The sequence below is a fragment of the Vipera berus genome (assembly GCF_964194415.1).
Source record: "Vipera berus genome assembly, chromosome: 16".
In the NCBI taxonomy this organism is placed as follows: Eukaryota; Metazoa; Chordata; class Lepidosauria; order Squamata; family Viperidae; genus Vipera; species Vipera berus.
Window position 1 is genome coordinate 2,611,699 of NC_138219.1, and position 141,949 is coordinate 2,753,647.

The window sequence follows — 141,949 nt, forward strand, 5'->3', positions numbered from 1 at the left end:
GCTGCCCTTTTGCTCGGAAGCGCCTCAACGAGCCACCGGCCTCCTGAGGCCTCTCGCAAATTGGTAGCGGAGGTCGATAGTTGGAGGCAAGGCTTCCAAGCCAGCAGCCAGAAGCGAGATGCCTGGAGGTTCCAGCAAGAACCCCTTTGAGAGGGATGGCAGGAGATCCCCGACGGTGACCAGGAGTCTCCAATCCAGGACGGCAGCCCTGCACCCAGCCCCTGACGCCAGCTTTGCTCCAGGTGAGGCCACAGATGACCTCTATCCCCCCAGAGGAGCGCCAGGGACCCCTTCGCCTGCCTCCCTACAGCCGCAAGCCACGCAGGGAAGCATGGAAGGCTTACAGTCCACCCAAGACTGCCCAGACGCAGCGGAAGCGGCCCGGGCCCAAGCCAAGCGCCGCGTGGACCAGATGACTAAAAAGGAACGCGAGGAGATGCTCGTAACGCTCCTTGCAGCACTAAGGACGCCACAAGCCTCTCCGCCAGGGATGCCACCGCAGGGGGCCTCTGGACACCAGGTAGGTCCTTCCCCGGCACCCACAAAGCCCCCTAAGATGGCACCGGCCACCCTGAGGGACCCCGGGGCCCCGGAGCTTTTGGCGGGAAATTTCCCGCCAAATTGTGGCCCGCAGCTTCCGGCGCCCACCGGAAGCAAGATGGCGGCCCCCGGGACACCCACGCGGACGGATAGGCCTCAGCTAGGCCTCGAGGCCCAGCAAGCGGTGGCAGCCGGCCGAAGCCGCACGCAAGCCGCCCGGCCTTCCCCACCGGAACGCCTCAAGGCCTACGATGGCCTGGGAGCCTGCCCAGCCGAGCCTGCTGCAGCAGCGATTAAAGCAGCCATCCGGGTCCTGGAGGCCGCAACGACCGCGGCCTCGACATCGCAGGTAGCCAGCCTCCCTCGCTACCCCCGGGAGCCTGACTACGGGGAGGGGGTGTCCAGTCCAGGGCCCCCCAGCTGCGCCCCGCGACTCCGGAGGGCCTCCGAAGGAGCTCCGGGGCCTTCAGCCCCTCTTCGGGCCCAAATCCCGGCCTGCAGGCCTAGGCCTGGGCCTGGCTCAGAGACAGAGAGAGAGACGTCCGCTCTCTCCGCCCGCTGGGCTGAAATGAGCTCTGAGCATGCCCAGTCGGGACCATCCAACTCTGAGCATGCTCCGTCGGAGCCATCCCAAACTCAGAGGAAAATAGCGCCACCTGGCATCCCTCTTCCATTCACCTCAATGGAGACCTCCGAGATGTATAAACATCTGGAAAATTCCCTTCATCCTCGGACCCTGGCATCTGTTTCTGACCTCCCAAATGATTTTGAAAAACTGCATCTTGGGGGGGAGAATTTCAGCAGATGGAAAAATGAAGTGCAGCTGTGTCTATTAAGGGAAGGGACTCTACAGACGGTTCTGCACCCCCCACCTCTTCCTTGGAGGCCCCTGGAAGAGTGGCTTCATAGAAAAGCATATGCCACTCTACTGATCTCAGTGGATACTAACTTGCACCCCAGCATTCCAGATGGGCTCACAGCTGGCCAACTTTGGGGGTTGTTATGTGGTTTATTCAGCCAGAGCCTGGGTTCGATCACCAGGCTCACATCTGAGTTTTATAACACCAGGCTGAGGTTTGGGGCCAGCATGGCAGAGCACCTGGGAAAATTGAAGGCGCTCAGGGCAGAACTGATGCTCCGGGACTACCCTGTAAATGAAGCGAACATGGTCGCTGTCATTCTGGCTTCCCTGGACAAAAGTTGGGGCAATTTCATTGCTTTGCTGGTGGGGAACAGGGAGGAAGCCATGCCTGTGTCCTACCTCACAGAGAGGCTCAAGGAGGAGGACAGGAGGCGTAGAGATGCAGGAGAATACGCCAGGGCCACCACTCAGCGCGCCAGCAGGAGGCACCACAACTCAGAGCAGGTCAATGCTCTACTCAGGTGTTTCATCTGTGGCTCTGAGGGGCATCTGAAGAAGGACTGCCCCCATCACCAGCAAGGCCCCAGGCGTGGTTCCAATCAAGGAAGGGGCAGGGGGCAGAGAAGGGGGCGTGGCGGGGGCAAAGGTGGTGCTAAGGGCAATTTTGTATGGACCTGTGCTGTCACCCCCGCCACAAAGGCTGGTGGCCCCACTGGCCTATGGTTACTGGACTCTGGAGCTTCATCCCATATTGCCAACATGAAACAAGGGTTTAAAAGGTTGAGGAGAATTAACTCCTCTGCCAAGGTTGCCAACGGTGATAAGGCTTTGGTTGTTGGGGAGGGCACTGTCTCTGTACCGGGGCTGGGAAATGTTGAAGGGGTATTGCATGCTCCCTCCATTGCCAACAATCTGTTGAGCATAATCAAGTTATGTGATGATGACAGGGTGGAGGTATTATTTCGTAAGGGGGGAGGTCATGTCACTCGGGACCAGAAGGTCATTGGGAGTGTTACCATTGTAAATGGTTTGCCATACTTCTCCCCTGAGGGCCCAGCCACAGAAGACAGCCCACCGGGTGCCACCTCAGAAGGGGCCTGCGCACAGAAAGAGAGAAAGGCCCCACAGCCAGCCCCAAGGCTGTCTAAGGAGCGCAAGGCCGAAGCGGTTGGAAAGCCAGCCCCACGGCTTTCCAAGGCCAGTGTGGGCAAGAAACCCGAGCCTCAGCAGGCACCTAAAGCAGGTAAGCCCAAAAAGGAGCCTAAGGTGCCGGCACCGCTCAAGGCAACCAGAGCCAAGAGGGTGTCAGTGGGGAGGCCACTCCATGATAAGTGTGCCCATCTCTTACACCGAAGATTAGGTCATGCGAGCTTCCCCGTGGTTAAAAGGATGGGAGAGTTTGCTGAGGGGGTCCAGCTCAAGGATTGTGAGGTGTTCCTGGACTGTGCCATCTGTAAGAGGGCAAAGAGTGTTGTGATTCAGGGTCAGCCTGTGGGTTCGGCAGTTGGGTCGGACGATTCAGAGGAGGAGGAGGGGGGTGTTGGAGAGCCTGCAGAGGACAGCCCTGAGGCTTCGCAGAGCCCTCAGCCAGGCCCCTCCCATCTGGTCACGACGGAGACCCAGCTGTGTGAGCCTGACAGCGTGGATGAAGATGACCCACAGCTGGCCCTGTTCAAGGACGCCCGACGCAGGAGGCAGTCAATCAGGAGTAAACAGTAAACAGCAATGGGGCACCTCAGAAGGAGGCAGAGAGAAGCCACGCCTTGAACTGTTTAAAAGGGGAATGTGTGGGAGGGCTGGTTTGCTGAAGGCAACCGTTTGAATAGCTCCTGTTTCATGGTTCATGTTTTGGTTTTGCTCTGTTTGCTCTGTTTTGTGTCAATAAATTGGGCAGGCTTAGTTATCCGAACTATCAACCTAAATGTTGGAGGTGTGGTGGCGAAGACGCAACGTACTTTCATATATGGTGGACCTGTAAAAAAGTTAAAGCTTTTTGGATTAAAATCTGGTGGAATATGCAGAAGATATTTAAGAAAAGGATAAAGTTTTGTCCGCAATTGTTTTTACTGGGCATAATTACTGATACTACTGTTGTGGACACTAAGTTGATGTTGAACTTATTTACGGCAGCAAGACTTTTAGTAGGTCAATATTGGAAGAAGGAGGAACTGCCGACTATAGAAGAATGGACTTTAAAAGTTTCTGACCTGGCGGAAATGGCAAAGATATCGGCGTACTTGAAAGACCATTCGCAACAACGTTATATTACGGAGTGGAAAAAATGGATTGATTACATCCAGAATAAATATGGGACTAAAAAGTTTCATTTAGCATTTGCATAAGTATTGATGTGATATTAGTATTGCTTATAGTCATTTTATATGAGCTAGAGTGCGATAGATTTAATAGCTTATTGTTGTTAGCATATGGCTGTTTATGATTGTTTTTATTTTTATACCTTGTATTTAGCTCTGGGAAGTCGGGGACGGGGAGGGGGGAAGGGGAGGGGGGGAGGGTCGGGAAGGGTTGGGTAGGGGGTGGGGGGAGGGGTTGTTAAAGATAAAATGTATTGAAAAACTTTTCAATAAAAATAAATAAATAAATAAATTTGGCAGGCTTAGTTCCAGCCTCTTGCCTTTTTGTAAAGGGGTTGTCCCTGCCTTTTCTGCAGGGCCGGTAGTAGGCTGGTACAGAACAAGGAGGAAGGCTGCCCCCATCCCTAAGGTGTCACTGCGTAATACTCAATACCCGTACCAACTAGTACATATTGATTTGGTTGGGCCATTCACACCGTCCCTAGGGAAAAGGCAGTATTTCCTCACTGCCGTCGATGATTTCTCGTGGTACGGCCATGTGTATACCCTCACAGAAAAATCCGAAGCCTTCGACGCCATAAGATCGCTGTACAACTTTGTGGAGACTCAGCACAAGGCCAAGATCGCACAGCTGCAGAGCGACCGCGGGGCTGAGTTCATGTCCCGAAAATTCCAGGACTGGGTAAGGCGTAAGGGCATCCGCCATTTTCTTACAACGCCCTTCACTCCTGCTCAGAATGGCGTGGCAGAAAAAAGAAAGGGAATCCTGCAGACTATGGTGCGTAGTTTGATTGCGGATGCTGGGGTCGCGGAATCGTACTGGGCGGAGGCGCTGCATTACGCCAATTACACATTAAACCGCACCTGGAGCAGCGTCATGGACCAGACCCCATATTTCCTGGTCCACGGTAGGAAGCCAAGTCTGGGACACTTGCGTGTGTTTGGCTCCTACGCTTGTGTGCACATCCCCAAGCAGCTGTGGAAGAAGGGGAGATCTCTCTCCCAGAGACTGGGGTTCTTGGGCTACGCTCCTGGCTCCAAGGCCTACCGGTTCCTGGGACAGGGGGGCAGGACTGTGACTTCCCGATCTGCCTCCTTCAAAGAGGACTCCAATTGGACCCAGATCCATTCAAATGATCTGGGCCCATATGTCAACTGACCCAGCAAGGATGCACCAACCACGACACCACCTGAGACGACCACACACCCTGCCACCGATGAGAGCGAGGAACAAGACGAAGAGGTCAGCCTACCTGGTCCAGATGGGGAGGATGAGCCATCCAGTCCCGAGGGGGAAGACACGCCATCTTCGCACGACTCTTCGCCTCCAGCGACGCCTCAGAGGCCCGTGATGCCCAGCATCTGGGACCGAGGGCCTTCACATCCTGGTTGTGAATGGCCGGCTGATGAGGAACCCACAGAAGAAAAGGGCGGTGAGTGGCAGGAGGTCAAAGCGGTCCAACAAAGGGGTCCCGCCAAAGAGGATCGACATTGGGCACATCACGTCCGTCAACAGCGTCGTGGTCACCCCAAAATCCTTCTCCAGGAGCTGCCCATCGAAGAACAGAAGTGGCAGCTTGCGATGGAGCGGGAGATGGCGAGCCTGAGAAAGCTCAAGGTCTTCACCCCCCAGCAGCCACCGAAGGAGAGGAAAGTCATTGGCACAAGGTGGGTTTTCAAGGCCAAACCACTTGCCAATGGCCCGCTTGGTAGCGCAGGGGTTCGCCCAGCGCTACATGGAAGACCTACTCTCCAACCGTCCGGGCAAAGAGCGTCAAGGCCGCCCTCGTAACTGCAGCTGCTCTGGGGGAGGAAGTCTACCAATTCAACCTCCAGACGGCTTACCTCCATGCCAACCTGGACTGGCAGATCTACGTGAGGGCCCCTCCTGGCTACCAGCAGGAGGGGGGAAGCACATGGCTGCTCCGAAAAGGGTTATATGGCCTCAAGCAGTTGGGGAAACTCTTAAGAGTAAAATGCAACAAGGAAAATGGCTGCCTCTCCATACATTGTCAAAGCAAGAACACCCAATGTTAGCAGCATTGACATCCGGGGCCCCCTTACAAAAAGGACAGATCCTGTAACATAAATAAAAGCATGAACCTGCTCATCCCTGGCCAACTCCTGATTGTTGTCCCAAAGTCACAGAGCTGGCTGTGCTGTATAAAATTCCACAAATACTCAACATCTCCTGGCTTTTGGTGTAAAGTCGCAAAGCTGGCTGTGCTGCCTAAAATTCCACAAAAATGCCATCCATCTCCTGTGATACGTTGTTAGGACAATAACCAGGAGGTGGCATGTGTTTGTGGAATTTTATACACCACAACTAGCTTCGCGATTTTGGGACGATAACCAGGAGGTGGTGAGTATTTGTGGCATTTTAGGCAGCACAGCCAGGTTCGTGACCCTGCATTGCATGAAAGGGGGCGAGGTGGCTGACCAACACATGCGAACATAATAAAAAAACCTTTTTTTCTAACAACAACAACAAATAATAATAATAATAATAATAATAATAATAATAATAATAATAAAATAATAATAATAATAATAATAATAATAATAATAATAATAATAATAATAATAATAATAATAATAATAATAATAATAATAATAATAATAATAATTAATAATAATAATAATAATAATAATAATAATAATAAAAATTGGAAGGGGATCTTGGAGGTCATCTAGTCCAACCCCCTGCTCAGGCAGGAAACCCTATACCTTCATTTGGGGTTTTAAAAATATCGCAGTAAAATTAAGCACGCCACCAGGGATAGAAGATCACCGACTTGAGAAACGCACCTCCACACGTGCAAATGCACGTAGGCAGATAACGCATACAAAAGTGAATCGGTTTTTTTTCTTTTTTCTTTTTTTGCGCTTTGGACAGAGGCTGCGGTACCCCGCGCGGCCAGCAGAGGGCAGGCCGAGACCAGCCTTTCCTCGCGGTCCTCCTTCCTCCGCTGCGTTTCCCCCTCCTTTCCCCCCCCCTCCCGCCTTCTCTCTGCACGGGTTTTGTCCCCGCCTTTCTGACGTGCTCTGCAAGCCGGAGACGCGGGGACGGGATGAATCCCCCTTAGTTGCCTCTTTTGCAGGTGAGGAATTGAGAAGGGGGCTTCGGGGGGGCGGGCGCTGGGGAGGGGGAAGCCAGGAAGGAAGGGGGGGCAGGGTTGGAACGGGGGGGGGCTCCCCGGGAGATCACTGGAGGATTCTTTTCGGGGGGAGGGGTGCAAAAACGACTGGGAAGGGGAGTCTTCCCGATGCAACTGCTCTTTCCGTGCGAAGCAGCAAGACACGCGTCGGGGGAGACGCATCCGGACCCAGATGCGGGTCGCACAGAAGCTCCTGCTTGATAGTGGGGGGGGGGAGCGGAGAGCTGGGGAGGGGTCTCCCTCCCCATCCCAGTTTGGATGGCCTTTGCTTCCTTTCCTGATTTCCATCCAGCTTTCCAAAGGAAAGGGATCTCTGCGCCCTTAGCAGCGAAGAGAGCTCCCCTGGGCATGGGCAGAGTGCATGGCCTCCTTGTTCGATTACTGTTGGAAGCAAAACCAAGAGCGATCCCACCCGAGCCCCTTAAACTGATCCCCCCAAAGCCCACTCAAGCCCCACCCTCTCCCCACAACACGCACAACTTGATTCACACCAAGTGGGTTGTGCGAATCCAGCCGCTTTGGGGGGGGGTCTTCTTCCAGCCACCCAGCTGAGTACAGGCAGTCCTCGACTTAGGATTGAGCCCAAAATGTCTGTTTGCTAAGCAGGACAGTTAAGTAAATTTTTGCCCCATTTTATTATGACTTTTCTCGTTAAGGGAATCGCTGAACAAGGCGTTAAGTGAGTCACACGGTTGTTAAGTGAATCTGGCTTTCCCGCTGACTTGGCTTTGTCAGAAGGTCGCAAAAGGGGATTTCGTGACCTTGGGGACTCCGCGACCGTCATAACTTTGAGTCAGTAGCCCAGCATCTGAATTTTGATTGCGCAACCAGGGTGATACTGCAATGGCATGCGGTGAAACATGGTCATAAGTCGCTTTTTTTCCAGGCCATTGTAACTTTTGACCGGTCACTAAATGAACCATTTCAAGTCGAGGGCCTACCTTTAGGCGGTGTGCAACAAATATGTTCCTTTTGAGCATTGGGGGCTGGGGGGGGGAACCCACGACAAAACTTGGATTCACTTCCAGAATAAACTTTGCTTTGCATTCAGCTACTCGGTCAGCCTGTTGCCCCCATGCAGGGGGGGGTGTTATTGAACACGGGTGTCGGGGGGGGCAGCTGGCAGGAGGCCCCACTTCGGTTGTTGAGTTGCACGCCAGCAAAAAAAATCCAAAGAGCAGAAAAGGATTTTGATTTTATGACTCTGCATCGGTTGCAGCTCTGTAAAATTAAAAGTTAGAAGCTGAATCTGGTTTAGATTTCTCTTTCTCTTCCTCCCCGAGGGGAGGAATTTCGCCTTTAAATCCTAATTATTTCCATTTTAGGGCTGGGTGACAGACGGCATCCAAAACATTTTACCCCCCAAGAGTCTAAAGAAGCACCAGAGGGCCACGATTGAGCCCCAAATTTCCATCGTTAAGTGAGACGTTGGTTGAGTTGAGTTTTTGCCCCGTTTTACTTTTCTGGCCGCAGTCGTTAAATGAGTCGCGGCAGTGGATAAGTTAGTAAACGTGCTTGCTAAATGAATCTGGCTTGGTAAAAGGGGGGAATTGCATGACCTTGGGACACAGCGACGGTCATAACTACGAACCAGGTGCCAGGCCTCTCTGAATTTGGACCGCGTGACCGTGGGGGATGCTGCAAATGTTGTAACTATGAAAAACGGTCACAAGTCACATTTGTCAGAGCTGTTGTAACTCTGAACGGTCACTGAACGAACAGTTCTCAGTCAAGGACTGCCTGTACTTATTTTTTTTTTTTAAATCCATTTTCACAACTTCTTAAAAACAAGGAAGCGAAGTGGCTGAAAAGGAGTAGTTTGCAGGAAATAGTCCTGGCTTTCCAAGGTTTGTGGACCCCCCCCTGTCCCTTTTAAACCGGTTCGGAGCCCTTTCAGGTCATTTGAAACGAACACACTCAGGTTGCCAACCTCTCCATTCAGTGGAATTCCTGCTTCTCCTGTTGCCATTGTTCGATTAATCATTTCTCGATTAATTACATTCCTGGCTGGGCCAGGACAGGAAACGGACCGTTCAAATACCACGAAGTGAAAATAAAAAAAAATCTGGAGCTTGTCTGTACCTTTTGCAAAGCAACACGGGTTAGGAAAGACGCTTCCCTTAAATTCTGTTTCTCATGAGTTCTGCCAATTTTGTCAGAGTGGAAAATCTGCCGCTGGACTTCTGATGATGATGATTATTATTATTATTTTGCTTCTCCTTTCCCCCTACGATCTCTAAATGCAACGTTTTTGAAGTGGCTGAGTTCCAGGACCAAGACATATCGTATAAAATGAAGCATGGAAAAAAAAATGTTTCCAGGCCTGTTTGGCTGTGATTAAAAACAATTTTAGAGAAGAAGACGGCCAGGAGGAGAGAAGCATTTATTTTCCTTCTTTCCTTCTCCCCATTCCCTTTTCCTTGCGCGCTCGTCTTGTAGATCCTATACATTTAGTCCTCGGCTTACGAACACAAAATGAGCCCGAAATTTCCATCGCTAAGCAAGACGGTTGTTAAGTGAGTTTTGCCCCGTTTTGCAACTTTTTCATGCCAGGGTTAAGTGAAGCACATTAAGTTGTTTAGTAACACGGTCGTGAAGTGAATCTGGCTTCCCCATTTTGTTTGTGAAAAAGTCACAAAAGTGGATCACATGACCCCGGGACGCTGCAGCCGTCATAAATATGAACCAGTTGCCGAGCGTCCGAATTTGGATCGTGTGGCCACGGGGGATGCTGCCACGGTCTTAGATATGAAAAACGGTCATAAGTCACCTTTTCCAGAGCTGTTGTAACTTCGAAAAGTTGGTAAACAAATTGTTGTAAGTTGAGGACTACCTTTGCCACCTCTCTTTCTCAGATGGCAAATAATTTAATTTAATTTAATAATTTAATTTGTATACCGCCCTTCTCTCGAAGGACTCAGGGCGGTGAACAGGGCAATACCCTGTTTCCCTGAAAATAAGACCTAACCCAGGGCTAGGCAACCTTGGCTCTTTTATGACTCGTAGACTTCAACTCCCAGAATTCCTGAGCCAGCGATGCTGAGGGGAAAGGGAGAGGTTTCCAAGCTGAGCCATGCTGGCTCAGGAATTCTGGGAATTGAAGTCCACGAGTCATGAGGGGGCCATAGTTCCCCCATGCTGGCTCAGGAATTCTGGGAATTGAAGTCCACGAGTCATGAGGGGGGCCATAGTTCCCCCATGCTGGCTCAGGAATTCTGGGAATTGAAGTCCACGAGTCATGAGGGGGGCCATAGTTCCCCCATGCTGGCTCAGGAATTCTGGGAATTGAAGTCCACGAGTCATGAGGGGGGCCATAGTTCCCCCATGCTGGCTCAGGAATTCTGGGAATTGAAGTCCACGAGTCATGAGGGGGCCATAGTTCCCCCATGCTGGCTCAGGAATTCTGGAAGTTGAAGTCCACGAGTCATAAAAGAGCCAAGGTTGCAAACCCCTGGCCTATACTCTAAACCAGGGGTCTTCAAACTTGGCCCTTTTATGACTTGTGGACTTCAACTCCCAGAATTCCTGAGCCAGCCACGCTGAGGGGAAAGGGAGAGGTTTCCAAGCTGAGCCATGCTGGCTGAGGAATTCTGGGAGTTGAAGTCCACGAGTCATAAAAGAGCCAAGGTTGCCTATTCCTGACCTAACCCTAGCATGATTTTTCAGGATACTCATAATATAAGCCTTACCCCCAAAATTAAGCCCCAGTTAAGATCGCCAGCCAGACGGAGGCATTTAGTACCGTATTTCCCTGAAAATAAGACCTAACTGGAAAATATGCCCTAATGCGTCTTTTGGAGCAAAAATTAATATAAGACCCTGCCTTATTTTCGGTGGGAAAATATGGGTAGTATTACCTAGTTTATGGGCCTTTGCAGAGAAAGCATGGGATTTTTTTTAAAAAAACAATGCTATAAATGAATAAGCAAACAGATTATAAATGTTTTGATATTTCTGCGCCCTGTTTGGGTTTCCCTATTTAGACAAGCCTGGTGGGATCCGAACCTGGAGTATCCGAGGGCCATTGCAACCACGCGAGACCTCCGGCCTGGGATCCGGTGATCCGTCCTTCGGAGCCCTCATGGAATGGATTCCAGCCTCTTCTGGATCTCTCCTTCAGCCGACGGAGGCCGAGGGGTGGGAGGCGGCAGAGCCCCCCTCTGACCCGGCCAGGGCCACCGAGGCAACCGCGGGAGGGGCCCAGGCGTGCTGTGGGGCCTTGTCCAGCAATGGCTTGCAAACGGGCCAGGGGCCTCCGTCCTGCCCGCTGGGCCAGATGACCTCTGGGGAGCCCCCAGTGCCATCTCCCTCCTGTGTAAGCCAAGCCCCCGGGCTGCCTTTCGACCGGTCCGTCTCCGGCTCCTCCACCTGCTCCTCCCTGGCCAGCTCCTCCCAGGAGTCAGACGAGGTCTTCAGCGACGCCGAAGCAAAGTCGGCCGCGGCGAAGAAACGGGTGCTGAGGAAGGTGAGATGGGGGCCGGAGCGCCAGAGCAGGAGTACCCAACTTTGGCATCTTTAAGACTTGTGGACTTCAACTCCCAGAGTTCCCCAGCCAGCATGCTTTAAGAGGGGTGGACTTCAGCTCCCAGAATCCCCTGGGCTAGCATGCTTTAAGAGGGGTGGACTTCAGCTCCCAGAATCCCCTGGGCTAACATGCTTTAAGAGGGGTGGACTTCAGCTCCCAGAATCCCCTGGGCTAGCATGCTTTAAGAGGGGTGGACTTCAGCTCCCAGAATCCCCTGGGCTAACATGCTTTAAGAGGGGTGGACTTCAGCTCCCAGAATCCCCTGGGCTAGCATGCTTTAAGAGGGGTGGACTTCAGCTCCCAGAATCCCCTGGGCTAGCATGCTTTAAGAGGGGTGGACTTCAGCTCCCAGAATCCCCTGGGCTAGCATGCTTTAAGAGGGGTGGACTTCAGCTCCCAGAATCCCCTGGGCTAGCATGCTTTAAGAGGGGTGGACTTCAGCTCCCAGAATCCCCTGGGCTAACATGCTTTAAGAGGGGTGGACTTCAGCTCCCAGAATCCCCTGGGCTAGCATGCTTTAAGAGGGGTGGACTTCAGCTCCCAGAATCCCCTGGGCTAACATGCTTTAAGAGGGGTGGACTTCAGCTCCCAGAATCCCCTGGGCTAGCATGCTTTAAGAGGGGTGGACTTCAGCTCCCAGAATCCCCTGGGCTAGCATGCTTTAAGAGGGGTGGACTTCAGCTCCCAGAATCCCCTGGGCTAGCATGCTTTAAGAGGGGTGGACTTCAGCTCCCAGAATCCCCTGGGCTAGCATGCTTTAAGAGGGGTGGACTTCAGCTCCCAGAATCCCCTGGGCTAGCATGCTTTAAGAGGGGTGGACTTCAGCTCCCAGAATCCCCTGGGCTAGCATGCTTTAAGAGGGGTGGACTTCAGCTCCCAGAATTCCTGGGCTAGCATGCTTTAAGAGGGGTGGACTTCAACTCCCAGAATTCCTTGGGCTAGCATGCTTTAAGAGGGGTGGACTTCAACTCCCAGAATTCCTTGGGCTAGCATGCTTTAAGAGTGATGGACTTCAACTCCCAGAATTCCTGGGCTAGCATGCTTTAAGAGGGGTGGACTTCAGCTCCCAGAATCCCCTGGGCTAGCATGCTTTAAGAGGGGTGGACTTCAGCTCCCAGAATCCCCTGGGCTAGCATGCTTTAAGAGGGGTGGACTTCAGCTCCCAGAATCCCCTGGGCTAGCATGCTTTAAGAGGGGTGGACTTCAGCTCCCAGAATTCCTGGGCTAGCATGCTTTAAGAGGGGTGGACTTCAACTCCCAGAATTCCTTGGGCTAGCATGCTTTAAGAGTGATGGACTTCAGCTCCTAGAATCCCCTGGGCTAGCATGCTTTAAGAGGGGTGGACTTCAGCTCCCAGAATCCCCTGGGCTAGCATGCTTTAAGAGGGGTGGACTTCAGCTCCCAGAATCCCCTGGGCTAGCATGCTTTAAGAGGGGTGGACTTCAACTCCCAGAATTCCTTGGGCTAGCATGCTTTAAGAGTGATGGACTTCAGCTCCTAGAATCCCCTGGGCTAGCATGCTTTAAGAGGGGTGGACTTCAGCTCCCAGAATTCCTTGAGCTAGCATGCTTTAAGAGGGGTGGACTTCAGCTCCCAGAATCCCCTGGGTTCGCATGCTTTAAGAGGGTGGACTTTTGTCCCCATCCTGAAGAAGGGAAGTTGAGTGAAACAGAGCTAAATCCGCAAAGGAAGGCAGCTTTTAATCCAAGAATCATGAAGGTTTATCTCTGGTTTGTTTGTTTTGGATATTTGCATTTTAAGCTTGAAAGCTCTTGCTTGATGCTAGCCGAAGTAAAAAGTTAGGTTGATATTAGATGATAATGTTAGAAAACAGGATGTGGACATGTCTAGGGCAGCGTTTCTCAATCCTGGGGGCTTGAAGGTGGCCTGGGAATTCTGGGAGTTGAAGTCCAGCCATCTTCAAGCCCCTAGGGTTAAAAAAAAAACACTGGTTTAGGGAGACTTAGATTAAATTCTTGCTTTTAAAAATTCAAATACTGGATTGCTTCCCAATGGATAAACAACCCCAAATTAAATAAAAGTAGATTTTCTTGGGCTAACAACACCCCCAACTCATTACCCAGTCACAGTAAAGATTTAAATAAAAACTTTCCAGAAAGTTTTTTACTTAATGTAGGAAACTTTTTTTGGGAAGCACAACTTGAATGGGTGGTGAAGAGTTCTGCTTAAAATAGGAAGGAAATACAATGCTAGGATTCAAAGCTGTTGTTTGCAAAATAGAGATTTTTGCAAGATTAGCAAAAAAAACCAATTTTGTGCAATAATGGAACTGAGCAGTGGAGTGGAAGGCTTAAAATAGGGACTTGGGACCATCACCCCCAGGATGGGGATTATGGGAGTTAAATTCCATGCCAGTTGTAGATGTCTCTTGGAAGCTTGAGTTAGACTTTTGCTTCTGCACAACAGCAAATCAGGAAATTTGATACTTTGGATGGTTTTTTTAAGGCTCTGGATTAACAACCTGGTTATTCTTTAAAACCTTACTTTTTTAGGCAGGCTGATAAACATCCTTCTGTATATATAGGAAATCCTCGACTTACGACCACAATTGATCCCCAAATTTCGGTCGTTCAGTGAGACACTTGTTGAGGGAATTTTGGCCCCATTTTACGACCTATCTTGCCGCAGTTGTTATGTGAATCACTGCAGTTGTTAAGTGAATCACCTGGTTGTTAAGTGAATCTGGCTTCCCCATTGACATTGCTTGTCTGAAGGTCGCAAAAGGGGATCACGTGATTTTGGGACACAGCAACGGTCGTAAGTGTGAGCCAGTTGCCAAGGGTCCGAATTTTGATCACATGACCTTGGGGATGCTGCAGTGGTTGTAAGAACCGTTCACAAGTCACTGTTTTTCAGTGATGTTGTAACTTCGGTCACTAAACAAATAGTTGTAAGTCGGGACTACTTGTATTAATTGGGGGAATCAAACATTTGAGTGTAGGGATCAAAAGATTAAACCTCTCATTGCATTTTTAAAAAAGTTCTGAGCCTCTGCTGAGTAGTTGAGAAGTCTCTTTCCTGACTAACGTGACTAATTTTGGTAAAAGGCAAAAACTTCTCAAACTCCCTTTAAAAAAAAAAAGCTTTGTGTTGTTGTTTTTCATTAAAATAATCTTCTGCCTCTTAATAACATTTCTTCATTAGAAACGGGGCTGCCCAAACTGCTGGTTTTTTGTTGTTGTTTTTGTGCCAAAGTCAGCTACCCGATTAAATCAAGGCATTTTTGATGCCAAAACTTTTTTATTTATTTCGCTAAGCACTGTGCTATTAGGAAGCAGATGGAGTTGCACCCTGGGGGGCGGTTTTAAGAGGACGGTGCAGAAAACCCGGCAATAAATAAAGTGCATTTCATCATTGCCGCCTTTGATCTCCCTCGTTGGTGGACTGGAACCCAGACAAGTACAAGTTTTTCACCCCGGACCCATCAGGCGTGGGGTGGCGTACATCCTTTGGAATGCCGCTCAGTTGGTTCTGGGTGCGAGGAACCCTTAACCCCCCCCCTCCAGCACGCTTGCTCCACCCAGACGATGCTCAGCAAAGTCTCCAGGCTTGTGTTGCAAAGCTGCCGGGTTGTTGCCACAACAGAGCGAGAGGAGAGTCAACCCACGTGACCGAAGAGCTCCACACCCAGCTGGCTCTGGCTGCAGAGGGGAACAGCCCTGGGTGCAAAAGGACTCTGCACGCTTGCAAGGCGAGCCTTTGCACAGACTGCAGCGGGTTTCCTGGCCCGTTGCAGAGCTGTTGTCGCTCCTGGAGCCCCTCGTGCTTATTGCACTCCAGGTGCGGCTGTGCTGGCTGGCTAGTTTTCGGCTGGCTAGCGTGGCAGAGCTGCTCAAGGGCCTCCCAGCTCAGCAGTGCAAGGGGAGGTGGTGTCTCGGCCACGCTGGGCTGAGATTTCCTGCCTGGACTGATGCATGCTTCCTCTTCTGCTGGGGAAGCCTGGAGGGCCCCCCCCCCCCCGACGATCGTGCCTGGCGTTGTGTGGAGAAAGATCCGTTGGCTGTTTTGCACACAGTTTCGCACCTCCTTGCAAGAGGCGGCTGCAATGCAGGGCCCAGCTTGCAGGGGTTTTTTAGGAATGTCCCTCTTTGTAGAAGCAGGCTTTTCACGAAGAGACACGACTAATCTAGCGAAGAGAAGGATCAGGGGTGACATGATAGCAACTCTTCCAGTATCTCAGGGGCTGCCCCAAAGAAGAGGGAGTCAAGCCGTTCTCCAAAGCGCCCGAAGGCAGGACAAGAAACAACGGGATGGAAACTAACCCAGGAGAGAAGCAACCTGGAACTAAGGAGAAACTTCCTAACAGGGAGGACAATTAACCAGTGGAACAGCTGGCCACCAGAAGTTGGGGGTGCTCCATGGTTGGAGGTTTTTAAGAAGAGACTGGACAGCCACTTGTCAGAAATGGTGTATGCTTTCCTTTTTAGGCAGGGGTTGGACTAAATAATAATAATAATAATAATAATAATAATAATAATAATAATAATAATAATAATAATAATAATAATAATAATAATAATAATAATAATAATAATAATAAGAAGAAGAAGAAGAAGAAGAAGAAGAAGAAGAAGTAGTAGTAGTAGTAGTTGGAAGGGACCTTGGAGGTCATCTAGTCCAACCCCCTGCTCAGGCAGGAAACCCTATACCATTTCAGACAAATGGCTGCAAGGTCCTCTTCCAACTCTGTTAATTCTATTCTATTCTAGTTCCTGGGGTTTTTTTGTGTGTGTTTAGAACCATAGGTTTTTTTTCCTGCTTATTTACTTATTTAGGTGTATCCCACCTTTATTATTATGACAAATAAATCAAGGTGAAAAATATATCCACTAGAATAGAATAGAGCTGGAAGGGACCCTGCAGGTCTTCTAGTCCAGCCCCCTGCTCAAGCAGGAGAATCTATACCGTCTCAGACAGGTGACTGACCAGTCTCTTCCCAAAAACCTCCAGCACCCACGACTTCTGGTGGCAAGCAGTTCCACTGGTTAATTGTCCCCACTGTGAGGAAGTTTCTCCTTAATTCCAGGTTGCTTCTCTCTTTGTTCAGTTTCCAACCGCTGTTTCTTGACCTGCTTTGGAGAATAACGTGACCCCCCCCCTCTTCCTTGTGGCAGCCCCTCAAATACTGGAAGACTGCTATGATGTCTCCCCTATTTCTTCTTTTCTTTAGACTAGCCAAACCCAAGTCCTGCAACCGTTCTTCGTATGTTTTGGTCTCCAGGCCTTGGATCATCTTCGTTGCTCTTCTCTGAATTTTTTCCAAACTCTCAACGTCTTTTTTGTAGTATGGTGACCAAAATTGGTTGCAGTATTCCAGGTGGGGTCTCATATGCATAGGGTTTTATATGCACCATCTTTCTCCTATTTCCCCCCATAACAACAACCCTGTGAGGCGGGATGGGCTGAGAGAGAGGGACTGGCCCATAGGATCTTAGAATCATAGGGTTGGAAGAGAGCAAACCCAAGATAGGAGTCCTTATGCCATTCCAAAGTCACCCATCTGGCTTTCATGGCTAAGGCGGGACTAGAACTCACCGTCTCCTGGTGATTGGCCCAAAGTCACCCAGCTGGCTTTCATGCCTAAGGCGGGACTAGAACTCACCGTCTCCTGGCGATTGGCCCAAAGTCACCCAGACGGCTTTCATGCCTAAGGTGGGACTAGAACTCACCGTCTCCTGGCGATTGGCCCAAAGTTACCCAGACGGCTTTCATGCCTAAGGCGGGACTAGAACTCGCCATCTCCTGGTGATTGGCCCAAAGTCACCCATCTGGCTTTCATGTCTAATGCAAGACTAGAACTCACCGTCTCCTGGTGATTGGCCCAAAGTCACCCAGCCTGCTTTCATGTCTAAGGCGGGACTAGAACTCGCCATCTCCTGGTGATTGGCCCAAAGCCACCCAGCCGGCTTTCATGGACTTGAACTCACAGTCTCCTGTTTTCTAGCCTGCTTCCTTAACCACTTGGAGATGAGGAAGGTCCCATGTTGCTGCTATTGGGATTACGGTGTCTTGTCAGTATCCTAATATTGATAGTCCTCAACTTACGACAGGTCACTTAGCAAATGTTCAAAGTTATGACAGACCTCCCCAGAGCTATTCACATCTCAGTTTGAAGTTCTGACAGTCAAAGGCTTTCTGTATTGGGTTAAATGTAGCTTGAGGTGAGTTGTGTTGTTTTGATGTGTCAAGCTCAAATATTTGTTGTCGAGCCCAACCAGTCAGGTTGTCTGAACACCATCCATGGATATATCCTTGTTGGAGCCCCCCCCCTCTCACCAGGGTTTCTGGTTTCACCCCACGCGTACACACAGGGTTTCCACATTTGTAAGTGCCCATTTCCTGGCTTTCCTCTCTAGACAAAATCCTGGAAGACGTTTTTCACTATGGTCCACTGGTCCTTGCGAAGACGCAGCTCCTGGGTGCAGCTGGCCGGACACGAAGGTATGAATCGCACGAGGATCCGTGGGGTGCACAGGAGAAGGTGTGGGGAGGGGGATCAGGAGCCAAGGCCAAATTGGAGACCGAACAGGCCAGGGGGTTAGTGTTTCTCGACCGTGGCAAGTTTAAGGTGGGTGGATTTCAACTCCCAGAATTCCCCATCCCGTATCCTTTAAGAGAGGTGGGCTTCAAAACCCAGAATTTCCCTGTCAGCATGCTTTAAGAGGGATGGACTACAACTCCTAGAATTCCCCTGTCAGCATGCTTTAAGAGGGGTGGACTACAACTCCCAGAATTCCCCAGCCAGGATGCTTTAAGAGAGATGGACTACAGCTCCCAGAATTCCCCATCCAGCATGCTTTTAAGAGGAATGGGCTTCAAAACCCAGAATTCCCCTGTCAGCATGCTTTAAGCTGGGTGGACTTCAACTCCCAGAATTCCCCAGCCAGCATACTTTAAGAGGGGTGGACTACAACTCCCAGAATTCCCCTGTCAGCATTCTTTAAGAGGGATGGACTTCAACTCCCAGAATTCCCCATCCAGCATGCTTTAAGAGGGGTGAACTACAACTCCCAGGATCCCCCAGCCAGTCATGCCGAAAAGGGCGCTTTTTAAGGCAGAGAGCCCAGTTTTGCTCCTGGCTTCCAGCTGTTCCCCTCCCTTCTCCTTCCAGGGAACTTCAAACCCAGCGAGGGGGGCCTGATCCTGAAGAAGTTCAGCGCTGTGGAGGAGGCGTGTCTGTCTGAGCTGATGACGGACGTCTTGCGGCCTTTCGTGCCCGCCTACCACGGGGTGTCCGAGGTGGGTGGAGAGCGCTACATCCAGATGGACGATCTCCTCCTCGGACTGCAGCATCCCAGCATCATGGACTGCAAGATGGGCACCAGGTCAGAGCGGCCTTCCTCGCAGGTTGGGTGGGTGGGTGGGAAGAAGTGGATCGGGCCCGTCTTTTAATTTACCAACCCCTCTTCCAAATCTTCCTGGATGCAAACTGCATCGATGTGGGAATGATCTTGCAATAACGGTCCCCAGCAAACGACCGGATAAGAGTGCGCGAGGCTGCCTAATGGACAGAGAAAAGAAAGCATAACTTTGTTGTTATTGTTAGTTGCGAAGTTGTGTCCGACCCATTGCGACCCCATGGACAACGTTCCTCCAGGCCTTCCTGTCCTCTAAAGCATACTTACCTGGCCATAAAAAGAGATGGGGGGGGGAGGTTTGTCCTATCAGACCGACAAGATCCTGTTACAGGTAGTCCTCTCCTTACGACCTCCATTGAGCCCAAGATTTTACTTGTTGCGAAGCAAGTTTTCGCCCCATTTCATTTGCCACCCTTGTTAAGAGAACCACTGCCATTAAGCGAGTGACGTGGTTAAGTGAACCTGACTTGCCCAGGTTGCAAAAGGAGATCACATGACCACCACCACCCCCGGGATGCTGCAACCGTCATAAACCCAAGTGCCTGAATTTTGATCACCTGACCAGGGGGATGCTGCAACGGCCCTAAGTGTGGAAAAACGGTCATAAATCCATTTTTTCCCGTGCCGCTGTAACTTTGAACGGTCACTAAACAAATGACTGTCAATCAAGGACCACTGTAACCTAGCGTTAGGTAAAGGTAAAGGTTCCCCCGCACATGCGTGCTAGTCGTTTCCGACTCTAGGGGCTGGTGCTCATCTCCGTTTCAAAGCCAAAGAGCCAGCGCTTGTCCGAGGACGTCTCCGTGGTCATGTGGCCGGCATGACTAGACGCCAAAGGCGCACGGAACGCTGTTACCTTCCCACCGGAACGGTCCCTGTTTTTCTACTTGCATTTTTACGTGCTTTCGAACTGCTAGGTTGGCAGAAGCTGGGACGAGTAACAGGCGCTCACTCTGCTACGCGGCACTCGGGATTCGACCCGCCAAACTGCCGACCTTCTGATCGACAAGCTCAGCGTCCCAACCCACTGAGCCACCGCGTCTCCTAGTTTGTGCGTTAATTGGAGGGAAAGTCAAATTCCCCAAATGTCAGAACCCACGCCAATCCACATCTCAGGAAAGAAAAACTCTTGGAGACAAAATTGTCCAAGCAGGAACTTTTACTAAGACATAGATGACAGAGGATAGGACAGACAGGATCTGAAAACTCTCTCACAGATCGATATTTTTAAAGTGTCCCCGAGCAAAACCCCACCCCTCAGTCCATTCGGTCAGTCCCGGATCAGTCGAGCCTCAGGTATCCAACTCCTCGTGGGAAGGGGAGAACCATCAGTCCATTCGCAACGCAATTACTTTCTCCCCTTCACATTCTATCCGGAGATACAAGCCAGAATTCACCACCACCACCTTCCTTGTTTGCTTGTAAATCAGAGAGGGATTTCATCCGTCATTTTGGGATGGCCGACAGGCAGGCTGAATAAACAAAACGTTACATCTAAGGGAAAGAGATGGGGCAATAAACACCCCTGTTTATTCTCTTTCTTCCTTGGGAACGGCAGAATCCAGAAAAGGGGGTGTGTGAGATTTGGGTTTGCAGAGAGAGAGAGTTAGAAATGAAATATAAATGGATTCTGACACCCAAGTCACTGTTGCTTCCCTTTCCCCGCGGTTGTCCAGAACGTTCTTGGAGGACGAAGTTGGCAAGGGTCATCCCCGGTCAGCCCCCCGGCGGGACCTCTACCAGAAGATGGTGAAGGTTGACCCCTGGGCCCCCACGCCGGAGGAGCACAGCCGAGGGGCCGTCAGCAAGCCCCGTTACATGCAGTGGAGGGAAAACACCAGCTCTAGCACATCTCTGGGCTTCCGCATCGAGGGGGTGACGGTGAGCGGACAAAATTGTGTGTGTGTGTGTGTGTGTGTGTGTGTATGCGCACATGCACGTGTGTCTGTGCGGGAGAAGCAAGTCTTCCATCAACCGATCAGAATACCCATCTTTCCAAACTCGGTGGAGCTGAGCCATGGTGGTGCAGTGGTCAGAATGCTAAACTCTGCCCACTGCCAGCAGTTCGATCCTGACCGGCTCAAGGTGGACTCCGCTTTCCGTCCTTCCGAGGTCGGTAAAATGAGGAGCCGGGTTGTTGGGGAGGGGCGCAAGAGGCTGATTCTGTAAACCTCTGAGAGAGGGCTTGAAGCGCAGTGAAGCGGTATATAAGTCTAAGCGCTAATTGCTGTTGCTCTCTTCTTTTGCCCTCTCCGCAGATCGAGGGGGGAGCCGTGCAACGGGATTTCAAGCAGACGCGGAGCCAGGATCAAATTATGGAGATCTTTTTGCAGTTTGTGAAGAACCGTGTGGATGTGCTGGTGAGTTCTTGGACCGAGGAAAGGGGTGGGGGTGGAGATGCAGAATTGCTTGCTGAAAAGTGGGACCACGCTTTTGATCAGTGGCAGAGCTGAGGTCCATCCTTCCGAGGTCAGTAAAATGAGGACACAGATTGTTGGGGGCTAGAGGCGTAAACCGCTTAGAAAGGGCTATAAAGCACCGTGAAGTAGGATATAAGTCTAAATGCTATTCTATTCTATATTCTATTCTATTCCATTCCATTCCATTCCATTCCATATTTTCTATTCCATTCCATTCCAATATCTATTCTATTCTATTCTATTCTATCTTATTCCTATTCTAATCTCTCTTTATTCTATTCTATTCTATTCTATCCCATAATTCTATCCTATCCTATCCTATATCCATATCCCATCCCATCCTCTATTCTATTCTGTTCCATTCCATCCCATAATTCTATTCTATTCTCCTCTCCTCTCCTATTCTATCCCATAATTCAATTCAATTCTATTCTAAGGTCCTACATGGCAGGGGTCCGGAGTACCTTGGGGACCACCTGCTGCCGGCATCAACGTCCCTCCGCCCGGTACGCTCCCACAGAGAGGGCCTCCTCAGGGTGCCACCGGTCAGACAATGTCGTCTGGTGACCCCCAGGGGGAGATCCTTCTCTGTGGGCGCCCCGGAGCTATGGAATCGGTTGCCGGTTGAGCTCCGGATGGCGCCCGACCTTCGCTCCTTCCGTCGCGACCTAAAGACATTCTTATTCGAACAAGCTGGCCTGGCCTGATGGGGGATGGGTGGGGTTTTTCTTATTTTTATCTTAATATTTGTAATTATTGTTTTTAGTCGGGCATATATTTAATCCTTTTTAACTTTTGTATTTTTGTATTTTTTATGCTTGCCCTGTTCACCGCCCTGAGTCCTTCGGGAGAAGGGCGGTATATAAATAAAATTATTATTATTATTATTATTATTATTATTATTATTATTATTATTATTATTATTATTATTATTATTATTATTATTATTATTATTCCATTCCATCCCATCCCATTATTCTATTCTATTCTATTCTATTCTATTCTATTCTATTCTATTCTATTCTGTCCTTCATTCCATATTCTATTCTATTCTGTTCTGTTCTATTCTTTATTCCATATTCCATATTCTTTATTCCATATTCCATATTCCATATTCCATATTCCATATTCCATATTCTATTCTATTCTATTCTATTCTATTCTATTCTATTCTATTCTATTCTATTCTATTCTATTCTATTCTATTCTATTCTATTCTTTATTCCGTATTCTATTCTGTTCTGTTCTGTTCTGTTCTATTCTATGCCATCCCATCGCCATGGTGGCACAGTGATTAGAATGCAGTATGGCAGGCTAACTTTGCCCTCTGCCAGGAGTTCGATCCTGACCGGCTCCAGGAAGACTCAGCCTTCCCAGGACCCAGATGGTTGGGGGCCAGATGCTGACTCTGCAAACCACTTAGAGAGAGCTGTAAAGCACTGAGAAGCGATATATAAGTCTAAGTGCTGTTGCTCAATCATTCTCACTGTATTAAAGACCCTCTTATGTTCGATTTTTTTTCCCCTGGCAAAGAATGCTTCTAAAAAGAGACAGGGGGGAGGGAACACTGGCCCCCAACTCTTCCTGTTTTAATATTAACATTAATATAATATTTAACATTAATATTGCAGAAGACCTACTTGGCACGCCTGGAGAATTTACGCCAAGCCTTGGACGAGTCCAACTTCTTCAAGAGGCACGAGGTAATTTTCTGGGGACACCCCCCCCAAAGGTGGAAAGCCGAATGTTTCTGAGCTCTCAAAGGAGGCGTGAGACAAAACTGTCCTGTCCCACCACCCCATCTATGAAAAATAATCTGGGGACCCGCTTCCCCCAACCCTAATTGTGAGAATGGACCCACCCAGGTTGGACAGGAGGGGTTGAGAAACACGAGGAAATTTAGCTCTGGGTTTTGGATTCCTCCCTGCTTAAAAGACTGGGAGCTGAAAGCATCTGGAGCAATTTAAGGGGGACACTTTATCCAGATGAGTTTTCAACTCCCATAATTCCAAGCGCTTTGCTGAGGGGATTGTGGGACTTGCAGTTCTGTTAAGAAGAGGGCCCGGGCTGGAGATTTATTTATTTATTAGTTTTTATAAACCGCCCTTCTCCCGAGGGACTCGGGGCGGTGTACAGAGGAAGAAAGGTCTACAGATGAACAATAAAAAGTAATAAAAACAATATTGAAAACAAACTGGGACCCCAATTAACGCTATCATGCCAGGCCGGACTGCTGGAACAGGAAAGTTTTTAAGTCGCGTCGGAAGGTACGGAGGTCGGGGGCCATCCGGATTTCGGTTGGTAAGCTGTTCCAGAGGGCTGGCGCACCCACTGAGAATGCCCTCCCCCTGGGGGCCACCAGCCGACATTCCTTGAGCGGTGGCACCCTGAGGAGGCCCTCTCTGTGGGAGCGCACAGGACGGTGGGGTGCTGACATCGGCAGAAGGTGCTCCCGTAGGTAGTCCGGACCCATGCCATGTAGGGCTTTGTATGTCATTGTTAGCACCTTGAACTTCACACGGAAGGCAACCGGAAGCCAGTGCAGCGCACGGAGGAGAGGTGTGATATGGGAGTATCGGGAGGCTCCCAAGAGTGTCCGTGCCGCCGCACTTTGCACCAGCTGAAGCTTCCGAGTGGATCTCAAGGGCAGCCCCATGTAGAGAGCGTTGCAATAGTCTAGGCGAGAGGTCACAAGGGCATGGGTGACTGTACGTAAGGAATCCAGGTCCAGATAAGGCCGTAGTTGGCGAACTAGTCGTACCCGGGAGAAGGCCCCCTTGGTCACAGCTCCTATGTGGTCTTCTAGGGAGAGCTGCGAGTCTAGGAGGACACCCAGGTTGCGGGCCCTATCAACAGGGGGTAGTAACATGTCCCCAATGTTAAGCGATGGGACATTCTGAATATCCTGGTTTGCCGGAACGTACAGCCATTCAGTCTTGTCCGGGTTCAGTTGAAGCCTGTTCCTCCCCATCCATTCCCGGACCGCTTTCAGGCAGCGGGACATCACGTCTAGGGCATCACTGATATTGTTTGGAGTTGAGATGAAAAGCTGGGTGTCATCAGCATACTGATGGTACCCTACTCCAAAACTGCGAATGATCTCACCCAGCGGTTTCATGTAGATGTTGAACAGGAGAGGCGAGAGGACCGACCCCTGAGGGACTCCGCAAGCGAGAGGCCTCGGGGTCGACCTCTGTCCCCCTGTCAGCACCGACTGCGAGCGACCCTGGAGAAAGGAGGAGAACCAACGCAGAACCGTGCCTCCCACTCCCAGTCCCCTGAGGCGTCGCAGCAAGATACCATGGTCGATGGTATCGAAAGCCGCCGAGAGGTCTAATAAGACTAGGACAGAGGAGTGGCCCCTGTCCCGGGCTCTCCAGAGATCATTCATCAGAGCGACCAATGCCGTCTCCGTGCTGTAGCCCGGCCTGAAACCCGATTGGTACGGGTCTAGATAAACCGCTTCATCCAGGATCTGAGGAAGTTGGTGCGCCACCACGCTCTCAACAACCTTCGCGAGGAAGCGAAGATTGGAGACTGGACGAAAGTTATTCAAAGAGGATGGGTCCAAGGTGGGCTTCTTGAGGAGAGGTCTCACCACCGCCTCCTTCAAGGCAGTGGGGAAGTGACCCTCCCTCAGAGAAGCAGAGATGACCGCTAGGAACCAGCCACGTGTCCCCTCTCGAGCTGCATAGGCCAGCCAGGAAGGGCACGGGTCCAGTAAGCATGTGGAGGAGCTCAACCTTCTCATAATCCTGTCCACTTCCTTAGGAGTTACAGGATCAAATTCTTCCCAGATGACGTCGACAAGACTGTCCATGTCTTGTTCTTCCATCTCAGCCCAGTTGGAGTCCATGCCGGTTCGAATCCGAGCAATTTTATCCCGCAGATATTGACCGAATTCCTCGGCTCGACCCTGCAAGGGTTCCTCCCTCACCTCTTGGTTTAATAGGGAGCGAGTCGCCCTGAACAAGGCAGCCGGGCGATTATCTGCGGACGCGATGAGGGTGGAAAAATAGTTGGATTTTGCCACCCTTATCGCAGCGAGATAAGACCTGGTGAGGATTCTTAGTCGCAATCGGTCGGATTCGGATCGGCTGGATCTCCAACGGCTCTCTAGGCCCCGTCTCCGACGCTTCATCTCCCGGAGCTCCTCGGTGAACCATGGGGCTCGCTGGGATCTGCGCCTGGTCAGAGGCCGCAAGGGTACAACTCGGCCCAGAGCCTCCGTGGCTGCCTTTTCCCAGGCTTCCACTAAGGCATCCGCCGAGCTGTGAGCAGGGAGTGCATGCGTGTCCCTAAGCGCTGCCTGGAACTTATCAGGGTCCATTAGGCGCCTAGGGCGGTACCATCTGACTGGCACCGTGCACCCACGGTGGGGGGTGGCAAGGGGGAAGTCTAGCCGCAGGAGGTGGTGATCGGTCCATGACAGGGGCGTAACAGTTGTGGTACCCCCACCGATATCATCACGCCACCGTCCAGACAAGAACACCAAGTCTGGGGTGTGGCCTCTCTCATGAGTCGGTCCAGAAATTATTTGCGACAGGTCCATGGCCGCCATGGAAGCCATGAACTCCCGAGCCAGTTCGGACGATCCTCCCAGGGACGGTAGATTAAAGTCGCCCAAGACCATGAGTCTTGGGAATTCAACCACCAACCCTGAGAGGGCATCGAGTAGCTCGGGCAGGGCCGCCGCTGCACGATTAGGTGGTAGGTACGCCAGCAGCAGGCCCAACTGCGCCCCTGGGCCGTATCTCAGTAGGAGAGACTCACACCCGACCATCTGAGGGACGGTGGTCTCTCGCGGGCTAAGGGATTCCCTGATGATAACTGCCACTCCCCCACCCCTCCCATGAGCCCGAGGCTGGTGCAGCACCTGGAAACCTGGCGGGCAGAGGTCAACCAGAGGAACACCACCCTCTGGGCCCAGCCAGGTTTCCGTGATGCAAGCCAGGTCCGCATGCTCGCTCTCCACTAGGTCACGAATGAGGTGAGCTTTGTTAGCTACGGACCTTGCATTCAGGAAGACCAGCCTTAGCATGGGAGGGGGCGCACCTTTGCTCCCGGGTCCTCCGGGGGAGAACAGAGGGTCGGAGCGTCTCACCGCTTTTACAGAGCGGAGATGACACTCCCGGTGACGATATGGCCCTCTGTCTGTGCACCTTCTGCCATTCCCCACCATCCTAGGGATGGGATGTTTCTCAGTACGCCACTGGGTGGTATCGGCGACTGGTCCTCGTTGTACGCCGTCGCGAACGGTCGTGGGCCTGGCATGCGTTATGGTGGCTGGAAGGCGTGCCTTTCCCGCGCAACCATAGTCTTCTCCCTCCCCCCTCCCTAACCCCACAAAAAAATTAGCTAAGAACTTAATCAGGGGCCTCTTGTTGGGCTTATGCTGGAGGCCCCTGACCCTGCCCGGCCATCTCTCAGAGGCCCAGTGGTTGGGCCCGTCATCGAGATTGGATGTGATGCAGGCGGGTCGCACCCAGGAGAGTGGGGAACCCCTGAGGGCGTGTAGTACTGTGCTGGAGTATTGAACGAGCATAGTCACAAGGGGTTCCGGGAAGGCAGTCCCCTGGATGGTGAATTTGTAGGAGGGTCGAGTCGGGTAGGTGCGTTTCTGGTTCGTCGCCCTGCCACTGCCACTTGGCCGGGCGAACCCCCAGAAGCAGGTCATTCCTCATCCTCTCACAATGGGTTGTGACTCTGCTTCCGGGGGTGGTCCAGAACGTACTCTGGGTGAAGCATAAGCAGAGGCAACTGCAGCGGGCTCTGTGTGTGTGTGTGTGTGTGTGTGTGTGTGTGTGTGTGTTTGTGTTGGTATTTGACTCTTCAGGAAATCTCCTGCAACCCAAGGGCTGCGTTCACACAAAACACTGGGGTCTGTTTGAGATCTCACAGGTGCATTCGCACAGCTCCCAAGCTTGTTTAATTTGGGCCCTGGGTGGCTTTTAATGCCTTTGTTTCCATGCTGGGTGACTGGGTTTACAGTTGGGCACATAATCCAGGCCAAAAGGTTATATTCGATTAATCAGATTAAGCGGGTTGTGGGAATGCAGCCAGTAGAACTTACTTCTAACTGGGCACGTATAGGCTTAATTTGCAAAACAAGAGAAGGAGTCCAGTTCCTTTATGGCAGGAACGTCCTTAAATTTCACTTCTCTGCACTTCCAACTCCCAGAATCCCCCGGTTAGCAGTATTTGAAAAATACTGGGTTAGAACGGGCGGGCAGCTATGGGCAACTTGGACTCCTATTCCTGGCTCAGGAATCCTGGGAGTTGAAGTCCGCAGGTCTTTGCCACAGGGGTGCTGGGAAGCAGCAGATCTTTGCGTCCAGCAGTTCTGGCTGACGAAAGAACTTCGTGCATGCTCGGGGGCAGCTCCTCCCTGCTGAAAGCACACCCATGTAGAAGCGGCGTGTTTACAAACAAGAGCATTTAAAAAAAAAAACCAAACAAAAATGGCAGGCCAGGCCACCCTTTTCTATTTACGTCGTTTGGAATAGGGTGGGTGGGTGGGTGGGTGGGTGTCTCTGCTTTATTTGCCGTACTGTGTGAAGTATTTACTTTTGGCTTCCCCAGAATATTTGCCCAGCTTGTTCCAGGGTGGATGGCATTTGAAGAGCTTGATCCAAGTCCTGGAATATTATTCCGAGGCCTGCAAAGTTAGCCACGCAAATTCTTCTAACTTGGGGAGATTTATTTGACCTTCTTTCCTTTCCCTTCGCCCCCCCCTCTCTCTCCTTCTTTCCTTCCCTCTTTCTCTCCTTCCTTCCCTCTTGCTTCCTCCATCCTCCCTTTTTTTCCAACCTTTCTTTCCTTCCTTGCTTTCTTCCTCCCTCCCTTCTTCCCACTGACCTCCTTTCCATCTTTTTCTTCCTTCCTCCGTTTTGCAACCTATCTCTTTCCCTCTCCCATCCATCCATTCATCTCCCTCCAATCCCTCCTCCCTCTTTTCCCCAACTATTATTCTTCCTTCCTTCCTTCCTTCCTTCCTTCCTTCCTTCCTTCCTTCCTTCCTTCCTTCCTTCCTTCCTCCCTCCCTCCCTCCCTCCCTCCCTCCCTCCCTCCCTCCCTCCCTTCCTTCCTTCCTTCCTTCCTTCCTTCCTTCCTTCCTTCCTTCCTTCCTTCCTTCCTTCCTTCCTTCCTTCCTTCCCCTTTTACCCACCTCCCTCCTTCCCAGGTAATTGGAAGCTCTCTGCTCTTCCTCCACGACCAAAAAGGCCAGGCCAGCATCTGGATGATCGACTTTGGCAAGACTCTGCCAGCCCCAGCCCACACCCACCTTCGCCACAACGTGGCCTGGACCGCCGGAAGCCACGAAGACGGCTACCTGATCGGCCTGCAGCACCTGACCCACACCATCCGGGTGACTCTGGCCAAAGCTGAGCAGAGTCAGGAGCCCGTCCTGGGGCCCTCGTGAGCCTGCGCCCCCCCCCCGGGACACAGCCGAGATCAGCGGGAAAGGACGACATCCCCGGGCAAGGCAGCCGGGGTGTTTGGGGAGGGGGCAGCTAGGCGCCTCCTGGACCCACCGCTTTGCCAAATGGTGGAGGGAGCTAGGACCACTTGCAAAGTCCCAGGTCTTGCCGGAAAAACAAGCAGTGACTCTCGCAACTGTTTGGAAGAGAAACACACCAGAAACACAATGCAAAGAGTTTGCGGCCGCGGCTCATGAATGTAAAGGCGTTTCCACCTTTCGAATTCCCTTTCCTGTCCCTCCCACCACCCCTGTCCTCATTGCTCTCCAAAGGACCCTCTCTTTTCTCCGTGGCCGTTTTCAGGCCCCTCCGTGGCGGGGCTGCCCCTGCCCCCCCCCTCCTTGGGAAGCAAAGCTGCCGCTACTGCCGGGGAAGCGAATAGAATCAAAAGTGAAAGAAGAGTCTGCAAGAGATTTGCGTGCGGAGTAGCTCAAACGTGATCAAAGGCGGAATTTCAGGAGGGGGACATTCAGACTGGCATTTTGCCAACGTGTATCTGCGGCGAACCAAAACCGTGGTTTACTCTGTCGGCCCGACTTTTCCCGTTTCGAGCAACCTGCCGGAGCGTAAACAAGGGCCGGGCTTTCGCAGGAGATGATGGTTTGCCAGTTGCAGGCTGCAGAGTCTGTGCAACTTGCACAGCCCCGTTCCAGCGGGAAACTTTTCATGTTGGCAAAGATGTGACCTCCTCTTGGGGTGTCGGGTTTGGATAAATTAAAACCCAGGCAGGGGTGCCTTTTTTCTGTTCTTATTTGGAAGAAATCCCATTATCTTTTTTTTTTTTGGTCTGTCTCTTTCAAAGGAAATTAACTTAGGCCCGGGATCTCAAAACCTAGCCGCTTTTTAAGACCAGTGGACTTCATCTCCCAGAATTCCCCAGCCGAGAGGTTGCAAGTGCACAAGTCTTGAAGTGGCCCCGTTTGGTTAGACCCCTCACTTAGGCGATTGATTCCGGGTTTGCTTTTGTTTTTCCCTCCCCTCCAAGCTCAGCTCGCTATTCTGGCTTTAAATTCCACAGCACAATGCTGGCTTTATTCTCTGCAACACAACCCCCGCCTGCCCCTCCTAAGAAACACACAAATTGGGCAGCTTTTGTGGGAAGCTCCTCTCTGGCCACCGGCAAATTCCCCCGCCCCCACCCAAAAAGACTTTTGCAGGCCCAGCCTTCCCAAGTTCAGGCCTTGTGGAGGATGATGTCGCGCTGCCAAAAACCAAGTTTCTAGTCCTCGTGAATATATATATATATATCTGTATATATCTATATCTAAGCGACGCGGTGGCTCAGTGGGTTAGGAGGCTGAGCTTGTCGATCAGAAGGTCGGCAGTTTGGCGGGTTGAATCCCGAGTGCTGCGTAACAGAGCGAGCGCCTGTTACTCGTCCCAGCTTCTGCCAATCTAGCAGTTCGAAAGCACGTAAAAATGCAAGTAGAGAAATAGGGACCACTCCGGTGGGAAGGTAACAGCGTTCCGTGCGCCTTTGGCATCTAGTCACGCCGGCCACATGACCACGGAGACGTCCTCGGACAAGCGCTGGCTCTTCGGCTTTGAAACGGAGATGAGCACCGGCCCCTAGAGTCGGAAACGACTAGCACACATGTGCGGGGGAACCTTTACCTTTACCTTATATCTATCTATCTATATCAATATCTATCTATCTATCTATCTATCTATCTATCTATCTATCATCTATATCAATCTATCTATCTATATCAATATATCTATCTCAATCTATCTATCTCAATCTATCTCAATCTATCTATATCACTATATCTATCTATCTATCTCAATCTATCTATATCAATCTATCTCAATCTATATCAATCTATATCTATCTATCTCAATCTATCTAAATCTATCTATATCTATCTATCTCAATCTAAATCTATATATCTATCTCAATCTATATCAATATCTATCTATCTCAATCTATCTATATCAATCTATATCTATATCTATCTATCTAAATCTATCTATCTATATCTATCTATCTATCTATCGAGAGAGACAGAGAGAGAGAGATGTAGATATATATTAGGGGGAAAGGTTTGGCAATTACCATGGCTGCAGTGGGGCACACGGAAGGATCCTTTTTCTGCCCGGATTCCTGCTTCCCTTTGCAAGGGGGCGGGCAGGCGATAGGGTGGCCCCCACCACTACCACCACCACACAGTCTCGGGCCAGCTGGATGAAGGAACCGGGTTTTTTTCCTCTCCATCCTGCAGCTTTGCCAGCCTCAAATGTGCGGGGTTGCCAGAGAAACGGAAGCCTCTTTCCTTTAAGGAGAGCCGGTGCACCCCGTGTGGGAAGGCTGGCAGCCAGGGAGAGGGGAAAAAAAGGGAGGCGGAATAAGCAGCCTGAGGTTGAGAGGAGAGGAGGAGGATTGGTTGGGAGGAACCCAGGGCTGCATTCACAAGGCCAGGCCATGCTGGCCCTCTGCAAATCCAAAGCAAACCACGGTGGCTTCCTGCAAAGATGGCGAGGGTGGCCAGCAGGGCCAGAGATGGGGGGTCTCGGAGGCTACGTGGGGGTGGGCAGCAGAGACGGGCCAAGGAAGCTGCTCCCCGCAGCCGGCAAAAGGGCTCGCAAGGGGTCAAGCTCAGGCCAAGGGTTCAAGGTCTGCATGCAAACCTAGACTTGGGGGGGGGGACGTGAGCCTTGAATGCAGCAGAGTCAGCATAACAGAGTGGGAAGGGACCTTGGAGGTCTTCCAGTCCACCCCCCCACCCCCAAGCTCATAGAATTGCTAGGGATGGAAAGGACCCTGGGGGACTTCTGGTGGCAAGCTGTTCCACTGGTGAATCGTCCTCACTGTCAGGAAATCCTTCCTTAATTCCAGGCTGCTTCTCTCCTTGGGTCAGTTTCCACTTGTTGCTTCCTGTCCTGTCCTCGGGCGCTTCGGAGAATACGTTGACCGCCCCCCCCTCCCCGGCTTCTTTGTAGCAGCCCCTCAAATATTGGCAGGGGCTATGGCAGGGGTAGGGACGCGGTGGCTCAGTGGGTTAGGACACTAAGCTTGTCGATCAGAAGGTTGGCAGTTTGGTGGGTCGAATCCCGAGTGCCGCGTAACAGAGTGAGCGCCTGTTACCCGTCCCAGCTTCTGCCAACCTAGCAGTTCGAAAGCACGTCAAAATGCAAGTAGAAAAATAGGGACCACTCCGGTGGGAAGGTAACAGCATTCCCTGCGCCTTTGGCGTCTAGTCATGCCGGCCACATGACCACGGAGACGTCCTCGGACAAGCGTTGGCTCTTCGGCTTTGAAACGGAGATGTGCACCGGTCCCTAGAGTCGGAAACGACTAGCACGCACGTGCGGGGGAACCTTTACCTTTATGGCAGGGGTAGGCAACCTTGGCTCTTTGAGGACTCGTGGACTTCAACTCCCAGAATTCCTGAGTCAGCTATGCTGACTCAGGAATTCTGGGAGTTGAAGTCCACGAGTCCTCAAAGAGCCAAGGTTGCCTACCCCTGCTCCTTCTCTTTCACTGGACTGGACCGCTTCCTGCGACGGTTCCCCACGCAGGCAAGGAAGCTGCAGCGCGGATGGCTTGTGCTGGTTGAGCGGGGAGGCCTTCTGGGTTTCTGCTGGGTTAGCAGGAAAGGGGCTCAGCGACTTGCACGGAGGAGGAGGGGGGTGGGAGGAAATCTCTGCTGCTGCTGCTTCAATCCGGAAACCAGAAGCTTCTGTCTCGGATGCCTTCAGGATGGCGCCAGGCTGCCCTCCGCCGGCCAGCCTCGGCTCTTCTTTTGCATAGAACAGGAGAGGGAGAAAAAGGCAGAATAGAAGAATGGAATGAAGAATAGAGTAGAATAGAATAATAGAATGAAGAATAGAAGAATGGAATGAAGAATAGAATAGACTACAATAGAAAATATGGAATAGAAGAATGGAATGAAAAATAGAATAGAATAATGGAGAATAGAATAGAATAGAATAGAAAATATGGAATAGAATAGAATAATGGAATGAAGAATGAAAAATATGAAATTGAATAGAATAGAATAATGGAATGAATAGAATAGAATAATGGAATGAAGAATAGAACAATGGAATGAAGAATAGAATAGAAAATATAGAATAATGGAATGAAGAATAGAAAATATGGAATGGAATGGAATAGAGAAAAAATGGAGAAGAGAAGCTGGAAGGGACCTTGGAGGTCTTCTAGTCCAGCCCCTTGCTCCAGCAGGACAGGTAGTCCTCGAGTTACGACCACAATCGAGCCCATTTCTGCTCCTGAGACACTCGTTGAGTTTTGTCCCATTTTGTCCCCTTTCTTGCCAGAGTTGTTAAGGGAATCGTTGCAGCTGTTAAATCACCGCAGGGTTGTTAAGTAAATCTGGCTTCCCCATGGACTTTGCTAGGCAGGAGGTCGCCAAAGGGGATGGTCACGTGACCCCGGGACACTGCGACCGTCATAAATACAAGTCAGCGGCCCAACCCCTGAATTTTGTTCACGTGACCACGAAGATGCTGCAACGGTCGTGCGAAAAATGCTCATTTTTCCCCCTGCGTCATTGTTACTTCAGATGCTCACTAAATGAACTATTGTGAGTCTGTAGAGGCTTTGAACAAGGTTGCAAATAGTCCTCAAATTACAACTCACAACTCAGTAAGCCATGTTAAGTCAGCCATCCTGTGACCTGACTTTTTTTTTTTCAGTTGTTAAGAAAACCACTGCAGTCATTCAGTGAATCACATGGTCGCTAAGTGAATCCAGCTTCCCCCGACTTTTGCTTGTTGGAAGCTGGCTGGGAAGACTGCAAATGGCGACCCCAGGATGCCGCAACCGGTGTAAATACACGCCGGTTGGCCAAAGCCCAAATTTGGATCACATGACTGGGGATAAAAAAAACGATGGTTAATAAGTGCGAGGACTAGTTGCAAGTACTGTAATTTCAAACTGACGTTAAACAAACAGTCATAAGTTGAGGACTATTTGCACCCCGCTCCCTTCACTAACCCCTTCCTGCATCTGACTGAAGTCCGATTACGTCTGTGCAACAGCTTAAACCAGGTCAGATCCAAGGTCTGGCTGGCAGCTGCCTCTACAAAGCCAGCCGAGTCTGGTTAGTTTGGCTTTAGCTTCACCTGCCGAACAACCAGAACCTTCTGTTGGCCTCGGGGTCCATTCAGGAAGTGGGTTTGGTACGTTGTGTAAACACCCATATCGTCGAGCTGTATAAATCAGGGCTTTTCAACTTTTTCACCCATTGTACCACTTTTAGGATAGGGCAACATCCGAGGACCACCAGTCGCCTAGCAAGGGGTCAAAAACCTGATGACCAAAAAAAAGGTAAAAAAAATACAGGTAGTCCTCGACTTACAACAGTTCGCTTAGTGACTGTTCGAAGTTACAATGGCACTGGAAAAAGTGCCCCCCCCAAGCCACAGCCGAGCAAGACCCCTGCCCGCCCGCCCGGCAGCGCTCTTCCTCCTGTCCGAGGTTTTCATGGTTGTGAGCATTTCTGTTGAGGATTGGCAGTGGGGGGGGTGTTTGGTTTTTATCTCCCCCCCGTCTGCTGGGTGGTTGCAGCAGGTTTTGGTCACTTCACATGACCCTGGGACCCTGGCACTGTCGCAAATATGAATCAGTTGCCAAGCATCTGAATGTAAATCACAAGACCCTGGAGATGCTGCAACATTCCAGCTGATCGGCGCTTCTTCTGGACTCAGAAGCGCCAGGATCGGTGCTGAGCTCCAGCTGGATCCTGGCGCTGATCCTGGCCCTTCCGCTGAGCCCTGACAGCCCCGCAGCTCCAGCCGTCTCTCGCTCAGGCTTGTGCGGTGCTGCCACTGGTTCAGCTCATTCCCCTCCCCTGCTACCACTTTTCTAGGACGGTCGCGTACCACCTGCCAGGTGCCAATGTACCACAGGGGGTGCCCGTGCCACTGGTTGAAAAGCCCTGGTATAAATAAGCAAACCACATTTTCACCTGACCTAGCCTCTAAATGATCTAGAGAAGGGGTTGCAGACGAGCTGCAACACCTTGGAAGTTGGGATGAAGATCCAGAAGGATCTCGACAGATTTGAGCACCGGGTCCTGTCCAAAAATGTGCAGTTCCATCGGTGAGAAAAATGAGATTAGGAAAAACCAAATTCATGGGTACAGAACGGGGGGCGCCTGGCTCAGCAGGATTATCTGCCCAGAGGGACCTTGGAGTCCCACCGCTTAAGTACGAGCCGGCCGTGGGCTCCAGCTGCCCAAAAGGCCAACACCGTCCGTCCTAGGCTGCATCAACGGAGGGATAGTTTCGAGATCACGAGGATGCTAACGCGGTCGAGTTACCACCGCAATCGAGCCGGAGATGTCTGTTGCTAAGTGAGATGTTTGCTAGGTGGGCTTTAGCCCCATTTTACGACTTCTCTTGCCCCGGTGGCTAAGTGAATCGTTGCATTTGTTACAATTGGTCACATGGTCCCCTAAGTGAATCTGGCTTCCCCATTGACCACAGGGGTGACCCCCCCCCCGGTAAATGCAACCGTCATAAAATAGGAACCAGTTGCCAAGCATCTGGATTTCGATCACGTGACCGTGGAGATGCTGCAGCGGTCGTTGAGTGTGGAAAAGGGTTGTGAGTCACATTTTGCAGAGCTGTCCTAACTTTGAATGGTCACTAAATGAATTGTTGTCAGTCGAGGACTACCTGTACTGCTTTACACCGCTGTAGTGAGACGTGGAATGAAAGTCTCCAGTTCGGGTCGCCACCGTACAAATCGAAAGACCCTGCAAAACCCAGGAAACTGGGCTGAGATAACCATGTCCAAATTAACCCATCGTGGATTGGATTTTAAGCAAAGCTAGGGTTAAAGAAACTCAGTTTGTGGTGGTTTTTTTTTAAAAAAAAAACCTTAATTGGATACATCACACATTTGCCCTCCAACAATAAACTTTCTTTTGCCTTGACCTTTGTGAGCTGGATCTCAGGCTTATGCTAAGCAGGCGCGAATTCCCAGGAGGTCCAAAAAAGTCAGGCGGCATTTAGGCAACTGCAGGGTTTTCGGCTCAACTCTTTCGAAGAGTTGACTCAAGTCCTTTGTGAAAAGAACGGCCACCACACTTGTCGCACAAGAGCAAATGGCGCAAAGGGTGCCGGCCTGACCTGGTCTGGAAATCTTTTCCGGTTGTTCCTTTTCACACAGATCCCAAAAGATCAGGGATGAATGCAAACACCGGGCTGGCCCTTATCCAAGGAACCCTTAAGCCAGGATCTGACATCCAAGCAAGCGAGAGGTGAAAACAAGTCATATCCTTTCATCCCAGTTATTTTTCTCTGCCCTCCTGTCCCCCCCCAGTGCTTTTGGGGAGAGAGGACACAGCTGCAGGCCATGCATCAAACAGGGGACAGTGGGACACCCCCAAAAGTACAGCAACGAGGGCAGGGCAGGAGGAGATGGCTGCGGAGCCCTGATGGACTGTGCGGGATCCGGTGGCTGGGTGGGCGGGCTCGTGTCCCGAATCTTTGGGCCCTGCTGAAGCCCCCTTTTCTCACAGTTGCGGCCATCTCCTCCGTGGCTGTGCAAATGCCGAAGCGGGCCTGGCTCCGTGGTTCGGATCCGGGGCGAGCAAGGCAGCTAATCCTGGTTCTCCTCCGAGCGCCATTTGAGGGATTCTTCCTTCAGGGCGTCGGGTTTGATCTGGTTGCGCATCCCGCCCAGGAGGTTGGAGGTGGCCTCGGAGGCCACGATCAGCGGCTTGACCACGGTGGGAGGGATCTGCCGCAGGACGCCGCCCACGGCCCCCGTGATGCCCTTCTGCTCGTGCCCACGAGCAGCCACGTCGCAGATGGCCTGGGCCGTGTCTATGACGCCCTGCGGGGAGACGGGAAAGAGGGGTTGGAGGCAGCCACGGACCAGAGGCAGCCACGGACAAGAGGCTGCCCACTGCTTGACCTCTGGGCTGGGGTCAGAGGGGACAGGTATTCCCCCTGACTTACGACCACAATCAAGCTGAAAAGTCCTGGTGCTAAGGAGCCCATTCTCAAGTGAATATTGCCATTTTATGACCCTTTCTTGCCCCAGCTGTTAAGTGAATCACTGCAGTTGTTAAGTTGGTAACTCGGTTGTTAAGTGGATCTGGTTTCCCCCATTGATTCTGCTGGTCAGAAGGTCCCAAAAGGGGATCGCGTGACCCTGGGACGCTGCGACCGTGATAAATATGAACCGGTTGCCAAGCGTCTGGTTTTTGATCAGGAGACCACGGAGATGCTGCAACGGTCTTAAATGTGAAAGATGGTCCTCCGTTACTTTTTTCCAGTGCTTCTTGTAACTCTGAACGGTCACTAAACAAATGGCTTAAGTTGAAGACAGCCTGTATCAGGTCTCTTGCTTGGGCAGGGGGCTGGACTACTAGGAGACCCCCAAAGTCCTTTCCAACCCTCTTATTCTACGTTCTGTGATTAAGAGCAAAGTATTATCCTAGACCAGGGGTAGGCAACCTTGGCTCTTTTATGAGTTGTGGACTTCAACTCCCAGAATTCCTGAGCCGGCATGGGAAACTATGGCCCCTTCCATGACTTTTTGACTTCAACTCCCAGAATTCCTGAGCCAGCATGGGGGAACTATGGCCCCTTCATGACTCGTGGACTTCAACTCCCAGAATTCCTGAGCCAGCATGAGGGAAATTTGGCCCCTTCATGACTCGTGGACTTCAACTCCCAGAATTCCTGAGCCAGCATGAGGGAAATTTGGCCCCTTCATGACTTTTGGACTTCAACTCCCAGAATTTCTGAGCCGGCAGTGGAAAAAAATGGAGCATAAAAGCAGTCCCCAACTTATGACCGGCCCCTTAGCGACTGTTCAAAGAACACCCCCCCCGGAAGGTACTTATGTACCTGGCTCCAAAGTTCTGCGGTGACATGACTGCATTTCGGGAGCTCACCAACTGGCCAGCATGGATGCCAGTTGTAGCAGTCTGCAGTCCCGTGACCGCAAATCGCAATATATTTTTTTGCTAAAAAACCTCTTTTTTCTCTCCCTCTGGTTTTGTTAAGGGAACGACAGGCTCGCTCAACCATTGCAGGCTTGACTTATTGGCTGTGGGTTTCGCTTAAAACGAGGAGAGCCGATCAGATATGGTTGGCAAGGCACCCAACTAGAAAGCGGGACCCCGGGAGTTCTAGTCCAGCCGAGCTGGGTGACCTCGGGCCACTCACTTGCCTCTTGAGAGAGGGGCAAACTACTTCTGAAAAACCTTGCTCTGAAAACGCTTTTTGTCCAGGGGGGTCTCCGAGAATCGAACATAAATTGAATGCAAGGGGGGAGGGGGGGAATGGAAAGAGGATGTCAAACCCCCACTAGCCCAAGATGGGGCTAAATCTCTGCCCCCCCGCCACGCGCCAAGGAGCATCACCTCGCGCACGGTGTCGTAGGCCTTGGCCACCCCTTCACGTAGATCGGCCGGCTGATGGCTCCGTCGTAGTTTGCGGGCGTACTTCCTATCCGGTAGAGTGCGTGACGGGGGGGCCGTGGGGGAGAGGATGTCGTAGACGGTCTCGGCGGTGGCCTGGGTGGGGGAAGAGAGAGAGGGGGGAAGCTCGGCCATCGATGGGGAGGGGAGGGCTGAGTTTCCCCCTGAGAAGGGGCAGACTGTGGGTCTAGGTCAGGGGTCGGCAACCTCGGCTCTTTTATGACTCGTGGACTTCAACTCCCAGAATTCCTGAGCCAGCTATGCTGGCTCAGGAATTCTGGGAGTTGAAGTCCACGAGTCATAAAAGAGCCGAGGTTGCCGACCCCTGGTCTAGGTCAAGGGTGGGCAACTATGGCGACTATATAGCCTGTGGACTTCAAGTCCCAGAATTCCCGAGCAAAGGAACTATGGCCCTTTTATGATGTGGACTTCAAGTCCCAGAATTCCCGAGCCAAGGAACTATGGCCCTTTTATGACTTGTGGACTTCAAGTCCCAGTATTCCTGAGCCAAGGAACTATGGCCCTTTTATGACGTGGACTTCAACTCCCAGAATTCCCGAGCAAAGGAACTATGGCCCCTTTATGACTTGTGGACTCCAACTCCCAGAATTCTTGAAGCCTACAGGTAGGAATGTGGTCCATGGGATCGCGATGGGTTGGACACAACTTCGCAACTAACAACAACAACAGGTAGTACAGTTACCATAGTTGCCCACTCTGGGTCTAGATTCAGCCACTCCCCCACCCACCCTTTTGGGCTGGGCTTTGGCAGACCCCCTCCCTCCCCTAGCAGACACCCCCCCCGGAAACCTGAATGGCCTGCACTAGGCGGTTGCTGAGTTCGAGGGCCGCCGAGGCGGTGGAGGTGCCGAAGGAGGCGGCGCCACGCTGCAAGCCGCGGATGATGCGCCCGTCCTTGCGGTACTGCTCAATGGGCATCCAGAACAGGTCCCGCAGGCCGTGGACTTGGGAGAGGAGGAGAGAAGAGGGAGGGGGATGAGAAGGAAGCCTTGACCCCCCCCGCCCCCCCACCCAACAGCTGGACCGAGGGGTCACTTACACAACTGCACGAAGGAATGCATAGGTCCCACCCCGCCCAGGATGCCCGGCAGCTGGTTTTTGCGAATGTCCATCAGCCACTCGGTCAGGGCGTAGTTGACCACCTTCTCCACCCCCAGCAGCCTGGAAAGAGAGAGGTGGTACCGGCAGTTCTTGACTTACGGCCACGATGGAGCCCGGAATTTCTGTTGCTTAAGTGAAACATTTGCGAACTGAGTTTTGCCCCATTTTACGGCTTTTCTTGCTGCCGTTGATAAGTGAATCATTGCAGCTGCTCACTTAGTCACTCGGTTGTTAAGTGAATCTGGCTTCCCCACTGACTTTGGTCGCCAAAGGGGGATCGGGTGACCCCCGAGACGCTGCGACTGTCATAAATACGAACCAATTGCCAAGCGTCTGAATTTTAATCACGTGACCTGGGGATGCTGCAAGAAAAACAGCTGTAAGTCACTTTTTTTTATTGACGTTGTAACTTTGAACGGTCACTAAACAAATTGTTGTAAGTTGAGGACTACCTGTGCTCAACTGACAACTACATGTTTAGTGACCATTCAAAGTTACAATGTCACTAGAGTTTTCCCCCTTACGAACATGGTCCCAGCCTCCCCATGGTCCCAGTGACAAAATTTGGGTGCAACTGACTCATATTTATGACGCTTGCCGTGTCCGGAGGTCACGTACGTGATCCCCTTTGGCGAAGCTTCCCAGCCAGCTTCCAACCAGCAAAGTCAATGGGGGAAGCCAGCTTTGCTTAACGACTGCAGGTGTCACTTAACAACAGCCGCCATTTGTTGTAAAATGGGGCGCAGCTCACTTAAAACAACCGCCTTACTTAGCAACAGAAAATTTGGGCTCAATTGTGATCGTAAATCACCGGTCTGGTTTTAATGTAGCCTTCCTGGTGGACTCGGATTGGCCTCCCGGGTCGGTTAAAATGGGTCATTTGGGGTGGGCTGGCCCCAAACTGGCTAAGGGCCAGCAACTTAGCATGGCAAGATGCCTGGTCTGAACTGCAGCCAAGCCACGAAGCTCTATTCACACAACATGTCTATTGTGATTGTGGAACAAAAATGGTTTTCTGGCCTTAACAAAAAAAAAAAAAAGCTGAAATGAACTCTATTTCTGCTTTTTGTCAAGCCCAGAAAACCATTCTGTTCCACAATGAGAATAATCGTATATGTTTATATAATATGTGTCACATAATATGTGTGGGTATATGCATGATTCTGTATTTATTTGTTTTTGTCATATTTATGTAGCGTATATCGGAGGTGGTGATCCTTTGAGAGCTGTATGCAGCAAAATTTCATTTTAATGTATGCTGATTAGTGTACGTTCAAAGTGACAATAAAGTTATTATTCTATTCTATCCTGTAATTCTATTCTATTCTATTATCCCGTAATTCTATTCTATTCTATTCTAATTCTATTCTTCATTCCACTATTCCACTATTCTATTCTATTCTATTCTATTCTATTCTATTCTTCATTCCACTATTCTATTCTATTCTATCCCATAATTCTATTCTATTCTATTCTAATTCTATTCTTCATTCCATTATTCTATTCTATCCCGTAATTCTATTCTATTCTATTCATTCCACTATTCTATTCTTTCATTCCACTATTCTATTCTATTCTATTCTATCCCATAATTCTATTCTATTCTATTCTAATTCTAGTCTTCATTCCACTATTCTATTCTATCCCGTAATTCTATTCTATTCTATTCATTCCACTATTCTATTCTATTCTTCATTCCACTATTCCACTATTCTATTCTATTCATTCCACTATTCTATTCTATCCCGTAATTCTATTCTATTCATTCCACTATTCCAGGGGTGTCAAACTCAATTTCATTGAGGGCCGCATCAGCATTGCGGTTGCCCTTAAGGGGCCAGGTGGGTATGGCCAGGGTGGGCGTGGCTAGAGTGCGTATGGCCTACTGGGTGGGCGTGGCCAGCTCTACATCCTTCGCATCAAGGGTGCCTATGGGGGCCTGGGCAGGAGTGGGACAGATCTGAGGGTCTCTGGCAGGAGGAGGGTCTCTCGGCCGGGGCCAAGGCCGTGGGGGCCGTTCCCTCACTCTTTCCAGGATGGCTTCGCGGGCCGCATGAAACCACTTCACGGGCCAGATCCGGCCCCCGGGCCTTGTGTTTGACATGTCTGCACTATTCTATTCTATTCTTTCATTCCACTATTCTATTCTATTCTATCCCATAATTCTATTCTATTCTATTATTTCTACTGTAAACATGTTGTGTGAATAGAGCTGCTAATGTGTGGTTGTATGTTTCTATAACACTCTGAGGTCTTCAATACTCATGACACTCTGTGTGTATGTTTGTGTTATCCTGGTTAAACAGGTTGTGTGTGTGTGTGTGTGTGTGTGTGTGTGTTTGTAGATAAACAAATTAAGCAAGAAAAACAACCCCTAAAAAATGAGAAGTTCAGCTTCCAGCCTTTGCCACCCCCCCCATCTTCCCCGGCCACGTATTGTGCCAGCCTGACTCAGCCCCCCAGCCCCTAAGGCAGGCAGGAGGGTCTCTACCCATGGCGGCAGCAGAGTCTCTTCAGTTTCAGCTCGGAGCAGTTGAGTTGAGCCAAACCGATCAGGATCCCGGCGAAGGTGCCCTGGCGGGAACAAGAAGCCACCAGAGGGGAAAAGTTTGGTTATCACGTTTAAAATGTTTTAATTCTCAGCATTATTTTTATTTTTCTATCCTCTTTTCAGAGTGTGATGTTTTCGTGTACATCGCCCAGAGTCCCTCTTTTGAGGGAGACTAGAGCAATGTGAAATATAAATGAATAAAATAAATCTGAAATAATTCCATATTTTCTATTCTATTATCTATTATCTTCTCTTCTACTCTGTAATTCTATTCTATTCCATTATTCTATTCTATTCTGTAATTCTATTCTATTCCATTCTATTATTCTATTCTATTCTATTCCATTCTATTATTCTATTCTGTAATTCTATTCTATTCTGTAATTCTATTGTATTCTATTCCATTCCATTATTCTATTCTATTCTATATCCTTATTCTATTCTATTCTATTCTATTCCATTCCATTCTTATTCTATTTCTATTCCATTCCCTATTCTATTCTATTCTATTCTATTCCTTATTCTATTCTATTCTATTCTATTCTATTCTATTCTATTCTATTCTATTCTATTCCTTATTCTATCCTATCCTATTCTATTCTATTCTATTCTATCCTATTCTATTCTATTCTATTCCTTATTCTATTCTATTCTATTCCTTATTCTATTCTATTCTATTCTATTCTATTCTATTCTATTCTAATTTCTATTCTATTCTATTCTATTCTATTCTATTCTATTCTATTCTATTCTATTCTATTCTATTCTATTCTATTCTATTCCATTCTTCTATTGTATTCTATTCTGTAATTCTATTCTATTCTAATTCTAATTCCTTTTCTGTGGTGACGCAGCAGTTAGAAGGAAGAGCTTGGACAACCACTTGTCTGAAATGACATAGGTTCTGCTGCTGCTAAGATTATCTTATCTTGATAGGAGTTTGGACTAGAAGACCTCCAAGGTCCCTTCCAACTCCATTACTCTTTAACCCCCGTTCAGGATAGGAATCCATTCTGGCAGCTCCAGCAGGCGGTCCCTGTGTTCTTACCACCAGCTTTATTTCTCAATATTCAGCTTGCAACCTGATTCTCTTCATGTCTGTTGCAACGGAGTCACAAAATCGAGGCAGAGACTGTTCCACGGCTTTACAGCCCTGAGGTTCAGGACATGCCTGCTTATCTCACAGCTGGGAAGCTTCTGCTCTGCTGGTTTCGCTCTCACCCCTAAACTCCACAGACCGTACATCCACGCCTCTGTCCCGTGACATCTGTCATTTTAATCCACTGGCCGGCCTTTTAAGTTCCTGGAGCAAACTCAACCAACTTGCATGCATTGCAGAGGAGAGCAAGAACGACTATTAAAGGGGCCGGAGGCTAAAACATATAAAGGATGGTGGCTGGAGTTGGGTATGTCTGGTCTAGTGAAGAGAAGGATGAGGGGTGACCTGATGGTGGTCTTCCAATATCTGAGGGGCTGCCACAAAGAGGAGGGGGTCAGCTTATTTTCCAAACCACCAGAAGGCAAGACAAGGAACAACGGATGGAAACTCATCAAGGAGAGAAGCAACCTGGAATTAAGAAGAAACTTCCTAACAGTAAAGGACAATTAACCAGCGGAACAGCTTGCCACCGGAGGTTGTGGGCGCTCCATCACTGGAGGTTTTCAAGAAGTGACTGGACAGCCACCTGTCAGAAATGGTCTGCTTGAACAAGGGGTTGGACTAGAAGACCTCCCAGGTCCCTTCCAAATATGTTCTACTGTTAAATAAAGTGCACCTGAAGGCAGAACAAGAAACAACGGGTGGAAACTAACCAAGGAGAGAAGCAACCTGGAATTAAGAAGAAACTTCCAAGCAGTGAGGACAATTAACCAGCGGAACAGCTTGCCACCGGATGTTGTGAGCGCTCCATCACTGGAGGTTTTTAAGAAGAGACCGGACAACCATTTGTCTGGAACGGTATGGACTAGAAGACCTCCAAGGTCCCTTCCAATTCCGTTATTCTGTCATTTTTTTCGGTTCATTTCGGGGCAAAGGGCTTGGCGTGCTCAGCTACCCACCACCTGGTCCACGGTGACGTGTTTCCCGTGGTAATCCAGCCAAATGGGGACCTCGGAGGTGAACCGGAACTCGCTGAGGAGGAAGAGAGAAAAAACAGCTGACATGATGGGCGCTTCCCATCTTTGGGAAGACAAGTAAAGGGGGGGGGGCCTTTTGGCATAAAACTTTTCAACTCCCAACTTCAATGGAAAACCCGCTTTAATTCTGGGACTTGGAGTCCAGCAAGTCTTCAACTTGCTGAGGTGGAGAAACAGGGCTAGATCCGAACTCTGGAGCAGAGTGTCGCTTGTTCCAGCGTGGGGTCCCCATCCACTTTCTCACCCCCTACAATCCCCTTTCCATCCACCCACCACCACCAGACCTGCCGGCATCCATACCGGAAATAAATGGGCTGCTCGGAGGAAGAAGCGGCGTTGGAGCTGTTTTCGCTGGTCGTGGTCTCCACCGAAGTCGCCATCAGCCTCTCGGCTGACTCCTTGCCAGGGGACCCGACAGGACCTGGGGGGGTGGGGTGACCTGTTTTTGAAAGCCCTTCTTGCCCCACAAAAGTCCCCCGACCCCCCTCTGTGCACCCAGGATTTGAGAGAAGCACCCAGGCAAAGACAAGTGCGGAGAACAGGCTGGGAGCTGGGAAAAACAGCACGTGCCCCTTGATAAGGCCAAACTACATTTCCCAGCATCCCTTTCTACCAACCAGGTGGCCTAGCTCAGGGCTCCCCAATCTGTGGGTTGGGGCTCATCACCGGGCCATGGGATGTTGGTCACTGGGCCGGGTGAGTGGCTGGCCAGTGCCCACGCGTGTGTGCGTGTGTGCGTGTGCGCACTCCCCACTCTGCTGGCGCTGCAGCATCACGCAGGCACTAGCATCACTGTGAGCACACACCCCACTCGCACTAGCGGTGCGGCAAGCGCACACTCCCCCCACTCAGACGCTATTGTCGCTGGGAGCCCATTCCGCACCCCCACACACACTTGTGCCAGCCTCACGGCATCGTGCGAGTGCTAGCTGAGCCTCTTGCGGGCGCTTGTGGCCGTGTTTGCATGTGCGTGCAATCGTAGCCCGCTTGTGTGCGTGCGTGTAAAGGCGCCTCCAGCACCCCCAGCCCCGGGGCCGCCAACCCAGAAAGGCTGGGGACCCCTGGCCCGGCTCACCCAGAAGGCCACGTCATGAAGGCCACGTACCTTCAGATCCAGCCTCGACGGGCACGACCGGATTGATGCTGGCCACTACGCTGGTGAAGAAGTCTTTGAGGAAAAACAAGGCATCCTGGAAGGAGAGGCAGTGTCAGAACCCACTCCAATCCACATCTTAGGAAAGACACTCTTTGGAGACAAGATAATCCAAGCAGGGACGTTTACTAGGCCCGGGGTACTTGCGAGACCACCTGCTGCCATTGTCAACCTCCCATCGCCCGGTTCGCTCCCACAGAGTCGGCCTCCTCAGGGTGCCGTCGGCCAGGCAATGCCGGCTGGCGACCCCCAGGGGGAGAGCCTTCTCTGTGGGCACGCCGACCCTCTGGAACGAACTGCCTCTGGAGCTGCGGACGGACCCTGACCTTCGGTCCTTCCGCCATGACCTGAAGACATGGTTGTTCCAACAAGCGGGCCTGGACTGACCGTGGTTTTTTAAATTTGGTTTTTATTGTGTAAATTGTCCCGTATTTCTTATATTCATTGTTTAATTCTTTCTTAAAATTTTTGTATTTTATGTCTCTTAATTTTTATTGTTGTGAGCCGCCCTGAGTCTTATAAATCGCTTTTCCTCCAAGAAGTCGTTTGCAGATGGCCTTAACGACTCTAAAAAGAAGGCAAACGCCCAGCTGTCTGCATATAAATTTAATAAATCCTAATCCTAATCCTACTAAGACACAGATGATAGCGGGTATAATAGACAGGATCTGATGAATCCCCTTCACGGATCGACATTTTTACAGTGTCCCCGAGCTCAGTTCCGGATCAGCCGAGCTCCAGGTGGCAAAGCCCCTCGTGGGAAGAGGAGAAACATCAGTCCCTCCGTAGCAGAATCGATCCCACCCCTCCGCATTCCATCCGGAGACACAAACCAGAATTCCCCCACCCCCTTTCTTCGTTGCCCGTAAGATCAGAGAGAGAGAATGCATGTTTATTCCCCCATGTTTATTCCCCCGGGAATGGCAGAATCCAAGGGGTGAGTGGGTGGGGGTGAGATTTGGGTTTTGCACAGAAGAGACAGTTAGAAATGAGATATTAAATGGATTTGGACAGGCAGAGCAGAGAAAGGAGGAAGAAAAAAAAAGGGGAGGCTTCTCCCTTGGACGCACCAGCTCAGACACCGTCCGACTCCCAGGTGGGCCAAATGAGCTAATTCTACGGGTAGTCCTCAAGTTACAACAGTTCATTTAGCGACCGCTCAAAGTTACGGTGGCACTGGAAAGAAGCGACTTAAATCACCGTTTTTCCACACTTAACGACTCTTGCAGCCTCCCCACGGCCACGTGATCAAAACTCAAGAGGCTCGACAACTGGTTCACCTTTGTGACGGTTTGCAGCGTCCCCGGGGTGTGTGTTTGTGTATGTGTGTGTCAGGCGATCCCCTTTCGTGACCTCCTGACCAGCAATGGGGGAAAGCCAGATTCGCTTCACGACCGGGTCACTAATTCAACCAGTGCAGCGATTCACTTAACAAATGCGGCAAGGAAAGTGGTCAAATGGAGCAAAACTCATTGAACCGCTTTTTCACTTAGCGACGTAAGTTCTGGACTCAAATGGTGGTCGTAAGGAGAGGACCGCCTGTACTTCCATGAATAGAATCTTTCAAGTCTGAAAGTCCAAATCTCCCACCGTCTCTTTTACAGCCCGAGAAGCTTCTGAGAGCCCTTTTCTCCTCCCGTTATGCAGCTGAGGGCTAAGCAGACTCTTAACCGACTTTTTCCTAAAGCTACATTAATAGAATCGTGTGAGTCTGAAAGTGCAAATCTCCCACTAGCGAGGGTTTCTTCTAAGTCTTTTTCTTCGCCCATTATACAGCTACGGGCTAAGCTGCCCCTTATCTACTTATTCCCTAGACCAGGGCTTTTCAACCAGTGGTACAGGTACCACCTGTGGTACATTGGCACCTGGCAGGTGGTACGCGACCATCCTAGAAAAGTGGTAGCGGGGGAGGGGAACGAGCTGAACCAGTGGCAGCACCGCACAAGCCTGAGCGAGAGACGGCTGGAGCTGCAGGGCTGAGCGGAAGCGCCGGGATCAGCGCCAGGATCCAGCTGGAGCTCAGCGCTGATCCCGGTGTTTTTGCTGAGCCCAGAAGAAGCGCCGATCAGCTGGAATGTTGCAGCATCTCCAGGGTCTTGTGATTTACATTCAGATGCTGGGCAACTGATTCATATTTACGACGGTCACAGTGCCCCAGGGTCATGTGAAGTGACCAAAACCTGCTGTGACCACCCAGCAGAGGAGGGGGGGGGATAAAAACCAAACATCCCCCTACCCCCCCACCCCCGCTGCCAATCCTCAACAGAAATGCTCACAACAATGAAAACCTCGGACAGGAGGAAGAGCGCCGCCGGGCGGGCAGGCAGGGGTCTTGCTCGGCTGTGGCTTGAGGGGAGCACTTTTTTCAGTGCCGTTGTAACTTCGAACAGTTACTAAGAGAACTGTTGTAAATCGAGGAATGCCTGTACTTCATCACTTTTTTCCTTTTTTTTTTTGGTCATCAAGTTTTTGACCCCTTGCTAGGCGACTGGTAGTGCTCGGATGTTGCCCCATCCTAAAAGTGGTACGATGGGGGGAAAGGTTGAAAAGCCCTGGCCTAGAGAGGCTTCCTTGACCCATTTTCCCAAGACCTTTTCCACATATTTTTGTACTTCCCAGGGAAGCCTGCAAAGGCCTGCCAGAGCTGTAAAGTGGAAGAATCCAGACACCTTTCATTTTCCCCAATTCACGTAAGGAGAGGTAGTCCACACACCACACAACACCTGGCTGAGGTTGTGAACCCACAAACATGTAGGCGTCCTTTACCTGGTCTATGTTGAGTCGGAGAGGCATCAGGGAGACCCTTAGGCAGCACTCGGGACCCCCCCCGCCAGATTCAGGGCAGACGTGAAGAGCTTTGATGGTGAGCTGAAAAAAAAGAAGGAAGAGAATTGACATTTCTGGCTGGGGAATTCTGGGAATTGAAGTCCACCTATTTTAAAATGGCTACGAGTGGCTGGGGAATGCTGGGAGTTGGTCTTCTCTTGTTTTAAAGGGTGGACTTCAACTCCCCAGAATTCCCCAGCCAGTCAGTGCTTCTCATTCATAGCAACTTTAAGGTGCCTGAACTTGTTTATAAATAACTCAAGGCAGTGAAGGTACCGAACACTCCTCCTTGCCCCTAATTTTCCCCCAACAACAACCCTGTGAGGTGGGCTAGGCCGGGCGGGTAGCACTTCTGCAGAAGGTTCAAATCCAAGGGAGTCTTTAGGGCAGTGCTGCTCAACCTCGGCCACGTTAAGATGGGTGGACTTCAACTCCCAGAATTCTTAGCACCTTAAAGTTGCTAAGAATGAGAAGCACTGACTGGCTGGGGAATTCTGGGAGTTGAAGTCCACCCACCTTAACGTGGCCGAGGTTGAGCAGCACTGCCCTAAAGACTCCCTTGGATTTGAACCTTCTGCAGAAGTGCTACCCGCCCGGCCTAGCCCACCTCACAGGGTTGTTGTTGGGGGAAAATTAGGGGCAAGGAGGAGTGTTCGGTACCTTCACTGCCTTGAGTTATTTATAAACGATAATAAAGGTGGGATAAAAATCCAATAAATAAAACAAGAAGAATAGATATGCCTCCAGGCAAGCAGTTTTCCGATTTATCCACACCTGCCCCATCCAATGTTTTTTGACAGTGGCCGAGCACAGCCTTTCCCCCACGGCATCCAGTTTTGGTCGCCGTAATATAAAAAAGGTGTTGAGACTCCAGAAAGAGGGCAGAGAAGAGCGACAAAGATGATCAGGGGGCTGGAGGCCAAAACGTAGGGTGAATGGTTGTGGGAACTGGATCTACTACCCTGCCTGGGCAGAGGGTTGGACTAGAAGACCTCCAAGGTCCCTTCCAATCCCATTATTCTTTATTTTGTGGGGATGTCTAGTTTAGGGAAGAGAAGGATTGGGGGGGGGTACGTGATAGCAGTGTTCCAACATCTCAGGGGCTGCCCCAAAGAAGAGGGGGGAGTCAACCTATTTTCCAAAGCACCAGAAGGCGGGACAAGAAGCAACGGATGGAAACTAATCAAGGAGAGAAGCAACCTGGAATTAAGGAGAAATTTCCTAACAGTGAGAACAATCAACCAGTGGAACTGCTTGCCACCAGAAGTTGTGGGTGCTCCATCACTTAAGAGATTGGATAGCCACCTGTCTGGAATGGCAAAGGGTCTCCTGCTTGAACATGGAGATGGACTAGAAGACCTCCAAGGTCCCTTCCAACTCTTGTCATTCCGTTATTCTGCAGCCAGGCCCACCAACCCCAACAGGGCAGCTTCCATCCGACCAAATGCCCAGGGCAGCTTCGCCACTCCTTGGTGACAACGGGCAGATCCCTGATCCAAAGGGAGATCCGCTCCTTACCATGTTAGAATGGGCACGCCGGGGCAGGAGTTCGCTGCTGTACAGGTAGAGGAACTTGTTGATCTGCGAGGAGGCCAAGCGGTCCCGGATCTCCAACTCCTGGACAACGAACACCTGCCTGGCTAATGGCTGCTCCTCCGATTCCACGGACAGCTTCTCGGACGAAGGCCTCGTGTAGGATTCGTGCTGGAAGCTGACCTGAGAGCAAAGAGGAAGAGGGCAGTGTCACTGACCCCACTACGAGAGAGGTATGCCGGCTCACTTTCTGCATCTTCACTACATCTGCTCCTCAACTTACGACCATTTGCTTTAGAGTTGCAACAGCACTGGGGAAAAAAACACGTTATCTTAGGAGGTCCCGTCCTCACGCATATATGACCGTGGCAGCATCCTCACGGTCGGGTGGTAAAAATCCAGACCCTTGGCAACTGGCATTGCAGGCAGTCCTCGACTTATGACCACAAAAAAAAAGGACTAGAACATTCGTTACTCAGCGGAGCAGTTGTTAAGTGGGGCACCATGTGGTCACACCCCCAATCACAAACACACGACCAGGGGGATGCTGTGGCGGTGGCAAGTGGGGGGACCGTCGCGAGTGGCTTTTTTCAATGGTCACTAAATGAAGGGTTGTGAGGACTGCCTGTGCTTCTTGTTTGCCACCATTGTCAATATTGGCCCTCTGCATCCATCTGCTTCCTCTCCTCTCCTGTTCTATTCTGTATTTCTATTCTATTCTATTCTATTCTATTCTATTCTATTCTATTCTATTCTATTCTATTCTGTATTTCTATTCTATTCTATTCTATTCTATTCTATTCTATTCTATTCTATTCTGTATTTCTATTCTATTCTATTCTATTCTATTCTATTCTATTCTATTCTGTATTTCTAGTCTAGTCTAGTCTAGTCTAGTCTGTATTTTCTATTCTATTCTAGTCTGTTCTTCTATTATTGGCATAGGCTCGCCTGCTCGAGCTGGGGGCTGGACTAGAAGACCTCCAAGGTCCCTTCCAGCTTTGTTCTATTCTATTCTATTCTATTCTATTCTATTCTATTCTATTCTATTCTATTCTGTATTTCTATTCTGTTTTTATTCCACCTGGCTGACCTGGACTGACAGGCATTTTAATTATGTTTACAATTTTTAATTTATTTTTAATTTTTAATTTTAATTTATTGCACAGAGGACTTTAATTTTAATTTTTATCTTAATTTCTGTACTTATTATATGTTATTGTTGTTAGCCGCCCCGAGTCCTTCGGGAGATAGGGTGGCATATAAGCCCCAATAATAAATAAATAAATAAAATAAACAAAATAAATTTTCAATTCTATTCTATTCTTTATTCCTATTCTATTTTGTATTCTATTCTTTTATTTCTATTCTATTCTATTTCTCTGTCTTCTTTTTTCTTCTCATCTCTTTTCTCTCTTCCCCATTCTCTTCTCTCCTTTGTCTTTTTTTCTCTTCTCTTTTTCTTTTTTCTCTCCTCTCGCTTTTCTTTCTCTTCTCTTTTTCTTCTTCTCTTCTCTCTCCCCTTCTCTCCTCTTTCTCTTCTCACCTCTCTTTGCTCTGTCTTGTCTCTCCTTTTTTCTCTCCTCCGTTTCTCTCCTCTCTTCCCCATTCCCTTCCTTTCCCTCCTCCCGGCCGGCACAGGGGGGCTCTTGCCCGTCTAATCTGGCTGCCCCCCCCCCAAAAAAACAAGGTTGCTTGGGAACCAGACGCCCCGCCCCGCCCCTGCAGAGCGGCCCCTGCCCTTCTCACCTTGGTAAGCTGGATCTCCATCAGCAGGTCGTGGATACGGCCAGGGCCTCCTTGAGCCCGCCAGGAGCTCTGGGGTCGGCCGGGCATCGAAGACCGAGAGGGGGAGGAACGGGTGCTGGGAAGGCTTGACTTCGTCCTGAAATTGGGAAGAAGTGGGGGTCAGGTATTGGATGCCATTAATATTCTCGTATGGTATTGTGGTTTGGTGTGCTGGTCTGACAGCCGCGGACAGGAAAGTATTACAGAGGCTGGTGAGCACAGCACAAGACATGGTGGGCTGTTCCCCGACACCACTGGATGACCTCGCCAGGCCCCGCTGCCTTGGAAGAGTGAGGAAGATTCTCAGGGATGACTCACACCCTGGACGGTATCTCTTTACTCTCCTACCATCCGGTAGGAGATATAGGAGTATAGCCAGCCGTACCAACAGGCTGAAGAACAGCTTTTATCCGTGGGCTGTTAGGCTTTTGAATGGGATGTAATCTTATGCAGAGTTGACTTGGGAGACCGGTGTGTGGTGTAGTTGGTTCACATAGTGTGGTGGGATGGAGGGTTTGTTGTCACTGTGTGTTGGGGGGAGAGAGCACGGGGGGAGGCTCAGCTAATCTCAATGTACACATGTTGTACTTTGACAATAAAGGTTTATTTATTTATTATTTATTATTTATTATTTCTCCCCAAGGATCTGACCAATCCCTCGCCAGCATTAGGGAATTCCCCCTCCATCGGCGTTTTCAAAGTTGGCAGCTGTAAGATGGGTGGACGTCAACTCCCCAAATTCTCCGGCTTTGCTGGCTGTGGGATTCTGGGAGTTGAAGTCCACCCATCCTGTACACAGGTAGTCCTCGACGTATGGCCGCAGCGGAGCCCAAAATTTATGGGGCTAAGGGAGACATTTGTGAAGTCAGCCCACCGTACCATTTTTCTCGCCGCAGTTGCTAAGCGAATCACTGCAGTTCTTAAAAGTTAGGAACACAGTCGTTAAGTGAATCTGGCTTCCCCCGTTGACTTCAGCTTGTGGGAAGGTTGCAAAAGGGGATTGCGCGACTCCGGGACATTAAACACAAGTCAGTTGCCAAGTGGCTAAATTTTAATTATGTAGGTCAACGCTGCAAACATTGGACGTTTTTTGCCCTGACGATATAAGAGGCAGCCTTTTCCTTTAAACTGTTTTGCTTTGAATCAATGAAGCTGGGAGGGGGGAGATGTTAACCCAGTTGTTTTAATTAAGATAAGGGATGGGCGTGCTACAGAAAGGAAGTGAAACTTTGCATGTTAAACTAATTGGAGAATGTGATTTACGACGTTTACATTAAGGGAGGGAATTGTGTTTGATACGATGTGTTCAGGGGAGGAGAATTCAGATTCTGGCATGACGTCAGGGTTCCGACTAATGAAACATGCCAAAATCTCCTTTCTTTTCAAACAACCTGGGGGGGGTGTCCTGAGGCCCAGCCGCTGTCTCTAGCCTTGAGAGAAGCTGGCAAAGATTCAGGGAAAAATCTTCATCTGTGAACGCCGATGCTTTGTTCTCATTATTCTAGACTCTTTTAGAATAAACAGTGCCTGAAGATTCTTTTTTTTTAAATGCCACTTATATCCCGCCCTTCTCCGAAGACTCAGGGCGGCTTACACTCTAAGCACAAATCAATGTGCCTAGCAATAGCCTTCATTCTATGTACATGCCTGCTTATTAGGGCTTTCGCCCCCCCCCAAGCGGCATTATTACAAAGTCAGCTCATTGCCCCCAACAATCTGGGTCCTCATTTTACCTACCTGGGAAGGATGGAAGGCTGAGTCAACCTTGAGCCTGGTGGGACGCGAACCTGCACTAATGGCAGGCAGCTGGTGTTACTTAAGGAGGCTTTAGCCCACTGCTCCACCAAGGCTCTAATGAAACACACCAAGGATGTGTTTCATTAGTCGGAACCAGGACATCGTCGCCCCGGGGATAGTGCAGAGGTCGCAAGTGTGAAAAACGGTCATAAGTCACTTTTTTTCAGCGCCGTCGTAACTCTGAACTGTTGTTAAGTCGAGGACTGCCTGTAGCTGAGAAACACTCATCCACATGAAAGGGAGACCCTTCTCTCAAGCGGTTTATCTTCAAAACGGGGAAGCAAACCCAGGTCAGAAACGAAAGCGGAGTGCAGATCCCGGGAGGGAAGAGTTACCTGGGTGAATGGAGGTGGCCAGAAGCCGAGCGGCCCGGCCCGAAATCCCTGCCCCCGTAGAGATGCCAGACCACTGAAATTTCCCGCATCACGACTCGGCTCTCCGGCATCGGGAAGTGCGAGGGGGCCTTCAGTAAATCCGTGCTGCCCAGGGGCCGAGAGAAGTGACCCTCCTGGATGTGAACGGGGCCGTCCAAGAGCCTCGTCACCACCGGTTCCCCGTCCCGCGGCTGCAGAGAGAGAGAGAGAGAGACAGAGAGAGACAGAGAGAGAGAGAGAGAGAAGGCCGATAGGCAGAATTTCGCAAGAGGGTCTAGAGCACATGAAAATTTGTTTGTTTATTTTAATGGAGATGGCACTGCATCGACTCCCTGCAGAATCTGGTCCATTTTGTGCGGGGAAAATCAGTTTTGGGATGAATGGGACCGCTTGATAGCCAATCTGAGAAATCGCAGCATCTCAGAGGAAGGATAGGATAGGATAGGATAGGATAGGATAGGATAGGATAGGATAGGATAGGATAGGATAGGATAGGATAGGATAGGATAGGATAGGATAGGATAGGATAAGGTAAGGTAAGGTAAGGTAAGGTAAGGTAAGGTAAGGTAGGATAGGGTAGGACAGGACAGAACTAGGACTAGAAATAAACAGAAATAGAAATAAGAAATAGAAATAATGGGATGGGATGGGATAGACCAGGGGTAGGCAACCTTGGCTCTTTTATGACTCGTGGACTTCAACTCCCAGAATTCACTCAGGAATTCTGGGAGTTGAAGTCCACGAGTCATAAAAGAGCCGAGGTTGCCTACCCCTGGGATAGACTAAACTAGACTAGACTAGAATATGGAACGGAACAGAATACAACAGAACACTTTATTGGCCAAGTGTGGTTGGACACACAAGGATTTTTTCTCTGCTGCAGAAGCTCTCCGTGTACAAGCAAAGCAAGAGAGTAATAACCATCACAATAACGATACCAATAAAGAGGGGGAGTAAAAAAGGTGGGAAGGATAATGATATTACTACAGCCCTACTACACGGGTAAAATATCCTTAGACCTACGACAGGGCTGTGGGAATTAGGTGTTCAGCACAGTGATGGCATGGGGGGGACGGGGGGGGACACCCGTCTTTGTGTCTAATTGTTTTGGCATGCAATGCCTTGTAGCAGCACTCTGAGGGGAGCAGCTGAAAGAGTTTACGTCCTGGCTGTGCGATATTTTCTCAGGCCTCTTTCTGACCCGTCCAGGCTGGTTGCAATTCTTCTTCCTGCAGCCCCTAACCATCCGTCAAAGTCTGTGCCTGTCCCGTTTGGCTGCGGTGCCAAACCAGACTCAATTAATTCCTCTGTAGGACTGGATCAGCAGTTCCTGGGGCCATCTTAAGCTTTCTGAGTCGACGCAGGAAGAACGTTCCTTGTGGTGCTTACTCTGCAATAACTTTTCTCAGAAAAATTCCCCTTGCAGCCCTCAAGAAAGAACCAAAGATGGCCTGGTCCTTACCGGAATGCCCGTTCCTGGAGCATCCAAAATGCAGAAGCCATCCGTGGCTTCGCTCTCGCCTTCGCTGTCCTCCGAAGGGGTGAAGTCCAGCCCCTCGCCCACCGGGATCACTGGGGGTGGTGGGGCTTTCCCTTGGCCTGCCGCTCCGTTCTCGCCGGGGAAGAGATACAACGAGATCGGCGAAGGCTGCCGCCTCATTCCGGGCTCCCCTGGGAAAAGAGCATTGAAAAGAGGATCGAGCAGATGCTTTCACACACGTTTGCGGTGAGCTGCAAGGCCACATCCCTTAGGTCAGTTTTGTCTATTAAACCAGGGCTTTTCAACCAGCGGCACGGGTACCCCCTGGGGTACATTGGCACCTGGCAGGCGGTACGCGGCCATCCTAGAAAAGTAGCGGGGGAGGGGAATGAGCTGAACCGGTGTCAGCACCGCACAAGCCTGAGCGAGAGACGGCTGGAGCTGCAGGGCTGTCGGGGCTCAGCGGAAGCGCCAGGATCAGCGCCAGGATCCAGCTGGAGCTCAGAAGAAGCGCCAATCAGCTGGAATGTTGCAGCATCTCCAGGGTCTTGTGATTTACGTTCAGATGCTTGGCAGCTGATTCATATTTATGACGGTCACCGTGTCCCAGGGTCACGCGAAGTGACCAAAACCTGCTGCAACCACCCAGAAGAGGGGGGGGGGGATAAAAACCAAACACCCCCCCCAACTCCACCCCTGCTGCCAATCCTCAACAGAAATGCTCACAACAATGAAAACCTCGGACAGGAAGAGGAGCATCGCCGGGCGGGCAGGCAGGTGTCTTGCTCGGCTGTGGCTTGGCAGGCACTTTTTTCAGTCACTAAGCGAACTGTTGTAAGTCGAGGACTACCTTTACTTCATCCCTTTTTTCCTGTTTGTTTTTATTTTTTGGTCATCGTTTTTGACAAATGACCAGTTGTTTGTTTTTCTTTGAAGACGTTTCGCTTCTCACCCAAGAAGCTTCTTCAGCTCCGACTGGATGGTGGGGAATGGAAGGATTTATACTCCTTGCAGACAGCTGGTCATTTGCCTTTTTTTGGAGAGTCGTTGAGGCCACTTGGGGTTTATCTGTGTCTTCAGGGTCAGCTGAGTGGTGCAAATGGACGGGGAGCCTTCTTGGAACTGCTGAAAGGACCATGTTCCACTCCCATTTTCGCACCACTCAAATGACCCTGAAGACACAGATAAACCCCAAGTGGCCTCAACGACTCTCCAAAAAAAGGCAAATGACCAGCTGTCTGCAAGGAGTATAAATCCTTCCATTCCCCACCCTCCATTCGAAGCTGAAGAAGCTTCTTGGGTGAGAAGCGAAACCTCTTCAAAGAAAAACAAGGAAGTCCAGTTGCCTCCTGACAAAAAAGCACCTTTGGGACAAATTTCTGAATTGTTAAACCCGTGGCAGGTGGGAATGCCGCTGGCGTTGCGAGGGGTGGCCCATGGGCAAGCTAGAACCGCCCTGCCCTGCTCCCCAGCAGTCTCACCGCTCATTTCTGGGTATCCACGCTCGGCATCCATGAGGGCATCTGTGAGGTCTCGCTGGTTGATGGCCGCCGTCTCAGCTGGGGGACAGGTGGGCAGAGAAGCCAGACTCTCGGGCAACTAGCGGAGCAGAAGAGCCACATGCTGAGAGTGCGCAAAGGGGTTCAGCGCGGAACGAGGAAAGATTCTTTGGGATGGGTTTCCTTCACCCCAACGGGAATTCCCTCCAATCCCCAACATACGACCGCCAGCGTGGCCAACATTTCTATTGCTAAGTGGGAGACAGTTGTTAGGCGAGCTTCGCCCCGTTTTGCGACCTTTCTTGCCGCAGCTGTTAAGCGAATCTCTGCAGTTGTTAAGTTAGCAACACAGTGGTTAAGTGAATTTGGCTCCCCCCATTGACTTGGCTTGTCAGAAGGTCGCAAAATGGGACTGTGTGACCCCGGGACACACTGCGACCGTCGTTAAGCGTGAGCCAGCTGCCAAGAGTCTGAACTTTGATCACGCAACTGCGGAGGTGCCGCAAGAGATTGTAAGCGTGGAAAGCGGTCAGAAGTCACTATTTTTCAGTGCTGTTGTAACTGTTGTAAGTCGAGGACTACCTGTACATCGTTCAGTGACCGTTTGAAATTATAACAGCACTGAAAAAGTGACTTGGGAGCCTGGCGTTTATGACCACTGCAGCATCCGCATGGTTAGGCGCCTGGCAACCGGCTATGTGATTATGACGGCTGCCACATCCCAGGTCACGTGATCACCGTTTGTGACCTTCCCAGCCAACGTCTGACAAGGAAAATCAATGAAAGAAGCCAGGTTCGCTTAATGACTGCACGATTCACTTAACAACGGGCGTGGTTTGCTGAACCACCATGGCAAAAAAGATCGTAAGATCGGGTGCGACTTACTTAACAACCATATAGGTAAGCAACAGAAATTCTGGCCCCAATTGCAGTCGTAAGTTGAGGACTACGTCTACCACCGAAAGAGGGAAGGGTCAGGGCCAGAGTCTCCCCTCACCCCCCGCTTCGACTTACCTGCACCTTCTGCCCCGCAATCTCAGTGGGGCTGTCGTGCCGAGGTGGCGGGTGCAGGTCCCCGTTGTTGACCACGTACTGGATGAGGTTGGCAAGGGCTGCACAAGAGTCAGCGCACGTGTGGATGTGGACCACGTTGTTGGAGCAGCGTAGCTCAAAGAGGGGCCGGGTCTGCACCATGGGGAGGAGAGACACACAGAGAGAGAGAGAGCGAGTCAAGGGGACCCCCAACATTTACTGCAGGGACCACCAGATTTCCATCATACAGTTGCTGCTCGTCCTTGGAAACTTGAAGATTGGACTTCAATTCCTAGAAGTCCAGGCACCCTAAAGTATGCTGGCTGGGGAATTCTGGGAGTTGAAGTTCACCCATTGCAAAGCAAGTTGGCTGGGGGATTCTGAGCGTCGAAGTCCACAAACTTAAAGCATGCCCACTGGGGAATTATAATACTAATAATAATAATAATAATTAGTAGTAGTAGTAGTAGTAGTAGTAGTAGTTGGAAGGGACCTTGGAGGTCATCTAGTCCAATCCCCCTGCTCAGGCAGGAAACCCTATAACATTTCAGGCAAATGGCTCTTCTTAAAAACTTCCAGTGTTGGAGCATTCACCACTTCTGCAGGCAGGTTGTTCCACTGGTGAATTGTTCTAACTGCCAGGAAGTTTCTCCTGAGTTCCAGGTTGCTTCTCTCCTTGATTAGATTCCATCCGTGGCTTCTTGTCCTGCCTTCTGGTGCTTTGGAGAAGAGCTTGACTCCCTCTTCTTTGGGGCAGCCCCTGAGATATTGGAAGGCTGCTCTCATGTCACCCCTCACACCGCACAAGCCTGAGCGAGAGACGGCTGGAGCTGCAGGGCTGTCAGGGCTCAGCGGACGTGCCAGGATCAGCACCAGGATCCAGCTGGAGCTCGGTGCTGATCCTGGTGCTTCTGAGCCCAGAAGAAGCGCCGATCAGCTGGAATGTGGCAGCATCTCCAGGGTCATGTGAAGTGACCAAAACCTGCTGCAAACCACCCAGCAGACGGGGGGGGGGGGGAAATAAAAACCAACCCCCCCCTACCCCACCCCCGCTGCCAATCCTCAACAGAAAAGCTCACAACCATGAAAACCTCGGACAGGAGGAAGAGCGCCGCCAGGTGGGCAGGCAGGTGTCTTGCTCGGCTGTGGCTTGGGGGGCACTTTTTTCAGGGCCATTGTAACTTCGAACAGTCACTAAGCGAACTGTTGTAAGTCAAGGACTACCTGTACTTCATCACTTTTTTCCTTTTTTTTTGTTTTGGTCATCAAGTTTTTGACGCCTTGCTAGGCGACTGGTGGTACTCGGATGTTGCCCTATCCTAAAAGTGGTGCGGTGGGTGAAAAGGTTGAAAATCCCTGCTTTGGAGAATAAGTCAATAAAGCGTGACTTAATAATGAGCCTGAAGCCAATGCTTTGCCTGGCTATCTGCAAGTTTCCCATTTTTTTTTTTAAATTAAAGAATTGAAGAAGGAAAAATATCAGGAAGACAAGAGCCAAGCAAGGTACCCCTGGATCCCAGCCTTGGAGATACAGCCCCTGGGAACCCACCAGTTTGCCAGTTAGGTCTCCTTTCCACGTAGTGATGACCAGTTCCAGGAGATCCATTTCCACCACGCAAACATAATCTAGGCCGAGAGAGAAAAGATGAAAGTGGAACTTAGTAAGCAAGAAACACGACGGAGGAAGAGACGTGTAAATCCTGGAATTTCCACTTTGCAGGCAGTCCTTGGCTTATGTCAGCTAAAGTGAGCCCAGAATTACGATCCTAAGTGGCGGTCAATAAAAAGGTCACCATGACTGGGCCCAATTTTATGACCTTTATTGGAGTGGTTTCTAAGCAAACTTGGTAGATCGGCTGTGTCTAACCTTGGCAACTTTTAAGACCTGGGGACTTCAACTCCCAGAATTCCGCAGCCAACCACGGGCATTCTAAGAGCCGAAGTCCAAAACTCACCAAGTTTGGAGACTCCTGGTCTACTCATGCATCCACCGGCAGCCAAAACCGACAGTTAGTGAAATTGCTCCTAATCCACCCAGGAGCCAAACTCTGGGCGGATTACAAAATTTAGCAAAAACGCGACGTTTTAAAGCAGAAAAGCAATGAAAAACCAAATCTCCAGTATGGATGATGGAGGTTCTCCATCATCCACCTCATGGTTGTCCCAAAAGTGCTTTTTTTACCCGGCAACTGGACTTTCTTGTTTTTCTTTGAAGAACTTTCGCTTCTCCTCCAAGAAGTCGTTTGCAGATGGCCTCAACGACTCTTAAAAAGAAGGCAAACGACCAGCTGTCTGCAAGGAGTATAAATCCTCCCATTTCCCCACCATCCAGTCAGAGCTGAAGAAGCTTCTGGGATGAGAAGGGAAACCTCTTCAAAGAAAGAGAAGAAAATCCAGTTGCCTCGTTGGAAAAAGCACCTTTAATAAGATTTCTTTGACAGGATACCTAGGGCCAGGTCTCCCCCCCCCCAATATCATCAAAGTAGATGAGGTTATTAGGTTGGGTCAAACTAGGTTATTCCATGGTTTCAAAGAGGTCGAAGTCCACAAATCTTAAAAGTTGCCAAAAGTTGAACACTCCCCGCTGTAGAATTTAAGCAAATCCCTCGTCTGCGACGGGAATTTTTTGCTGGAAACTAGGGAAATCGTAACTCCCAAGACTTTGGGGACCGTAATAAAAAAAAATGTAACAAGAGTAAAAATAATATTCAAAATGCAGAGTCGCCCGGGCTGAGCCATCTCCCCTGTTTTAAGGCTGGCTGCAACCAATGCCCGTTTGCCCAAGAAAATCCCCATCACAGGCATGGAGCAGGGGAAGATAAGGATTTGCTTTTTGTTATTTTACCTTTATTCAGGTCACCGGTCTCTGCTTCGCACTTGTTGGAGAGGAACAGAGTGGAGTTGTCCAAAATGAACCTAGGTGGAGAGAACAAGCAGGGTGGTTAGGATCCACTCTCCCGACAGACACAAGGATCACCTTCTCCACACATCGCTGAACGTGGGAGGGAATCTGCTCTGGGGAAGAGAGAGAAAGGGTGGGTCCGCTGCCTGGCCGGTGTGGAGATAACAGGAGACTCAGAATCATGGAATCAAGAGTTGGAAGGGACCTCGGAGGTCTTCTAGTCCAACTGCCTGCTCACTCAGGAGACCCTGTACCAAATGGCTCTCCAATCTCTTCTTGAAAACCTCCACAACTTCTGGAGGCAAGGAGTTCCACTGGTTAATTGTTCTCACTGTCAGGAAGTTTCTCCTTAGTTCTAGGTTGCTTCTCTCCTTGACTAGTTTCCATCCGTTGCTTCTTGTCCTGCCTTCAGGCGCTTTGGAGATCAGCTTGACTCCCTCTTCTTTGGGGCAGCCCCTCAAATATGGGAAGATTGCTATCCGGTCCCCCTAATCCTTTCCTTCGTTAAACATACCCAGTTCCCAGAACCATTTATCGTATAATTCAGCCTCCGGTCCCCCTAATCACGTCCGTTGCTCTTCTCTGCACTCTTTTTTTACGGCCTCAGCGTCTTGCGCGGAAGCTCCCACTATGCTCGTCCACGCTGGATGGGGCTGATGGAAACGGCACCCCGATAAATCAGGGGAGGTGGGAGCCTGGAAGCAAGATATCCATGGCATGAATCCATGAATTGGACTGACCGAAATCTCTCAGCCTCTATCCAGGGAGTCCTCGAGTTACGACAGTTCAGCTAGTGACTGGATCCTGCTAGGAGAGCAGATTTTGAACTTCTCCACAAAGGGGATGGAAAGGTGCAGATGGCTCCTTGCCTCCTTGGATAAAAGTCTCCAGGAGTTTTTCCAGCCGTGGCTTCCCGGAGACCCACGCGTCCCGCTCTCCCCAAGAGACTTGGGGGGGGGGCTCCAGCCCCCAAAACCCACCGAAGGAGGAAGACCGAGGTGTCCACAATGATGTTGCTGGACAGGGTGAAGGTCTCTGCCGCGATCAGGACCCGGAGGGGTAAGTAGAGAGGCCTGTGAAGGAGAAGATGGAGGTCAGCCTTGCTGCAATACGTCACCATCTTTGGAACTTTTTAAGAGGCCTGGACTTCAAGTCCCAGAATTCCCCAGCCAGCTCTGCTGGCTGGGGAATTCTGGGAGTTGAAGTCCAGGCCTCTTAAAAAGTTCCAAAGATTGAAAAACTGTGGAGACGGGGAGGTCACAGCCCAGCAACCCCCTCAGTATCGCTCACCCCAAAACTCCGGTGCTGGGTGGAAAGAGGCTGGAATGAAACCAAATACAGGTAGTCCCTCAACTTACGGCCGGTTTTAACAGCCCCCCAAAAAACGCCCATTAGGGATAGACCGCCCACCGTGAGATCTGGTTGGAAAAAAAAATCAGATCCCTTTAAAGTGGCGCCTCGACTTACGACCGCAATGACCAGAGTGGTGGTCCCAACGGCGAGGAAGTCGAGGGCTACCTATATAAACCGGGACATCTCTCCTTTAGCCTGGTTGGGTTCTCCTCATTCTGACTCAGCTGACAGGACGAAGTAGAGCTGGAAGGGACCCGGGAGGTCATCTAGTCCAGCCCCCGGCTCAAGCAGGGGAACCTAGACCATCTCAGATCCCGTAGCGCCACCCGGGGATCTATCCATAATGGCGGGATCCTCACACCACCACCGTCTGAACTGAGGTCTGAATCATGGGGGGTGGGGTGGGGGGTTACCCATTTTGTTTAGAAAAGACCGGTCTTTTCTCTTGGCGCCAGTACAAGCGGTTCCTCGATTTACGACAATGGTGCCCAACATTTCCGTTGTGAAGCAAGACAGTGGCTAAGTGAGCTTTGACCCATCTTGTGACCCTTCCTTGCTAAGTGAATCGTTGCAGTTAGTTAAGTGAAGAACATGGCTGTTAAGTGAATCTGTCACAAAAGGGGGAATCACGTGACCCCGGGAGACACTGCGACGGTCGGTTAAGTATGAATCAACTGCCGAGTGCCCACATTTTGATCAGGTGACCCCTGGGGACGCTGCAATGGTCAAGTGTGGAAAAGAGTCATAGGTCACTTCCTTCAGGGCCGTTGTGACCTCAGTCATTAAATGAATGGTTGTAAGTCAAGGACTAGCTGTAGTTAGTTTCTTCATTGGAGATGAGGATGTTTGATTTCTTTTATCTCTGTGGCCGTCCATCTCGGCAAAGGACTCAGGGCTGGCTCACTGTTTGAAAACATCTATCACAGTGAAAGCCGTAAAGGTAAAGGTTCCCCCACACATGCGTGCTAGTCGTTTCCGACTCTAGGGACCGGTGCTCATCTCCGTTTCAAAGCCGAAGAGCCAGCGCTTGTCCGAGGATGTCTCCGTGGTCATGTGGCCGGCATGACTAGACGCCAAAGGCTCACAGAACGCTGGTTTTTTTTGTTTTTTTAAAAATCCCATTTATATCCCGCCCTTCTCCGAAGACTCAGGGCGGCTTACACTCTAAGCACAAATCAATGTGCTTAGCAATAGCCTTCATTCTATGTATACGCCTGCTTATTAGGGCTTTCGGGGCCCCCCCAAGCGGCATTATTACAAAGTCAGCTTATTGCCCCCAACAATCTGGGTCCTCATTTTACCTACCTGGGAAGGATGGAAGGCTGAGTCAACCTTGAGCCTGGTGGGACTCGAACCTGCACTAATTGCAGGCAGCTGGTGTTACTTAAGGAGGCATCAGCCCACTGCTCCACCAAGGCTCTTGCCTTGGTGGAGTGGTCCCTATTTTTCTACTTGCCTTTTTAGGTGCTTTCGAACTGCTAGGTTGGCAGAAGCTGGGACGAGTAACAGGCGCTCGCTCTGTTACGCGGCACTCGGGATTCGACCCGCCAAACTGCCGACCTTCTGATCGACAAGCTCAGCGTCCTAACCCACTGAGCCACCGCATCCCTTAGTGAAAGCCCTAAAAACCCTTTAAATTACAATAAAAACATGAAAAACAATTGGGGGAAAAAATGAAAATCACTTTTAAATTCACCCATTTTGTATGTAATTGGGGGACATGGAAAGCAAAGCCACCTGGCCTGTTAACCGTACATAGCCAGGAGGGTGGGGCACTCAGGATAGATTCTCTGCTCTTGGTTTAACCGGGGTCTAGCGTGTTGTGGGAACGCAACCCGAAAGCTCCAGCCTCTTTCCCCAAGCAGGACTGACTGAAAACAGCCGATGGCCAGCTCAAGCAGGAGGAGAACTTCCAATCCCGGCACCTGTAATCCATGGCACAGTTGAAGAGGTGGGTGTGCAAAACGGTGATGATGGTGGGGGGCACGAAGCCCAGGATGGGGTCGTCCAGAACGTCCAGGAAGTCGATCATCTGGCAGGAGGAGACACGGCCGTGAGACGTGAACCCAGAGCCCCGGAGCCCTGCTGGCTCTCCGGCGCCTGGGAGTTAAGCTCAGGCCAGTCTAAGAGGATAGAGCAGGGGTAGGCCACCTTGGCTCTTTTATGACTTGTGGACTTCAACTCCCAGAATTCCTGAGCCAGCCATGCTGAGGGGAAAGGGAGAGGTTTCCAAGCTGAGCTAGGCTGGCTCAGGAATTCTGGGAGTTGAAGTCCACGAGTCATGAGGGGGCCATAGTTCCCTCATGCTGGCTCAGGAATTCTGGGAATTGAAGTCCACGAGTCATAAAAGAGCCAAGGTTGCCTACCCCTGGCCTATACTCTAAACCAGGGGTCTTCAAACCTGGCCCTTTTATGACTTGTGCACTTCAACTCCCAGAATTCCTGAGCCAGCCATGCTGAGGGGAAAGGGAGAGGTTTCCAAGCTGAGCCATGCTGGCTCAGGAATTCTGGGAATTGAAGTCCACAAGTCATGAAGAGGCCATAATTTCCCCATGCTGTCTGAGGAATTCTGGGAGTTGAAGTCCACAAGACTTGAAGGGGCCATAGTTCCCCCATGCTGGCTCAGGAATTCTGGGAGTTCTCCACAAGTCACGAGGGGACCATAGTTCCCCCATGCTGGCTCAGGAATTCTGGGAGTTGAAGTCCACAAGTCACAAGGGGGCCATAGTTCCCCCATGCTGGCTCAGGAATTCTGGGAGTTGAAGTCCACGAATCATAAAAGAGCCAAGGTTGCCTACCCCTGGGATAGAGAAAGGGGCTGTTCCCAGGTGCAGCTCAGGACCACCCACCCCCCGGCTCTTCCCCAGCTCCACCTCTAACCTAAAATCAGAACCGGCCTCACCTGCGTGTACCAGCTCTGGTGGGCCAGCGCCATGCGGTGGCGTATGGTGGCGCCCTCAAGGCGCAGCGTCACCAGGAACTCCTGCAACTCGGAAGGAAAACGTGAGTCAGCGGCCATACGTTGTTTCTCGCGGGGCGCTGGGCCTTCCTCGGCCCAGGACTCCAAGGGGGCCCTTCTAATAATACGCCCGAAAGAGAGAGAGAGATCTTGCCCAGGAATCAACTCTTCGCAAGGTAGAATCCAGGAGATCTTTCTGGGTCTACAGAAGCCGGTTTCAGTCTTCTGGGACCAGGGAAGGTTAAAACGGGCCTGGGGCTTGCGGGAACAGTTCATGGGAGAGCCAGTTTGCTCTAAGTGGGGAAGGCGCCGAGCTGGAAAAGCAGGAGGTGGCGAGTTCTAGTCCTGCATTAGGCACAAAAGCCAACTGCGTGACTTTGCGCCAATCGCCAGGAGATGGGGAGTTCTAGCCCTGACTTATGTATGAAAGCCAGCTGGGAGACTTTAGGCCAGGGATGTCAAACTGCTGGCCCATGGGCCAGATGCGTCACGCCAAAACCGTGCCCACCCCATTGCCGGCAATGGGGAAAAAGTCACGATACGTCACGACACATCTCGTCACGTTGCAAGTTTGACACCCATGCTTTAGGCCAATCACCAGAAGATGGAGAGTTCTAGTCCTGTCTTAGCCGTGAAAGCCAGCTAGGTGACTTTGGGCCAATCATCAGGAGACTGTGAGTTCTAATTCTGATTTATGTATGAAAGCCAGTTGGGTGACTTTGGGCGAATCACCAGGAGACAGAGAGTTCTAGACCCACCTTAGCCATGAAAGCCGGCTGGGTGACTTTGGGCGAATCACCAGGAGACGGTGAGTTCTAGTCCCGCCTTAGCCATGAAAGCTGGCTGGGTGACTTTGGGTGAATCACCAGGAGACGGTGAGTTCTAGTCCTATCTTAACTACGAAAGCTGCTGGGTGACTTTGGGCCAGTCACTTTCAGCCCAGCCCACCTCACAGGATTGTTGTTGTGGGAAAAAATCGGAGGTGCGTCGGATTATGTTCACTGCCTGGAATTATTTGTAAAAATAAGTTGGGATATAAATAATAAATAAATATTGCTCTAAGAGCGGTTTTGACAGAGAAGCCCATCAAAAGAAATTAAAAAATGGAAATACAGATAAGTCTGCAACCTAGGATTGCAGCTGAGACTGGCAATTGCAGCTGTAAAGCAGGAGTCATAAAATGAGTCACCCACATAACCATGGGCTGATTTTATGACGTTTTTGCAACGGTCATTAACCAAACCCACGCCGTGGGCAGTTTTTGAAGGAAACTGGAAGCGGAAACTGGGTCTCTGACAAAAACCATTTTAAATCATAGCCACATGACCGCGAGATGCTGCAAGCAGCCCTAAAGGCAGGCCGTTTGCCGAGTGCTCAAAATGCGGTCATGGCACCATGGAGGGGGGAAGCAGCCTTGCTGGCTGGGGAATTCTGGGAGTTGAAGTCCAAGCCATCTTCAGGCAAGGTTTGAGAACCGCCGCGGTCAGCAACAAGCCCCCCATTAGCTAAGACACCTTTATGTTCTTCTCCAAATCCAGGTTGATCTTGATGGCCACAGACAACATCTTGACGGCCTCCTTCTTGGCCCCCAGAGGCCAGTTGATGGGGCCCTCTTGGGAGGCGTAGATGGTGGGGTGCAGCCCATCAGGGGGCAGGAAATTGGGAATCTCCAGGTGCTCAGCCAGAAGGTAGTCCTCCACCACAGCTGCGGGGGGGGGAGGGGGAGAAGAGAGAAAGCATCATGGATTAACATGCCGAGAGGTCCGTAACTTGCTGTAGCCTTCGTCCCTTTCCCATCCCATTTTCTGTCTCCCCCACCCCAAACATCAGCAGAAGAGAAAGCAGCAAGGGTAAAAGTCAGGCGAAAATGTCAGAGGCGTTTCCCCAAAACAGGAAATGCACAGTCCTCGATGGTACGACGGAAACTGGGATCGGAATTTCCATCCGTAGGGCAAGGTGTTCAGAAAGCAAGACTGCATCGCTTGATGACGGCAACCTCGGCAATCGTAGCTGATGCTGTCGCGAACCAATTCCCACGGTAATTAGGCGAGGCAACGCCCTGCTGGTTTCGACAGCCAAAATCAGTGGGGAAGCCAGCAGGAAATCGCATGCTGGCTGGGGTTTACTGGGAATTGAAGCCCTCCCCCGTCTTAAATAGTTGCTCCACAGCAGGGCTTTTCAGCCTTTTCACCCATCGTACCACTTTTAGGATAGGGCAACATCCGAGGACCGCCAGTCGCCTAGCAAGGGGTCAAAAACTTGATGACCCCCCCCCAAAAAAAAGAAAAAAAGGGATGAAGTACAGGTAGTCCTCGACTTACAACAGTTCGCTAAGTGATTGTTCGAAGTTACAATAGCCCTGAAAAAAGTGCCCCCCAAGCCACAGCCGAGCAAGATGCCTGCCTGCCCGCCCGGCAGGCGCTCTTCCTCCTGTCCTAAGGTTTTCATTGTTGTGAGCATTTCTGTTGAGGATTGGCAGTGGGGGTGGGGTGGGGGGGTGTTGGGTTTTTATCCCCCCCCCTTCTGGGTGGTTGCAGCAGGTTTGGGTCACTTCACATGACCCTGGGACACTGTGACTGTCATAAATAGGAATCAGTTGCCAAGCATCTGAACGTAAATCACACGACCCTAGAGATGCTGCAACCTTCCAGCTGATCGGCGCTTCTTCTGGGCTCAGAAGCACCAGGATCAGCGCTGAGCTCCAGCTGGATCCTGGCGCTGATCCTGGCCCTTCCGCTGAGCCCCGACAGCCCTGCAGCTCCAGCCGTCTCTCGCTCAGGCTTGTGCGGTGCTGCCCCCGGTTCAGCTCATTCTCCTCCCCCGCTACCACTTCTCTAGGATGGTCGCGTACCACGTGCCAGGTGCCAATGTACCACAAGTGGTACCCGTGCCACTGGTTGAAAAGCCCTGCTCTACGGGACAATTCAAGCGAACCTATTGCCTCCACGCACACACATGCTGGCACCACAGCTGGATCCCGACCTTTGTGATAAAGTGCCACCTTCTCGGCTTCGATGCAGAAGTAGCCAATGTCCTCGCGGCCTTTGTAGTGGGAAACACTGAAGAGGCTTCCGTTCTCCACATCCAGGACGAGTTCCCCGTGAGCGGCTTCCAGCGTCTTGCCTCCTTCGCCCTGCACCGACAAAGGGAAGAACTGAGTCTTGGGTTAAGTGAAGGCAGCCGAGAACCAGGAAAGGTCTAAGCTGTAAACACATCGAGTTGTTTGAGTAACACATAAATTAAAAGGAAGCTTGGGCAATTCTTCCTACGTGGAAAGAATAAAATAGAGCTGGAAGGGACCTTGGAGGTCTTCCAGTCCAGCCCCCCGCTCAAGCACAAGAACCTAGACCATTTCAGACAAGGGACTGTCTAGTCTCTTCTTAAAAATTTCCAGTGATGGAGTGCCCACGATTTCTGGTGGCAAGCTGTTCCGCTGGTTAATTGTCCTCACTGTGAGGAAGTTTCTCCTTAATTCCAGGTTGCTTCTCTCTTTGGTCAGTTTCCATCCATTGTTTCTTGTCCTGCCTTCTGGTGCTTTGGTGAACAACGTGACCCCCTCCTCTTCCTTGTGGCAGCCCCTCAAATACTGGATCACTGCTATCATCTCTCCCCTATTTCTTCTTTTCTTTAGACTAGCCAAACCCAAGTCCTGCAGCCGTTCTTCGTATGTTTTAGTCTCCAGGCCTTGGATCATCTTAGTTGTTCTACTCTGAACTTTTCCCAAGGTCTCAAAGAGCCTTGGTGGAGCAGTGGGCTAACGCCTCCTTAAGTAACACCAGCTGCCTGCAATTAGTGCAGGTTCGAGTCCCACCAGGCTCAAGGTTGACTCAGCCTTCCATCCTTCCCAGGTAGGTAAAATGAGGACCCAGATTGTTGGGGGCAATTAAAGCTGACTTTGTAATAATGCTGCTTGCGGGGGGCCGAAAGCCCTAATAAGCAGGCATATACATAGAACGAAGGCTATTGCTAAGCACATTGGTTTGTGCTTCTTAGATTGTAAGCCGCCCTGAGTCTTCGGAGAAGGGCGGGATATAAATGGGATTAAAAAATATATATCTTTTTTTGTAGTATGGTGATCCATGTGCTTGCTTGGACAGACCAGAATAACAGAGTGGGAAGGGACTTTGGAGGTCATCTAGTCCAACTCAATGCTCAGGCAACGGATCCCATACCATTCTGGACAAGTGGCTGTCCAGTCTCTTAAAAAAAATCTCCTGAGATGGGTCAAGACTGAAAAGGATGTTTGACAGCTTCTAAAAAGACCCGGTGTGGCCATGCCCATTTCTGCTAGTTCCCTTCATATGCCACCATCCCACTGTCAATAACTAGGGGGCGCCTACAGGTAGTCCTCGACTTACGACCACGACGGAGCCCAACATTTCTGTGATCTTTCTTGCTACAGTTGTTAAATGATTCACTGCCAGTTGTTAATTTAATAACACGGTTGTTATGTGAATCCGGATTTCCCCCGTGGACTTTGCTTGTCAGGAAGTCACAAAAAGTGATCAAGTGACCCTGGGACACTTAAACCCTAATAAGCAGGCATGTACATAGAATGAAGGCTACTGCTAAGCACATTGATTTGTGCTTCTTAGATTGTAAGCCGCCCTGAGTCTTCGGAGAAGGGCGGGATATAAATGGGATTTTAAAAAAAAAACAATGATAAAAGACGATCCATTTTGCCAAATCTCTGAATTTTGATCACATGATTGTGGGGGGGGTGTGTGTGCTGCAACGGTCATAACTCTGAAAAACAGTCGTAAGGCACTTTTTCCAGCGCTGTGGTAAACTTTGAACAGTCACTAAACGAACTGCAGTTAAGTCGAGGACGATCTGTAATAGACGCTGGACCACAAACCGGGCACAGCAGCACAGCATGCCACAAATGATTCAACCGAGAGCCACGGATTGTTGTAAGTTGAGGACAACCTGTAAGCTAGTAAGAATCTGGCTTAGAAGGAGTTATAAATTCTCATCTCTTTCTCCAGGGGATCCAAGCACATTTTTTTTTGCTAAAAGGGAACAATTTCTAGTCTTTTTTAAAAGCTCCCAACAGACATGGCCAGGCTGAAAGGGCTTAAAATTTTGTCTTCTGGATGCCACGGCCACGCTGCAAAAATCTATTTCCCTAAAAATAAGACCCAACCGGAAAAATGGCTCTAGCATGATTTTCCGGAACTCTCCTCCTAATGTAAGCCTTATCCCAAAAATAAGCCTCAGTTCAGATCCTCAGCCACAGACAGACGCATTTAGTTAATAAAACCTTAATACGTCTCTTGGAGCAAAAATTAATACAAGACCCAATCTTATTTTCGGGGAAACACGGAATTAAATTTAAAATATCTACCTTCCTTTTTTCTTTGAGTTGGGAGCGACTAGTTCAGGGGTTGGCAACCTCGGCTCTTTTATGACTCGTGGACTTCAACTCCCAGAATTCCTGAGCCAGCATAGCTGGCTCAGGAATTCTGGGAGTTGAAGTCCACGAGTCATAAAAGAGCCGAGGTTGCCGACCCCTGGACTAGTTCCTGCAAGAAAGCCTGCCAGTTTCTTGGTACAAGTTAATATGACTTAAAACAAAAAAAAAGTGGCTAATTTTAGACAGCTACTCCTCGACTTTCTAATGGCTCCTGCGCATTATATTACCTTTTTTGGAGCAGTCATTAAGTGAACTACTTGGTCGTTAAGCGAACCCATTGTTTCCTCTGGGCCAGATTTGCTGAGAACCGGAAGTAGCAGCAGCAATTTACTTACTGGGGAAAAACGTCGTAAAATGTGATCAGTTGACTGCAAACTGGGCTGGTTGCCAAGTGTCTGCCTGAAATAGGGTCACAGGACCATGGAGGGGGGGCGGGGGGGACACAGCCAGCAGAACCTCAGAACTGGGTTGTAAGTAACCCTGTCGGGGTCCGTTGTAACTCTGAACGGCCACTAAATGCTAGTCGTAAGTCGAGGACTACCTGTAGAGGTTGTCCTCGACTTACGACAGTCCATTTAATGACCGTACAAAGTTACAACGGCATTGGAAAAAGTGACTTCTGACCGTTATTCACACTTACAACCATTAGAGGCAGTCCTTGACTTACAACAGTTCGTTTAGTGACCATTCAAAGTTACAAAGGCTCTGAAAAAAAAGAGACTCAGGACCCTTTTTCACACTTACGACCGTTGCAGCATCCCCGAGGGTCACGTGATCCAAATTGAGACGCTTGGAAATTGACTCATATTTACGACGGTCGCCGTGTCCCGGGTGCCACGCCATCCCCTTTTGCGACCTTCCGCCAAGCAAAGTCAATGGGGGATCCAGATTCATCTGACAACCGTGTTACCAGCTTAACAGCTGCAGCGATTCACTTAACAACTGCAGTGATCCGCTTAACAACTGGGCCAAGAAAGATGGGGCAAAACTCACTTGACAAGTGTCTCGCTTAGCAACGGGATTTGGGGGTTCGATTGTGGGAGTGAGCCGAGGACCCCCCTGTATTTCATTATTATGTCATTTCAACAATGCGTACGGCCGGCCGTCTAGCACCCAAACCCGGGGTTGGGGGGCGCACAAGCGCGTGCAAAGAAGGAGCAGAACAGAGGCCATTTGTGGGGGGGGGGAAGTGAGTTGACTCTGGGCAAAGGATCCCCACAACGTTTACAAACGCCGACGGAGCCCCTGCGGTGTCTCACTTTGGCATTGCAGAGCGCCGTAATGCGTCCCTGGCCCACTCGCAGCACCACAGAGATGCAGCTGAGGGGAAAGGGGTTCCTCTGCTCCCCTCTTTTCTGCTGCGCGCCCGTCTGGTCCGCCGAGTAGAAGTGGGAGTCGTCGTCCTCGGAGTCCGAATCTGCAAGAGCGAACAACTGAGAATGACCTTCTTCTATCCCAGCGGAGCTAGAAGCCCTTATTGACCTGTGGACTTCAGCTCCCAGAATTCCTGGGCCAGCATGGTCCTCAAATCATAAAGGGGCCACAGCTCCTAGGCTCAGGAATTCTGGGAGTTGAAGTCCTCAAATCATAAAGGGGCCACAGTTCCTTGGCTCAGGAATTCTGGGAGTTGAAGTCCTCAAATCATAAATGGGCCACAGCTCCTAGGCTCAGGAATTCTGGGAGTTGAAGTCCTCAAATCATAAAGGGGCCACAGTTCTTTGGCTCAGGAATTCTGGGAGTTGAAGTCCTCAAATCATAAAGGGGGCACAGTTCCTTGGCTCAGGAATTCTGGGAGTTGAAGTCCTCAAATCATAAAGGGGCTACAGCTCCTTGGCTCAGGAATTCTGGGAGTTGAAGTCCTCAAATCATAAAGGGGCCACAGTTCCTTGGCTCAGGAATTCTGGGAGTTGAAGTCCTCAAATCATAAAGGGGCCACAGTTCCTTGGCTCAGGAATTCTGGGAGTTGAAGTCCTCAAATCATAAAGGGGCTACAGCTCCTTGGCTCAGGAATTCTGGGAGTTGAAGTCCTCAAATCATAAAGGGGCCACAGTTCCTTGGCTCAGGAATTCTGGGAGTTGAAGTCCTCAAATCATAAAGGGGCCACAGTTCCTTGGCTCAGGAATTCTGGGAGTTGAAGTCCTCAAATCATAAAGGGGCTACAGCTCCTTGGCTCAGGAATTCTGGGAGTTGAAGTCCTCAAATCATAAAGGGGCCACAGTTCCTTGGCTCAGGAATTCTGGGAGTTGAAGTCCTCAAATCATAAAGGGGCCACAGCTCTCCACCCCTGTTCTGTCCAGTGACAGCCAACCCTCCATATCCAACTGCCCTCCGGGCCACAGCCAATCAGATAGCAGGGGGTTGCAAGCAGCCCCCCCCTCCTCCTGAAGTTTCTCACCCAGCTTAAAGGCTGACTTGCACATCTGGAAGCTCTCCGGCCAGTGGGCGGGGGGGAGCCCATCGGAGGCAAAGGGGGAGGCTGATCCAGCCCCTCCTGGGGGATCCGTGGGGCTCGGAGGCGGGCTGAAGGGCTCCCACATCAGGAGGTCATTATTGATCCTGCCGGCGGGGAGAGAAAGGAAGAGAGAGTAAATGAAAAAAGGCGACCTGACCGTTATTCACACTTACAACCGTTAGAGGCAGTTCTTGACTTACAACGGTTTGTTTAGCGACCAGTTACAACGGCACTGGGAAAGGCGACGTGAACCCTTTTCCGCACTTACGACCTTTGCAGCATCCCCCACGGTCACGTGATCAAAGTTCGGAGGCTCAGCAACCGACTCGCATTTATGACAGCTGCAGCGTCCCTGGGTCGCGTGATTCCCCTTTTGGCGACCTTCTGACCAGCAAAGTTCACGGGGAAACCAAATTCATCATTTAACAACTGTGCTACTAACTTCACAACTGCAGCGATTCCCTCGACAACCTGTGCCAAGAAAGGTCGTAAAACGAGGCAAAATTCGCTGAGCAAACGGTCTCGCCGAGCAACAGAAATTCGGGGCTCAGTTGTGGTCAATCATAAGTCAAGGGTACCTGAACATCACTCTGACATGCCGGTAGTCCTCGACTTACACACCACAATAGGGACTGGCATATTCATTGCTAAGCAATGCGGTCATTCCGTGAGATATCACATGACCGAGATTTGGTGTCCGGCTTGCCCCAGCTAGACCCCGGACTCGCTTTGATTGAAGCGACAAGTTCTTTTACTAAGGATTACTGGTTGCAGACCAAGCAAGGCTAGATCTATGGTTTTCCACACAAACACCAGCTGCCTGCCATTAGTGCAGGTTCGAGTCCCACCAGGCTCAAGGTTGACTCAGCCTTCCATCCTTCCGAGGTAGGTAAAATGAGGACCCAGATTGTTGGGGGCAATTAAGCTGACTTTGTAATAATGCCGCTTGGGGGTGTGTGTGAAAGCCCTAATAAGCAGGCATATACATAGAATGAAGGCTACTGCTAAGCTTGTAAGCCGCCCTGAGTCTTCGGAGAAGGGCGGGATATAAATGGAATTAAAATAAAAAAAATTAAATAAAAAAAGACTCTAAAAAGTTTTCTCCTTTTCGTGGCGCTCCCCCCGCCTTGACCAGATTCTCGCTGTCCAATTGCACGATCTCCGGCGCGATCTCTGATGTCGGAGGGCGTCCTGCAATGGCTTCGCATTCTTTTCCATGCCGGGCGTCCTTGATGCAGCTGGATCAATCCGGTTTAACATGTCTGCTTCCTGTCAGTGCCATCTCCCCCCATCACCCCCCCCCGGCCCATTCAGGCATCTCCTCCTGTCCTCCTGCACATCTCCCCCCCCTTCTGTTTTGACCCCTCTCCCTCTGTTTATGGCACGATGCCGGCAAGCTTAGCGGAGTGGAGGGAAAGTGGCAGATCTGATACTTGGAATCTTCCCTGCTGGTTTTTCAATCGGCTTTGCTTGGCGCTAGCCGGCCGGGAAGGTTTCAAATGGTGATCACGCGATTGGGGGACACTGCGACTGTCATAAATGCACAAAGAAGGTTTGCAAAGTGCCCTATTCATGATCGTGTGAATGGGGGGGGGAAGAGACACTGGAATGGCTGTGAGGACCAGTCACAAGTCACTTTTTTTAGACACTGTCGTAACTTTGAACAGCCACGAAGCGAACGGTCCTAAGTTGAGGACTACTTGCACGCCTCAACTCTTCCACCAATGCTTGAAGCGACGGGGCAGCCTAAATTCTACCTCAAGAGTCTCCAGATGTTTTAGGATCGCCACTCCAGGAGTCGCCAATCTTGCCTGACCCTTTGGCATTTCGGGTTACTCGCAAGAGTGTTATGGATTGCGGTAGGAGTCAAATCCAAACGGTTCAAACCGGACATCCTGGACGCTGACACGGGACGGGAAGGAACCCCAAAGTTTTGCAGAGAGGAAACTTTCACGTCAGGGAGAGAAAATGCAACTGGCCTCGCAGGAAGTCTCACGGTCAACACGGCATCTCCACTTAAGGCCTTTCTCCAAATTGGGAGAATTGGGACAGACAACTGGAGCACGCAATATGGTGGCACACCCCATGGTTTGGCCTAAGGCAATCCAGCTGCTTGGGGGGGGTCTAGCCTCCCACCGTCTCCCCCAAGCACACCCCAATACTTCCTCAGAAGAGATGTGTCCTCCACACCCATCCCACGTTCTCCAAGCCTTCGGACCTGTTGTAGATGCTCTCGTAGAACTTCTTGCTCGGCAAGTAGATGTGAACCGTAGGGAAGGTCAGCTGCAGAGTGTAGCGGGAGGCGGCCAGCGTCTGGCTCTGGAACTCGGCCATCTCCTCGGGGTCTCCGGGGATGACCATCTTAAGAGGAAGAGGAGAGGAGGATTAGCAACAGAGTAGTATCTGTAGCTTAGGGCTGAACCGTGAGGAGAGAAGCAACCTAGAACTAAGGAGAAACTTCTTGACAGTTAGAACAATTAACCAGCGGAACAACCTGCCTCCAGAAGCTGTGAATGCTCCAACACTGGAAGTTTTTAAGAAGAGACTGGACAGCCATTTGTCTGAAATGGTATAGGGTTTCCTGCCTGAGCAGGGGGTTGGACTAGATGACCTCCAAGGTCCCTTCCAACTTTTTATTATTATTATTATTATTATTATTATTATTATTATTATTATTATTATTATTATTATTATTATTATTGAGAAAGGTACTCTGAGCAGCGTGGAGAAAGGGCTAAATCAAAGGGGCACAACTTTTGGGAGGGGGAGAGGGGAGTTGAAGGTGGGCCGATTCTCCAAGAAGTAGGTAGGGCCCAAGCAAGAATTCACTTGGATTTCCTTTCTAATAAAATTTAATTAAAAACCATTCTTGCTAGAGACCAACCTTTGTTACAGTATTTTTCAACCATTCAGAGTTGCCCAGAATTCCCCAGCCAGCATCCTAGGAATTGAAGTCCTCACATTAAGAGCATGCTGGCTGGGGAATTCTGGGAGTTGAAGACTTCACACTTAAAAGCATGCTGGCTGGGGAATTCTGGGAGTTGAAAAGCATGCTGGCTGGGTAATCCTGGGAGTTGAAGTCTTCACATTAAAAGCATGCTGGCAGGGGAATTCTGGGAGCTGAAAAGCATGCTGGCTGGGGAATTCTGGGAGTTGAAGTCCAGACACTTAAAGCATGCTGGCTGGGGAATTCTGGGAATTGAAGTCCAGCCCTTTTAAAGCACGCTGGCTGGGGCATTCTGGGAGTTAAAGCATGCTGGCTGGGGAATTCTGGGAGTCGAGGTCTTCACATTAAAAGCATGCTGGCTGAGGAATTCTGGGAGTTGAAGTCTTCACATTAAAAGCATGCTGGCTGGGGAATTCTGGGAGTTGAAGTCTTCACATTAAAAGCATGCTGGCTGGGGAATTCTGGGAGTTGACGTCCACCCATCTTAAAGCCACCAAGGTTGTCAAGCCTGTCTGTACTGGATACTTTTTGCCAGAGCTCTCTCAGCTTCCAGATCTGGTAGCCACCAATTTTGGCTCCCCTGGGCCAAAGCCACCTTGCCCGGCATGCTGCCTCCTTCCCCCAAAGTGTGGGGCAGCCAGAAAGCCTCTCACCTCCTCCGTCTCGTACATCGTCCGCTTGGAGGAGAAGGGCGAAGGCTCGGGCTGCTTCAGCTCACAGGGGCTTTCGACCGTCGACAGCTCCACCTCTTCGGGGGCTGCCAGCGCCAAATCCCAAGGGGCCTCGGTGGGCGTCGGGCAGACGGTCAGGATGAGCCTGCCAAGGAGAGGAGGAGAGGAGAGCGCTGGACCCCCTGTATTGCAATGTCAGTTGTGGTGCGACAGAAAGGCCCCCCCCACTCTTTTGTACCAAGGAAAGCGCTCTCTTCTCCGCTCACGAGAAACTTACTTAGGCAAGAGATACTTCTTCCCAACGCCTCTGGCCAGGAAGTCGGGGGCTTTGCCCACCCGAAAACAAGGCACGGACAGCGTCTCACCATCTTCGTAAATGCCTGTGTGGGGGGAAGAGCAGGAAGAGGCGGGGGTGGAGTTAAGCAAGTCATCAGCCTAGAATCTCTACGTTCTCGCAAAAGCTCCGAGTCCCTCTTGGATTCTGTTGGCTTTTATCTAGCACCCATTTAGCGCCGAAGATGACTCGACTGATTCCTCGTGGATAGGCTTGAGCAACCTAGGCCAGGGGTAGGCAACCTCGGCTCTTTTACGACTCGTGGGCTTCAACTCCCAGAATTCCTGATCCAGCACAGCTCAGCATGGAAACCTCTCCCTTTCCCCTCAGTGTGGCTGGCTCAGGAATTCTGGGAGTTGAAGTCCACAAGTCATAAAGCAGCCTAGGCCTAGGCCAGGGGTAGGCAACCTTGGCTCTTTTACGACTCGTGGACTTCAACTCCCAGAATTCCTGAGGCAGCACGGCTCAGCATGGAAACCTCTCCCTTTCCCCTCAGTGTGGCTGGCTCAGGAATTCTGGGAGTTGAAGTCCACAAGTCATAAAGCAGCCTAGGCCTAGGCCAGGGGTAGGCAACCTTGGCTCTTTTACGACTCGTGGGCTTCAACTCCCAGAATTCCTGAGCCAGCGCGGCTCAGCATGGAAACCTCTCCCTTTCCCCTCAGCATGGCTGGCTCAGGAATTCTGGGAATTGAAGTCCACGAGTCATAAAAGAGCCAAGGTTGCCTACCTCTGGCCTAGGCCTAGGCCGCTTTATGACTTGTGGACTTCAACTCCCAGAATTCCTGAGCCAGCCACACTGAGGGGAAAGGGAGAGGGACAGGTTTCCAAGCTGAGTCAGGCTGGCTCAGGAATTCTGGGAGTTGAAGTCCATGAGTCATCAAAGAGCCAAGGTTGCCTACCCCTGGCCTATACACTAAACCAGGGGTTTTCAAACTTGGCCCTTTTATGACTTGTGGACTTCAACTCCCACAATTCCTGAGCCAGCATGGGGGAACTGTGGCTCCTTTATGACTCGTGGACTTCAACTCCCAGAATTCCTCAGCCAGCCACGCTGAGGGGAAAGGGAGAGGTTTCCAAGGTGAGCCATGCTGGCTCAGGAATTCTGGGAGTTGAAGTCCATGAGTTGTAAAAGAGCCGAGGTTGCCTACCCCTGACCTAGGCAGTCCTCAATTTACAATGAGAACTGAGCCTAACATTTAGGTTGCTCAGTGAGAGTGTTCTTAAGTGAGCTTTTTCTTGCCACCTTCGTCAAGTGAATCGCTTTTTCTTGCCACCTTTTTCTTGCCACCTTTCTTGCCACCTTCGTCAAGTGAATCGCTGCAGTTGTTACAGTTAGTGACACGGTGGTTTAGTGGACCTTGCTTCGCCCGTTGACTTGGCTTGTCAGAAGGTGGCAAGAGGGGATCGATCGCGTGAGCCTGGGACACAGCGACCGTCATAAAAGACAGGCAAGTGGCCAAGGCGTCTGAATTTTGATCGCATGACCGCGGGGTTGCTGAAAGTATGCAAAATGGCCCTAGGTCACTCTTTGCAAGGCTGTGGCAACTTTGAACAGTCACTAAGTGAGCGGTTGTAGGTCGAGGACTGCCTGTACGGGGCTCGTAGTCCCAGATGCCTCAGCAGGGGTTTATTTATTTATTTATTTATTTATTTATTTATTTATTTATTTATTTATTATTTCAACTTGTATACCGCCCTATTCCCGTAGGACTCAGGGTGGTTTACAGGGAAAAATTAAAAATACATACATACAAAGTTAAAATCGATTAAAACTACGGTAAAATTAAATTAAGTCCCTGAATTTAAACTAAAACCCCATTAATAAATAATTAAATAAATAAATAATTAAAACCCCTGTCTGGGGTTGCTGAAACGGTCGTTTAAGTATGCAAAATGGTCCTAGGTCACTCTTTTCAAGGCTGTGGCAACTTTGAACAGTCACTAAGTGAGTGGTTGCAAGTCGAGGACTGCCTGTGCGGGGCTCGTAGATGCCTCGGCAGCTGTACTAACTGTCCTTTGTCCACTTCTTCCTGGGGAAGGAGGCCAAGGCCATCTCGTCACTTACCGTGCAAGTCGGTCAGCGTGAGCTCCAACTGGGTGGGACCCGTCGGTTCCAGATCCGTGCGCAGCTCGACACCGGCCAGGTCCAGACGCAAGCGCTCCATGCGCACCGCCTTCTCGGCCCAGGCACGCCTCTCCGCCCAGACCCGGAGGTCCGGGACGGGGAACTGGAGGAGGAGGGATCCTTTGGGGGCCACCACCTGTACGTTGGCCTGCCATTGGGCAGCCGGGGGGAAACCTGGCTGGCACCAGCAAGGGGAAGAGATGGAGAAGACAACCTCAGCGGGCAAGGAGAAGGAGCCGCCCGCTCGAGTCGGCCGGCCACCTCCCCTCCGCCTTACCACGGATTCCTCGGGAGGGTAGCCGCCGGGCCGGGATGGCCCCATGGCGGGTTGCAAGAGGGAGCAGAGCCGATCCAGCGTGCCCAGGTCCACTTCACAGAGGAAAGTAGCCAGCTCCACCACCAGCTCCACCGTCAGCTTGGACGAGGCTCCTCTGGCTAGGCCCCTCTGGAAGGATGGCACAAAAAGGTCAGCCCAGGGCAGATCTCTCCACCTTGGGAACGTGAAGGTGGACGGACGTCCCCTCCCAGAATTCCCCAGCCATAGCAGGGGAAGAACCGCTAGTCTAAAACGTCCAAGGGCTGGGCGACGTAGAGGCTCGGCGTGTTCTGGGGATCAGGCCAGGCCATTCAGCCCGATTGTGGCTTTCCCCCCCCCCTCTACGCACTGTGCCTTCTCTGCAATTACAAACTGAGACCAGAGCCCTGGAATCCTGCCTTCAGTTTTGGTCACCGCATTAGAAGAAAAAGAAAAAAAAAAGATGTCGCGACTTTGGGAAAAGTACAAAAGAAGAGCAACTAGGACGATTAACGGCCTGGAGACAAAAACGTACGAAGAACGGTTGCAGGAATTGGGGATGACTAGTCTAGAACAGACATGTCAAACACAAGGCCCGGGGCCCGGATCCAGCCCGCGAAGTGGTTTCATGTGGCCCGCGAAGCCATCCTGGAAAGAGTGAGGGAACGGCCCCCACTGCCTTGGCCCTGGCCCAGAGACCCTCCTCCTGCCAGAGACCCTCAGATCTGTCCCACTCCTCTCCCAGGCCCCCATAGGCACCTTTGATGCCAACGATGTAGAGCTGGCCACGCCCACCCAGTAGACCACGCCCACCCAGTAGGCCACGCCCACTCAGGCCATACCCACCCGGCCCCCTGAGGGCAACCGCAATGCTGATGCGGCCCTCCATGAAATTGAGTTTGACACCCCTGGCCTAGAACAAAAGAAGGACTGGGGGAGGGACATGATGGCAGCATTCCAGTATTTGAGGGGCTGCCCCAAAGAAGAGGGGGGAGGTGTCAAGCTATTCTCCAAAGCGCCCGAAGGCAGAACAAGAAGCAACGGATGGAAACTAATCAAGGAGAGAAGCAACCTGGAACTAAGGAGAAACTTCCTGACAGTTAGAACAATTAATGGAATAGCTTGTCTCCTGTAGTTGCATTGGAAAGAGTGCAGAGAAGAGCAACAAGGGTGATCGGGGGACTGGAGGCTAAAACATAGAAGGAACAGCTGCTGGAATTGGGAGTGTCTGGTTTAATGAAGAGAAGGGCGAGGGGGGACATGACAGCAGCCTTCCAGTATCTCAGGGGCAGCCCCAAAGAAGAGGGAGTCAAGCTCTTCTCTAAAGCACCAGAAGGCAGGACAAGAAGCCACGGATGGAAACTAACCAAGGAGAGAAGCAACCTGGAACTAAGGAGAAACTTCCTGACAGAACAATGAAACAGCGGAACTGCTTGCCACCAGAAGTGGTGGGTGTTCCATCTCTGGAGGTTTTTAAGAAAAGACCAGGCAGCCACATGTCTGGAATAGTATAGGGCCGTGGTGGCGAACCTATGGCACGGGTGCCACAGGTGGCACGCAGAGCCCTCTCTGTGGGCACAGTACCGTCGCCCCAGTCCTAGGCCTCCAGCTGGGCTTTAGAAAACCTTTTCGCTTTAGGCCTCCGTCGCCGTGTGCAAAAGAAAAAAAAAAGGTTCAATCCATCAATCAACTTCAACTTCTCGTGGGGGGAAAAAAAGATCTCGCAAAGTTGGAATTGATTGAACTTTTTAGTCCCACCCAGTCTGCCGTTCCCACCGCAGCCACGCCCACCCGACGGGCCACGCCCACCCGGCACCCGACAATACATAAGCGGGTTTTGGGTTGCAGTTTGGGCACTCGGTCTCTACAAGGTTCGCCATCACTGGTCTAGGGCAGGGGTAGGCAACCTCGGCTCTTTTATGACTCGTGGACTTCAACTCCCAGAATTCCTGAGTCAGCTATGCTGAGGGAAAGGGAGAGGCTTCCAAGCTGAGCCGTGCAGGCTGAGGAATTCTGGGAGTTGAAGTCCACGAGTCACGAAGGGGCCAAATTTCCCTCATGCTGGCTCAGGAATTCTGGGAGCTGAAGTCCACGAGTCATGAAGGGGCCAAATTTCCCTCATGCTGGCTCAGGAATTCTGGGAGTTGAAGTCCACGAGTCATAAAAGAGCTGAGGTTGCCTACCCCTGGTCTAGGGTCTCCTGCTTGAGCAGGGGGCTGGACTAGAAGACCTCCAGGGTCCCTCCCAGCTCTATTCTGACTTTGATTCTGATCTGCATGATGCAGACCCTCCTCCGGGTCTGAGGAGCTCTACCTCAGACAGGCCCAGCTGGACCCATCCCCACTCCATGGTTCCCCCAAACCAACCGGCCTGCAAACCTTGGAGGACGGCAACCTCTCCAAGTGCTTGGACTGGATCCGTGCGCAGGGCTGAGGTGCCTGGCTGTACGGAACGGGACCTGGGCTGGGAAAGACCAACAGCTAGAAGAGAACAAAACACGAAAATCAGCTTTGTCTTGCGCTACTGTCAGGGTCGACACGCTACACAGCCTACTCGCAACCGGACAACAATTATGGGAGAGGGGAGGGGAGGCGTGGGAATGCCAGGGTGGTCCGGGAGGAAAACTCTGGAACGCAAGTGTGAGGCCGGGAAGCCCGAGACAGGTCCCAAACCTGAGGTCGTCGACTCTGAGGACGTCCCAAGCAAAACAATTGTTCTCCAAACCACCCAAAAGTGCTTTTTTGTAAGGAGGCAACTGGACTTCCTTGTTTTTCTTTGAAGACGTTTCCCTTCTCATCCAAGAAGCTTCTTCAGCTCTGCCTGGAGGGTGAGGAATGGGAGGATTTATAGGCCTTGTGGACAGCTGGTCATTTGCATTCGCTTAGAAAGTTGTCGAGGCCACTTGGAGGTTTAACCGTGTCATCCACCTCCAGGTGGCCTCAACGACCTTCTAAAAGGATGCAAGTGACCCAGCTGTCTGCAAGGAGTAAAAATCCTTCCATTCCCCACCATCCAGTCGGAGCTGAAGTGCGAAAATGGGAGTGGAACACGGTCCTTTCAGCAGTTCCAAGAAGGTTCCCCATCCATTTGCACCACTCAGCTGACCCTGAGGACACAGATAAACCTCCAAGTGGCCTCAACGGCTCTCTAAAAGAAGGCAAATGACCAGCGGTCTGCAAGGAGTAAAAATCCTTCCATTCCCCACCATCCAGTCAGAGCTGAAGTGGTGCGAAAATGGGAGTGGAACATGGTCCTTTCAGCACTTCTAAGAAGGCTCCCCGTCCATTTGCACCACTCAGCTGACCCTGAGGACACCGATAAACCTCCAGGTGGCCTCAATGACCCTCTAAAAGAAGGCAAATGACCAGCGGTTTGCAAGGAGTATAAATCCTTCCATTCCCCACCATCCAGTCGGAGCTGAAGAAGCTTCTTGGGTGAGAAGCGAAACGTCTTCAAAGAAAAGCAAACAACTGGTCATTTGCCTTCTTTTAGGGAGCTGTTGAGGCCACTTGGAGGTTTATCGGTGTCCTCAGGGTCAGCTGAGTAGTGCAAATGGGTGTGGAGCCTTCTTGGAACTGCTGAAAGGACCATGTTCCACTCCCATTTTCGCACCACTCAAATGACCCTGAAGACACAGATCAACCTCCAAGTGGCCTCAACGACTCTCTAAAAGAAGGCAAATGACCAGCGGTCTGCAAGGAGTATAAATCCTTCCATTCCCCACCATCCAGTCGGAGCTGAAGAAGCTTCTTGGGTGAGAAGCGAAATGTCTTCAAAGAAAAATAGGAAAATCCAGCTGCCTCGTTGAAAAAGTAGGCTTGCGACAACCACGACCTGGATGATGGAGAATCTCCACAAGCATTCTTAAAAGAATCTTGTTGTTGTTAGCTGCGAAGTCGTGTCCGACCCATCGCGACCCCATGGATCACGTTCCCCCAGGCCTTCCTGTCCTCTACCATCTTCTGGAGTCCATTTAGGCTCACGCCTCCTGCTTCAGTGACTCCATCCAGCCACCTCCTTCTCCGTCGTCCCCTTCTTCTCTTGCCCTCCACCTTTCCCAGCATGAGGCTCTTCTCCAGTGAGTCTAGGTGCAACCAATTAGTGGGCAAAGGACTGGGGGAGGGAAGGGAATTTATCTGATGCTTCTTGCCCACAAAATGTTGGACCTGGCTTTTGCACTTCTGTGCCCACCTGGCTTTTTCAGAGAAGTCTACTTTTGGAGAAAAAAGTCGTCTTTTCCGCCCAGCCCGTTGGGATGGGATGATAGCTATGGACGTTCTCAACCCACCCTTTGTTGCTCAACAGGAGGAAGCCAGCAGCCCCTTCTCCTTCGGGGTTGCGTATCGGCGGTCAAGATAGGGCTGGGACTGCCAGGAACAAAAATGCAAGACGCCCCGTCCAGTACAGTTAATCCTGGCCTTACAACTAAATAGATTTGAGCCCAACTGAGTGAGACAGATATGGAAGGGGTTTCGCCCCATTTTACGACCTTGCTTGCCACTGTTGTTCGGTTTTCAATGGTTGTGAGCCAAAGACTTATCTGTTCTTCTCTTTCACTTCCAGGAAGAAAACATTCCCCCTCCCCAAAGACACTACACACACACACACACACACACACACACACACACCTGAGTATATTCGGGTTTTCGTGCCCCTCTGCTGGCTGGCCACAGGCACTCCAAGATCTCCAGAAGGCCGAAGGAGGCATCCCAGTTGAGCCTACACAGCTGCTTAGAAGCCCTGCGTTCGCAGGTGAGTTGGACGGCAGCCCCGGTCAGCCTGCAAGAAGGAAAGACACCCCCAATGCACCCCCAAAAAAGGAGCAAAGGGCAGATGGGCAAATTTTAAGAGCTGGAGAAAGCCCTGCCTACTCGCCTTAGGGCAGCGTTTCTCAACCTAGACCAGGGGTAGGCAACCTTGGCTCTTTTATGACTCGTGGACTTCAACTCCCAGAATTCCTGAGCCAGCATGGCTCAGCATGGAAACCTCTCCCTTTCCCGTCAGCATGGCTGGCTCATGAATTCTGGGAGTTGGAGTCCACGAGTCATAAAAGAGGCAAGGTTGCCTACCCCTGACCTAGACAATGATTGGGTGGACTTCCAACTCCCAGAATTCCCCAGCCAGCACAGCTTGGCTGGAGAATTCCGGGAACTGATTTAAAGTCCATCCATCTTAAAGTTGCAAAGGTTGAGAAACGTGGACCGGCTGGGGAATTCTGGGAACTGAAGTCCACCCTTTAAAACAAGAAAACTTCCAACTCCCAGAATTCCCCAGCCAGCCAGTGTTTCCCACCCTTAGCCATTCTAAAATAGGTGGACTTCGACTCCCAGAATGCCCCATCAACCAGTTGCTAAGGATGGGAAACGCCGAATGGGTGGGGATTTCTGGGAATTGAAGTCCACCCAACTTAAAAGTTGCTAAGTAGCTAACACTGGCTGGCCGGGGAATTCTGGGAGTTATCTTAAAATTGCTAAGATTGGGAAAGAATTCTGGGAGTGGAAGTCCACCTATTTTAAAGTGGCTAAGATTGGGAAAGGCTGGCTGTGCGAACTCTGGGAATTAAGTCCGCCCATCTTAAAAGCTGCTAAGAGCAGGAAACAACTGGTTGAATGGGGAATTCTGGGAGTTGAAGTCCACAGCTTTTAAAGCGGCTAAGAGTAGGAAACGCTGGCTGGGGAATGCTGGGAGTTCAACTCCACCCCTCTTAAAAGTCTCTGAGAATAGGAAACCCTGGCCTGGACTCACCTGACATGGCTACGTGGAATGGCCTCCTCGAAGCAGCGGCGCAGGGGATGGAAATCCCGGCCTCCAAAGGCAGCGTCCTTCAGGCCCCCCAGCCGGGAGAAGAAATGCTGAGCTAATCGAAGGCAGAGGACATCCGGTGGGAAAAGTCCAGGTGGCTGATGGAGCAGGGTCAAGGTCAGCCCCCCGACAGTCACTCGCACCAGCATCTCGGGACGCTGGCTGTCCAAGGAGGGGGGCGGCAAGGGGCCGGCCTTGCCTGAAAGAAGGCAAAGGAGAATTTGGAATGCTGGGACTCGAAGTCCACACCTGTGTAGACTGAAAAACACTGAACTGAGAGTCCATGATCCAATCAATGGGGGATTCTGGGAGTTGAAGTCCCAGAACTCTTAAAGCTGCGGAGGTTGAAAAAACTCTAAGGTTCCCCCGCACGTGCGTGCTAGTCGTTTCCGACTCTAGGGGCCGGTGCTCGTCTCCATTTCAAAGCCGAAGAGCCAGTGCTTGTCCGAGGACGTCTCCGTGGTCATGTGACCGGCATGACTAGATGCCAAAGGCGCACGGAACGCTGTTACCTTCCCACCGCAGTGGTCCCTATTTTGCTACTTGCATTTTTACGTGCTTTCGAACTGCTAGGTTGGCAGAAGCTGGGATGAGTAACAGGCGCTCACTCTGCTACGCGGCACTCGGGATTCGACCCGCCAAACTGCTGACCTTCTGATCGACAAGCTCAGCGTCCTAACCCAAAGAGCCACCGCGTCCCTGAAAAAACTGTAACCCAGGGCTTTTCCACCGGTGGTATGTGTAACACCAGTGGTATTTTGGCACCGGGCAGGTGGCACGCAACCATCCTAGAAGTGGTAGCAGAGGGGGACTTACGACGGTCAGTCACAGTATCCCGGGCTCAAGCGATCATCCCCTTTTGCAACCTTCCGACAAGTCAACGGGGAAGCCAGAATCGCTTAACAACTGCGTTACTCGCTTAACAACTGCAATGATTCTCTTTTAACAACTGTGACGGGACAGGCCGTGAAGTGGGGGCGAAACTCATTTAATAGCTGCCTTGCTTAGGAATGCAAATTTTAGGCTCAACTCTAGACATAAACTGAGGAGTACCTATATCGTTTGTTTTTTTTAAAGAAAAAAGAAAAGGATATTTTAACTGTATTTCACGCAGCCTTCAGGTGCTCAGCCGGGCTGCAGGAAGGAAGCAACGAAGAATCGTAGCCCAACGCAGACCCTCCACGTTCTCCCCATCTTTTCCCAAACTCCCAGTAAAACTGCAGGAAAACCAACTTACCTGGTATTTTACTGAGACCCGGCAAGGTTGAGGCGAAAGGCAGCCGTCGGTAACGCCGGGGGCTTCCTAGGATCAGCTGTGAAGGAAGGTTCAGATCAAGGTGTTTTTTTAAAAAATGTTTAATTTTAGTGCTTTAAGTTTTACGCTTTTGATCTGAACATCCGCTTCAACATTTTTTTTAATTTTCTAAGTGTCTATATTGTTATTTGTGATACTTTTTAAGATTCCTGGAGGCACCGGCCAGTGAGATGGGTGGCATATAAATCTAATAAATAAACGGAGGAAAGATCACTTCCAGGACTTCGGGCATAGAGTTAAGGGACCTTGGAGGTCTTCTAGTACAGCCCCCTGTTCAAGCAGGAGAACCTATACCAATGATGGCGAACCTTTGAGAGGCCGAGTGCCCAAACTGCAACCCAAAACCCACTTATGTATTGTTGGGTGCTGGGTGGGCGTGGCCCATTGGGTGGGCGTGGCCCATTGGGTGGGCGTGGCTGCGGTGGTAACGGCAGACTGGGTGGGACTAAAAAGTTCAATCAATCAATTCCAACTTTGCGAGATCTTTTTTTCCCCCGTGAGGTTGAAATTGATTGATTGAACGAACCTTTTTTTCCCCACACAGCGATGGAGGCCTAAAGTGAAAAGGTTTTATAAAACCCAGCTTGAAGGCCTAGGACTGGGGCGACGGTGCGCGTGCCCACAGAGAGGGCTCTGCGTGCCACCCGTGCCATAGGTTCGCCGCCACGGACCTATACCATCTCAGACAAGTGGCTGTTCAGTCTCTTCTTGAAAACCGCCAGTGATGGAGCGCCCTCGATTTCTGGTGGCAAGCGGTTCCACTGGCTAATCGTCCTCAGTGTGAGGACATGTCTCCTTAGTGCCAGGTTGCTTCTCTCCTTGGTTAGTTTCCATCTGTTGCTTCCTGCCCTGCCCTCTGGTGCTCTGGAGCTGATCCCCCTCTTCTTTGTGGCAGCCCTTCAAATACTGGAAAACTGCTATCGTATCACCTCTATTTCTTCCTTCTCATTAAACCAGACATACCCAATTCCTGCAACCTTCGTACGCTTTTGCCTCCCGTCCCCTATTCATCTTTGTGGCTCTCTTCTCTGCAGTCTTTCCAGGGGTTTTTTATTACGCTTCTAGGAGTGTTAATTACTATTGCGGCACAGAACTCTTTCACTGTACTTTAGCAGTAAACCAGGTGTCAGAATCCATTTATATCACATTCATAAATGTATGTTTAAAACATTATCCCCTCCCCCCCCGGATTCTGCCATCTCCCGAGGAAGGAGGAGCGGATGTGGATTCAGCCTGCCTTAGGTTATTTCAAAGACCAAGGGAAACCTTTTGAACTGGGGGAACAAAGGGGAGGGTTAGGGAAGGAGGCATCTGGCCTGTGTCTCCATTTGAATCTGTAAAGGAAGAAGGCAATAACTGTAAAAGATCCGAAGTTCCCTTTTTCCCACGAAAGGGATGACACAAAGTAAATGATGGGGGGCTGACCAAATGGGGTTGAGGGAAGGGGGGTTGAACCGGGAATTTTTTATAAAGTTTCAATCTGTAAAACAATACCAGGTCCTGTCTTGCATTTCCACAACCAAATATGTCCTAGTAAAAATTCCTTTTGGACTAAAACTGACTCCAAGAGTTTTTGTTTTCCTAAGACGTGAATTGGGGTGGGTCCTGACACCAGGGGGAAAAAAAGGGCTTGGTTTGAGTGCCATCCTCCTGGGCTGCATCTTCTGCTCCCCACGGTTGTGCATAAAGGAGGTACCACTGAGATTCACAAAGGTGTGTTGTGCAATTAGCTCACATGGTGTAACAAGATGGTGGGTTGGTTGCCACTGTAAAGTTGTGGTGGGGCACGAAGGGAGGCTCGGCCAATCTCAATGTACACATGGTTGTACTTTGACAATAAAGGTTTGTTCGTTCATTCATTCATTGTTAGAAAACAACTGAGAAAGATTAAGGATGGCCACGGTGGGTGAGGGGAAGAGAATAGTGGGACAAGGCACTCACCCCCGGGGCAAAGGTTGGAGGCTGCAAGGGAGTTGTGCTAATATCGCTGTGGACCGAGGAATCCAGATCCGAGAGGTCACTGACTGAACGCAGAGACGTGGCGCTGCTTGTCATGGGTGCCATGGAGAAGAACATCTCTGTGAAGAGAGAGGGAAAATGGGTGGAAGGTTTAACATTTGCTGGGTGGGGGGAGATGCTTGGTGCTCTGGGAGCTTGGTTGTTTTCTTGCAGACATTTTATTACCCAACTGGGTAACATTATCAGAGAACAGAGGAGGAGGAGGAGGAGGAGGAAGAGGAGGAGGAGGGGGGGAGGAGAAGAACTGTGGGGTCCTTGCTGCTATCTGAGCTTGGTGATTTTCTTGCAGACATTTTATTACCCAACTGGGTAACATTATCGGTGTGAGAATGGGGTGGGGTTTGAGGAGGAGGAGGAGGAGGAGGAGGAGGAGGAGGAGGAGGAGGAGGAGGAGGACTGTGGGGTCCTTGGTGATCTCGGAGCTTGGTTTTCTTGCAGAAGTTTCAATACCCAACTAGGGAACATTGTGAGCGCTAGCTTTTAACATTTGCTACCTCACGTTGTTTCTCAAAGGGGACACCAAGCCTGTGAAGAGTGCAAAACATTTCCAGACTCTGGAGAGAATTTTCCAAATGTGGGATTGGTTGTAGGTTCCTTCCCCCCCCCCACCCCTTTTATTCTATTCATTAACTGTTTCCTTATTGAACACATTTATATGGCGGCCCAACTGATACACAGAGGGCTCCGGGCAGCTTACAAAATTCTAATCTACCATATCATAATTTAAAAAACCATTAAAAAAAGAGTCGAGCAGCAGAGGGAGACCTAAGAAACGACCAAAGCATCCGAGAGATCTCTTCTTCTGGAGAGGGAAGGAGTGGGGGGGGGGTCTCTCCTTCAAGGGCTCTCTGGCTAGGAATCACCTCCGTTCTCCACTCCGGCAGCCGCCATTCCTTCCAGATGTGCGGGAGCCGATCCCAACCCCGAATGCAGCTGCTGGCTGAGGTCCTGCTCAATCAACTTCAGATCTTCCGAATCCAGCGGGCGGTTTTTGCTCAGCTGCTCCCGCAGAAGCCCAGATTCTTTGTCAGGGGAGAAGAAAAAGGACAGACCAGTGAATCTTCCCAAAGAGGATGGGGGCAAAATAAATAAATAAATAAATAAAATCACAATATCCTTGAAATCAGTTAATTTGTTATCTGCAGAGAGAGAAAAGAAGCTGGACGAGACCACAAACCTTTACGTTTCATTTTGTGTTTTTTTTTTAATTTATACCCCGCCCTTTATTTTATTTTATTTTATTTTGTTGTTTTGTTTTGTTTTGTTATTTTATTTTATTTTATTTTATTTATTTTATTATTTTAATTTTATTTTATTTTATTATTTTATTATTTTATTTTTTTATTTTATTTTATTTTATTTTATTTTATTTTATTTTATTTTATTATTTTATTTTATTTATTTATTTATTTTATTATTTTATTTTATTTTATTTTATTTTATTATTTTATTTTATTATTTTATTTTATTTTATTTTATTTTTACAAATAACTCAGGGCAGTGAGCAGATCCACCAGGCCTTCCTCCTCCTATTCGCCCCACAGCAACAACCCTGTGAGGTGGGCTGGGCTGACAAAGAGCCACTGGCCCAGAGTCTCCCGCCTGCCTTGCAGGCCTTAAGGCGGGACTAAGAACTCACAAGCCTCCTGGTGATTGGCCCACAGCCACCTAGCCGGCTGTCAGGCCTAAGGCGGCACTAGAACTCACCGTCTCCCGGTTTCCAGCCTGGCGCTTTCCCTACTAGGCCAAACTGCCTCTTACCCAGCCTGCAAGGGGTCCCATTCAGTCCCCAGAAGCACAATTCTCACATTTTCCAGATTCACACAACCCCCCGGAGTCCTGGCTGAACCAAAGATATGGGATTCACCAGCAAACGTTAAGGGCAAATGTATACGTTGCCTCTTTGGGGCGATTTAGTGAGTTATGTGTGCAGGACGAACCACCCCAAGAGTTACTTTTTCTCCATGGAAAAGGGCCTTGGGCAGTGCTGCTCAACCTTGGCGTGCTGGCTGGGGAATTCTGGGAGTTGAAGTTCCACCCATCTTCCAAGTTGAGCAACAGTCGCCTGGGGACACGAGGTGACCTTGAGCAACGGAGAACGGACGTGGCACCTCAACGAGACCCCAAAGTTGGAGGCCTTCAACCATCTGGATCAGGGGTTCCCAACCCCCGGGCCACGGGCCACGACTGGGCCGTGGCCTATTCGGAACTAGGCTGGATAAGCAGCAGGCTGGTGCACAGGCGCGCCAGGCGCGGGCGAGTGGGCCTACATGCACACGTGCGGGCTCAACTTCCACAAGCCGAGCTGCGTGCGTGGGTGCATGCGTGTGCCGATCCACCATTTGCACGGTCCGGTTCCCCTCTCCCTACCCGCAGCCGGGTCGCCAAGCCGCGGAGGTTGGGGACCGCTGATCTAGACCGTAACTTCTCCAGCCCTCCCGCTGAAAACCCCACCCACCGCTCACCAGACAGGTTCAAGGACGAGAGAAGGTCCGCCAGGTGCGTGATCTGTTGAGGGGCGAGCAGCAAGTGAAGGGATCCAATCTTCCCATCTAACTCCAGCTGCAGGTGGAAAGAACCACGTCAAAGAAGCCGCCCTCTGCCCATTTCAGGGCAGGAAAGGGCAAAATCCAGGTCTTTCCTTCTCTCCCTGGACCCTACCAGGCTAATTCCCGTAAAGAAGACCCGTCTAGACCAGGACGCTAAACCGAGCAGGCATTCAGGAGAAGAAAAAAAAAAAATCAACAAATTCGCATGCTTTCGCAATGAAAAAAAAACCATAAAACAGAATAATAACAAGAGTTGGAAGGGACCTTGGAGGTCATCTAGTCCAGGGCTTTTCAACCAGTGGTACGGTTACCACCTGTGGTACATTGGCACCTGGCAGGTGGTACGCAACCATCCTAGAAAAGTGGTAGCAGGGGAGGGGAATGAGCTGAACTGGTGGCAGCACCGCACAAGCCTGAGCGAGAGACGGCTGGAGCTGCGGGGCTGTCAGGGCTCAGCGGAACCGCCAGGCTCCAGTTGGAGCTCGGCGCTGATTCTGGTGCTTCTGCTGAGCCCAGAAGAAGCGCCGATCAGCTGGAATGTTGCAGCATCTCCAGGGTCTTTCGATTTGCATTCAGATGCTTGGCAGCTGATTCATATTTATGACGGTGCCAGGGTCCCAGGGTCATGTGAAGTGATCAAAACCTGCTGCAACCACACAGCAGGGGGGGAATAAAAACCAAACACCCCCACCCCACCCCCACTGCCAATCCTCAACAGAAATGCTCACAACAATGAAAACCTCGGACAGGAGGAAGAGCGCTGCCGGGCGGGCAGGCAGGCGTCTTGCTCGGCTGTGGCTTGAGGGGGGCACTTTTTTCAGGGCCATTGTAACTTCAAACAGTCACTAAGCGAACTGTTGTAAGTCGAGGACTACCTGTACTTCATCCCTTTTTTCCTTTTTTTTTTTTTTTGGTCATCAAGTTTTTGACCCCTTGCTAGGCGACTGGTAGTCCTCGGATGTTGCCATATCATAAAAGTGGAACAATGGGTGAAAAGGTTGAAAAGCCCTGATCTAGTCCAACCCCCTGCTTAAGCAGGAGACCCTATACCAGTGGTAGGCAACCTCGGCCCCTTCATGACTGGTGGACTTCAACTCCCAGAATTCCTGAGCCAGCATGAGGGAACTATGGCCCCTTCACGACTGGTGGACTTCAACTCCCACAATTCCTGAGCCAGCCTAGCTCAGCTTGGAAACCTCTCCCTTTCCTCTCAGCATGGCTGGCTCAGGAATTCTGGGAGTTGAAGTCCACCAGTCATAAAGCGGCCTAGGCCTAGGCCAGGGGTAGGCAACCTTGGCTCTTTTATGACTCGTGGACTTCAACTCCCACAATTCCTGAGCCAGCCTAGCTCAGCTTGGAAACCTCTCCCTTTCCTCTCAGCATGGCTGGCTCAGGAATTCTGGGAGTTGAAGTCCACCAGTCATAAAGCGGCCTAGGCCTAGGCCAGGGGTAGGCAACCTTGGCTCTTTTATGACTCATGGACTTCAACTCCCAGAATTCCTGAGCTAGCCACGCTGAGGGGAAAGGGAGAGTTTCCAAGCTGAGCCATGCTGGCTCAGGAATTCTGGGAGTTGAAGTCCACAAGTCATGAAGGAGCCATAGTTCCCCCATGTTGGCTCAGGAATTCTGGGAGTTGACGTCCACAAGTCATAAAAGAGCCAAGGTTGCCTACGCCTGCCCTATACCATTTCTGACAAAAAAAAGCATTCCTATGTCTCTCTGTTGACCTGGATTACCTAGAAAGGGTGACACCAATCTTGAAATTTTCTTAACCTAACCCTCTTATACTGAAGAGCTTCAATGTGGTGGTTAGTTTGAGCTTCTTTCTCACGTTTCCTTCAAACTTGGGGCTGGGGAAATCACTTCCTCCTTCATCGCTCCTTCATCTTTTCCCTAAGGGCATCTCCAACCTGCTTTGCACCATCCTTGCCCTTCGTGGTGACTTGTTTGGGTGAGCGACTATTTATTCAACAACCCAGTTTTAAGCAAATGATGGGCTTGTTGCAAGGAACCGGTCTAAAATATACGATATCTGATTTCAAGGTGCCTAACCGCGGTGGCTCAGTGGGTTAGGACGCTGAGCTTGTCGATCAGAAGGTTGGCAGTTTGGCGGGTCGAATCCCGAGTGCCGGGTAGCAGAGTGAGCGCCTGTTACTCGTCCCAGCTTCTGCCAACCTAGCAGTTCGAAAGCACGTCAAAACGCAAGTAGAAAAATAGGGACCACTCCGGTGGGAAGGTAACAGCGTTCCGTGCGCCTTTGGCGTCTAGTCATGCCGGCCACATGACCACGGAGACGTCCTCGGACAAGCGCTGGCTCTTCGGCTTTGAAACGGAGACGAGCACCGGCCCCTAGAGTCGGAAACGACCAGCACGCATGTGCGGGGGAACCTTTACCTTTACCTTTAACCTAATAATAGCCAGTTCCACCCATAGGAGGAAGACCTGGGACCAAGTCCACATTTACCCAGGGATCTCTCTCTGTTTCTGTCCGTTACGAAAGATCAGGGGCAGACCTTAAGTTCCAGTAAAACTGATTTATCGCTCGTGTCTATGCATAGGAATCTACTGAACTAACTGCCAGCGATATTTTGGCGCTAGATAAGGTTAACAGAATTTAAGAGGGTTGGACTGCTTGTGGCAACTAACAACTCCAGGCTTATTCCTCTCTTGACTCTGCCCCTTGCCTTTGCCTCTCCTTCTCCTACACTACAGGCAGTCCTTGACTCACAACAGTTGGTTTAGTGACCGTTTGAAGATACAATGGCCCTGGGGGGAAAAAAGGGACTTATGACTATTTTTTACCCTTACGACCGTTGCAGCACTCCTATGATCACATGATCAAAATTCAGAAGTTTTGGCAACCGATTCATATTTATGACGGCTCCAAGTGTCCTGGGATCATGTGATTTGTGATCTTCTGACAAATCAACGGGTAAAGCCAGAGACAATGAAGCACCACATTGCTAACTTCACAACTGCAGTGATTCACTTAACCATTGTGGCAAGGAAGGTGATAAAACAGGACAAAACTCACTTAACAAATGTCTCACTTAGCGACAGAAATTTTGAGAATAATAATAATAATAATAATAATAATAATAATAATAATAATAATAATAATAATAATAATAATAATAAAGTTGGAAGGGACCTTGAAGGTCATCTAGTCCAACCCCCTGCTAAGGCAGGAAACCCTATACCATTTCAGACAAATGGCTGTCCAGTCTTTTCTTAAAAACTTCCAGTGTTGGAGCATTCACCCCTTCCGGAGGCAGGTTGTTCCACTGGTGAATTGTTCTACCTGTTCTAATTATGGTCGCAAGTCGAGGACTGCCTGTACGCTTATGCTCATCTCTCCTTCACTAGCTCAGTTTAGCCTGCCTCGCGAGGCTGTCAAAATCAAACAGGGAGAAATCACTGAAATCACTCCTGTACTTTTCCTGGCAGAAAGGCAGGCTAAAAGGTTCGCAGTTCACAAACACGCGAGTTTTCGCATTCCCCACGTTCCCCGGATGCGTTCCAACAAGCCAGCATTGGCCCAAATGACCTTGGCTCCAGGGAAGGCCTCGTTCTGCTTGAGCTTAATCCTCATCTCGGTGTATCCAGAGCAGCTTCCGATCTGAATCAGAGGGCTGGGTCTGGCTTCTTCCCCACCGGAATCGCACGGCTCCTGGGAAAAAAGCAAATCAAAGCTTCCCTAAAAGCAACGCCGAGGACTCGCAGCACGGCAGCTGCCATCCAATCCGAGCCCAAGGCTACTCCTCCGACTGTCGGGAACGGGACATCTTGCCACAGGCAACTCGCCGCGGCCATGGCCAACTTGCAGCGGGACAACTGACTGAGGAACAACATCCGACATTTCTGTTTATTTAAAATAAATTAAAAAAAAACACTTTAATTTTTGTCGGTCACATTTCATTCTGCCCCACCTTTTACATCCTTTCTTTAATGGCACTATTCCACCGTTACTTTAATGATTAGTGTAACTTTTGCCCGGCGACGAGTTCTCCTGCAGCAAGATGGCCGTGGCGAATTGTCATAGACCCCCCCCCCACTGTCATGGCTGCATCTCTCCTATCCTAGCTTCAGGAGCTGACAGCCTGACACTAGCACGGGGGAGGGAGGCCGAAAGATTGGTATCAGTGCTGCAAACATTGACATGTTTTTGCACTGACGATATAAGAGACAGCCTGTTACTTTAATTGCTTCCTTTGTGGGGGGAGGAAATCTTGTGAGAAGATTGGAAAAGCCCGCGTACAGAATAGGAAGTGAAACCTCATATGTGAAACAAATTGGATAATGTGATTTATGACGTGTAGATAAGGGGGGAGGATTGTATGTGTGTTACGATGGGCTTAGGAGAGGAGATTTCACATTCTGGCATCCCTCCATGAGTGCCAATGTTTCGTTTCATTATTAAGACTTTTCCGATAAGCAATGCTTGCATTTTGTTTGAACTGTCTCATTTATCGGAACCATGACAATTGGACTGTGTCATGGTGGCCTCCACACGGACACCCCGCTCGCAACCAGAAGAGGGAGGGAAGGGTAAAGGAAGGCAAGTGTGCTGACTTGAAGCCCCAGACAAGATCCAGCACCCCGAGGCGGAGAGACCGTTCCCCAAACAACACGAGGGTAACCGATTGGCTAGACCAGGGGTAGGCAACCTCGGCTCTTTTATGACTCATGGACTTCAACTCCCAGAATTCCTGAGCCAGCTTGTCCATGAGTCATAAAAGAGCCGAGGTTGCCTACCCCTGGGCTAAACAAATGGACAGTGGGAAGACCAGGGGTAAGGTTTCTTACGCTCTTTGCACACGAACACGTTAGAATTGGCTTTTCCGCTTCTGTACCCACATGGAATTTTCAGGAAAGTTATACCCTTGGTAAAAGATGGCGCAGGAGTCTCCTTTGCTGTCTCAACCAGCGGGACGGTTCGCAGGCTGTAAGGAAAAAGGTTGGGCCGGGGGGGGCGGAATGGGCACCCAGCTGAGCCTTGTGAGAAGCTCCAGACAGCCAAGGTCAATTGCCGGGTCCCCGCTGACCCCTACCGGGACGCTGCCATTTTGGTGAGAGGCGGGAACCTTGGGCCTTTTCTGTGATGTAGTCCATTTTTACTTTGTTCCTCTTATCGGTCAGTCCAAGAGGAGATCAACCCTGACTGCTCTTTAGAAGGCCAGATCCTGAAGCTAAAACTCAAATCCTTTGGCCACCTCATGAGAAGGAAGGACTCACTGGAGAAGAGCCTAATGCTGGGAAAGATGGAGGGCAAGAGAAGAAGGGGACGACAGAGAAGGAGGTGGCTGGATGGAGTCCCTGAAGCAGTAGGTGTGAGCTTAAAGGGACTCCAGAAGATGGTAGAGGACAGGAAGGCCTGGAGGAACGTTGTCCATGGGGTTGCGATGGGTCAGACACGACTTTGCAACTAACCACAACAAATCTTCCTGGCGAATAGGAGGTGCGGGGGGATGAGCCTGGGGCCAACTGCTTTGTCTCATCTCCGGGAAGTAAGGTCTCGGGGCATCTGAGAACAACTTTTTATCGCTTTCTCAGCTCGGAGTTCTGACAACACCTTTGCACCTCTGGACTGGCTCTCCCGGACTGAGCAGTGGGGAGAGGGTTTTGAACCACTGGAGTTGTTGCGTGGGAAATTTAGATCCTGTCTAACGATAGGCAGAGCTGGGCACCAAGAACCTGTTTCCTAAACAATACAAGCTTGATTGGGCATGTGCAGGTAACTGGGGGATGGCGGGAGGTGGGGGTGGGGGGTGGGAAAAGAGATCTTTCCTTTGTGTTGCTTGCCCAGGAAAAACCGCAGATTCAGCTTACGCTTTGTTGTTGTTGTTAGTTGCGAAGTCGTGTCCGACCCCTCGCGACCCCATTGACAACCTTCCTCCAGGCCTTCCTCCACCATCTTCTGGAGTCCATTTAAGCTCACGCCTCCTGCTTCAGTGACTCCATCCAGCCACCTCCTTCTCTGTCGTCCCCTTGTTCTCTTGCCCTCAACCTTTCCCAGCGTTAGGCTCTTCTCCAGTGAGTCCTTCCTTCTCATGAGGTGGCCAAAGTATTTGAGTTTCAGCTTCAGGATCTGGCCTTCTAAAGAGCAGTCAGGGTGGATCTCCTCTAGGACTGACCGGTTTGATTGCCTTGCAGTCCAAGGGACTGGCAGGAGTCTTCTCCAGCACCATAGTTCAAAGGCGTAGCTTACACTACTGTAACCATTTTAAGCTTCCGTAAAGTATACTCTTGGCACAAAGAGACAGCCAGGAGTCTTTCCTTGCTAGATGACTGAGTGGGACGGTTGACCCCCACCACCACCACCAAAAGATGGGAGGAGAATCTCCCACAAGGCCATACCTTCGGGCCCCGGGCACTGCCCTCACCAAATTCCTCATAGTAAAGCAAGACGCTGCTCAGCTGAAGGATCTTTTGCACAAAGGGCGGAAGCTGATGGATGTCCACAGTGAGCGCCTGTCCAGGGTCCCGCACGACTTCGTCGCAGTACTCCAACCTGCAGAGAGAGGAGGGGGACAGTCGGAAAAAGACCCCCAGCCATTTCCCACCGTGCTAATGCAAGGCGCCCATGGTTTGGGTCAGGTACTAGCTGCCTTCACCCATCTCACCTACCCAAATTCCTAAATTAACTTATATCCTGGGTCCACATAGACCAGGGGTAGGCAACCTTGGCTCTTTTATGACTCGTGGACTTCAACTCCCAGAATTCCTGAGTCAGCTATGCTGAGGGGAAAGGGAGAGGTTTCCAAGCTGAGCCGTGCAGGCTGAGGAATTCTGGGAGTTGAAGTCCACGAGTCATGAAGGGGCCAAATTTCCCTCATGCTGGCTCAGGAATTCTGGGAGTTGAAGTCCACGAGTCATAAAAGAGCCAAGGTTGCCTACCCCTGGCCTAGGCCTAGGCTGCTTTATGACTGGTGGACTTCAACTCTCAGAATTCCTGAGGCAGCATGGGGCAACTATGGTCCCTCATGACTCGTGGACTTCAACTCCCAGAATTCCTCAGCCAGCACGGCTCAGCTTGGAAACCTCTCTTTCTCGTCAGCGTGGCTGACTCAGGAATTCTGGGAGTTGAAGTCCACAAATCATAAACGAGCCAAGGTTGCCTACCCCTGACATAGGACATCAAACTGGGCCCACCCAACATGACATGCCAACCGATCAATCAGAATAGCGTTGGAAGGGACCTTGGAGGTCCTCTAGGCCAACCCTCAGCTCCAACAGGGGTCCCTACGCTATTGGGGACAAATGGCTGTCCATTCTCTTCTTAAAAACCTCCAGTCATGAAGTGCCTACAACTTCTGAAGGCAAGCCGTTCCTCTGCTTAATTGCTCTCACTGTTAGGAAGTTTCTCCTTCTAGGTTGGATCTGTCTTTGACCACCTTCCACTCCTTACTTCCTTGTCCTGCCCTCTGGTGCTTTGGAGATTAAATCAATCCCCTCTTCATTGTGACAGCCTCTTAAGTACTGGAAGACTGCAAACATTTATTTATTTATTTATTTATTTATTTATTTATTTATTTATTTATTTATTTATTTATTTATTTATTTATTTAATGGGACTTATATCCCGCCCTATCTCCCGAAGGACTCAGGGCGGCTAACAACAACAAAATTAAAGGCCTCTGTACAATAAATTAAAATTAAAATTAAAATAAATTAAAAATTAGAGTTAAAAAATTAAAAACATAATTAAAATCCCTGTCAGTCCAGGTCAGCCAGGTGGAAAAGGAGTGTTTTGAGGCTGCGGCGAAAGGACTGGAGATCTGGGGCCATCCGAAGCTCAGGAGGGAGCTGGTTCCACAGGACTGGCGCTCCCCAGAGAAGGCCCTTCCCCTGGGGGTCGCAAGCCGACATTGTCTAGCCGATGGTACCCCGAGGAGGCCTTCTCTGTGTGCCCCCCTAATCCTTCTCTTCCATTGGCTAGACACAGTAGCTCCCCCCACCGTTTGTCATATGATGTATACTGCATATTTATTTATTTCGATTTATATACCGCCCTTTTCCTGAGGGACTCAGGGCGGTTTACAGGGCAAATTAAAACATTACAATATATACAGGTTAAAATAAAATAAAATTAAATAGCCCCAAAATAATTAAAAATTAAAACCTTAACCCAAAACCCTCAGTCCAGGCCGGCAAGCTCGAATGTATATCTATGGGAGGCTGTAGAATCCTGTGGTGGCGAACCTATGGCATGCGTGCCACAGGCGGCACGCAGAGCCCTCTCCGTGGGCACGCGCGCCGTCGTCCCAGTCCTAGGCCTTCAGCTGCGTTTTATAAAAATCTTTTCGCTTTAGGCCTCCGCCGCCGTGTGCAAAAAAAAAAAAAGTTCAATCAAATTCAACTTCTCGCGGAGGGGAGGGGGAAAGTTGGAATTGATTGATTGAACTTTTTAGTCCAAGCCAGTCTGCTGTTACTACTGCAGGCACGCCCACCCAATGGGCCACTCCCACTCAATAGGCCACGCCCAGCCGGCACCTGACGATGCATAAGTGGGCTTTGGGTTGCAGTTTGGGCACTCGGTCTCTAAAAAGGTTCGCCATCACAATCAACCAACCAAAACAGAGCTGGAAGGGACCTTGGAGGTCTTCTAGTCCAACCCCGTTCAAGCAGGAGGTCCTACACCATTCCAGAGAAATGGCTGTCCAGTCTCTTCTTAAAAGCCTCCAGGGATGGAGCAGCCACAATTTCTGGAGGCCAGCTGTTCCACTGGTTGATTGTCCTCACTGTCAGGAAGTTTCTCCTTAGTTCCAGGTTGCTTCTCTCCTTGGTTAGTTTCCATCCATGGTTTTATGGTTACCTGGTTACTTGTCATCTGAGTTAGGTGCCCCTCAGATGACAAGTAACCAAGCTTTTACACGGCATGCTAGTGCAACCCCTCAGTGGTGAACTGCCCTGGTTAAACGTGTTGTGTGCGCTCAACATGGGAATATAAAAAAACAAACAGGGGTTTGTGATTTAACCCATTGGCTGAAACTGGCCAGTTGTCATTCATCTGCACAGGCCACAGTTTCGGTAAACAATGGCTTAGGATGACAGATAACCAGATTATTTTCAACCAAGCCAGAAAGGGGCATAAGTAGCAATAGTACGAGCGCTTAGACTTATATACCGCTTTACCAGCCCTCTCTGAGCCGTTTACAGAGTCAGCCTATTGCCCCCAACAATCTAGGTCCTCACTTTTTTATGTTGCAAAAGTTTTTTTTATTATTTTTTAAACAGAGTTCAGTAATAATTATTCAGTAATAATTATTCAGAGTTCAGTAATAATTATTCAACACTTTCAATGGAAGGATGGAAAGCTGAGTTGACCTTGAGCTGGTCAGGATCGAACCGCTGGCAGCGGGCAGAATTAGCCTGCAATCACGCATTCTAGCCACTGCGCCACTTAGCGTTTGGTAGGGTTTGGTGTCCTTTGATCCCACAGCCTTTTTTCAGTGGAAACCCTCCCCCCCCCCGCCATTGTGGCTCTACAGGTAACCAAGGTGTGACTTTCCCCCAATAATGGCGCCCTCCGGATGGTTTCAGGCCGTTTCCCAGAATCCCCCAGCCAACATGGCTCCTAGACGTGCCACTTCCTTCTTACTCAATGACTCTCCTGATAGAACTGAACAGGAAAAAAAACACAAGCACCAAACCACCCACTCTGAGGTGGTCTCCCCCCAAGGAAAGAGCCCCCCTCCCCAAAGAGTTAACAGAAGAGGCCGATTCGGAGTAAAGCTGACCTTTTGATGTGAATTTCCAGGGCCACACCGGGGGCCTCTCCGCTTCTGGGTGTGTGCTCCACACGTACCACCGTGTCCACAAAGGTCACTTCGATCCTTCTCAGAACTAGGAGAAGACAACGCCAAGGAAGAATACGGGCTGCAGAAAGTCCATGTCTCTTCGCCCGTCGACACACACACACACACACACACACACACACACCGTGGCTACGGTTTATTTAACGACTGGCGTCCCCTGGCGCCATAATTGGGTTTCTACTCTGGGATGTGGCCATCCCCAGGGCTGGATTTTTGAACTGGGCAGGAACGTGGCCTGGAAGATCTCCAGATCCCCTTCTAGCCCCTGGCCTACTGGCACCCCATCTCTTTCTGACCCGATTTCATGACTTTGGGACAATCAACCAGGTGACGGTGAGTTCTAGTCCCGCCTTAGGCATGAAAGCCAGCAGGGCGATTTTGGACCAATCACCAGGAGAGGGTGAGTTCTAGTTCTGCCTTGGGCATGAAAACCATCTGGGTAACTTTGGGCCCATCGCCAGGAGGCGGTGAGTTCTAGTCCGGCTTTAGGTATGAAAGCCATCTGGTTACTTTGGACCAGTCACCAGGTGACAGTGAGTTCTAGTCCTGCCCCAAGCTGGCTTTCATGCCCAAACATGAAAGCCAGCCGGGTGACTTTGGGCCGATCGCCAGGGGACAGTGAGTTCTAGTACATTTATAAAAAAAATTCAGGGTATTGGGGAAGAGTGCACCTTAAAAAAATATCTATGAACTAAAAAATGAGTAGCTGAAACTGTATTAGGAGAAGTGAGTTCTAGTCCTGCCTTAGCCATGAAAGCCCACTGGATGACTTTGGGCCAAACCCAATTTTATGACATTTTTGCAGCAGTCGTTAAGCAAAGCTATGGCTGGCCATGGACCGGTTTTGCTGGACACTACAAGTGAATGCCTAGTTTTGGCAAAGCCATCATATAACCTGGTCACGTGACTGCAGAGGGCTGTAACTATGGGTTAGCAAGCAGCTGAGGGCCCCACACGTGGTCACGTGACTAGGAGGGGGCCATTGCAATGTCCAGTCTCGATTTTTCCAGTTCTGTTGGAACTCTGAATGGCCGCTGAGCGATCGGTCGTAACTCAAGGACTGCCTGTACATAAGATTTCAGTCTCTTTCATCCTCCTCCGGGTTAAATACGGAGCCTTGGAAACAATCCGAGGAATTTCCCACTGACGTTCATACAGGTAGTCCTCGACTTACAACTGCTTGTTTAGTGACCGTTCAAAGTTACAACGCACTGGGATGTCTGGCAGTTTTTCACACTTAGCGACCGTCACAGCGTCCCCGTGGGCAGGCGGTCAAAATCTGGACGCTTGGCAACTAACCCGCGCTTACGACGCTTGTGACCGATCCCCTTTCGCGTCCTTCCAACCGGCAAAGTCAATGGGGAAGCCGGATTCGCTTAACAACCTGTGGCTAACTGAACGACTGCAGCACTTTGCTTAGCGACGGTGGCAACAAAGGTCCTAAAACGGGGCAAAACGCAACTTAACGGCCGTCCTGCTTAGCCAGGAATTGAGGCAAAACCTCTTTTGATGGTCAAAATGTTTCTTCCTGGCTTCTGCCACCTGGGCTGTCCCTCTCCGACTCTCCTCCCCCATTCTGCCCCTTTCCCAGCACCTCCCCCTCTCTCCCACCTGTCCCCCACACCCCCCAATCTACCTGTTTCAATGGTCTGGGCAAACATCTCCAAGCCCTCCAGGGGCTGGGTGGGGTCCGAAGGCTCTTCCATCTGCTCCTTCAAGCACTCCTGGGCCAACTGCATGCTGGTGGTCATGCAGGAAGCCCAGCTTTGGCCCTCTGGGCCAGCAGAACCTGGGGGAGGAGAAAGGAGAGGTCAGTAAGGTAGGTAAGGAAGCAGAGGAGGCAGCTGGACGCGCCCTTCCACGGGAGTGAGTTGTGTGCGGCGGCAGCCCCCAAAAAGCTAATACAATCCTGGGTTGCATAAACAGAGGCATAGAATCAAAATTTTACACGGAGTATCAGTAAAGTAAAGGTAAAGGTTCCCCCGCACATGCGTGCTAGTCGTTTCCGACTCTAGGGGCCGGTGCTCATCTCCGTTTCAAAACCCGAAGAGCCAGCGCTTGTCCGAGGATGTCTCCATGGTCATGTGGCCGGCATGACTAGACGCCAAAGGCGCACGGAACGCTGTTACCTTCCCACCATGGTGGTCCCTATTTTTCTACTTGCATTTTTACGTGCTTTCGAACTGCTAGGTTGGCAGAAGCTGGGACGCGTAACAGGCGCTCGCTCTGCTACGCGGCACTCGGGATTCGACCCGCCAAACTGCCGACCTTCTGATCGACAAGCTCAACGTCCTAACCTACTGAGCCACCGCGTCCCTACGGAGTATCAGTACCGCTGTATAAAGCCTTAGTCAGGCCACACCTGGAATCCTGCATCCAGTTTGGGTCACCGCATGACAAAAAAAGATGTCGAGGCTTTGGAAAAAGTGCAGAGAAGAGCAACTCAGATGATTAAAGGCCCGGAGATTAAAACATATGAAGAACGGTTGCAGGAATTTGGGAATGGCCAGTCTAGAGAAAAGAAGGACTTGGGGCAGGGGCGGGAGGGGGGGGAGACATGATATATCAGGCTTCCAGTATTTGAGGGGCTGCCACAAAGAAGAGAGGGTCAACCTATTCTCCAAAGCACCAGAAAGCCAGACAAGGAACAATGGAGGACAAGTAATCAAGGAGAGAAGCAACTCGGAACTAAGGAGAAACTTCCTAACAGGGAGGACAATTAACCGGTGGAACAGCTGGCCACCAGACGTTGTGGCTGTTCCATCCCTGGAGGTTTTTAAGAAGAGATGGGACGGCCACCTGTTTGAAACGGGAGAGGGTCTCCTGCTTGAGCGGGGGGGGTTGGACTAGGAGACCTCCGAGGTCCCCTCCAACTCTATTCGGATTGGTTTTCGCTCGAGCCTGCAGGCCCCGATTGTTCCCCCTCTCCCACCTTGGCGATATTTGGGCCGACAGGTGATCTGCAGCCCGCTGACTTCCACAGTGCAGTTCTCGGTGACCAAGGCAGACCAGGGGATGGTGACGGCAATGCTGTCGATGAAGCCATCCAGGATCTCCAAAGGGGCGCCCACGGACTCCAGGAACTCGTTCACGGACTGTGCAAGGGAAGACAAGGCAGCGTCAAATAGCAGAAAGCCAGCCCAGAGGTCCAAAATACAATCTGTCTAGGCCAGGGGTAGGCAACCTTGGCTCTTTTATGACTTTTATGAGTTGAAGTCCACGAGTCATAAAAGAGCCAAGATTGCCTAACCCTGGCCTAGGCCTAGGCTGCTTTATGACTTGTGGACTTCAACTCCCAGAATTCCTGAGCCAGCCATGCTGAGGGGAAAGGGAGAGGTTTCCCAGCTGAGCCGTGCTGGCTCAGGAATTCTGGGAGTTGAAGTCCACGAGTCATAAAAGAGCCAAGGTTGCCTACCCCTGGCCTAATGGATCTTTTGGATCAAAAATTAACATAAGACCCGGTCTTATTTTGTGGGAAATATGGGTGGCTCGGCCAGGATGGCTGGGCTTCCCATCACTTTGCCTCCTCTGCTTGGCACGGATGATGCTGAACTTACTGCACTCAAGGCATCGTAGACTGATCAAATGGATCCCGAATCCAATATGACCCATGCGCACAGCTGCATATGAGTTTAGGCCAGGGGTATGCTGGCTGAGGAATTCTGGGAGTTGAAGTCCACGAGTCATAAAAGAGCCAAGGTTGCCTACCCCTGGTGTAAACAATATATCCTGGATCAGCAATCACAGTCGCCCACGCTCACGTCTCCTCCCATCTTGACTACTGTAATGCACTCTACTTGGAGCTGCCCTTGAAAAGTATCCGGAAAGCTCCAGTCGGTTCAAAATGTGGCAATCAACATGGTTTTGTGTAAGCCTAGATTTGCACGTGTGTCACATCTCTTTTGTGGGAGCTGCGGCTGCATCATTCTATTATTCTATTCTATTCTATTCTATTCTGTTCTGTTCTGTTCTGTTCTATTCTATTCTATTCTATTCTATTCTATTCTATTCTATTCTATTCCATATTTTCTATTCTATTCTATTCCATTCCATATTTTCTATTCTATTCTATTCTTCATTCCATTATTCTATTCTATTCCATTCCATATTTTCTATTCTATTCTATTCCATTCCATATTTTCTATTCTATTCTATATTCCGTTATTCTATTCTATTCTATTCTATTCTATTCTATTCTATTCTATTCTATTCTATTATTCTATCCACGAGTCATAAAAGAGCCAAGGTTGCCTACCCCTGGTGTAAACAATATATCCTGGATCAGCAATCACAGTCGCCCACGCTCACGTCTCCTCCCATCTTGACTACTGTAATGCACTCTACTTGGAGCTGCCCTTGAAAAGTATCCGGAAAGCTCCAGTCGGTTCAAAATGTGGCAATCAACATGGTTTTGTGTAAGCCTAGATTTGCACGTGTGTCACATCTCTTTTGTGGGAGCTGCGGCTGCATCATTCTATTATTCTATTCTATTCTATTCTATTCTATTCTATTCTGTTCTGTTCTGTTCTGTTCTGTTCTGTTCTGTTCTATTCTATTCTATTCTATTCTATTCTATTCTATTCTATTCCATATTTTCTATTCTATTCTATTCCATTCCATATTTTCTATTCTATTCTATTCCATTCCATATTTTCTATTCTATTCTATATTCCGTTATTCTATTCTATTCTATTCTATTCTATTCTATTCTATTCTATTCTATATTTTCTATTCTATTCTATTCTTCATTCCATTATTCTATTCTATTCTATTCTATTCTATTCTATTCTATTCTATTCTATTCTATTCTGTTCTGTTCTGTTCTGTTCTGTTCTGTTCTGTTCTATTCCATTCCATATTTTCTATTCTATTCTATTCTATTATTATTATTCTATTCTATTCAAAGGACTCTCTTTTCCCAGTTACATCCACCTGACCCACCGTAGTGAGGTGTTAGCGGACGTTGTGGGTCCCCCTCTTAAGGAGGCCCATCTGGTGGGACCCAGAAGCAGGGCCCCCTCTGTGGTGGCTCCCTCCCCGTGGAACCTCCCGCCTGCAGAGATACGATTGGCCGCACTCTGACGCTCTTCTGAAAGGCCCTGAAGACGTGGTCTTGCCAACGGGACGGGGGAACCCAGCAAGCAGCTGCTCTGATTACCGTCCCCAGGGAAGCGACGGAGTTGCCGGCTTCTCTATTGGGGTTTTATTTTTCTAAGGTGCCTGGAGTCACTCCACAAGTGAGTTGGGCAGCCACACAAACTTCCTTAATTAATTAATTAATTGAATGCACGCCGCTGAGGTAGAGAAGTGCTTTTTTTTCCAAAGAGGCAACTGGACTTTCTTTGCTTTGAAGACGTCTCGCTTCTCGTCCAAGAAGCTTCTTCAGTTCTGGAAGAAGCCAAACGTCTTGAAGGAAGAACAAAGAAAGTCCAAGCTGGCTCTTGAAAAAAAAAACCTTGGGACAACCAGGATCTGGTGGATGGAGAAGACAAAAGCAAACGGGGCACTAAAACTCCGTGGAGTACCGAACTGCCTAGGTTCCACAGAAGAAAATTGACTGCTTATTTTTACACCTGACAGTTAAATAGGCAGCAGACCATAAATACTTTTACATTTATTGTTTGTTAGGGGAATGTTAAAATACCAGTTTGGCTGACCCAACAAATCAACCCACAAATTCCGTTTGGAACTGTCACAGCTGATGCGCCACACAACCCAATTAAGCTAAAAACTAGGAAAACACACAATTCATTTGGCTGCGTCTAGATTGGGCCCAAACACTCAACCAGTTCTGCGAAAGACACAGCAGTTAATATTTGCGCAACATACAAAGCTCAGCAGCGCGATTGCGGTGTGTGGCTCGGCACATTGTGCAAACTCCACTTGTTTCTTTACGAGTCGTAAAATGAGCCCGGGGAAATAAGTTTCGCCCGGTACAGGCAGTCCTCGACTTAACGACCACAACTGAGCCCGAGATTTCGGTTGCTGAGCGAGACAGTTGTTAAGTGAGCTTCGCCCCGTTTTACAACTTTTCTTACCGCTGTTGTTAAGTGAATCGCTGCAGCTGTTCAGTTGGTCACATGGCCATTAAGTGAACGTGACCCCAGGACGCTGCGACCGTCATACACACGTGCCAGTTGCTAAGGGGCTGAATTTTGACACCGCCACCACGGGGGGGGGGGTGGATGCTACAGTGGTCGTAAGTGTGAAACACAGCCGTAGGTCACGTTTTTAGTGCCGTTGGAATTTTGAACGGTCGCCAGCCAAATGGTTGCAGGTTGAAGAACCCAAGTGTTAGGTAGATGACTATGGCCTAACTGGTTGGGTTGGCAATATATATAAACTATGATTTATTTATTTATTTATTTATTTATTTATTTATTTATTTATTTATTTGGATTTATATACCGCCCTTTCCTGAAGGACTCAGGGCGGTTTACAGGGTATTTAAAACAAGAAATACAAAAGAAAGAAATACGAAAGAAAGAAAGAAAGAAAGAAAGAAAGAGAGAGAGAGAGAGAGAGAGAGAGAGAGAGAGAGAGAGAGAGAGAGAGATATGGATGGGATGAGATGGATGAGCAAGAGGGGATGGATGGATATGGTTGGATGGAGCTAGAAAGGGGGAAAAGAGATAAATAGATACATAGATATGGGTGGAAGGATGGATGGTTGGATGGAACTAGAAGGGATAGATGATGGATAGATAGATGGAGCAAGAGGGGATGGATGGATGGATTGTGGTGTTGTAATAGAAAACTGTATTGTATCACTTTAAATGTGTGATGATTGGCCAACGCTGTTTTTCCAACGGCCATAAGAGGGAGCTAGAGACATAGCTTCTCTCTCTCTCTCTCTTATTCTCTCTTGTGTTAGTTACTCTGTTACATTGCTTGCTGATTATTGTTGATTGTGGTTTTGCTACTGTTTGCTAAACCCGAAGAACTGTGTTTTTTGACTTCTGGACCGGTAAGACGACTTTGTATTGGATAACTCTTGAACTGTTGATATCTTCTCTCTACCCGTGTATGACCTGGACTGTTTATTCTTGACTTGTGCTACTCCTAAAAGTAAAGTTTTTTTTCCTTTTTTACACGTCTCAGTGTATCAGTGTGGTTGCTGTGCAAAACCTGGCTACTCTCAGTACCACTTCTTCTGTGCATTCTCCTTGTTGGCTCAGGAGATACAGTCTTCTACACAAACTCTGTCACCAAGCAAAGCTTATTGCGACTCAGCAATGAGAGAAGGGCTCCGGGGCAGAGAAAGCAACAATGACCATCATCCTGGGCAGCTAGAACTATAAATGAGGACCCAGATTGTTGGGGGCAATTAAGCTGACTTTGTAATAATGCCGCTTGGGGTGTGTGTGTGAAAGCCCTAATAAGCAGGCATATACACATAGAATGAAGGCTACTGCTAAGCTTGTAAGCCGCCCTGAGTCTTCAGAGAAGGGCGGGATATAAATGGAATTAAAATAAAAATAAATAAATAAAAATAAATCAAAGCTCGGAAGCAAAGACCCAAATTTGCAGCCGTGGTTTGGTGGGAGATGGCCTGTTTCTGGCTTGGTCACGGAGAGGCTGGGCTGGGCTGGAAGGCACCCAGATCAACGTTTTTTGCAATCGCTGCACACGCAGCCGGCCAGACGAGAGCCAGTGACGTGGAGCCGGAGCACATGAGTCAACTCAAGCAAAACAAACATCCCACATTCCTCTTCAGACACTTGACACTTCCTGGAGCCCTTTTGCTCCACCCGATGCCGGCCTGCTCTTGCGCAAGGCGGCCAGTGACTCAAGGGCCCCAGGCTTCCTGGTCAGTCGGCCGGCCGTGGCTGAGGTTTTGATCTCGCCCTTCTGACTTTGCCAGGAACTCAAGGCAATGAACGTGTCGGAGGATCCTGCCCTCTTATTTTCCCCACAACCACCACCCCCCTTTGAGCGGGGCTGGGCTGAGAGAAGGGGGGCTGGCCCCCAATCACCCAGCTGACTTGCACGCCTGAGGCAGGGCTAGAACTCACCACCTCCTGGTGATTTGCCCAAAGTCACCCAGCTGGCTTTCGTGCCTAAAGCAAGACTAGAACTCCCTATCTCCTGGTGATTATCTCAGTCACCTTGCTGGCTTTCAAGCCTGAAGCGGGACTAGAACTCGCCGTCACCTGGTGATTGGCCGAAAGTCACCCAGCTGACTTGCACGCCTGAGGCAGGGCTAGAACTCACCACCTCCTGGTGCTTTGCCCAAAGTCACCCCAGCTGGCTTTCGTGCCTAAAGCAAGTCTAGAACTCCCTATCTCCTGGTGATTAGCTCAGTCGCCTTGCTGGCTTTCGTGCCTGAGGCGGGACTAGAACTCGCCGTCACCTGGTGATTGGCCGAAAGTCACCCAGCTGACTTGCACGCCTGAGGCAGGGCTAGAACTCACCACCTCCTGGTGATTTGCCCAAAGTCACCCCAGCTGGCTTTCGTGCCTAAAACAAGACTAGAACTCTTTGTCTCCTGGTGATTAGCCCAGTCACCTGGCTGGCTTTCATGCCTGAGGCGGGACTAGAACTTGCCGTCACCTGGTGATTGGCCGAAAGTCACCCATTTGACTTTCATGCCTAAGGCAAGACTAGAACTCCCCATCTCCTGGCGATTGGCTCAAAGCCATCCAGTTGATTTTCATGCCTAAGGCGGAATTACAACTCACCACCTCTTGGTGGTTAGCCCCAAAATCACCTAGTTCGCCGCCCCCCTCCTTGTGCCTAGACTAGAACTCACTGCCTCCTAGTTTCTAGGCCAGCCCCTTCAGCGGTACACCAAACGGGCTCTCGGTTTACTCAGTTTCCTCTTGCAGCGCAGCAAGGAACCCTCCCAACGTCCGGATTAGACACCTGTTGGCTTCACACATGACACCAACCTGTACCTCTAAGACATTCTAGTTTGGATTTCATGTATGTAGACCACATGAACCTGGCCACGAATCCAGTTCCCATTCTGGAATATGGCCAATGGAACAGAGGTTGGGCTAGCCAGCCTCTGGTGCCTAGAAGAGCTTCGGAGGCATCAGAAAGCCACCAGGATAGTCCTCAATTTGCAACCTTTGGTTTACTGACCACGATCAAATTTTGGAAGCTCAGCCTGTACAGGCAGTCCTCAACTTACAATCGTTTATTTAGTGACCGTTTCGAGGTAACAATGGCTCTGGAAAAAAGGGACGTTTTTTCACACTTACGACCGTTGCAGCATTCCCCCACGGTCACGTGATCAAAATAAGATCTCCTTGGCAACTGACTCAGATTTATGACGGTTGCAGTGTCCCAGGGTCACGGGATCGATCTCCTTTTGCGACCTTCTGACAAGTAAAGTCCCCGGGCGGGAAGCCGGATTCACTTAACAACCACGTGACAAACTGAAACGCCGCAGCGAATCACTTAACAATTGCAAGAAAGGTCGTAAAATAAGGCAAAACTCAACGTCTCACTTAACAGAAATGTTGGGCTCAATTGTGGTCATAAGCCGAGGACTACCTGCACTTATTATTGCTGTTGTTGTTACATATATCTGCTGCCTACCTCCCCATTTATGATCTATGATGGTTGCAGCATCCTGGGGTCAAGTGACCGCCATTTGCAACCTCCCACAAGCAAGTTAACAGGGAAAGCCAGATTTGCTTAACGACCACCAAATTCACTTCACCACCACGGCAAAAAAAAGCTTGCAAAGCTAGGCTCACTTAATGACCGCCTTGTTTAGCAGCGAAGCTCCAGTCCCAGTTGTGGCCATAAGGCAAAGACTACAGGTAGTCCGCAATTTACAACCACAAGTGAGCCCAAAATGTATGTGTGAGAAATTTGTTCAGTGAGTTTTGGCCCATTTTACAACCTTTCTTGCCACAGTCGTTAAGTGAATCCCTGCAGTTATTAAGTTAGAAACATGGCTGTGAATCTAGCTTCTCCATTTGCTTGCCCAAAGGTCAAAAAATGGGGATCCGCTGACCCCGGGACGCTGCAACCATCATAAATATGGACCAGTTTTGATCATGCGACCACAGGGGGGACGCTGCAACGGTCGTGTGATAACAGTCCTAGGTCGCTGTTTTTAGTGCCGTCGTAACTTTGAACAGTCACTAAACGAACTATCGAAAGTCGAGGACCCCCTGTGCTCGTATTGTTTTACCCCAAAGCTAAAAAATAGAATTAGGAGAATGACTCGCCAAGATAATTCTGCTTTCTACAGACAAGGAACCTTTGCTCACCATTTCCCGGTTTGTCATTCCACAGGTGACGCCACCTGAGCCCAACCAGGTGAGTCTCCCACGCCCAAAGCACAAGCAGCTCAAAACGCAGAAGCAGCTCTAATGGTGCAGGACCGGGACTTCCTGAAGTCAGGACACCTTGGAAGGCCTGATGGTCCAATCGCACTTTCCCAAGTCCCTTCTCATATTTCAAGGTGCGTCGCAAGCCCAGGTGGTTCCTTGTGATCCTTCGCATGAAGTTCTAACCCAGTGGCAGTGAACCTAAGGCACGCTGTGGGCACCTCTCTGTGGGCACGCACGATGCCACCGCCAGCAGCACGTGCAGGTCCATTAGGCCACCACGACGGCCCGAGGCGGGGCCAAGGTGCAAAGGGTGCGCAAGGCCAAGGGCAAGATCTGCCAGGGGGCCAAGATGACCAGCAGCGATCTGCTCTCCAACCGCAAGCAAAAACAGATGGGACCGAGTAGGTGCGTCCAGCGGTCTGCATCACGGGCCTCCCCCCTCCCCTACTCCGCCTGCTGCTGGAGGGCAGGCCCGGTATTGGCAGCGGGCTGCGGAGACCCAGTGTGTGCTGGTTGAGGGGCCGGCAGGCTATGGCTGCTGACGGACACCGTCGGTCCCCATGTTTTAAACGTGTACAGACAGACATCTATAAATATTTATATGGTGATGTTTATAAATATATAAATATACTTATATTTTATACCTTTCCATGTACATAGTTTTACTTCTATACTTGTAAGCTGCCTTTATTATATAAATTTTTATATATATACATACACACACACGCACACATATATATAAACTTTATAGAAAGAAAGAAAGAAAAATAAATAAATAAATAGTTTTTTCCGGACAGACCGGTGTAGTACACCTTGGTTTTAACTGCTACTGCCTTGCAGCCCCAGCCTAGGAGCGTTAAGCAGGCTCAAGTCGCAACTGCGATCCAGTGTGTGTGTATGTATGTGTATGTATGTATGTATGTGTGTGTGTATGTATGTGTATGTATGTATGTATGTATATGTGTGTATTGTTTTTTCCTATGTCGGAAAAATATTTTCTCCCTGTCGGCATCGGAAAATATACATACATTACAAATAACTCAAAAGTGGCAAACATACCCAGTGCACCTTCCTCTTCCTATTTTCCTCACCATAACCCTGTGAGGTGAGCTGGAATGGGAGAAAGGGACTTACCCAAAGTCACCCAGCTGGCTTTCATGGCTAATGCAGGACTAGAACTCACTGTCTCCCACTTTCTGGTATTTGGTAAACAGTATGCGGTATGTGCTTATGCGTACCCTTATCGACACACACAATTGCATGTCAAATATATAGAAAAATGCATGTATATTAATAGATTTTTGGAGTGGGGTGCGTGTACGCATACGTATATACCCCCACCCCCAAAATCTACACAATTCTGTATTTGTGTGTATCTCTACAGTGACATACACATGTACAAAACATGTACAAAACAAGCCCAACAGAGCTCTGGATCTACGGGCATGGGATAGTATATTCCAGAGGTCTTCAAACTTGGCCCTTTTATAACTTGTGGACTTCAACTCCCAGAATTCCTCAGCCAGGCATGCTGGCTGAGGAATTCTGGGAGTTGAAGTCCACAAGTCATAAAAGGGCCAAGTTTGAAGATCCCTGGTATATTCTATGGTAGTTTCTCAGCCTTCACAAGTGCCAGATGGGTGGACTTCAACTCCCAGAATTCCCCAGCCAGCATAGCTGGCTGAGGAATTCTGGGACTTGAAGTCCACCCATCCGAAAGCAGCCAGGATTGAGAAACATGGGTTTATGGGTGCATGCTTGCGTGGGGAAGCCCATCTCAATCCCCTCTGGGGATGGCGTTGGAACTACACGACCCATCATCCCAGCCTCTTAGGCAGCTGCCTCTGCCTCTCTCTCTCTCTCAGGGTGGGGATGATGGGGCTTGTGATCCGAAGGACACTCGGTGGGGGGGGAAGGGAGAGGGCCCAGCAGGCCGCCAGGAGAGAGGAAGCTTCACCGGTGGGTTTTCTGCCTGCCCAGGAAGCCAGCCGGGCCCTTCTCGCCTCCTTTCCCTTCCCTTCGCTCCAGCGCGGCGGAGAGCCTCACCCAGACGTCGAGGTGGAGGCGGGTAAGGCGTCCGGCGCCCGCGTAGAGGTCGAGACTGAGCTGCTCGAGGCCGAGCCGCTCCTCCAGGAAGTGGCCCAGGTAATGCTGAAGCAAGTAGCGGCAGGCTCGCTTCTTGATCGAGCTCGACCACGGGAAGAACCACCGGGACATGATGAGAGAGGCGGTGCGGGCTGTCGTCGTCTTCGGTGGGGGTCGCCTCTGCCGCCGCGACCCGGGCCACCTCGCCCGGTCAGCGAGATCACGCGACTCCCCGGCTCCGCGCCCGGCTTCTTTTGCTCTCCAGGCCCGACTGGCTGGCCGACGGGCTCGCTCATTGGCCGCGCCGCCCCTTTCCCCTCTTTTGATTGGTCGCTCGGCAAGCCTGGCGGGTGACGTTGAAAAAGGGGGCGGGGACCTGGAGATGAAAACACGCCACCGGGGGCGGGGCGTGAAGTTAGTTCCCTTATTCTCCTCTAGAGAGAAAATATAGAAGAGTCACCCAACTCCTGTAGGAGAGCGTACTTCCGGGCTCGCTAAGAAAGTCTTGAGTTTTGCCGTCTCTAAAGAGGGGTGCCGAGAAAAACAGGGGTGCAATTTGGAAATTTTGACTTTCCTTCTAAGCTGGAAACAGAAGGGCTGCCGGCCCCGGGCTGCCAAAGTGCGGGATGAATAGGATCAACTCTCAAAAAAAACCCTCCCCAAAATGCAGTTATTTATCCAAATAGCCATCCCTGACTGGTTTTTTTTTGTTTTTTTTAAAATGAGTTAAAAAGAGGAAATGTTAGGAAGAACAAGGAGTAGGCAACGTGTATGTGTATGTATGTGTGTGTGTGTGTTTGTGTGTGTGTGTATATATGTTGTTGTTAGCTGCGAAGTCGTGTCCGACCCATCGCGACCCCATGGACCACGTTCCTCCAGGCCTTCCTGTCCTCTACCATCTTCTGGAGTCCATTTAAGCTCACGCCTACAGCTTCAGTGACTCCATCCAGCCACCTCATTCTCTGTCGTCCCCTTCTTCTATTGCCCTCCACCTTTCCCAGCATGAGGCTCTTCTCCAGTGAGTCCTTCCTTCTCATCAGGTGGCCAAAGGATCTGAGTTTTAGCTTCAGGATCTGGCCTTCTAAAGAGCAGTTAGGGTTGATCTCCTCTAGGACTGACCGGTTTGATGGCCTTGCAGTCCAAGGGACTCGCAGGAGTCTTCTCCAGCACCATAGTTCAAAGGCCTCCATTCTTTGGCGCTCGGCCTTTCTTATGGTCCAACTTTCACTGCCATACATTGCAACTGGGAAGACCATAGCCTTGACTATACGCACTTTTGTTGACAGGGTTATGTCTCTGCTTTTTAGTGTGCTGTCTAGATTTGTCATGGCTTTCCTCCCCAGGAGCAAGCGTCTTTTAATTTCTTGGCTACAGTCCCCATCTGCAGTGATCTTGGAGCCCAGGAAAATAAAATCTGTCACTACTTCCATTTCTTCCCCATCTATTTGCCAGGAATTGAGAGGGCCAGATGCCATGATCTTGGTTTTCTTAATGTTAAGTTTCAACCCAAGTTTTGCACTCTCCTTCTTCACCCGCAACAAGAGGCTCTTTAGTTCTTCTTCACTTTCTGCCATTAGAGTGGTATCATCTGCATATCTTAGGTTGTTGATATTTCTTCCGGCAATCTTAATTCCAACTTTTGATTCATCTAGCCCTGCCTTTCTCATGATGTGCTCTGCATATAAGTTAAATAGGCAGGGCGACAGTATACAGCCTTGCCGGACTCCTTTCCCAATTTTGAACCAATCAGTGGTTCCGTGTCCAGTTCTCACTGTTGCTTCTTGACCCGCATATAGGTTTCTCAAGAGACAAATAAGATGGTCTGGTACTCCCATCTCTTTAAGAACTTGCCACAGTTTGTTATGATCCACACAATCAAAGGCTTTAGCATAGTCAATGAAGCAGAAGTAGATGTTTTTCTGGAACTCCCTAGCTTTCTCCATGATCCAGCGTATGTTGGCAATTTGATCTCTAGTTCCTCTGCCTCTTCGAATCCTGCCTGTACTTCTGGTAGTTCTCGATCCACATACTGCTGAAGTCTAGCTTGTAGGATTTTAAGCATGACTTTACTAGCATGAGAAATGAGTGCAATGGTGCGATAGTTTGAACATTCTTTGGCACTGCCTTTCTTTGGAATTGGAATGTAAACTGATCTTTTCCAATCCTGTGGCCACTGTTGAGTTTTCCAAATTTGCTAGCAAATTGAGTGTAGCACTTTTACTGCACTGTCTTTTAAGATTTTGAATAGCTCAGCTGGAATACTGTCACCTCCACTAGCTTTGTTGTTGCTCAGCTTTTCTAAGGCCCACTTCACTTCACATTCTAGGATGTCTGGCTCGAGGTCAGTGACCACCTCATTGTGATTATCAGGGACGTTAAGCTCATTCTTGTATAGTTCTTCTGTGTAATTTTGCCACCTCTTCTTAATCTCTTCTGCCTCTGTTAGGTCCCTGCCATTTTGGTCCTTTATCATTCCCATTTTTGCATTAAACGTTCCCTTCATCTCTCCAATTTTCTTGAAAAGATCTCTGGTCCTCCCTATTCTATTGTTTTCTTCTATTTCTTTGCACTGTTCATTTAAGAAGGCATTCTTATCTCTTCTAGCTATTCTCTGGAATTCTGCATTCAATTGGGCATATCTATGTTTTTCTCCCTTGCCTTTCGCTTCCCTCCTTTCCTCAGCTATTTACAAAGCTTCCTCAGACAGCCATTTTGCTTTCTTGCATTTCTTTTTCTTTGGGATGGTTTTGGTTGCTACCTGTTGTACAATGTCACGAACCTCTGTCCATAGTTCTTCAGGCACTCTGTCTATCAGATCTAATTCCTTAAATCTATTTGTCACCTCTACTGTATATTCAACAGGGATATGATTTAATTCATACCTGAGTGGCCTAGTGCTTTTCCCTACTTTCTTCAGTTTAAGCCTAAACTTTGCAAGGAGAAGCTCATGGTCTGAGCCACAGTCAGCTCCTGGTCTTGTTTTTACTGACTGTATAGAGCTTCTCCATCTTTGGCTGCAGAGCATATAGTCAATCTGATTTCTGTGTTGACCGTCTGGTGATGTCCATGTGTAGAGCCGTCTCTTGGGTTGTTGGAAAAGAGTGTTTGCTATGACCATCGTATTCTCTTGACAAAATTCTATCAGCCTGTGCCCTGCTTCATTTTGTACTCCAAGGCCAAACTTGCCTGTTATTCCAGTTATCTTTTGGCTTCCTACTTTAGCATTCCAATCCCCCATGATGATAAGGACATCATTTTTTGGTGTTAGTTCTATAAGGTGCTGTAGGGCTTCGTAGAACCGGTCAATTTCAATGTGTGTATATATATAAAACCTCAGAAAACAAAAACACACATACACATACATACATACATACTATATATATATATATATATATATATATATATATATATATATATATATATATATATATATATATATATATATATATATATATATATATATATATATATATATCCCATTTATATTTATTTATTTATTTATTGATGATTTATATCCCGCCCTATCTCCTGAAGGACTCAGGGCGGCTCACAATAAAACATATAATAAGTGCATAAATCAAGATAAAATGAAATTGAGAACATCAGTGCAATAAAAAATTAGAGAATTTAAAAATGAATTAAAAATACTAAATATAAATTAATTAAAATGCCTGTCAGTCTAGGTCAGCTTGGTGGAACAGGTGTGTTTTGAGGCCGCGGCGAAAGGATTGGAGGTTTTGGGCTATCCGAAGCTCAGGGGGGAGCTGATTCCATAGGGTTGGTGCTCCCACAGAGAAGGCCCTCCCCCTGGGGGTCGCCAGCCGACATTGCCTAGCTGACGGTACCCTGAGGAGGCCTTCTCTGTGTGAGCGTACTGGACGATGGGAATTTGTTCCCGGCAGCAGATGGTCCTGCAAGTATCCCGGACCTAAGCCATGTAGGGCTTTAAAGGTAAGTACCAGCACCTTAAATCTCACCCGGAGGGCAACTGGTAGCCAATGCAGCTCACGCAGGAGGGGTGTAATATGGGAGTATCGGGAAGCTCCCATCACAACCCGTGCAGCCGCATTCTGCACCAGCTGAAGCCTCCGGGTGGTCTTTAAGGGCAGCCCCATGTAGAGAGCATTACAGTAATCAATACGGGAGGTAACGAGTGCGTGGGTGACTGTACGTAGGGCATCTCGGTCCAAAAAGGGGCGCAATTGGTATATAAGACGAATCTGGGCAAATGCCCCCCTAGCCACGGTTCCAATGTGATCTTCAAAACTGAGTCGTGAATCTAGGAGGACGCCCAGATTGCGTGCTTTATCAATGGGAGGTAACATCTCTCCTCCTATAGTCAGAGATGGAACCTCTTGGACTAAACGAGATGACGGTATGTACAGCCACTCAGTCTTGGCCGGGTTGAGTCGAAGCCTGTTTTCTCCCATCCAAATCTGTACCGCTTCCAGACAACGGGACATCACATCGAGGGCATCACTGGGTTGGTTCGGGGTGGAGATGAATAGCTGGGTATCATCAGCATATTGATGATATTTCACCCCGAAGCTACGGATGATCTCTCCCAGCGGCTTCATATAGATGTTGAACAGGAGGGGCGAGAGCACCGAACCCTGAGGCACTCCACAATTAAGAGGCCTAGGGCTTGACCTCTGCCCTCCTGCCAACACCGTCTGCGAACGGTCCGAGAGGTAGGAGGAGAACCAACGCAGAACGGTGCCTCCCACTCCCAGCCCCTCAAGACGACGCAGTAAGATACCATGGTCGATGGTATCAAAAGCCGCTGATAGATCTAATAGGACCAGGACAGAAGAATAACCTCTATCTCGGGCCCGCCAGAGATCATTCACCAGCGCGACCAATGCCGTCTCCGTGCTGTGCCCTGGTCTGAAACCCGATTGGTACGGATCTAGATATTCAGCTTCCTCCAGGTTCAAAGGGAGCTGTCGTGCCACCACACTCTCAACGACCTTCGCAAGGAAGCGAAGGTTGGAGACAGGACGGAAGTTGTTTAAAACAGCTGGGTCCAGTGCCGGTTTCTTGAGGAGGGGCCTTACCACCGCCTCTTTCAAGGCAGCAGGGAAGTACCCTTCACTCAGTGAGGCATTGATAACTGCTAGGAGCCAGCCTCGTGTAACCTCCCGAGAAGCATAGACTAGCCAGGAGGGACACGGGTCCAACAAACATGTGGCGGCACTTAGTTTCCCCATGATCTTGTCCACTTCATCCGGAGTCACAGGATCGAACTCTTCCCAAATGTACTTGGCCAACTTCATCGTTTTCCTCTCGTTAGATACTGCCCAGTCAGAGTCCAGCCCAGCCCGAATCTGAGCAATTTTGTCCACCAGATATTTACTAAATTCCTCAGCCCGTCCATGTAGGGGGTCCTGTTAAGGAATTTGTTGTGCAGAGGTCAATACACAGTTTAGGTTACAACAGTAGTAAACTAACAGCAGAGCAAAAACAGTAACAGTAGAGATCAGTGAATTCAGAGAGAGAGAGAAGCTACGTTCCTAGCTTCCTCTTATGGCCATGAGAACACTTACACACCCATTGGCCAATTAACAACTTAAAGCCATAGCATTATGGTTAATATATTTTCAACCCAACATTGTAGGCTAACACCATATGCCTAACATTCTCCCCTTTGGGTAGAATAATATATAACTCTTACAATCTTATGCACATTCTTTCACAATTAGCATTGTGTTTCACAGCACTTTGTACCTTCGTAAAATGGTCTGCAATATTTACATCAGATGGACAATACTCTAACTGTATTAATTTATCTTTGACACATTGTCTGACATTTAAATAACGAAGATCAGTATGTTTAGATCTTGTTCTTACTGCAGCATTATTAGCCATCTTTATTGCAGCTTGATTGTCCTCATACACAATGAATGGATCATTTACATTTAAACCCATATCTAACAATAATTGTTTGTACACTAGCAGTTCTGTACATAACACTGATAGACATGAAAATTCAGCCTCCATTGTAGATAAGCTTATGTGTTTTTGTCTAATAGATTTCCATCCAATTAAAGAATCACCCAACATTATAGCCAACCCTGAGGTAGATTTACGACTGTTTGAATCAGAGGCAAAACTCGCATCTGCATATGCAGTAAGGATTAACTCACGATTTGGCTCTAGATATAACGAGTAGTAAATAGTTTGCTTCAAATATCTTAATACTCGTTTAGCTGATTGCCAGTGTCTAACAGTTGGATTATTGTTGTACCTAGCCAATTGATTTACACAGTAAGAAATATCAGGTCTAGTCCAATTACTAAGATACATAAGACTTCCTATCAAAGATTGGTACATAGTCTTATCAAATACAGGACTCTCAACATTAGTGTCCTTAAAATCCATAGCCATCGGAGTTTTAGCTGGTTTACACATTTCCATATTGTATCTCTTTAATAACTGAGATATTTTACTGGCTTGCGAAATCTTAAAACCCCTATTTGTTTTCACAATATCTAACCCCAAATAGTGGCTAATTTTCCCAAGATTTCTGATTGTGAATTTATTTTCCAATCTTGAAATGATAGTTTGTGCTTCTAACTCAGTTTTTGTTATTATTGCAATATCATCTGTGAATAATAAAATAAAAGATAATGCTCCGTTGTGTTCTCTTCTAAACAAACAAGGATCAGCATTACTGGCTACAAAACCTAATGCACTTAACTCATTAACTATACATTTGTTCCACTCATAGCCTGATTGTTTCAATCCATAGAGGCTTTTCTTTAATTCCCAACAATCATGGTCTCTATCACTGGTCAATCCTGGTGGTATTCTTAAATAAATAGTATGTTGCAATGGAGCATGTAAATATGCAGTTTCAACATCTACATGGTTAACCATATATTGGTTTTTAGCCGCCCATACTAAAGCTGCTCTTAAAGTAGTTGCTCTCAGACTGGGTGCAAACACTTCGTCATAATCCTCAGTAGTTTGGGCAAAACCTTGTGCAACCAAACGTGCCTTATGGGTTATAGTCCCATCTACACCCTTCTTAATTTTATATATCCATTTACAACCTATAGCTTGCTCACCAGGTGGCAGTTTTGCTTTCTGATAAACCTTAAGATTCTGCAAAGACTTCAACTCCCTGTTCATTGCAGCTTTCCATGATGCTTGTTCTTTTTCAGGATACATCCTGATCTCATCATAGTTAGATGGCTCTACACTAACTTGACATATTACACTTGCTTCATAGCGATCAGGTGGACGTCTGATACGCATTGAACGCCAGGGAATTACAGGGCTTTGAGTTTCTGACTCCTTTCCTTCCTCTGATTCATCTTTTATCTCCCCTATCTCCTCTTCATCTTTTATATTTACAGGAGATGCATTATCATTACTAGTTACGTTATCAGAGGAGTCCTCAAACACTAGAGGATCAGTATTAACAGTTTCTTGCTCTAACCTATCCCAACCAACGTGCTCAAGGAATTTTGCACTCGCACTGTTATATACATTAGTTGTGCCTCGTTCCCAGAAACGATAGGATCTATGGTTAGCTTCATAACCTACAAAGTATAATTGCCTAGCCCTATGTTGGCCTTTACTCCTGAGTTGTGCAGGAATGTGGACCCAAGCTGGGGTGCCAAACGTGTGCAGGTAATCAAGGTTTGGTCTTCTACCATGCCATATTGTATATGGTATTTTACCAGTAGAAGTATTAACAACTATATTCAGAACATGGTTTGCACATTTTGCTGCCTCCCCCCACAGTCTATCTGTTAAGCCAGAATCTCTTAACATGGTTCTCATCATGGCTTGTAACGTTTGCCCACGTCTCTCAACAAAAGCATTATGTTGAGGCCTATAAGGGGCTGAACGTTTATGCTCAATGCCAGCTGATTCTAGCATATCAACAAAGCGCTTGTTTGTAAATTCAGTGCCATTATCAGTAATTATGCACTGAACCTTTCTCTTTGTTTTTCTCTCCACAAACTTCAGCCAGTTTGCAAATTGTTGGAAAGTGTCTGCCTTTGACTTAAGCAGATAACAAAAACCATATCTAGAGTAGTGGTCCAATATACTTAAAATATAACATGACCCTCCTAAACTTGGTTTCATGGGTCCAATTAAGTCAGCAAACACAACTTCCAAAGGAACAGTTGTTTTGAAGCTGTTTACCCTGTTTGCCGGACTTGCCTTACTCTTTTCCTGACTACAAGCATTGCAATTCAAATACTTACTACATGGCTTCAGTTTAATTCCTTCTACTAACTCAACTGTTTTACGTAGTGAGTTAAAGTTTACATGCCCTAACCGCCTATGCAATAAATGTATACATTCATCATGTGGCTTCTTGTTCTCACATATTGAGTTAGCTTTAACTGTACTAACCTGGTTACTTGTGAGAACGAATAAACCATTTTTCAAATTAGCAGTTACACAGGTTCCACTCCTCTCAATAGTGCATTGCTCCCCTCTGAATGTTACCACAAACCCAACTTTAACCAATTCCCTTACAGATAACAGGTTGAATCTTAGTTTAGGTATATATAACATAGGTAACTGTTCATCAATGCATGGACAATAGGAATTACCTTCACCAGAGGCCTTCATCCTCCAACCGTTTGCCAGTGAAACATATTGGTTGCTGTTTCTCATATTAATAAACCTATCCTTCACTTTAGTAATGCATTGTGAAGCCCCACTATCAACAACCCACAATTCATTGTTTCTGGATGTTGATTCACCAGAAACAGTCAAACCAACGCCCTTCTTAGCCTTCCCACTGCTATTCACATTCTGTTTTTTACCCTTTCTACAGAATTTGGCTATATGCCCTCTAGCCCCACAAGAATAACATTTCTTGACGTTGTAAGCAGTGGTGAATTGCTGCTCCTCTAGTGGTTGTGTCTCTCTCAGCTGGTCTCTGTCACGCCTCCTTCTGGACTCTTCCAGCAGTCTCCCAGTAATGTTAGTCAATGTCAGTTCCTCTCTGGTCAGGACTTCCAAAGAAGAAACATACCCATCATAACTCTCATCCAAAGATGACAGAATAATGTAGACCTGATGCAACTCTGAAAAAATCAGCTCCTTTTCATGAAGCTCTTGAAAAGTTGCCTTCATGTAATTTAAATGGGTCAGCATATCTCCATTCTTCTGCAGACGAGCCCTAAACAGCTTACGTGTAAGGTGTATATGTGCACCCACACTGTCACGAACATAAAGCCTTCGCAAAACATCCCAACACCTAGCAGCAGACTCCTCACCACGAATATGGACAAGCTGCTGGTCATTCAGTGTTAGTCCAATAATGCAAAGAGCTTTCTCATTGCTACGTTTAAAGTTGTCTAACTTCTTTGCATCCTCTTCGTCATCTGGATCCCAAGCAGTAGTATCTGGTGGGTTATTTACAACAGACCATAGTCCTTCCTTGCGCAAAAGCAAGCAGCATTTTGTGGACCAGGAAACATAGTTTGTCCCATCCAACCGGGTTATCCAGGAGATGCCTGACAACAGTTCTTGTGCCATTTTACACCAAATACAAACTCAGCTAGGAATACTGTGTGAACTTACTCTCAGTACAGGCCTGGGCCCATAACCAGTGTTAAGGAATTTGTTGTGCAGAGGTCAATACACAGTTTAGGTTACAACAGTAGTAAACTAACAGCAGAGCAAAAACAGTAACAGTAGAGATCAGTGAATTCAGAGAGAGAGAGAAGCTACGTTCCTAGCTTCCTCTTATGGCCATGAGAACACTTACACACCCATTGGCCAATTAACAACTTAAAGCCATAGCATTATGGTTAATATATTTTCAACCCAACATTGTAGGCTAACACCATATGCCTAACAGGTCCTCTCCCGTCTCTTGACTTAAAAGGGAGCGGACCCTTCACATACATACATTATATATATATATATATATATATATATATATATATATATATATATATATATATATATATATATATATATATATATAATATTTAATCCCATTTATATCCCGCCCTTCTCCGAAGACTCAGGGCGGCTTACAATCAAGAAGCACAAATCAATGTGCTTAGCAATAGCCTTCATTCTATGTATATTCTGGTGTGCTCAGTGGCTGAGTTCACAAGAAATGTTAAAGCCAGGTTAGCAGAAGACAATGCTAACATTGCAGACCATCCAGTCTGGAAAGTAATAAACCAGATTTCTGGCTTCACACGTACACACAGTGTGCTGATTGCCGCAAACTTCACCACCGCCACCTCTGTAGTCTTGATCAGGCGTCTCCAAACTTTGCAAAGACTTGTGAAGTTCAACTCCCAAAATTCCTCGGCTGGCATTGCAGGAGTTGAAGTCCATAAGTCTGAAAGTTGCCAAGTTTGCCTGGTCTTGACATAGGTAGGCCTCGACTTACAACAGCTTGTTTAGTGACAATTTGAAGTTACAAGGGCACTGAAAAAAGTAACCTATGCACGTTTTTTTCACATTTAGACCATTGCAGCATCCCCAGGGTCACGTGATCAAAATCCAGATCCTTGGCAACTGGTTCACATTTATGACCATTGCTGTTTCTCAAGATCATGTGACCTCCTAACAAGCAAAGTCAATGGGGAAGCCAGATTCACTTAACAACCATATTACTAACTCAACAACTGCAGTGATTCACTTAACAGCTGCGGCAAGAAACTTACTAAACCACTGTCTCATTTATCAACAGAAATGTGGGCTCAAATGTGGTCGTACGTCAAGGACCACCTGTAAATAAAGATTCGTGTCAGCCTGTATTCTGCATGATTAGAATCCAGCCAGTGGATGGTCTGAGTAAATCATGATAAATGTAAATCAGCCAGGAAAGCTGGCTTGTTATGCAAAGGCCATCATTCTGCATTTCTACAAACTGACATTGATTGATGGATGGATGGATGATTAATCTGTCATCCAGTCATTGTGGAGTCCTAGCAACCACATAGACAGACTTTCTCCAAGACTAGCCCAGCATCTCCCGACTTCATTGACGTGGAGAGGGTGGACTTCAAGTCCCAGAATTCCTCAGCCACATGGAATTCTGGGAGTTAAAGTCCACTCATCATCAATTTGCTGAGGTTGAAAAACACTGCTTCAGAGCATTATGATTACAGTTACCACCACCACCACCACCAGATGCTCTAATGGTCAAGGTCACAGGGGTAGGCAACCTTGGCTCTTTTATGACTTGTGGACTTCAACTCCCAGAATTCCTGAGCCAGCATGAGGAAACTATGGCCCCTTCATGACTTGTGGACTTCCACTCCCAGAATTCCTGAGCCAGCATGGGGGAACTATGGCCTCTTCATGACTTGCGGACTTCAACTCCTAGAATTCCTGAGCCAGCATGGGGGAACTTTGGCCTCTTCATGACCTGGGGACTTCAACTCCCAGATTCCTCAGCCAGCATGGGGAAACTATGGCCCCTTCATGACCTTTGGACTTCAACTCCCAGAATTCCTCAGCCAGCATGGGGAAACTATGGCTCCTTCATGACTCGTGGACTTCAACTCCCAGAATTCCTCAGCCAGCATGGGGGAACTATGGTTACCTCATGACTCATGGACTTCAGCTCCCAGAATTCCTGAGCCAGCCTGGCTCAGCTTGGAAACCTCTCCCTTTCCCCTCAGCATGGCTGGCTCAGGAATTCTGGGAGTTGGAGTCCACGAGTCATAAAAGAGCCAAGGATGCCTGGTCAAGGATGATGGGAACTTCTTCGTAGGGCAATTCCATGAAACTTAGAAAGACCCTGCAGGAATCTGCCCCTGCAATACAATATGTGGCCACAGGGGGCAGTATAACACAACTGCTCACTTCATCCCATACTGGTAATAGATCACCGTTTCTCACCCTAGGCTAAGTTTCAGATGGGTGGACTTCAACTCCCAGAATTCCCCAGCCAGATGTGCTGGCTGAGGAATTCTAGGAGTTGGTCCATCCATGCTAGCTGGGAGCTGACATCCATTTATCTTAAAGTGGCCAAGGCTGAGAGATACTGCTGCTGTTAAATGAGTTGCACCCAATTTTATGACCATTTTTGCCGCCATGGTTAAGCAGAACACTGCAGTGGTTAAGTGAATCAGGTGGTCATTAAGCGAATCCATTGGCTTTGTTTGCTGGAAGCCAGCTGGGAAGGCTGCAGATGGTGGCATGCAAGCTGGTTGTGAAACACCCAAATTTTATCCTGTGGATGGGGAGCGGGGGGGCGGAGGGTTATTGCGAAGACTCATCATAAGTCACTTTTTTCGATCCTGTTGTAATTTGAAATGGTCGCTAAATGAATAGCTGTAAGTCTATTCATTCTAATATTTACTGCAAAGAAAATCATAATGTTCTTTTTCTTCATTTTTCTTTTATGCCCTTTGCGATTTTTTGTTGTTGTTGTTGCTTTCTTTGTCTGTTCCCTCATTTCTGCTTTTGCCTTTATTACTTTGTAGATCACAGGAAATAGAATCCTAATCCAACCCCCTATCCAAGGCAAGAGCCCCTCCATCTCTGACAAATGGTTGTCCAATTTCTATTGTATAACAGTTCTATAACAATAAAATAATTCTCTTCTATCCTTGTGTGCCCAATCACATTAGGCCAATAAAGAATTCTATTCTATTCTATTCTATTCTATTCTATTCTATTCTATTCTATTCTATTCTATTCTATTCTATTCTATTCTATTCTAGTCTAGTCTAGTCTAGTCTAGTCTAGTCCAGACCAGACCAAACCACACCAGACCAGACTAGTCTATCCTCTCCCTATTCTATTCTATTCTATTCTATTCTATTCTATTCTATTCTATTCTATTCTATTCTATTCTATTCTATTCTATTCTATTCTATTCTATTCTATTCTATTCTATATTCTGTTCTGTTCTATTCTTTATTCTTTGTTCTATTCTTTATTCTGTTCTATTCTTTATTCTATTCTATTCTATATTCTATTCTATATTCTGTTCTATTTTATTCTTTATTCCTTTCTATTCTTTATTCTTTCCTGTTCTGTTCTGTTCTAATTTTCTATTATTCTATTCTAATTTTCTATTATTCTATTCTAATTTTCTATTCTACTCTACTCTATCCTTAAAAATTGCCAGTGATCAAGCACCCATAACTCGAAGAGTATTCTCTCTCTCTCTCTCTCTTCTCTCTCTCATATATTGTTTGTATCTATCTATCTATTTATCTTATCTATCACATCGAATCATAAGGTTGGAAGGGACCATGGAGGTCTTCTAGTCCAACCCCCTGCTCAAGCAGGAGACCGTATACCATTGCAGACAAACAGATTTTCCAGTCTCTTCTTCAAAAGCGCCAGTGACGGAGCCCCCACCGCTTCTGAAGGCAAAGCCTTCCGCCGATTAATAGTTGCCACTGTCAGGAAATTCCTCCTGGCTTTTGTTAGTTTTATGCTCTTTACGAAATGTTCAATTTCAAAAGCAGATTACGAAGGAAGGGGAGTTCCACGTCTTGACATTCAAACCACCTGGGCGAAAGCCACATTTCCTGTCCTTGCTAAAAAAAAAAAGTGTCAGGGTGATTGAGTGACGGATGTCTCCTACCCTTCCTGACTTCCTACCGTTTGATTCAGGGTGCAGAGAAGAGCAACCAAGATGATTGGGGGACTGGAGGCTAAAACATATAGGGAACGGTTGCTGGAATTGGGTATGTCTAGTTTAACGAAAAGAAGGACGAGGGGGGGACAGGATAGCAGTGCTCCAGTATCTCAGGGGCTGCCCCAAAGAAGAGGCAGTCAAGCTATTCTCCAAAGCGCCCGAAGGCAGAACAAGAAACAACGGATGGAAACTACTCAAGGAGAGAAGCAACCTAGAACTAAGGAGAAACTTCTTGAGAACAATTAACCAGTGGAACAACCTGCCTCCAGAAGCTGTGAATGCTCCAACACTGGAAGTTTTTAAGAAGAGACTGGACAGGCAGAAGCAGTGAATTCTCCTTAATTCCAGGTTGCTTCTCTCTTTGTTCAGTTTCCAACTGGAGAAATTCTTCTTCCTCAAGCAAATTGACTCCCCACCCGTGTTTTCTGACCATACACAGAGTGTAGAATTTCTCCACGCCCTTTGAGACCAGCTTGAATCTCATTTTGATTCAGTCAGGGTCAAAATGTTTGGTCTAGCGATGAAGGCGCCAAGTTAGAAACCAGGAGATGGTGAGTTCTAGTCCCAGCTTAGACATGAAAGTGAGCTGGGTGACTTTAGGCCAGTCACCAGGAGACGGTGAATTCTAGTCCCATTCAGACATGAAAGCCAGTGGGGTGACCTTGAGCCAGTTCTCTCTCTCTCAACCCAACCCACCCTGCAGGGTTGTTGTGGCGGGAGAAAAAAATAAGAGGAGAAAGGAGTATTAGGCATCTTCACTACCTTGAATGATTTATAAAAAAATAATAAAAGTGTTTTATAAAAATTAAAAACAGCCCAGAACCCGGTAATTCCCCTTTTGAAATGGGGTACCGCTTTCCCCAAAATTCCAGACACTCGTTTAGTAGAAAAAAACACGAGACTCTGTTTATTAATTGACATTCGCCTAGAAAAGGCATCAATAAATAGCATTGAAAACAAGCTGAGAAGGGGGCTCCCTGTGCATTTGGGGGTCCCTGCCCTGCAAGATGGGGAGAAGCCTTTCGTATCTTCACCCACGACATCTCGCAGCTTGTAACAAACCTTCGATCATTCGCCCCACATTTCTGCCTTTGCACAATGCGGTTTTGTTTTGTTCCAGCCTCTCTGCTGTTCCTTGAAGACTACATCTCCCAGCCTTCCCTCTGTCCAGGGATGGTCAGAGTACAGCCCTGGTTGCTAAAACCAGGTTGGAGCAACCGAGATGGAGAAGTAACCAGGACAAAGGTAGAGATGAGCAGTTTGTTGTAGGTCTTAGGACCCGCACTTAATCACGCACGCTGCGATGTCTGTGCCAGAACACATCTGGCAGCATTTTAAAAAAATCATCATTTTTGAAGAACCCTAAGACTTTTTCTCACTGCCCTCCAGAAACGGAAGCCAAGAGACAGAAAAACCACAACTAGGAAAGTCCATTTGCTTCAACATGCCAGAAGAATATCTTGGACCTCGAATGTTCTCCGTTGCAAATGCCAACCTTATCTCTGTCGCTTTTCCTTCCCAAAATGGAGCTGGGAAGCGATCTCGGTAGCCGGCTAGCCTGCTGGAAGGGCCCAACGGCAGATGGCTGGCCTCAGGGTCCTGATCCTGCAAAGGCCAGTGGGAGATGCCAGATCCTGATTCCCGTTGAAGCTCAAAGACGGGTCGACAGGACGACGGGAGACGCCGAGCTCTTTTCTGGTGCCTCGGCCAGGATGGCTTTGGATTTCCATCTAGCCCTGGGGAGACGGATGTTAAAAGGCCATTACAAGCCGCAGATTTTTATTAGCAGAAAGAAGAAAGGGGAGGTGAGAGACGTTATTGGAAAAAAGAGGCCCCACTCGAGCCAGGGAGAAGGCTGCTTGGCAAAAAAGAAAGACAGAAAATCAATGTTTGCAGAGATAGGAACCCATGGGCAGCAGGAAATTGCAAAATGAGGAAAGGCATCAAACCAGATAGATAGAGTAGGGTAGGGTAGGGTAGGGTAGGGTAGGGTAGGGTAGGGTAGGTTAGGATAATAGAACAGAACAGAACAGAACAGAACAGAATAGAATAGAATAGAATAGAAAATATGGAATGGAATAGAATAGAAAATATGGAATGGAATAGAATAGAAAATATGGAATGGAATAGAAAATACGGAATGAAATAATAGAATAGAATAGAATAGAATAGAATAGAATAGAATAGAATAGAATAGAATAGAATAGAATAGAATAGAATAGAATAGAATATGGACTAGACTAGACTAGAAAATAGACTAGACTAGACTAGACTAGACTAGACTAGACTAGACTAGACTAGAATAGAAAATAGAATAGAATAGAATAGAATAGAATAGAATAGAATAGAATAGAATAGAATAGAATAGAATAGAATAGAATAGAATAGAATAGAATAGAATAGAATAGAATAGAATAGAATAGAATATGGACTAGACTAGACTAGAAAATAGACTAGACTAGACTAGAAAATAGACTAGACTAGACTAGACTAGAATAGAATAGAATAGAATAGAAAATAGAATAGAATAGAATAGAATATGGAATAAAGAATATGGAATAAAGACTAGACTAGACTAGACTAGAATAGAATAGAATAAAATAGAATATGGAATAAAGAATATGGAATATGGAATAAAGAATAGAATAGAATAGAATAGAATAGAATAGAATAGAATAGAATAGAATAGAATAGAATAGAATAGAATAGAATAGAATATGGAATAAAGAATAAAGAATATGGAATATGGAATAAAGAATAGAATAGAATAGAATAGAATAGAATAGAATAGAATAGAATAGAATAGAATAGAATAGAATAGAATAGAATAGAATAGAATAGAATATGGAATAAAGAATATGGAATATGGAATAAAGAATAGAATAGAATAGAATAGAATAGAATAGAATAGAATAGAATAGAATAGAATAGAATAGAATAGAATAGAATATGGAATAAAGAATATGGAATATGGAATAAAGAATAGAATAGAATAGAATAGAATAGAATAGAATAGAATAGAATAGAATAGAATAGAATAGAATAGAATATGGAATAAAGAATATGGAATATGGAATAAAGAATAGAATAGAATAGAATAGAATAGAATAGAATAGAATAGAATAGAATAGAATAGAATAGAATAGAATAGAAAATATGGAATGGAGTAGAAAATACAGAATAAAATAGAAGAGAAGAGAAGAGAAGAGAATGAAAACAACAGAATGAAAACAAGAGGAGAAATATAGAAATAGAAGAGAATAGAGAGTAGAATAGGAGAAAGACAGGGGGAGAAAAAGAAGGGGGGGGAGAGAGACCCACCTCTCTTCAACCTCCGCCACTGTGTCCAGCAGAGGTACATTAAACATTTCAGGGAGGAAGACCGCCGAAACACCGGACACAATGGGCGTCACCCCAAAGAGCACCAGGGGCAGGAAAGGCTGGTAGTCCCCGGCCATCAACACCAGGGGGGCTATGATGCCACCCAGCCGAGCCATCACTGTGGTGAAGCTGCTGCCTGTTTGCCTGGGAAGGAAAACCCACAGAGATCTTTAAAGCCCCCGCTGGCCCTACTTTGTCCTCTTTCCCTGCACAACCACCCTGTGAGGTGGGCTAGGTTGAGTCACCCAGCCCGGGGTCCTCCACCAGGCGGGTGAAAGCCTGTTGTAGCTTCACGCAAACTACAGATCACACACAGCCAGGTAGGCAATGTTTCCTCCGCACCCAGAACCAGAAAAACGATCTAATGCGGTATTTCTCAAGCTCAGCAACTTTAAGAGGTGTGGACTTCAATGCCCAGAATTCCCCAGCCAGCTTCCAGGAATTCTGGGCGTTGAAGTCCACAACCTCTTAAAGTTGCTGAGGTAAGACACACTGGTCTAGTAGGCTATCTGAATGCACGCTGAGATTCAAGCCAGGACTCTTCAGTTCTAGACTGATCTTTTGGGGGACACAGCAAGCAAGTGTCCTCCAGGGGGATTAACCACAACTCCTATCATCCCCTGCCTGCTTGATCATGAAGGTGATAGGAGAATCCAGGGCGGATGGATCTGGAAAGGGAGCCAGGATGTCTTGTAAAGGGGACCCTGAAGTGAGCTTCCCCCCAACATGGTTTCCACCTATTTGCTTACCTGATCACCGTTGGGAAGAGCTCCCCTCCGTACAGGTAGAGGCACATGGAAGATGCTGCTAAGCACCCTTTGCCCAGAACCACAAAGACGAGACGCACCATCAACATGTCTAGAAGAAATGGAGGTGGGTTGAGAGCATAACCTGGTTAGTTTTCTTCCAACATGGTCCTGAGACAGTGTTTCTCAACCTTGGCTAGTTTAGGATGTGTGGGAATTCAACTCCCAGAATTCCCCAGCCAGCATGCTTTAAGAGGGGTGGACTTCAACTCCCAGAATTACCCAGCCAACATGCTTTAAGGGGGTGGATTTCAATTCCCAGAATTCCCCAGCCAGTGTGCTTTAAGAGGGGTGACTTCAACTCCCAGGATTCCTCAGCCAACATGCTTTAAGGGGGTGGATTTCAATTCCCAGAATTCCCCAGCCAGCATGTTGAGAAGCACTGATCTAACTCACTCATTCCTTCCATCCATCCATCCATCCATCCTTGTTTCTCACAACTTGACAACTTTAAGATGTGTTGACTTCAACTCCCAGAATTCAACTCCCACCCTGGCTAGGGAATTCTGGGAGTTGAAGTCCACCCATCTTAATGCGGCCAAGGCTGAGAAACAGTGCATCAAACTCTCAGGAACTGCCCAAAATACGTTCTAGAGGAGCTATCAACGCAGAATATTTGATGCGGAACAAGGGGCACCTGCAGAGTTGGTCACAAAAGTCAAGATGGCCACCAGAACAGGAGGGTCACAGCTCCACCTGGTTTTGATGTGCATGGCATGTGCACCTAATGCATATAAAAACCCAGGAGAGGCTTCGGTGTCATCCTCCTGGCTGCCATCTTGCCTTTTTTTGACCATCCCGTGCAAAACAAAATGGCATCTGCCCCGCATGCCCTGATCGCAGTGGGTAAGTGCCCTCACCACCAAACAGCCCAGGTAAATAATGTCTTAGGTAATAATCAATGACAAAATAAGAAATTAAAAAATGGAGTCCTTGGTGCTCTCTGAGCTTGGTTGTTTTCTTGCAGACGTTTCGTGACCCAACTAGGTAACATCATCAGTGCTAGGATTATGGTTATGATGTTACCTAGTTGGGTCACGAAACGTCTGCAAGAAAACGACCAAGCTCAGAGAGCGCCAAGGATCCCATATATATATATATATATATATATATATATATATATATATATATATATATATATATATATATATATATATATATATATATATATATATATATATATATATATATATATATATGTTTTCTGAGGTTTTCGCAGGTGGATCTTTGGTCATTCGGGTTTTTTCCTACGTAGAATTGAAGGTGTAAGCTCTTACACCTTCAATTCTACGTGGGAAAAAACCCGAATGACAAAAGATCCATATATATATGTATACCTAGCAAGGTAATCTATATACATATACATACATATATATATATATATACCTAGCAAGGTAATCTAAAATAGTTAACAAGCATTTGACACATATCCCCCTTGCTTCTCAGTTGACAAAGCGAGAGAGAGCCTGTGGCCTAGAGGTGAAAACAACTGCCTATTAGCCCAGGTTCAAATCTCAGAAGGGTATGGCTGACTGACGAAAACAAATAAGTTTGAAATGCATATCAGTCTCCCTTTAATTCTTTGTTAACAAACCAAAAAAAAATTTTTACACACACATATATATTCCTTGATAAGATTAAAAATACGAATCCCAGGCATGTTAAAATTAACAAACAAATGAACACTTGGATAGAATTAAAAACTAAAACAGTTTTTATTGCTGAAAAATCAAACTTTCGTTGGCCAACTGCCAACGTCATCAGGATGGAGATGCTGGGGTGGGGAGATTCCGTTTATACTGTTGGTGTCTGCACTCTGCTCATGGAGCATGCTCAGATCTGTTTGTTGAGGTCTGCCGTATTTCTTTGAGTTGTCGCGCATCCGTTTTTGGGATGTATACATACATACATACATATATATACATATATATATATATATATATATATATATATATATATATATATATATATATATAGGGACGCGGTGGCTCAGTGGGTTAGGAGGCTGAGCTTGTCGATCAGGTCGGCAGTTTGGCGGGTCGAATCCCGAGTGCCGCGTAGCAGAGTGAGCGCCTGTTACTCGTCCCAGCTTCTGCCAACCTAGCAGTTCGAAAGCACGTAAAAACGCAAGTGGAAAAATAGGGACCACTACGGTGGGAAGGTAACAGCGTTCCGTGCGCCTTTGGCGTCTAGTCGTGCCGGCCACATGACCACGGAGACGTCCTCGGACAAGCGCTGGCTCTTCGGCTTTGAAACGGAGATGAGCACCGGCCCCTAGAGTCGGAAACGACTAGCACGCACGCATATATTCTTATTTTGTCATTGATTAATTATTATTCAGGACATTATTTACCTGGGCTGTTTGGTGGTGAAGATACGTGCCCACTGAGATTAGTGTAAGCAAGGGAGATGCTTCCTCCTCCTCCTCCTCCTCCCTCTTCACAAACCCTTCTAGCACTGATGATGTTGCCTAGTTTGATACTGAAATGTCCCCAGGACAACAGAGAACATCAAGGACCCCACAGTTCAACCCTACGCTATACATATTCTCTTGTCTAAGAACGCAGCGGGATGCACCAACATTTGTTCTGCTTGGTCTCTGTGAGAAATGTACATGTAATTTTCCAATTCTGTTAAAGGAATAGGCATATAGAGGCACTTACCTAAGATACATTTAGGAAAGGACATATAATAAGATGAAGAAATAGAGAAATATATATACTGACTTAAAGGATACTTTTAGAATAGTGCACACTATTGTAGAATAACATATAGCTTATGAATTCATTTTATATAAGGCTTATTCTTTATATGCCCCTGACCTTCGCTCATTCTGCCGGGACCTGAAGACCTGGCTCTTTGAGCTTTCTGGCCTGGACTGAGAGTATTAACTGGGGTTTCAATTGTATTTTAATTGGGGTTTTTATTTCAAGGTTAATGTAATCATTTTAATTGTTTTTAATTTTTGTAATTTGCTGTATTGTTTTTAAAAAACCTTATGAACCGCCCTGAGTCCTACGGGAGAAGGGCGGTATATAAGTTTAATAAAATAAATAAAAATAAAATAAAAACTGCTTAGAGTTAGTATTTTAAAGTATAATTAAGAACCAAAGTGCAGGCATGTTTCACCAAAGCATGAACTCTGTTACACACATAGCTTCTAGATACAAAGCAGGCATTCTTATAGAAAAACAAGGGAAGACATAAATCTTTTATAATTGCAACTATCCAGCCTGGGTAACAGTTCACCTTGTAGACAAGGCTATACCCCAAGTTAGCAGGATGTTACAGAAAAGGGAGTGAAGATAAGATAGAAGCAAAAGGGCATTTGATCTAATAATTGGAGGGTTTGGTAATTGTAATGGTTGCTAGGCGGTGGGAAAGCAAGTGGCCAGGTGGGCCTATCAACCGGACTCACTTTGGAAGGATGTGGCGTGATGTACGGGACAGGGTATAAAAACCTATGCAAAAATTGCTTCAGGTGTGGACTCTGGGATTTGCCATTACAAGAGTTCCACCGCTTTTGCAAAAGCTTTAATAAAACTTGTTTTGTTTTCCAACATCTTTGGAGTTGAATTCTTTTTATTCCTCACATCTCCATTTCAGAAGGAACCACAGTTGGATCAAAGGTGGTCCTCTCGGGAAAAGCAATCCCTAAGCAAATGGCAGCCATCTTGGATAAGGAGAGGGGGACGCTCCCACCCTCCCAGCCAAGCAATACTGGAGAACCTCTGATGGTTTCCAGTACCAAATTCTGGCCTATTCCTAACATTAAACAACACTCAGTAGCCTCTTGATCAATATTTCTCAACCTTGGCCTTTTTAAGTTGTGTGGACTTCAATTCCCAGAATCCTCCAGCCAACATGCCTGACTGGGGAATTCTGGGAGTCGAAATCCACACATCTTAAAAGTTGCCCAGCTTTGGAAACTGCTTTTAATCCTGTCTTTTCCCAGAAACATAGCTAGAAGTAAGTAAATTACACCTGCCAGTAGACCCCCTGAAGGTGGACACTCCTTCTCGTTTCTTACCGGAAGGGACAGGAAGACTGACCAAAAGGAACATTCCTGCAAGGATGAGGGAAACGGATTGGATGATGCGTCGGCCGACGTAGCTGAGCACCAGAGCACAGACCATCTTGGCCACCAGGTCTATGGCTCCGAAGAAGAGCTGCACCAGGAAGAGGTTCAGGCCAAACATGGAGAGGTCCATGGAGAGCCCAAAATAGGCCATGTTCATGGAGAAGCTGAGAAGGACAAATACTGGGTTAGACGATATCTAGGTGGAGTCCCACAACTGGTTAGAAATGCTGGTGTTGGGTTGAGGGTCTCCTTGTTGGCTGGAGAAGATGGAAGTTGCCATCTTCTCAATCTGAGAAGGTCCTCTCTTTGGAGAAGACGGATCTGCTTCATCCACCCTCCATCCTTCCTTTGTGATGTCTTCGCCATACCTGATGAACATGAGACAACAGCTGATGCGTCTCAGTCCAGGAGTCCGGAAGAGGTCCAAGCAAGAATGCTTGCCCCGTCCTGGAGAATTACTCCCCGATTGAGTCTCCAGCATCTACAGGGGGAGAAGATGATGCAAGGATGAACGCGACAGTTTTTCCTGCACGGAGCAGTGTTTCTCAACTTCGAGTACTTCAAGACGAGTGGACTTCGACTCCCAGAATTTCCCAGCCAGCGTGGGGAGTCGAAGTCCACAAGTCTTAAAACTGCCAAGTTTGGAGACCCCTGCTCTAAAGTATAGTGGATCCGGACTGGTCCTCAGTGCCAAGCTAGGTTGGACTTGGTTAGCCCTCAGTTAGGAGACCATCATAGGATCCTAGGAATGTACGTTAGACTGGGAGGTTGAACACTATTCCAGAAAAAGACAATAGTGTTTGTTGTCGGGGGGAAAAATTGCCCGGATGTGAAGTTCTGTGGTGTTCAGGAGTCAGCTTGGATTCAAGAAGATGTTACATCATAGATAGTTTGCACCAGATTGGAGTTCCTCAAACTTGCCAACTTCAAGATGTATGGACTTCAACTCCCAGAGTTCCCTAGCCAACGTGGCAGTTGAATTCTGAGAGCTGAAGTCCACAGATGTTAAAGCTGTCAAGTTTGAGAAACAAGGATGGATGGATGAATGGATGGAGTTAGATCAGTGCTTCTTAACATGCTGGCTGGGGAATTCTGGGATTTGAAGTCCACAGATCTTAAAGCTGTCAAGTTTGAGAAACAAGGATGAATGGATGGATGGATAGAGTTAGATCAATGCTTCTTAACACGCTGGCTGGTGAATTCTGGGATTTGAAGTCCACTCATCTTAAGAGTGGCCAAGGCTGATGAACACTAGGCTGGGGTAATGTTCTGTCGGGAAGGGCCAGACCAACCCATAGAGAGCGTGCACTGCACATCAGGGAAACCTCGTTGCTCCTCACCTCCAGGACCACGGCTTCTCCCGCTGCAGCTTTCCCGTTGATCCTGGCTACATGCTGCAGGTTGCGCAGGGCGGCCTCACGTTCGTTGTTCATGAGGAGCCAGCGGGCCGACTCCGGGAGCCACCTGTGAAGAAGGTCAGGTTAGGAGGCTGGAAGTTGCTTGGGGGGGTCTGGGATGCCTCTGTTCCTGTCTTGCTCTCCACGCGGGAAAGCCTAGTGGCCAGGCGGAGCTGCTTTGTGGTTTTAAAAAGCGTATACAGGTAGTCCTCGACTTATAACAGTTCATTCTGTGTCGTATGCTCAAAATTTGGGTGCTTGGCAACTGTACATATGTACAACGGTTACAACATCCCGGGGTCAACCTTCCCAGCTCCCTTCTCTTATGAGCAAAGTCCACAGGGATAGTTGGATTCACTTAATGACCAAATAATTCCCCTAATGACTGCAGGATTCACTTTACACTGGCTGTGATTCGCTTAACCACCATGGCAAAAAAAAGAGTCCTAAAATGAGGGGCCACTTGCTTCATGACCACCTCACTTAGCAACAGAAGGTCCAGTCTCAGTTGTGGTCATAAGTCAAGGACTACCTGTGGTTTCCTGGGGAAATAGAAGCTGATGTTACAGGGCAGTGATGGCGAACCTTTTAGAGACCGAGTGCCCAAACTGCAACCCGATACCCAGTTATGTATCGTCGGGTGCTGGGTGGGCGTGGCCAATAGGGTGGGCGTGGCTGCAGTGGTAACGGCAGACTGGGTGGCACTAAAAAGCTCAACCAATCAATTCCAACTTTGCGAGATCTTTTTTTTCCCTGCGAGAAGTTGACATTGATTGATTGATTTAACCTTTTTTTTTTTGCACATGGAGGTGGAGGCCTAAAGCGAAAAGGCTTTATAAAACCCAGCTGAAGGCCTAGGACTGGGGCGATGGTGCACGTGCCCACAGAGAGGGCTCTGCGTGCCACCTGTGCCATAGGTTTGCCACCACGGTTATAGGAACATCTGGACACAGCCAGAGGCCTGCAGCTTCCCTTGCAACTAAGGTGACGTTCTGGCCCAAAGGGAAGACTGGGGACTCACCAGGAATAGGCGAAGAAGGCGAAGAAGGGGGCAGAGATGGCCAGCTGCAGCCAGCGCCAGTCGCGGATGGCGTAGGCCAAGCCTCCCAGCAGCAGCTGCCCAGCTGTGCTGCAGTAGCTCTGGATGGAGACCACCACCGCACGGTATTTGGTGGGCACCCACTCCAGACCTGGGAGAGGAAGAGGAAGGCAAAGTGAAATTTCAGACCCCAGCAAGGGGAGGACCAATCCACGACAGAAGGGAAGGTTTGTAGCTCAAGCTTGAACTCTGAGTCGCTGGTTTTCTGGAGGACATTTCGTGACCCAACTAGCTAACGTCTTCAGTGTTAGAAGGGAGTGGGGTTTGTGAGAAGAGGAGGAGGAGGAGGAAAGGACCGTGGGGTCCTTGGTGCTCTCTGAACTTGGTTGTTTTCTTGTACATGTTTCATGACCCAACTAGGCAACATCATCAGTGCTGGAAGGGAGGGGGGTTTGTGGAGAGGAGGAGGAGGAGGAGGAGGAGAAGGAGGAGGAGGAGGAGGAGGGGAGGAGGAAGAGGACGGTGGGGTCCTTGGTGCTCTCTGAACTTGGTTGTTTTCTTGTAGAAGTTTCATGACCCAACTAGGCAACATCATCAGTGCTAGAAGGGAGTGGGGTTTGTGGAGGAGAGAAGGAGGAGGAGGAGGAGGAGGAGGAGGAGGAGGAGGAGGAGGAGGAGGAGGAGGAGGAGGAGGAGGAGGAGGAAAGGACTGTGGGGTCCTTGGTGCTCTCTGAATTTCATTGTTTTCTTGTAGATGTTTCATGACCCAACCAGGCAACATCATCAGTGCTAGAAGGGAGTGGGGTTTGTAGAGGAGGAGGAGGAGGAGGAGGAGGAGGAGGAGGAGGAGGAGGAGGAAAGGACTGTGGGGTCCTTGGTGCTCTCTGAACTTGGTTGTTTTCTTGTAGATGTTTCATGACCCAACTAGGCAACATCATCAGGGCTAGAAGGGAGGGGGATTCGTGGAGAGGAGGAGGAGGAGCAGCTGGCAGTTCCCTTGCCTCCTTCCCCTCCCCCTCCCCCTCATCATCATCACCACCACCGGTGCTAGCACTGATGAGGCTACCGAGTTTGGTGATGAAACCTCTGCCAGAAAACAACCAAACTCAAAGAGCACTGAGGATTCACACCGGTCTACGACTCTGCTTTACCAGAAGTTGGAGGGGGTCCCCTTGAGGCCGCTAACCGATCCCGCTCCTTGCAGGTGGCTTTGATGATACCAATTGCCAAGCCATCATTCAACCCGGTGTCTCTCAAGCTTTGCTTCTTCAAGTGCTGTGGATTTCAGCTTCCAGAATTCCCCAGCCGGCAGGCACGTTGTTTACACGCTCTAAAGCAGGCTGGCTGGAGAATTATTGGGAGCTGAAACCCAGCCAGCTCAAAGTGGCTGAGCTTGAGAACCTCTGCCCTAAGCCTAACCTTCCCCCCCCATCTTCCCCCGCGTCCCCCTTCCCATCCGGTCTACCCAGCACTCACTTAAACAGATATAATTCAGCAGGAATCCGGAGATGCCGATTCCACTCAGGAAGCGGAAGACGCAATAGGTCGGGAAGCTGTTGGAGAAGGCCGCCCCCGTGCCCATGACAGCCACCATCAGCAGCGACCAAATGAGGATCAGCCGGCGCCCAAATCTGTGGCCAAGAGGGTTACAGGCAGGTTTAGGACGTGTCTGTTAGGGCCTAGGTTTTTTTGGGGGGGGGATTTTGCACAGGATTCGAAAGGAGAGTGTAAAAGTCTCCGACCCCGTCCTTGTCTTTCCATAGCCAAACTGGTTCCTCCTCTATGTTTATTTCGTTGAGAGCCAACGTGGCCTAGTGGTGAAGGCGAGAAAGTGGGAGACTGTGAATTCTAATCCCGCGTTAGATACAAGGCCAGTGGGGTGACTTTGGGTCAACCATCAGGAGACTGGGAATTCTAGTCCCACCTTAGCTAGGACAGCCAGCTGGGGAATCTTGGGCCAATCACCAGGAGATGGAGAGTTCTAGTCCCACCTTAGCCATGAAAGCTGGCTTGGTGACTTTGGGACAATCACCAGGAGACGGAGAGTTCTAGTCCCAACTTAGCTATCAAAGCCAGCTGGGGGACCTTGGGACAATCACCAGGAGACGGAGAGTTCTAGTCCTAGGCATGAAGAACTGGTTGGGTGACTTTGGGAGGGTAAAAGGACTCTTGCCTTGGGCAGGGGAGGGTTGGACTACTAGAACAGGGGTCCCCAACCCCCAGTCCGTGGACCGGTATCAGGCCGCGACATGCCAGCAACCGGTCCGCACAAACGAGGAAAGCCCCATCCGTGGGATGCAGGCAGCACACAAAACCATGCACCCTCCGGTCCGTGGAAACCCCCCGCCCTCCATGCAACTAGTCCCTGGTGCCCAAAAGGTTGGGGACCTCTGTCCTAGAAGACCTCCAAGGTCCCTTCCAACTCTATGGTTCGATGGGCCCGTCCTTCTCTCTCAGACCAGCCTATCTCACAGGGTTGTTGTTCTGGGGCTAATAGGAGGAGAGCATGTGTGGGATATGTGTTGGACATGTTTGCTGCCTTATTCATAAAAACAATCGAAGGCAGGATATAAATGAATAACAAGACAATGTTCAGACTGCCTAGGATACATTCCTGATTTATCGAATTCCAGCCTTGCAGAATTCTGCCATTTCTATCCCTCTTTTCTTTTGTTTGTGAAATTTCCTACAGCCCATCTGAGCTTCTTACCTGTCCGAGAGGTCTCCCAAGATGAAGGCCCCCACCAGGACCCCCGCCATGAAGAGGGATTGGGCCAGGCTCTTCAGAGGCTGCAGGTGGCAGACCAAGTCCCACTGCCAGGAGACAGAAGAGGTGAATTCTCACAACACGCTTAGCCAGTTTCGGGAAAACCCAGGTCTCTGCGACAGGCTAAGCTCGGCTGCTCGGAACCCGGGAATAGTTATGTATTTCTTTAAAGCAGGCCTCTCCAAATTCGGCCCCTTTCAGCCTCGTGGACTTCAAATCCCAGAATTCCTCAGCTCAGACCACACCATGCTTTATGCTGGCTAGCATAAAGAAACCATCAAAATAAAACTAGCTGAATAAGAGGTGACCAGGCTTGCATCCCTGCCTTCTTGATGGGAATTTAAATCATCCTGATCCTCACACACTTTGGGGCGGGGAGGGTGAAAATAAGTCATTCTTTTCATGCTTTTCTAAAGATCAGCAAGGTCAGGACGGAGGGGGATGGGCAATTTTGCTTGGGTGTGTGCGTGGGTCTTCCAGGGTAGCCCTTTGAAGGATAAACAGTAAATACAACATCTCCGGAAACTCCGGAGTGACTTTGGGCCACCTTGTTCCTTCCAAAGTGCTTCAACTTAACAACAATTCGGTCAGCAACCGTTCAAAGTTACAGCGGCGCTGGAAAAAAGCGACTTACAGCAGGTCCTCACACTTATGACCTATTGCAGCATCCCCTACAAAACTGAGCAACCAGCCCACGTTTAGTACGGTTTGCAGCATCCCCCGGGGTCACACAATCCCCGTTTTGTGGCTTTCCCAGCTGGCTTCGGACGAGCGAAGTCAATGGGGGAAGTCAGACTCGCTTAACAACGAGGTGACTCTCTTAACCGCCGCCGTGATTCGTTTAGCCGCAGAAGGTTGCAGGATTGGGCATGTCTCGCCTGGCTTAGCACGGGGAATTTTTGTCCCAGTTGTGGCAAGTCAAGGACTTACCTGCAGACTGCAGAACCGTTAGCAAAAGAGGGGGGAAATGGCACAGAGGCAGGGGTCCGCAACCACCGGGCTGCGGCCCAGTACTGGTCCACGGACCGTTTGGAACTGGGCCGCGGAAGTGTCCCGGGGTCACGTGATCCCCTTTTGCAACCGTCCGACAAGCCAAGTCAACGGGGAAACCAGATGGACTCAACAACTGTGTGTCAACGCTGCAAACGCTGGATGTTTTTGCTTTGACAATATAAGAGGCAGCCTTTTCCTTTAAATTGTTTTGCTCTGAGAATTAGATGAAGCTGGGGGGAGCAGGGAGGAGAATGCTACCCCGGTTGTTTTTAATAAGATAAGAAATGGCACGTAATAGAAGGGAAGGGAAGGGAAGCTTTGCCTAACAAACGGATTGGAGAACGTGATTTATGACTGGTAATTTGGAGGAGGGAATTGTGCCAGATATTAGGTGCCGAAGGGAGGGGAATTCGGATTTTGGCATCCTTCCATGCTGTGCCGACACTTTGTTCTCATTAATATAGGCTTTTTGGAATAAACAATGCCTGAAGATTCTTTGAAGTGTTTCATTAGTCGGAACCAGGACACTGGGCCACTAGCTTAACAACTGCAGTGATTCACTGAACAACTATGTCAAGGAAGGTCGTAAAATGGTGCAAAACTCACTTAACTGTCTCACTCGGCAGCAGAAATCTGGGGCTCAGTTTTGGTTATAAGCCGAGGACTACCTGTATACTGGTCCTGTATCTGACTCTGTATCTGACTTTACATACATACATACATACATACATACATACATATATACTGCTCAAAAAAATAAAGGGAACACTTAAACAACACAATGTACTGTATTTAATAGTAGGATGTCTTATCTTGTGTTCCCTTTATTTTTTTGAGCAGTATATGTAGACCAGGGGTAGGCGACCTTGGCTCTTTTATGACTGGCGGACTTCAACTCCCAGAATTCCTGAGCCAGCCATGCTGAGGGGAAAGGGAGAGGTTTCCAAGATCAGCCATGCTGGCTCAGGAATTCTGGGAGTTGAAGTCCACGAGTCATAAAGGAGCCATAGTTCCCCCATGCTGGCTGAAGAATTCTGGGAGTTGAAGTCCACCAGTCATGGAAGGAGCCATAGTTCCCCCATGCTGGCTGAAGAATTCTGGGAGTTGAAGTCCACGAGTCATGAAGGGGCATAGTTCCCCCATGCTGGCTGAAGAATTCTGGGAGTTGAAGTC

General features: G+C 49.1%; 3 protein-coding genes across 7 annotated transcripts in view; 1 reads left to right on the plus strand and 2 right to left on the minus strand.

Moving 5' to 3' along the window:
- The first annotated feature begins 6,394 nt into the window (after positions 1–6,394).
- On the plus strand, positions 6,395–31,592 carry LOC308675587 (inositol-trisphosphate 3-kinase B-like). The gene is made up of 8 exons (XM_081341027.1): positions 6,395–6,818; positions 10,859–11,340; positions 17,778–17,862; positions 18,533–18,746; positions 20,456–20,660; positions 21,038–21,139; positions 22,831–22,902; positions 28,383–31,592. The coding sequence occupies exons 2-8, from the start codon at positions 10,957–10,959 to the stop codon at positions 28,620–28,622; spliced, it is 1,302 nt and encodes a 433-aa protein (XP_081197153.1). The 5' UTR covers positions 6,395–6,818; positions 10,859–10,956; the 3' UTR covers positions 28,623–31,592.
- Positions 31,593–35,506: 3,914 nt separating this feature from the next.
- ATG2A (autophagy related 2A) lies at positions 35,507–112,998 on the minus strand. Of its 5 annotated transcripts, XM_081340410.1 has the most exons (42): positions 112,674–112,998; positions 103,268–103,430; positions 101,972–102,124; positions 100,258–100,363; positions 96,875–97,028; positions 94,065–94,187; positions 90,434–90,530; positions 88,832–88,990; positions 87,891–88,027; positions 85,872–85,947; positions 84,578–84,833; positions 83,461–83,611; positions 81,211–81,312; positions 78,815–78,982; positions 78,478–78,715; positions 76,356–76,458; positions 76,061–76,223; positions 74,679–74,821; positions 72,404–72,564; positions 71,268–71,425; positions 67,575–67,725; positions 66,107–66,297; positions 64,536–64,616; positions 63,559–63,665; positions 61,261–61,353; positions 60,224–60,294; positions 58,928–59,004; positions 57,361–57,531; positions 56,329–56,446; positions 54,830–55,038; positions 53,329–53,558; positions 51,158–51,293; positions 49,394–49,591; positions 47,816–47,917; positions 45,002–45,086; positions 44,197–44,317; positions 43,819–43,891; positions 41,701–41,783; positions 39,148–39,269; positions 38,898–39,052; positions 38,031–38,183; positions 35,507–36,490 (listed from the first exon to the last, which is right to left on the minus strand). In XM_081340410.1, exons 1-42 carry the CDS (start codon positions 112,842–112,844, stop codon positions 36,254–36,256), a joined length of 5,946 nt encoding a protein of 1,981 aa, XP_081196536.1. In that variant the 5' UTR covers positions 112,845–112,998; the 3' UTR covers positions 35,507–36,253. The 5 variants fall into 5 exon arrangements, 4 of the variants coding, with proteins under 4 accessions (XP_081196536.1, XP_081196538.1, XP_081196539.1 ...); XM_081340412.1 differs by lacking the exons at positions 101,972–102,124; positions 103,268–103,430; positions 112,674–112,998 and having other exon boundaries at positions 96,901–97,028; XR_014028095.1 differs by lacking the exons at positions 35,507–36,490; positions 38,031–38,183; positions 38,898–39,052; positions 39,148–39,269; positions 41,701–41,783 and adding exons at positions 42,420–43,327; positions 43,573–43,672.
- Positions 112,999–127,963: 14,965 nt separating this feature from the next.
- LOC308675596 (solute carrier family 22 member 6-B-like) overlaps positions 127,964–141,949 on the minus strand; it is a gene marked incomplete at both ends in the record, with an annotated part of 14,859 nt that continues 873 nt past the window's right edge. The window contains 9 exons of the mRNA XM_081341040.1: positions 127,964–128,048; positions 129,634–129,837; positions 130,443–130,551; positions 134,530–134,744; positions 134,949–135,061; positions 135,921–136,044; positions 136,999–137,167; positions 138,493–138,647; positions 139,727–139,830. Of these exons, the coding sequence (XP_081197166.1) occupies positions 127,964–128,048; positions 129,634–129,837; positions 130,443–130,551; positions 134,530–134,744; positions 134,949–135,061; positions 135,921–136,044; positions 136,999–137,167; positions 138,493–138,647; positions 139,727–139,830 (1,278 nt within the window). The remainder of the gene's footprint in view (positions 128,049–129,633; positions 129,838–130,442; positions 130,552–134,529; positions 134,745–134,948; positions 135,062–135,920; positions 136,045–136,998; positions 137,168–138,492; positions 138,648–139,726; positions 139,831–141,949) is intronic.

What these genes read in the sequence shown, in the direction of transcription:
- LOC308675587 (XM_081341027.1), top strand. Translation starts at nt 10,957, where the DNA reads ATGGAATGGATTCCAGCCTCTTCTGGATCTCTCCTTCAGCCGACGGAG. An exon ending in TCCGCATCGAGGGGGTGACG is followed by an intron (nt 20,661 to 21,037) that starts GTGAGCGGACAA and finishes CCCTCTCCGCAG; the next exon opens with ATCGAGGGGGGAGCCGTGCA. An exon ending in AGAACCGTGTGGATGTGCTG is followed by an intron (nt 21,140 to 22,830) that starts GTGAGTTCTTGG and finishes TTAATATTGCAG; the next exon opens with AAGACCTACTTGGCACGCCT.
- ATG2A (XM_081340410.1), bottom strand. Translation starts at nt 112,844, where the DNA reads ATGTCCCGGTGGTTCTTCCCGTGGTCGAGCTCGATCAAGAAGCGAGCC. An exon ending in GGCGTGCCCATTCTAACATG is followed by an intron (nt 47,918 to 49,393) that starts GTAAGGAGCGGA and finishes CTTTTTTTTCAG; the next exon opens with CTCACCATCAAAGCTCTTCA. An exon ending in CCTACGACACCGTGCGCGAG is followed by an intron (nt 36,491 to 38,030) that starts GTGATGCTCCTT and finishes GTCTCCCCGCAG; the next exon opens with GGCGTCATAGACACGGCCCA.